The 121,896-nt window shown below is 35.1% G+C and overlaps 9 protein-coding genes, 1 long non-coding RNA gene and 1 pseudogene across 15 annotated transcripts in view; 5 read left to right on the top strand and 6 right to left on the bottom strand.

The window, feature by feature from the left end:
* Positions 1–551, bottom strand: part of LOC132313458 (thioredoxin-like 1-1, chloroplastic) — a 2,652-nt gene extending 2,101 nt beyond the window's left edge. The window contains exon 1 of the mRNA XM_059812230.1: positions 11–551. Within this exon, the coding sequence (XP_059668213.1) occupies positions 11–253 (243 nt within the window). The 5' untranslated portion in view covers positions 254–551. The remainder of the gene's footprint in view (positions 1–10) is intronic.
* Positions 552–1,822: 1,271 nt separating this feature from the next.
* On the top strand, positions 1,823–3,530 carry LOC132313460 (uncharacterized). The gene is made up of 2 exons (XR_009483428.1): positions 1,823–2,402; positions 3,290–3,530. It is a non-coding gene; the product is annotated as an uncharacterized LOC132313460 (long non-coding RNA).
* Positions 3,531–9,245: 5,715 nt separating this feature from the next.
* On the bottom strand, positions 9,246–24,247 carry LOC132313459 (protein DETOXIFICATION 21-like). The gene is made up of 8 exons (XM_059812231.1): positions 23,905–24,247; positions 11,779–12,320; positions 11,185–11,271; positions 11,018–11,074; positions 10,501–10,739; positions 10,189–10,307; positions 9,656–9,742; positions 9,246–9,565 (listed from the first exon to the last, which is right to left on the bottom strand). The coding sequence occupies exons 1-8, from the start codon at positions 24,160–24,162 to the stop codon at positions 9,491–9,493; spliced, it is 1,464 nt and encodes a 487-aa protein (XP_059668214.1). The 5' UTR covers positions 24,163–24,247; the 3' UTR covers positions 9,246–9,490.
* Positions 24,248–48,552: 24,305 nt separating this feature from the next.
* On the bottom strand, positions 48,553–52,410 carry LOC132313461 (protein EXPORTIN 1A-like; annotated as a pseudogene).
* A 2,879-nt stretch (positions 52,411–55,289) lies between these two features.
* On the top strand, positions 55,290–57,262 carry LOC132313463 (presenilin-like protein At1g08700). The gene has a single exon (XM_059812233.1). The coding sequence runs from the start codon at positions 55,487–55,489 to the stop codon at positions 56,867–56,869; it is 1,383 nt and encodes a 460-aa protein (XP_059668216.1). The 5' UTR covers positions 55,290–55,486; the 3' UTR covers positions 56,870–57,262.
* Positions 57,263–64,297: 7,035 nt separating this feature from the next.
* Positions 64,298–66,043, top strand: LOC132313464 (transcription factor MYB60-like). Its single transcript, XM_059812234.1, has 3 exons — positions 64,298–64,516; positions 64,740–64,869; positions 65,063–66,043. The coding sequence occupies exons 1-3, from the start codon at positions 64,384–64,386 to the stop codon at positions 65,814–65,816; spliced, it is 1,017 nt and encodes a 338-aa protein (XP_059668217.1). The 5' UTR covers positions 64,298–64,383; the 3' UTR covers positions 65,817–66,043.
* Positions 66,044–68,227: 2,184 nt separating this feature from the next.
* Positions 68,228–76,312, bottom strand: LOC132313465 (S-sulfo-L-cysteine synthase (O-acetyl-L-serine-dependent), chloroplastic-like). Of its 3 annotated transcripts, none has more exons than XM_059812235.1 (10): positions 76,032–76,312; positions 75,079–75,188; positions 74,721–74,778; positions 74,092–74,355; positions 73,846–73,983; positions 71,305–71,356; positions 71,145–71,194; positions 69,876–69,935; positions 69,541–69,629; positions 68,228–68,654 (listed from the first exon to the last, which is right to left on the bottom strand). In XM_059812235.1, the coding sequence occupies exons 1-10, from the start codon at positions 76,272–76,274 to the stop codon at positions 68,546–68,548; spliced, it is 1,173 nt and encodes a 390-aa protein (XP_059668218.1). In that variant the 5' UTR covers positions 76,275–76,312; the 3' UTR covers positions 68,228–68,545. The 3 variants fall into 3 exon arrangements, with proteins under 3 accessions (XP_059668218.1, XP_059668220.1, XP_059668221.1); XM_059812237.1 differs by having other exon boundaries at positions 69,549–69,629; positions 76,032–76,311; XM_059812238.1 differs by having other exon boundaries at positions 75,079–75,207; positions 76,032–76,311.
* A 1,722-nt stretch (positions 76,313–78,034) lies between these two features.
* LOC132313466 (probable apyrase 7) lies at positions 78,035–84,262 on the bottom strand. 3 transcript variants are annotated; one of them, XM_059812240.1, is made up of 4 exons: positions 84,110–84,259; positions 81,336–81,875; positions 79,676–81,237; positions 78,035–78,611 (listed from the first exon to the last, which is right to left on the bottom strand). In XM_059812240.1, exons 2-4 carry the CDS (start codon positions 81,566–81,568, stop codon positions 78,307–78,309), a joined length of 2,100 nt encoding a protein of 699 aa, XP_059668223.1. In that variant the 5' UTR covers positions 81,569–81,875; positions 84,110–84,259; the 3' UTR covers positions 78,035–78,306. The 3 variants fall into 3 exon arrangements, with proteins under 3 accessions (XP_059668223.1, XP_059668222.1, XP_059668224.1); XM_059812239.1 differs by having other exon boundaries at positions 79,676–81,875; XM_059812241.1 differs by having other exon boundaries at positions 78,494–78,636; positions 79,676–81,875; positions 84,110–84,262.
* Positions 84,263–85,447: 1,185 nt separating this feature from the next.
* Positions 85,448–89,709, top strand: LOC132313467 (uncharacterized). Of its 2 annotated transcripts, XR_009483429.1 has the most exons (4): positions 85,448–85,636; positions 86,723–88,377; positions 89,058–89,219; positions 89,438–89,709. XR_009483429.1 is itself a non-coding variant. In XM_059812242.1 (3 exons), the coding sequence occupies exons 2-3, from the start codon at positions 86,876–86,878 to the stop codon at positions 89,134–89,136; spliced, it is 1,581 nt and encodes a 526-aa protein (XP_059668225.1). In that variant the 5' UTR covers positions 85,448–85,636; positions 86,723–86,875; the 3' UTR covers positions 89,137–89,709. The 2 variants fall into 2 exon arrangements, 1 of the variants encoding a protein (XP_059668225.1); XM_059812242.1 differs by having other exon boundaries at positions 89,058–89,709.
* A 1,100-nt stretch (positions 89,710–90,809) lies between these two features.
* On the bottom strand, positions 90,810–98,200 carry LOC132314735 (uncharacterized). The gene is made up of 14 exons (XM_059813557.1): positions 97,849–98,200; positions 96,431–96,473; positions 95,508–95,534; positions 95,284–95,376; positions 94,433–94,629; positions 94,286–94,366; positions 94,016–94,184; positions 93,778–93,918; positions 93,030–93,125; positions 92,571–92,591; positions 92,315–92,373; positions 91,983–92,073; positions 91,609–91,717; positions 90,810–91,247 (listed from the first exon to the last, which is right to left on the bottom strand). The coding sequence occupies exons 1-13, from the start codon at positions 98,085–98,087 to the stop codon at positions 91,637–91,639; spliced, it is 1,338 nt and encodes a 445-aa protein (XP_059669540.1). The 5' UTR covers positions 98,088–98,200; the 3' UTR covers positions 90,810–91,247; positions 91,609–91,636.
* Positions 98,201–102,360: 4,160 nt separating this feature from the next.
* Positions 102,361–118,333, top strand: LOC132313468 (protein PLANT CADMIUM RESISTANCE 10). The gene is made up of 4 exons (XM_059812243.1): positions 102,361–102,525; positions 107,117–107,380; positions 116,126–116,352; positions 117,862–118,333. Exons 2-4 carry the CDS (start codon positions 107,179–107,181, stop codon positions 118,030–118,032), a joined length of 600 nt encoding a protein of 199 aa, XP_059668226.1. The 5' UTR covers positions 102,361–102,525; positions 107,117–107,178; the 3' UTR covers positions 118,033–118,333.
* The last annotated feature ends 3,563 nt before the right edge of the window (positions 118,334–121,896 follow it).

A 121,896-nucleotide genomic window follows, 5' to 3' on the forward strand; every position in this document is an offset into this window, starting at 1 on the left:
AGCGACAGACCTGTGGATTAAGAAGTTGGTAATTTCCTCTTGTGGGTATGGCTTGACGACTCTGAACAACGATTCTACGGCCATGAAAATCGCTGATGGATGATGATGTTAGGGTTATCGGTCTAAGCTTCAGAGAGGAAGGAAACCCAATTCTAGAAGAAACAGGGGCCGGCTTGCAATCTAACTTTCTGGGAAATTGTTGAAGCTGATGATGTAAACAATAGCCTGGTGAAAACACGTTAGCCTCTGCCATGATTTTCCACTACCGCAAATCATAAACCCTTCAATCCGTACCTTTCTTCCAAATTTCAGATAAAATCCCCAGAAATTTACAAGAAGGGAAGAACAAAATAAAAAAAAAACCTAGAAAACCAGAGAAATTTCGAAATCTGATTCGTAGTCTTAAATTAGAAATTCAAGGGGGAGAGAGATAAATTGGAAAAAGAAGTACCCGGAATTGCTTCTTCTTCATGTGTGAAAAAGTGGGGTTGGGTTTTTAATACAAATGTTCAAAAGAGATTGGAATTGCTCTCTGTTTTTTATTTTTATTTTTTTTGAAAATGTGACACTTTAAATTATAACCATATATATATTTTAAAAAATAAAAAGAAGTTGATAATGTTGGTTATAGAAAGTGCCTGGTTGATTGTTGACCGTTGATTTTATGGTTATCGGTTTAACGTATGTGAATCCGACGGTGAGAGAGCTTCTTGTTTTGATTGCCAGGTGATGTTGACGAGGCATATGGTGGATAGTCAATGTACGTGAACGTCGCACTTTACAACACGTCGCACTTTATCGGTTTAAAAGGATATGCTTGAGAAAATTTAGGGTTTGTGGGTCTTTTGCCAACTCAATAACACGACAAATACTTTATATTTTGTGATCCAATCCTGTACAACGCTATCTATTGCAATGGGTGATCCAGATTTTTAGTCCGAGTCTTGGACCATCTCCCACTTTAAATGGTCCACCAATCTAATCAAAATAATTGTTTAAATTTCGTTTTACTGTAATTAATTTTTAGCTAAATTACACTTAAACCCTTGAAATTAGATCATTTATCAACTAAATTAACATTTTGATTTTAAATTTCACTTATATTTAAATGAGTGATTTAACCTTTCACTTGTATTCCAAATGTCAATTTTTAGTAGGCCATAATACTTTTGAGGTGTTAAATAATTATATTACCCTTTGACCTATTATTAACTATTTTTGTGACCAAAATACCCCCAGCATACACCTCCTTTTTTACTTTCCTCCTCCTCCTCATACATCATCATCCAATTAACCCGTCAATCCGGCACGGTACTTTTCAGATATATATATATATAATATACACACACATACAAAATAGCCATATATATATATACACACACACTTACAAACACAGCTATATATATATATATATATATATATATATATATATATATATATATATACACAGTGGCGTTTAATTGCTCCCTGTAGTATACTTACTTTTAATTTTGACCTTAGAATCTAATCCTACGGGAATTAATTAATCACTGTTTCCTTAAGGCAATTGTTTCTTTTTTTATTACCATTATATATTATTAATAGGAAATGACAAAACTAGACATGTTTTTAATGGAAATAAATTAAACTAAATTGGTTAGAATTTTTTTTTATACGAATTCCTTCCCATCCGAATTCTCAAAGCATACCAATTAAAAATTAAAAAAAAATTAATTGTGATATTTCCGATTTTCGCCATTTTCTTTTTTCGAAAATTTTTGTCGCTGCAAGGGTATTTTTGTCTTTTCACATTTTTTGTGCCGGACATTGTGGAGTGTATCGGTTGTGTCCTAAAATTGTTTGGGACATTTCATTGAGTCCAGTACTCTTTAAAATGTAAGGGTGACAATTTTCGTATTTTTTTTCAGTTTTTCGGGCCGAACGGTCCCGTGTGGGACCCGCTACCTGAATTGTTGCTCGCGGGAAATTTTGTTGGGTCCAATTGCATTATGTTTATTTTATTTAATGTGATTTAGAGGATTGTGAATTAAATGTGTAATTATATATGCATGTGTTGTAAATTAAAAAGAAAAGAAAAAGAAAAATTAAAAAGAAAAAGGTGGGACCCACCACTATTGCACAAAAAGGGGTTAGAGATCATTTTGATCTGATTTCCCAATTCTCTCTCTCTCACTCCCGCAGGTCCTCTCTCTCCCTTCCTTGGCTTCACTTTTTCTTTTTCTTTTTGCTTCTAAACTTCAAGTTTAGATCTCTCTTTCAATACTTGATCATTTTGGGTGTTGTTTGCGGCAAATCGAAGCCCACGACGAGATCTTTCATTTGATCAGACCAATTTGGTGTTTGGTACACTATAGGAATTTCGAAATTCTAGGGCACAATTGGGGATTTTGCACAATCTTGAGGTAGGAGTCTCTAATACTCAATTTTCTTGCTCCCTTGTGAGTTTTCCTCCTTTAATTACTGTCAAGTATGATTAATTTGAATTAAATGTTTCTTAAATGACTTATTTATGTATATGAATCATGCAAGCTTGTATATTTTGTTAAATTGTATGAAAAATATACTTTATTTGAATTGATTGCCTTGTATATTATATAATTGTTGTAATTGGAATCTATGCCTATATGTGCTGATGATATTATGTGAGGAATATGTCTAGATGTTAAATTCCATACTATAATGTTTGTTATTTTCCTATAAATAGCTATGAAGAAAAGTGTTGAGTTGTGATGTGTAAATTTCCCCATTTTTATACCATTGGGATAATATGTGGCATACATCCATGGCATTGGGCATAAAAGAAAAGGGAAAGTGTTTTGAAATGAAATTAAAAAGGGGATTTTGGGAAGAAATTTTGAGAAAAACCCGGTCGCCGCGAGGTCACCAAAGGACTGATATGTTAATCTAGCCTAAAGGGAATTAGGGAGATTGCCTTAGCGTGGTTGAGTTATCTGGGCCCAAAATGACGCTGCGGGGATACCAAAGGTCAGGGACAGTAGCCAATCCTTCTCTCGTGTAGCTACAGGGTCACCAAAGGGCGGGTTATATTAACAGTTTGTGAAATGATAGATGTTTTCTGAAAATAGGGAGTGACATGCATGACATTGCATACATGGTACGACATTAATGTGTTTTGAACTGGAGATGTATATTGTATTTTCCCCGGCTTGGTATGACCCCGTTCCCTATTGATCTATTCTTTATTTGGATTCACAGGGTAACAAGAGGTGTGTCTTAGGTACCACCTACTGAGCTTTATGCTCACCCCATCTTATTTAATATTTTTCAGGACCGAGAAATGGAATAGGAGACGCAAACCCTTCAGAAGCATGACAAAGACTTGGAATATACTTTTGTTTCCTTTTGTGTATCCACTAACCTTTTGTAAAGTCTCAGAACTGTAATAAAGTACATTCATTTTGCAAACCTTGACTATGTATTGTAATTATAATTCTCAATGAAATTTTGATGTAACTTGAGACTATGTAACATTTCCTAATAAATGGGTTAAGAAATTATATTTTGATCAATTATGGATGTCACCCAATTGTGTAATGTCATGAATGGTTGCCGTAAATTCGGGAATTTCTGTAAACAGGTCTAATGTGGGTTTGGATTTTATTAAATACAAGCAGTAGCCATTCTAGTGGGTTGAAACACAGGAAAGCATGTTTCGGCCGGCTGAACCTCCTCATCAGCCGACCAAAACTCCAGGGTCGATCGACTGAACCCCTATCGTCAACCGACCGACAGTTGAAAACAGTGAAATTCCCGAGAGCACACAATTCTCCTCACCGTTTCGCCCTACCGATCTTGCCTTGTCGATCGACCGGTCCTGCCTTGTCAGCTGACCGACCAGGGGCTACCAGCCGGCTGACAGCCTCTCTTTAACCTGTATGTTTGGATCTCCTTGTAAACTTGGGACTTAGGACATTTTTGAACCTTGGATTGCCTTGTGTGATGGTTAAGGACCCAAGAAATTGACGGTGTGACCTAGGTGACCTCGGGGTCAAGGTAAAGACCCGGGTAACGATCCGGATCCATGGGTTCGAATCGTTACATTAATTATTTCCAATTCCCTTCGTTCCTATTGGTTCAGACAGAGAATTCTCAAAGTATATCAGTTGAAAAATTGACGTACAATCGTCCTCTTCTCAACCTTACAATTAATTTATGTCTGTGAAACAACTACTTACTAAATAATCCAATTACAAAATAATGTTGTAAATATGTTTATTTGTATGTGTGTGCATAAAAATGAATTTAAAAACATGCAAAATCATCAAATCATGTAACTCAATATATAAAATATGAAAGAGAATGGGAATAAACCACCTCCACCACCTACCCTGGCATTGCCGCCGCCGCCTACCCCATCACTGCCGCCACCTCCACCACCGCCGACCTACCCTGGCATTGCCGCCGCCGCCGCCTACCCCGTCACTGCCGCCACCTCCACCACCGCCGACCTACCCTGGCATTGCCGCCGCCGCTTACCCCGTCACTGCCGCCACCTCCACCACCGCCGGCGGTGGTGGAGGTAGCGGCAGTGGCAGGGTAGGTGACGGTGACGGTGAAGGTGGTGACCAGCAGTGGTGGAGGTGACGGCAGTGGCGGGGTAGGTGGTGGCCGTGGCTGTGGAGGTGGTGGTGATGGAGGTGGAATGCCCCGTGGCAATTCAAAGTTAATGGGATTGAAAATTTCATTATTTTTATTTTTATTCAGATGTGGGCCTTCTATGTTTTAACCTTTTTTTTTTTTAATTGGTATGCTTTGAGAATTCAGATGGGAAGGAATTAGTATAAAAGAAAATCCTAACCAATTTGGTTTTAATTTGTTTCCATTAAAAAACATGTTTAGTTTTGTCATTTCCTATTAATAATATATAATGGTAATAAAAAAAATAAAAAAAAGCAATTGCCTTAAATATAAAAAGGAAACAGTGATTAATTAATTACCGTAGATTAGATTCTAAGGTCAGGATTAAAAGTGAGTATACTACTCTATACTTACCAGGGAGCAATTGAACGCCACTGTATATATATACACACACATACAAAAAAGCCATACATATATAGATATATACACACACATGGCAAGTTAGATTCTCCAACGCTGGAGGCAGATGATCCGATCTATTCAAACTGGTGAAAGAATAAGTACAACATGGCAAGTCTTTCAATAAGTAGCCCAAAGGCTTCCACCAGCTCAGATTTCACCACCGCAGACTATATAGAGAGGGAGGAAAATCTTACTAACGACTGGGGCTTTCTTCTAGAAAGTAAGGATTTGGGGTTACAATGCTGCACATTTACAAAGTCGAAGGGGCCTTTTTGTCATTTTAGATTAGATATATTTTGTATTAAAAAAATTGAGGGTAAAAGGGTCAATTTGCATGTGTCAAGGCCAAGAAGTAAATTGAGGTATAAGGGTTCGTTTGGTTAGACGGAAATAAATAGTGGAAGGTAAAAGTGAAAGGAAGTGAAAGAAAAGAAAATTAAGTTTCCATGGCACATTTGGTTAGTATAAAAAAATTTCCATAAAGTTGTGAGAAAATATTATGTTGTTAATTTGGATAGAATGAAAAAGAAAAGAAAATAATTGTACTTGTCAAAATTGTCCTTATAATTTTAAATACTAAAAATATAAATAAATGTGCGTAAAATTAATTCATGTATCAAATTTTATTGTTGATAATAATATTCTGAACTTGTATGAGACACCAAGTCACCTGAATTTGACGACTTGGTGTCTCATACAAGTTCAGAATATTATTGTCAACAACAAAATATATATGATTTGGACATTACAATTTATATAGTAATTGTAAGGACTTTGATGAAACCCAATAAGATTAGTATTGTTCCATTAGATATTTGTTTATATTAGAATAACCAAAACCAATATAATTTTAAATATAACAACCAAATTTATGAGGAATATTTTGAATTCAACTAGAATCATATAACTATAGAATATTTTGTATTATTCTTTTAAAGGAACATATATATTCTCTAAAACTTATAATAACTCTAGGATCCAAATTTTAAAACCTAGTTGATATGTATATATACATATTGTAAATTAATATAATGCACTTAAAAAAAATACCCACCAAAATATAAAAGGGGGAATAAAGCGATAAAAATAGATTTTTAAAAAAAAAATGCTAAAAATAGGATCTCCTCAATTTCATGAGTTCATTTACATTTGAAAAAAAAAAAAAAAAAAAAAATGTCTCTCAAAAAGGAAGAAAAAGATAAAGGAAACCCAACTAATAGTTATGGGTATAATAGGAATTTAAAATATAACTTCACAACTTTTTATACACGAATCGTTTTAGAGAAAATTAGTTACTTGCGGGAATCCCAATTTCCTTAAAACTTTTCGTTTTATCCTAAACAAATGCACAAAAAGTTTAAATATTTTCGATTCTTTTCCTTTCTTATTTGTTCTATTTGAAGTTAAAATCAAAATCTTCATATAGGTAAAATATGACCTAACTTCAAGGGAGTGTAATTTATACTTATTTATTTATTTATTTTGTAGGTTCATCATTATCTACTATTGGTTTAAACAAAGAATTCTTGAAATTTAAGTTCGTGGTAATGGTACTAAATGCTTTCAATATAAATTTAGATAAGTTTAAGGTTTTTTTTTATAAATATATTATGCTTTCCTTTCATGTTTAACCCAATCACACTTGCTTGTAATATTTTTTTTTTATCAGAATTGGCAACGCTTTTGTTGCGGTCGGACCACCCTGTTTATCCGGATGGTTCACTTGGACGCCTTCCGAGTCGGGTGCTTGGCGTGGTACCAAATCAAGAATTGGATCTGGTTCTGATACCAATTGTAACTGGTGGGCATTTGTCCATTTATCTAAAAACTTAAATTGTTGAGTAATGCTATATATCCAGTCATTTATACTCAATCACTTTTTTATTCGAATTCAATAGAGGACAAACTCCCCCTGCAACACCACCAGATATGTAGGTCAATTTCTTGGGTTGCTCAAGTTGGAGGACCCACTAACCAAGTTTTGTACAAAATGAAATTTTAAAATTTAAACTTCAACAATCGTGATTTCTCAAATACCCAACCAAGCACAATAAATTTTTTCTTAGAGCTACAGTTGCTTGAGTAAGCCTGTCCTCCAAGTCTCACCCTAATATTTTTTATTATTATTTCTTTTTTAGAAAAAGTGAGATTTTTGCATGATTAAAGTTTTCGAGAACTTTTTTTTTTCAAACATTTGAACACTGACATTCCTAGAATTTGGTTCAATATTCATATATATATATATATATTTTTTTAAGTGTCTGGAAAAAGACTTCAAATTGACTCTCATTTTTTATTTTTTATGTACATAGAGAGATGTGCTATGCATTATGCATACCCTCTAAAGTTTTCTAGAAACTTATTTCGAGAGTTGTGGACTTCTACACTCGAAATTTGCACCTAACATTCAAATTTTGTACACTCCAAAGTTTTCTAGAAATTTTGGTGTGACTAAATCATAAAGGATGGCTTCGCTTTCACTTTCACTTTTATTTTTATTTGCACTTCAAAAATATTTTTTGGAGGATTTGGCTAATGTTATTATTTAATATTTTTTTGCTTTTGTTAGTATATTATAACAAAAGAAAAATATGAAACATGTTTGGTAAGATTTACTGTCATTTGAATAGTACTAAAGCACTTCCAAAATTAAGATCAAAATCAAAAACATCAAACCGCACTGTAACAAAACACTGTTCAAACAAATAATATTTTTTTTCTTTCTAAATTAACATTTTTAACTAGCCATTCAAATTTTCAAACTTGCAACACTTTTTACTAAGCATGCTTTCACGTTTTTTATTCAAAAAATCTTGTAACAAATTTACGTTACTAAATAAGTTTCGAAATAGTATTTAACACACTCTAAAGCGAAAATATTGTTTTTACTTCAAGTCAAAGCAAAAACATAAAGCAACTGTAGTTGCCAAACAGACCCCTTCTTAACTAAATGAAAATTAAGAAAAAATAGAAGTTAAAAATACTCAAAACGAAAATATGTAAGTAAAAACAAACAAATAACATATACGGAGCCTGTTTTGGGAAGTGTTCCCTAATGTTATGTAATGTTCCCGGACCGCTACAGTAGCCCATTTTGAGTCCACAACATGTTTGGCCTGCCTTGTTTTGTTCCTAACAGTAGCAATACACTTTCAAAACAAATTCAATATTTGGCCCAAAAACTGAAACAACAATTTTGTGTTTTATGTTGTTCCAAGCCTCCATTTTTTCACTGTAGCGGGGATAATAAAAAAAAATTTGTAGAGCAAATCATTTCAGCCTCCCAATCGCCTCCGTCTCTATTCTCGTTCTCAACTCTGGAACTTGCTCCCTCTCTCTCTAAGCAACTGCAAACACAAAATCTATAAGGATCAGAAGTTCAAAACCCACCTCCATCTCTATTCTCGTTCTCAACTCTTAACTTGCCCTCTCTATCTCTGTGCAACTGCAAACTACAAAATCTACAAGAATCAGAAGTTCAAAACCCATCTACTGTATTTCAGTTTATGTATCTCTCAACTTAAAATCTCTCCCCCTCTGTCTCTCTCTCTCTAAATCTCAATCTCTCTCTAGAATCTCTTCACCTTCTCTCTCTAATTTATGCCGGTTCAAGAGTCTGATTTTTAGGGCTTTGTTCTCCTCTTGTTATTTGTGAGGTCTCAGGTAATGTGTGTTCTTTGAGTTGTTCCAGAGAGAGCTTCATTTTCTGTTGATTTGCAGAATAGTCCAGTTCTGTTTTATAGCAGTAGCTTCTATATAATTTAGCTCTCAACGCGCCCCCCCCCCCCCCCCCCCCCCCCCCCCCAACAGCTAACATGTGCGTATGGGTTTTGTTTTAATTTTTTTTCTAAAACAACTAATCAAGCTCTATAATTCTTGTTTTGCAAACTAATCAAGTTGTGTAATTAATTTATTTTAATCATCCAAAAAAAAAAAATTAATTTTTGTTCTAAAATTCTCACTGCAAATTTTGGTCGCCAAACATGTTTTGTTCTCATTTCAAAACACCAAATTACAAAACACTTGTTCTGTTAAAAGAAAACATTACAAAACACAACACGTCCCAAACAGGCCCATCACATAAAGTGAAAACAAGAGCAAATTCGAGAGCAGAAGCATAAGAGCAACAGAATAAAGTCAAAAATGGAGAGAATTTGAGTCAGAGCGCACGCGAAGCGAAAGAGTGGGAAAACGCTCGAAGCGTAAGAGCGACGTTCGTTAAGAAGAATTGTGTGACATAGAGTAAAAAGTCACTTCTAGTTTCAAAAACCACTGTTCTGATTCTTTTCTTCGGACTATATATTCTCTATATAGGTGAATCTCAATCACAAAAACCTCCATTCAGAACAACTTCAAACTAATGTTGTAATAGAAAATGAATGAAATTACACAAGAAGGAGGTCGAATAACAAAATAAATTAACTCCATGTCACGCATCTTGTGTGTTACCATTAGGTTCAGCTGCCACAGCCCACTTGTTAATGCGTATCTTAGCCATAGATACCTGCATTTATGCATATTTATAAGAACTAGATTGAGTAAATTTAGCTAAGAACTTGATAAAAAAACATAATTGAAAAAAAAAAAAAAAAACCTGTTTGTCCCAGTCAGTTTTATAAGTGATTATAACGAGTACAACAGTCTGAACAAATGTGCCAAACAGCATCCCAATCCAAACACCCTACAAAACAGATTGGTGCAAATAGCAGCTTTGAGAAGTGACATTCTTTGTACACATAATTTCAAATTAAGGCGTCCAATATATATGCAAAACAAATCACTTGGAAGAATGCAAGTTTTTTTAATAATTGTCAACAGGAGCCTAAAACTAAAGGCATTAAGGACATAGATAATGTTTTCAGCTCTTCAACCGAAAACATGAAGTTATGCTAATGATGTGACGAAAGCCCTTTCAATGTCACCTCATTAGCTCATCCTCCAAAACGAATTCGTATATATATAAATAGGAACAAAAAATTTGATATGTATATATATATATATGAGAAGTGCTATACATGGATCCCACTAAATTGCATCATGCACTTTGGCTGAAGCCTTCGGTGCAAAAATAATTTTCAACACAAGTTCCAGACTTGTAAAAGATTAATGCATAATATGGTAACTCACTTTGACTTCAAGATTGACAACATAACCAAGCACAGCTCCAATGGGAATCCCGATAAGATAATAGCATGCCATATTAACATATGCTACAATGCTCTGCCATCCAGCTCCAACAGCAACACCTGTAAACAAACAGTTGGTGCTAAATAATCGTTAATTTATTTGGCTGGTTATAGTTCTTAATTAGTATAGGAACGCAAATTCACGACACTCTAAATACTATGTCATGTTCTTCATCATTTGATGATTTCCTTCTATAGGATTATTATTTTGCTGCAATCACGATACAATCTGCCAAAAACAGGGGAAGCTTACCCGAAAGAACTGGTTGAACACTATTCAGAAGTATAGAAAGAGCCAATAGAGGTGATAAATCTGCGACTGCTGAAGCCACATCTTCATCCGTTGTAAATATGTAAGCTAGATGGCCCCGAAAGAAGAGGAAAAAGATGAATAGCACAGAACCAATGGCTAATGATGTAATCACTACATTCACAATTGAGAACTTTGCCGCTGCTGAACTCCCCCTTCCAAGCTCATTTGAGACCCGTACACTGGAAGGTTTTTAACAAAAACATAGTACAGACTTGGTCAATATATGCATATGCATTAATATAATGCATATTAAATAAAGTTTCTGATACTTTTGAACATCAAGAACAATGTTATGCCCAGCACCAAAAACTAAAAATGACCAAGTTATAAATAAGAGTAATCTAATTCTATTTGCTAATAAATAGTCTTCATAGCAGCAGTGCATGATCAGACTATGTTTGCAAGATCATGACAATGACAACAAGTACACAACAAATTAAAGTATAAAACATGTTACCCTGCTGCAGCCAAGAAACCAAGTGATATCATCATCTCCCAGCCATTGATGTTAAGGCTGCAAAAAAGAAAATATAATTGATTAGTTGTATGATGAAAATAAAAGACAAATATAGAAGGGGAAAAAGGAAATCAGAAACACAACAGAGGGCAGGAAGAAAGAGTTACCAAATAGAGAGAGCATCAATGGCAACCTCAGCATTGTCCAAGTTTCCTGTTAAAAGAACCAGTACTGTGTTGTACCATAGTTCAAGACTGCAAGGGAAATCACATATTAAAATCAAATTTCCAGAATTTTGGACAATGGGAAAGCAATATGTAAATTCTTAAATGAAAAGAATAATTTCCCAAATTGTACTTTCAGGCTTTAAGTCTTTACCTTTGTACTAAAAAAATAGATCAATTTCTTTATGTTTACCAAAACGAAAAATAAACAAAAGCAGACCATTACATGCTTATCAAGTCCTCAACTCCAAGGGATAGCCTAATGGTAAAAACTCTCACCTCACATCTTGGAGGTTGGGAGTTTGAATCCCCTTGGGGCCACCCCCAGGGAATTTTCCCGGTAATTGCTTGGTGCATGCGGGACTGCATGTGCCCGGTGGTGGATTATGGGGTACTCTAAGAGCCCCAATACCAGTGCCCAAGTAGGTTCTTTACTAATTCATGCCCAAGTTCCAAAACAGTTACACCATGACCAGAAATGAGAGAACCATTTCAGTTGTTTCATAATAACTAGCAAAGTGCTGAGAGAAGCCTCACCAGAGCATAGCACCAGATGAGAGAGAGAGCTTAACGACGGGCCAGAGATCCTTGAAGGCTAACATTGAAAAACCCTTCCATGTTTCTCCACAACTCCCACATATAACAAACGCAAGCTGACCAACATTTGGTAACCAAAATGCCAAAATTGTCGAAAACATGGCGCCAGGAATTCCAAACTTGTATTTCACTGTCAAAAGCCAAGACAGTAAGACGTGTATTGCAAGTGAAAATGCTGCTAAGTATGCAATGATCATGTTCTTGCTCTGTGCTTGTAAGAACATTTGACAGGTGAACGATGGAATGAAGGAGAACATCACAGGGATTAACCACAGTGCAATTGTGCCCGCCATGTCTGCAATAGCTTCATCCTGGCCTAATGCTTTCAAAATCGGTGCAGTGAAGATGAACACGGGTACAAGACAAACTGAACATATAAACAAGACAATCCATGATCTTTGAAGATAAATACCAAGCATGGGGTATTGTTTTGCACCGTATGATTGCCCACATAAAGTTTCCAATGCACTAGCCATTCCTAACTGCAAATTAAAAAAAAAAAAAAAAAAAAAAAAAAAAAAAAAAAAAAAAAAAAATTCAACCTTAGAAATTGAAATTGCACCACTGAAAATGGGAAGTTTCGTATTCAAAAACGAATCAACATTTTTACCCTACAAATTTTTGTTATGCAAAACCTGCAGCTACAGGTATGACTCCAACTGTCGAATTATATATCAACTATTAAGGTTGAGATGATATTGAGTAAATGGAAAAAGTCCAACACATTGATATGTTTTACCTCGTGCAAATGAATCATAAAAATGTGGCATTGATGGGTTGTTTCTGTTTCATTTAGTACAGACCTCCTTCAAATTGGTTGAGTATCAAAAGTTTTTTGTTGATTTCGGATTATTAGGTTCTATCCTATGGAGCATATGTAATACCCCTAGTTTAAAAGGATATTCCTGGGTTTTTTTTTTATTTTATTATTTAACTACATTTTATTTGATTATGTATGATTATTTTATTTGATTATGTGTGATTAGTTGAATTAATTTTTTTAATTTGATTATTTAATAGGAATTATTTGTTTAAGTGTTTTAATTAGTTGACTGACTTAATTGTCTTATTTAAATGTTTTTTTTTTAAATTGCTTGATTATTTGAGTTAACTGTTTTAATTACTTATTTGGCGTTAATTTCATTAAATTGTGTTATTTGGTTAATAACCTGATAGAATTGTTATTAATTAATTGTTTTCATTTTTTTTTAATTTATTTACTTATCGTAAGTTAGGTTTAAAATTTACATGGTAGCCGACGTTGATTATAACCTAGGTACTTATGGGCCGAGTTATATCTTTATGGACTTAGGGTTATCAGGATTCACCTATAAATATAAGCATACTGGGGTTTAGGGTTTTAGAAAACTAAGTCAAATTCTGTAAAAACAGAGAGACCTTGAGATACAGAGAGCAACTGAATCTTTTGTGAGACAAGATACAGAGAGAACCTTAAAAGATTAAAGGAGGGATTCAAGGAGGAGTTTGGGACTGAATTAGGAGCAGTAGAGGTAGTTTAGCACAACCGACGTTGCCGGATTTGATAGAGACGACGGTTAGAGATTTTAATCTAAAGTCTCAAAGGCAAGTCTTGTTCTTCTCTATCTCTTTAATCTGTGTTCTGTGCATGTTTAGGAAGACTCCAGGAATTAAAACTAAGGCTTAATTATAACCTTTATGCATGCTTAATTAATGTTTAAACTCATGAAATTTAACCTGTTCTTCGTTGTTTCAGAAAGATAGTAAAGAAACTGTAGTTCTGTAACCTTGCTCCGTTATGTAGTGTTTCGTTTTCAATTCAAGTTTGATGGTATATCATTGTTTTACAATCAATCTGGAACTGAATTAGACCTTAGAACATGCACTAAAAGTTTACTACAAGAACTGGTACTCACAGAAATCAGAAAAGACGATGAAACGGACGAAGCTGCTAAGGGGAAAAGGGAGCAGGCTCTGAAAAACCCTTAGAGCCGGCTCCTAGAAGGTAGAGCCGGCTCTAGGATATTGTGGAGCCAGCTCTAATGAGCCTAGAGCCGGCTCTGAAGAAAAGAAGAGCAGGCTCTTTTAATTTCTAGAGCCTGCTCTCTCTTAAACTGTCCAGAAATTGCATTTTGTGGTCCGTTTGGCTGAGGTTTGATTTGTTTAAAATTAATTGAAAGCTACTGAAGGTTGAGACTTAAGTTTTAAAACTTATAAAAGTGTTGGGGAACATGCCTACATTCGAATAATGAGGATGGAATTAATCCGAGCTTAGATAGAAAACTGGTAAGAGGATGAATGGAAATTAAATTTCTGTTGTTTACTGATTTTGGAATTTTGCTTCCTCTGCCAAATCTTAAACTGCTAATCATGTTTATGTTGTGATACAAGCATATAGAAGTATAGTCAAATGTATGCATGGATGGAATTAACTGATCGTGTAAACGGGATATAGATTGCATCAGTTATGGTAATGGTTGGATAAGTAAATTTCATGTCTTTGTTTGTCATTTAACGGATTGTAATTTGGATTTCTTGGTTTAATACTGTCTAAATTATATTTACACAGTTTTCTAAGCATAGTAAATTCTTGGAATTAGCTATGTTTGGTTGGAAGTAAATTGATGTAACAAATCAGTTAATTTTATCAATTAGTGGACTTGTTGCATGATGTAAATGCTATGTTTTATAAATAACAAATTTAATGGTTGGAATATAATTTCTAGGCCTGGACTGAATGCCTAAGTTTTATAATTATGGATTAATTTGGTTTGTGCATAATTTGGGAGTTGCGTTGATGACTATCTAGTACTGTTTTATCAACACTGTTAACTGGAGGATGGTATGTACCGGTATGGGACGGTGACATACTAGGTATGGACTAATTCCAACATTAAGTCCTACCTAATTTGGATCAAGGTATGGATTAATCATAAAGGTTAAGTCCATCATCTACATGTGTCATATCAGTTGTGAATTGAATGACCTACTGGAATTTCAGGATGGATTTGTTATACATATATTAGACCACTACACAGATAGATGGTATTGTATATTAGGAGGAGTACGGACTTTATATATATATATTATATGGTGCCGTGGAATGAGCTTGAGTCCCATGACCATGGTTAGGGCGCGTATATCGCCTAGGATGGATAACTGGACATAGGTGTTGTTCCCTGGTAGGTTTAGGTACTCATGCCCACCCTAGGGTGCTTATTCGCATGTTGCCTTCTATTCAGGCTGAGACAAACCTACTGGACTAGCGAGCGTCCTATAGTGTGTACTATATACATATATGGACTACTCTAGATATTGTTGAGTCTTCCTAGGATGTATCTGCGTATCGGATTACTGTTTGGATTGTAGTAGATCAGGACTTGCATGTGGGCCTGACCCACTTCTTTATTTTTCAGGTGCTCATCAGTTTCAGGGTTAGAGTTTGAACGTGCAGAGCAGATACAGCTATTCATTCCTCCGATTATGTAGGAATCTTCTCTATGTTAGCTTTGGATTTTATTTTTATTATTTCAGTATCTTTTGGAGAATTTTAATAAGGGGTCCAATGGATGGATTCCCGAGTTGTGAACTTATGGAGTTTTGGATTTTTGGATTTCAATATTTATATCTTAAGGATTTTCAGTTAGCACTCTACCAGCTTATTATTTTTTTTATTTCTTATTTTATCTTGTATTCTGTGTTCGGTTACATATTAATTGTTTGACATCCCTCGGGTTTGGGCCTGGGCCTGATCAACCCGTGTCTCGGATCCGAGGGGTATCACAGTTGGTATCAGAGCACTCCAGGTTCAAGTGTCTCTAGGATTCTATCGTATAAGACTTCCGCGTAGCGTTCTCTATTGTTTAGAGCTTAAGTTTAGGATTCATTGTATTCTTTACGGTTCGGTTTAATCGTGCTGATGTCTGTCTTTCTGTGTTGACAGAATGGCTAACGCAAGAACCAGACGGAACAATCGGCAACGAAGGGAAGCGGCCCGTAGGCAGCGTCAGGAGGATGAAGGTCAATTTTATGAGGAGCAGGAGGAAATTCAGCAGACTGGGATCAGGGAGGAAATCCAGAGTTTCCTCCTCACCTTAATGACTTTATTGCTCGGGCTATAGAGGCAGGGGTAACAGCTGCACTTCGGAATCAACATCAGGTACAGCCGGCACCACTACCAGCACCAGTGGTTCAAACGGATTCTTGGGAAAAGGCTAGGAGCTCTTTCACAAAGGGGAGTCCACCTGTGTTCTCAGGCTCCACCGATGCGAGAGTAGCTCACCAGTGGAAACAGGACATTGAGCGTCATCTTCGTTTGATTCAGTGCACGGAGGTTCAGAAGCAGATGCTTGCTACATTCAAGCTAGTTGGGGATGCACTACAGTGGTGGGAGTCAGTTACCACCCCAGAGGAGAGGATGACATTGACTAATGATGAGTTCAGTGCTCGCTTTGACGAGAAATATTTTCCCTATGCAGTCAGGGCAGCTATGAAGACCGAGTTTCTAAATCTGCAGCAGGGAAACATGACAGTGGCGGAGTATGAGCAGCAGTTCACACGCTTGTCTCTCTTTGCACCGGAGGAGGTGGATACAGAGGAGAAGAAGCATAACAGTTTCGTTGAGGGACTGATGTGGTCTATCAAGAGAGCTATTACAAGTAGTCCAGCCTATACTACCTATGCTCAGGTGGTAGACGCCGCTCTACAACAGTATCAGTTGACTGTGGACATTAGACAAGCTCGTGATGAGAAGCGGGGTGATAAAGACTCTACTAATCAGTCAGCTGAAAAGGGGAATGGAAATGGTCACCGGCAGAATGACAAAGGCAAGTTCCAGGGACAACAGCCTTGGAAGAAGCACAAGGGTGGTTCAGATGCTCATCGGAATGGGGCACCTATTCAGAGGCAACAGAATGGGGGACCACAGGTAAAACAGGGTCAGCCACAGGCTAACCGACAGAGGAGGCCATTTGGTACTTTCCAGGGTAGTTGTTACACTTGTGGAGAGTATGGTCATACCACCAGGCAGTGTCCTAAAGCAGGACGGGGACAGGGACAGGGACAGTATGTGCAGCAGGGACAGAGGGTGCCAGTGCCTCTACCAGCTCCACAGGTTCCACGGATTCAGGGACAGACACATCTAGCTTTACCGGCACCGCCGCAGACTCAGGGACAGGCACCACAACAGTTGCACTATGGCAGGGTGTATAACCCCAAGCCACAAGATGTTCAGGCACCTCAGACTATTGAGGGTAAGTTTCCTATTCATGGTTTACATGGACGTGTTTTATTTGATACGGGTGCTACACACTCATTTGTAGCTAGGACTTTTGTTGCTTTATCTGGGATGAGGACGAGGGTATGCACTAGACCTCAGGGTATTTCTACACCATTGGGTGATACAGCTATTTTATATGAGAGTGATGGGCCTGTGACATTAGATATTGGCAGACTCAGAAATCTAGTCAATCTACTGGTCCTGGACATGCACACTTATGATGTGATACTTGGGATTGATTGGTTGTCTCACTACCATGCCCAAGTTTATTGTTTTGATAGATCTATTATTTTTACCATACCTGGTCAGGATATGTATGTAGTAGTTATGCCACGTTCTAAAGGGAGCGGTAGCACCTATTTGTTCCATGTGGAGGAGGAAAATGAAGAGGGGATTACTGTGCCATTGGATAACATACCGATTGTACAGGATTTCCCGGATGTATTTCAGGAGATTCCGGAGTTGCCACCTAGTCGAGAGATTAATTTTGTGATAGACTTAGCCCCAGGCACTGTGCCTATTGCTAGGGCACCCTATAGGATGGCACCGGTAGAGATGAGAGAGCTGAGGGATCAGATTCAGCAGTTACTCAGCTAGAGTTTTATTCATAGGAGTACATCACCTTGGGGAGCACCGGTTCTATTTGTGAAGAAGAAGGACGGTTCGCTTCGTCTGTGTATAGATTACAGGGAGTTGAACAAGGTTACGATTCGTAACAAGTATCCTTTGCCCAGGATTGATGACTTGTTTGATCAGTTAAGAGGAGCCACATACTTCTCCAAGATTGATCTACGTTCTGGGTATCATTAGCTGAGGGTTAGGGAGCAGGATGTTCCTAAGACAGCATTTCTCACGAGATATGGTTCTTATGGGTTTCGTGTTATGCCGTTTGGGATGACTAATGCACCTGCAGTATTCATGGACTTAATGAATAGAGTCTTCCGGGCTCATTTGGATCAGTTTGTTATTGTCCTTATTGATGACATCTTGATCTATTCTCGGTCGGAGGATGATCATGCTAGACATCTTCGCATAGTCTTGCAGACGCTTCGTGAGCACCAGTAATATGCCAAGTTCGAGAAGTGTGAATTTTGGCAGCGGGAGGTGAAATTTCTGGGTCACGTGGTGTCAGAAAAGGGGATAGCAGTGGATCCGGCCAAAGTTTCAGCGGTGGTTGAGTGGGGACAGCCTACATCACCTACTGAGATTCGGAGTTTTCTTGGGTTGGCAGGATATTACAGGAGATTCATCCAGCGGTTTTCCAAGATAGCAGGACCACTCACTCATCTGACCAAGAAGAGTGTACAGTTCGTGTGGGATGAACACTGTCAGCGAACTTTTGATGAGCTGAAAAGGAAGCTGACTTCTGCACCGGTTCTGGCTACTCCGCAGAGCGGGATAGAGTATCTTGTTTACACGGATGCTTCGTTGCAGGGTCTTGGATGTGTATTGATGCAGGAGGAGCGACCGATTTCTTATGGATCTCGGAAACTTAAGCCTCATGAGCTTAATTATCCAACACATGATTTGGAGTTGGCAGCAGTGGTCTTTGCCTTGCGTATTTGGAGGCATTATCTATTGAGTGAGTCCTTCAGATTATTCAGTGATCACAAGAGTCTGCAGTACTTGTTCACTCAACGGGAGCTAAATATGAGACAGTGCAGGTGATTGGATTTTGTAAAAGACTATCATTTTTCTATACAGTACCATCCAGGGAAAGCGAATGTAGTGGCGGATGCACTCAGTCGCCGACCTGTTGGTAGTCTTTTAGCTCTATTCACTACTGAGTGGAATGCTTTGAAGAATATAGATGAGTTGTCAGACGCTTTTATGGCTTGCATGGTGGTTACACCTTCCATCATTCGCAAGGTTTTACAAGCACAACTCACCGATCAGCAGTGTGTCGACAAGGTCGCAGAGATAGCTTCCGGAGAGGTTCCATTCTACTATGTTGGGGCTGATGGAGGTTTAAGGTACAAGGGACGGTTAGTGGTACCTTCTGCTGATAATTTGAGGAAGGATGTGATGACTGAGACTCACCACTTTGAGTTCTCTGTTCATCCAGGAGGCGATAAGATGTATCAAGATATGAAACGGCAGTTTTGGTGGGCAGGTATGAAGAGGGACATTGCTCTTTTTGTTTCTCAGTGTAATACTTGTCAGATGGTTAAGATTGATCATCAGAGGCCGCCAGGAGCTCTACAGCCACTACCAATTCCGGAGTGGAAATGGGAAAGCATATCTATGGATTTTATGGAAGGGTTGCCAAATTCTTTCAAGGGGCATAATTCCATATGGGTCATTGTGGATAGGTTGACCAAGTCAGCTCATTTCTTGCCTATTTGCACTGACTACACTTCGGAGCAGTTGGCGAGGCTTTACATTTCAGAGATTGTGAAGCTACATGGCATTCCATTGTCTATTATATCGGACCATAGTATATCCTATGAAGGGTGTTATGCGCTTTGGGAAGAAAGGGAAGTTGTCTCCGCGGTTTGTCGGTCCATTCATGATTATGGATCGAGTTGGAGCTGTTGCTTATCGGTTGGCACTGCCGGATAATTTGGACTGCGTACACAACGTATTCCATATGTCCATGTTGCGGCAATTTCTGCGAGATGAGGATCGGTATCAGCATATCGATGTTGGGGAGATTGAGTTGCAACCGGATGCAACTTATTTGGAGCCACCGTGTCGTATTGTCGACCGTCGGGATCAAATCCTTCGTAACAAGGTTATTCCATTGGTTCGTGTTCAGTGGAATCATCATAATGAGGCTGAGTCCACTTGGGAACGGGAGGATGTTATTCGCTCGCAGTTTCCTGAAATATTGGAAGAAGGTAAGAGCGAATTCCGAGGACGGAATTCCTTTTGTTAGGGGGGAAGAATGTAATACCCCTAGTTTAAAAGAATATTCCTGGGTTTTTTTTATTTTATTATTTAACTGCATTTTATTTGATTATGTGTGATTATTTTATTTGATTATGTGTGATTAGTTGAATTAATTGTTTTAATTTGATTATTTAATAGGAATTATTTGTTTAAGTGTTTTAATTAGTTGATTGACTTAATTGTCTTATTTAAATGTTTTTTTTTTAAATTGCTTGATTATTTGAGTTAACTGTTTTAATTATTTATTTGGCGTTAATTTCATTAAATTGTGTTATTTGGTTAATTACCTGATAGAATTGTTATTAATTAACTGTTTTCATTTTTTTTTAATTTATTTACTTATCGTAAGTTAGGTTTAAAATTTACATGGGTAGCCGACGTTGATTATAACCTAGGTACTTATGGGCTGAGTTATATCTTTATGGACTTAGGGTTATCAGGATTCACCTATAAATATAAGCATACTGGGGTTTAGGGTTTTAGAAAACTAAGTCAAATTCTGTAAAAACAGAGAGACCTTGAGATACAGAGAGCAACTGAATCTTTTGTGAGACAAGATACAGAGAGAACCTTAAAAGATTAAAGGAGGGATTCAAGGAGGAGTTTGGGACTGAATTAGGAGCAGTAGAGGTAGTTTAGCACAACCGACGTTGCCGGATTTGATAGAGACGACGGTTGGAGATTTTAATCTAAAGTCTCAAAGGCAAGTCTTGTTCTTCTCTATCTCTTTAATCTGTGTTCTGTGCATGTTTAGGAAGACTCCAGGAATTAAAACTAAGGCTTAATTATAACCTTTATGCATGTTTAATTAATGTTTAAACTCATGAAATTTAAACTGTTCTTCGTTGTTTCAGAAAGATAGTAAAGAAACTGTAATTCTGTAACCTTGCTCCGTTATGTAGTGTGTCGTTTTCAATTCAAGTTTGATGGTATATCATTGTTTTACAATCAATCTGGAACTGAATTAGACCTTAGAACATGCACTAAAAGTTTACTACAAGAACTGGTACTCACAGAAATCAGAGAAAACGATGAAACGGACGAAGCTGCTAAGGGGAAAAGGGAGCAGGCTCTGAAAAACCCTTAGAGCCGGCTCCTAGAAGGTAGAGCCGGCTCTAGGATATTGTGGAGCCAGCTCTAATGAGCCTAGAGCCGGCTCTGAAGAAAAGAAGAGCAGGCTCTTTTAATTTCTAGAGCCTGCTCTCTCTTAAACTGTCCAGAAATTGCATTTTGTGGTCCGTTTGGCTGAGGTTTGATTTTTTTTAAATTAATTGAAAGCTACTGAAGGTTGAGACTTAAGTTTTAAAACTTATAAAAGTGTTGGGGAACATGCCTACATTCGAATAATGAGGATGGAATTAATCCGAGCTTAGATAGAAAACTGGTAGGAGGATGAATGGAAATTAAATTTCTGTTGTTTACTGATTTTGGAATTTTGCTTCCTCTGCCAAATCTTAAACTGCTAATCATGTTTATGTTGTGATACAAACATATAGAAGTATAGTCAAATGTATGCATGGATGGAATTAACTGATCGTGTAAACGGGATATAGATTGCATCAGTTATGGTAATGGTTGGATAAGTAAATTTCATGTCTTTGTTTGTCATTTAACGGACTGTAATTTGGATTTCTTGGTTTAATACTGTTTAAATTATATTTACACAGTTTTCTAAGCATAGTAAATTCTTGGAATTAGCTATGTTTGGTTGGAAGTAAATTGATATAACAAATCAGTTAATTTTATCAATTAGTGGACTTGTTGCATGACGTAAATGCTATGTTTTATAAATAACAAATTTAATGGTTGGAATATAATTTCTAGGCCTGGACTGAATGCCTAAGTTTTATAATTATGGATTAATTTGGTTTGTGCATAATTTGGGAGTTGGGTTGATGACTATCTAGTACTGTTTTATCAACACTGTTAACTGGAGGATGGTATGTACCGATATGGAACGGTGACATACTAGGTATGGACTAATTCCAACATTAAGTCCTTCCTAATTTGGATCAAGGTATGGATTAATCATAAAGGTTAAGTCCATCATCTACATGTGTCATATCAGTTGTGAATTGAATGACCTACTGGAATTTCAGGATGGATTTGTTATACATATATCAGACCACTACACGGATGTATGGTATTGTATATTAGGAGGAGTACGGACTTTATATATATATTATATGGTGCCGTGGAATGAGCTTGAGTCTCATGACCATGGTTAGGGCGCGTATATCGCCTAGGATGGATAACTGGACATAGGTGTTGTTCCCTGGTAGGTTTAAATACTCATGCCCACCCTAGGGTGCGTATTCGCATGTTGCCTTCTATTCAGGCTGAGACAAACCTACTGAACTAGCGAGCGTCCTATAGTGTGTACTATATACATATATGGACTACTCTAGATATTGTTGAGTCTTCCTAGGATGTATCTGCGTATCGGATTACTGTTTGGATTGTAGTAGATCAGGACTTGCATGTGGGCCTGACCCACTTCTTTATTTTTCAGGTGCTCATCAGTTTCAGGGTTAGAGTTTGGACGTGCAGAGAAGATACAGCTATTCATTCCTCCGATTATGTAGGAATCTTCTCTATGTTAGCTTTGGATTTTATTTTTATTATTTCAGTATCTTTTGGAGAATTTTAATAAGGGATCCAATGGATGGATTCCCGAGTTGTGAACTTGTGGAGTTTTGGATTTTTGGATTTCAATATTTATATCTTAAGGATTTTCAGTTAGCACTCTACCAACTTATTATTTTTTTTATTTTTTATTTTATCTTGTATTCTGTGTTCGGTTACATATTAATTGTTTGACATCCCTCGGGTTTGGGTCTGGGCCTGATCAACCCATGTCTCGAATCGAAGGAGTATCACAGCATAGACTGCTTAGCAAGTGTCTAAAACCCGCATTCGGTGCGGAAAAAGAAGAGGACACAATCACCTACTTAAATTGTATAGTTGTAAAACTGACAGTTACTGCTACTCATTTTGGATTTTTCAATTTCAGACCATTCAAATCATACTTTTGCACATTCTGGTCAGATTATTACAGCTATATATATATATATATTCCTGAATATTACAGCTATACTTGAATTAAATTTGTGCATTGATTTGTCAGTTTTGGATCTTACACAAGATCATCACTCATCTCTCTTTTCTTATTTTCTCCTCTCTGCCTCCATATTATTTTCTTGTTATTTTAAGGAGTAATACTTTAAGAATTTGTAGGTAAATCATAAGGCCTTTGTTGTGCAAATAGAGTGGAACCTATTACTGTACAATCTCAGGCTAGACTCTTGATCCTGGAGGTGATACGCTGAGACCCACTGCACCATTTATTTGTCCCGAAGGAGCAATTAATCCATACCCCACCCTGCTGACACTTTTTCTATATATATATATATATATATATAAAGACCCTGCTGATACTTTATGGCTGCTACAAATTATATATTTCTTTAACTATGAGGTCAAACTAAAATCACAATCCAAAGTCTTGTTACTAAAAGTTGAATCTACGGCTAAAATTTCACATGTTTTCCCTAGTATATTCATACACCATCGATCTGCAAACCAATCTCAAGCTCTACAAAGTAATAAATCTAATCTGATCTATAAAAAAATTAGGACTAGTCAGACTAGAATCCGAACTCCCAAATTCGACTTCAACATGATGTTTTATATATTTAAGCACAATCCAAGAAAAACCCATCAAAATGTTGGGGTTGTGTTTTTTTTTTTTTGCAAGATGAAGAATATACTCAAATGAAATAAACCAAGCACTGTGCTTGATTTTCCTTGTTGACAATTTCCAGAAAAGACATCTAATTAAGAGAACAAAAACAAAAATTTGGAAAAAGAAGTACGACTAAGAGGTCCGCAAAAGAAAGAGGGTTGTGTGAACTTACCAGAATACCATTTGCAAACCTGAGAAGGACAGTGAACACAAGAGAATAAGCAGCAAGCTCCGTGGCGCCAATATGTCCAATGAAAGCCTGGCTGATCACATTGATACCGAAGGTCGAAAATCTTGTGAAAATGGCGGGAGCAGCCACCACCCACAATTTCTTGTTCTCTTTCCATATCTTTTCCTTCAGTGTCTCTACCTCTTCTACTTCTGCCTCAGTTTTCCTCAATAGTCTCTCTTCTGCTCCATCACCCTCCATTTCTGTGTGCAGAAGCTATGAGCTTTACCTGCTTTCCTTTCAATAAATAGTGACGGAGCAAATGGTTACATTCAACAATTTGAGCTACCAGAGTCCGAAAGCTATATGGCCACGTCTATTGTTCGTTGTAATAATTAAGGCCACATGTGTGCTGAATTTTGCATTCCAGTCTCCCCTTGTTGGGTTGGTATTTTCACTACGAATGTGACGTGCATTTAATAATTTCTGTCCTAATTTGCATTATTACTAAGGTTATATAGTTTATGAAATTTCTACTAATACTTATTTTTGTTTTTTTGGGAGAGAAGTAATCAACTTTGTCACACCTGCTTTTTTGCATTGACAGTCCGGTCACAAGGGTCCATCCGATTTAACTTTTTGAGTGTCAAATATTTTTTTCGTCTCTAAATTTAATAGAATCCATAGGATGCATTCAAGTTGTTAAAACCCGTATTACATGAACTCTACAAAAAAGAATGCATACTGATTACAGGTGTCAGTCAATTTTTTTTACACCTCTAAAATCAACAACCACATCTCTCTCTCTATTCTCCCAATTTCAGGTGTCAGTCAACTTTGTTGCCCAATATCTCCTATTCCCAACTCCCCAAATTGACGCCACAGGACGCCCATTTCTGAAACCGGCCATTGTCGTCTCCTATTACTAAAATTCTCCCAAATATTGAATCTCCAAGCTTATTAGGTCACGAAACGACTCTACAAGCTTCGAATTTCTACGTCTTTCAGGAAGAAAATCGGATCTCTTTTTTCACCTACAAAAGTGTATTCATCAATTTGTCCTCCGCCAACTGGGTTCGTAAAGCTAGTTATATATATTGGTTAGGCGAATCATGAATGTGTGTGTATATATTTTCTCCAAGTAGAGAGAGGAATAATTGAAGAAGAACCTTGAACTCCAAATGGGTTTGTGAATTGTTATATTGTGTATATATGTACTCTCCATATCTAGGATTATATACATAGATTAAACAATTCACAGACCTCTTAGTTTATAACTTTATAAGTTGTGTCCGTGTGTGTGTATATTGTATAGAGACAGAAACGATGGGTAACGGACCCTTCTCTTTCTTTAAATGTTGTATGGAGTATAAAAGATAAATGTAGGTCTGCAAATCAAAGCGAAATTAAGGCTATGACTATATAACGAGCGAAATTAAGGCTATGACTATATAACGAGCGAAATTATTAATAAAAAGGAACTGAAACAATTACGGAAATTGTGGACTGTTGAATCACTTTTTTTGTATAATTATTTTGGAACATATTTGACAATAAAATAAATATTTCATTTATCATTTAAACAAGAAAAAAAATGATATAATATTATTTTTATTCAAAATTTTATTTTAAATCTAACTTTAAATTCAATTTTGTTCTAAATAGTATTTCATTTTAATTCTGATTTCGATTCTGATTTATTTTTAAAATCTTAAAATAATTTTTTTTTTTTTTTTTTTTCGATGATGTGGCCAATTTTCCGTCTCCTGCTAGTCCATCGGTTCGACATGATGGCGTAGCTTACCAACTCTACCGTGACTTGTGTTTTGGGAGAAAAGTACTCCACCACATGCATTTCTGACAACTGCATTTACTTACGTAGGGCTATTTTCTGTCTTCTCTGCCCGCATGAAAACACCTATATTTTCCCCAAAAAAATTAATTAAAAAAAAAAAAAAACCAATATTGTGAAAATCTTAAAAGACTATTAACACGAGTTGTTTTGATGGACTTTATGATAAATTGGGTTGCATTACTGTTAGTAGTTTTGACCTAGTTGTGGACAAGAACTCCTTGGTCTAAGATCAACTGCGATAATCGCGTGAAGAATTATCAAGTAGAAAGATGTTTTGGAATTTAAGGCTTTCTGATGTTGAGCAAAATCGAAATGGACCGAAATTCAAATTGGATTCTATTGAAACCATGATAGCAACTTGAAATGTATGAAAAATGACAAAATTCCATCTTTGGATTGAATTTGAAACCTTCAAAGCTCTGTTAGCCTCCCATTACAATAATTATCAAAAATTTTAAATTTTGAGTACTCTAAATACGAAATTTAGACTGAAAGCAGCTAAGATGCAGTATGTTGTATACTATATCTGCTTCTACTGCAAGTGTTGTAATTTTTTTAATATATTTAAATTCAATTTAAATACACTTGTTTTAGATTTCAATATATATTTTATATGTTGAAGTTTAGAACAAATGTGTTGAAACACGTTTTAATTGATTTTTTTTTTCAACTTCGTAATTTTTAGTTTTTTTTTTTTTTTTTGTTTAAATTGTATTTCAAGACATTTATTTTATATTATTTGATATAAACTAAATGGGTTGAAACACAAATTTAAAAAATAAAGAAATAAATAAAAAAATCACACCACTCCTTATCTAGTGACTACAAGTAGCATATAAAAGTTAACAAATACATATACTTCTAGGAGGATAACGTACCTGTATTGTTAAATTTATAATATTTTTTAAAAATTGGATAAATATTAATATTCTATATATGTATATAAATAAAATTTATTAATTTTTATTGTGATCTCCTTTTTTAAAAATTGGATAAATATTAATATTATTATATATGTATGTAAATAAAATTTATTAATTTTTATTGTGATCTCCTATTGTACTTGTATTTTTTTTGAAAGATTTTTCATATCACCCTATCCATATTATGTCAGATCTGTATCCTTTTTTTATATTTGCGTCTCCTAATATAAAAGATATGTAGAGTGGAAAAGTATTTTAGAGATGGTTGGTCCCATTACACGTTTATCACGAGACTCCCATTTTGAAACGGCACCGCATTGTAAAACACTTGCACTCTACGTACTTCTTTAAGAAAATGAAATATTCCTTTTGACTAGGAATATTTTTGTTAAAAATTAACACAAACTGGGATTGGAACCATTAACGTCAAGACCACGAATGGATATTAAATACAAAATTATATATTTTTAAAACATAAAATAAAGTTGTAGATGTTCTAAGCCCCTATTTTCGTGGGCGAAAATTTGAACTTTGCCTCGTATTTTAATAGTCATTTTATCCTTGTAACTTCCTCTCTTTGAAGGGTAATTTTATTATTTTATTTATTAAAAGAAATTAAATGTAATATAAATATCAATGATAAGTGATATTTCTTATAAATTTTAGTAATATTCAAATTATATTATTAAATACACTTAATTAAATAAACGTTTAATTTTAATTGATTTTAGTATTGTATTAAATTGTGTGTCATCTCTCAATTTAAATAACTAAGCGTATTAAGAATTCTATAGTTTATAATATTAACAATCATTAGAATTATGAATTATGAATATGATGTATACACATTATCCTAAAAATGATATGCACGAGTTTTAAGTTTTTAAAAATATATATATATAGAAAAGAAAAAAAAAAAAGAGTAGTTTTACAATTGATAAACGGTGGCCTACAGACAAATGAAAGTGTGTTGAACATGGAACTTGTTCTCATTTTGAATTGACAGAGATGATGAGGCCATTCTATATGTCACCTTTGATTCTTGATCACCTAATCTGCCGTGGTAGTGAGCATTTAGTGCCCCACAAGTTTTTTGGTAACCCTTTCAGGTGCCCAATTCATTTTTGAAACACTTAACAGTATATATATAAATATACATATATATATATATATATAGCATAAAGATTCGCGCCTTTCTTGCTTTTGTCATCATTATTTTCCAAGTCACAATGATGGTGCTTTTTTTCTTTTTTGTACTTTTCTTCATTATTTACAACCCGACCTTTTTTTATGGTCGTGATAGTGACTAGTTCTTCATGACATACGTTTTTTTTTTTTTATTCTCATAAGAAGGTTGTCCATGCTTATGAACAACTATATGCAATTCAAAAAATCGAGAAACATATAGTCAGAAATTTAAAGAGAGTTTTTTTCAGCTAAGTCTGTTATTGTCACGACCGATCAGAAAATTTTGTGAGAAGGAACAATTTTTTATGTATGGGAGCAAATTTATATAATGGATTTATTTTTATAATTTAAATAAGGTTTTCTTTATAAATTTTTAAAATATTAAATGTAAAAAAAAATTCAGTGGGGATAAATTGTAATTTTAGTGGCAGCATCTTCATAAATTTTTAAAAATTTGAAATATAAAATGTAAAAAAAAATAATAAGAATCTAGTAGGTGTGAATTATAATGTTAGTGAGACATTATTATAAATGTTTTAGAAAAATGAGATATAAAATAAAAATTTTAAAAATCAAGTGAGGGCATTCGCCTTTACTGGTATGTTGGGACCGTGCCTAGTTACCGAATTAAATTCGAAACGAATCAATCAAATTTATATTCGATTTATTTTCTGAACGAATAGTTGAGTGGCAAAACGAGTCATTGGATTAAATATTATAGTTCATATCATATAATTGATACAGAATTTATATAATAAATATATATAATTTTAATCGGGTCGTATCACTATCAAATTGATTTACTTATAATTCATATCTAATTTGTTAAGATATAGAATTATCAGATTTAGATCATTATTATCGAATCTTTTTATAAAAATAAAAAATTCAATTCATATTTGCATATTGCAAGTATAAATTTAAATAATAATTTTTAGAACAAGTTGTATTAAGGAAAAAAAAAAAGGAATGGCACTCTACAAAAGTACTCTCAAGTTTTATTTGGTTTTAATAAAAATAAATTTTATTTCGGAACTATTTCGAGAAAGAATACTCCTACCACTTTTGAAATAAATGAATTATTTATTTAATTAATAAAATCGGGTAGGGGTTAGAGTTTTTGCGAAAGGTTGTGAATATCACTTCAGAAAAGAAATCCACAAACTAAAGAGTTGAAGACAAGTGATTTACAACAAACAGAAAATGTGAATGAAAAATTGAAGCAAGCAAGAAACGAAAGAAGGGCATTAAAGGAAACGCATTCTAGTTTTTTACATTTTTACGGCTCTTTTTTCTTTTAAAATAAAATGACAAAAAATTCTTAAACTCGTTAAGGTACTCTCTCTTATTTTAAAATAACATAATTATCTTTTATAATATAAATTTTAACTTTTTTTTTACCTTATTTATTTATTTTTGTCCCAAAAGATAATTTTTCAACAAAGATAACTTTTTTTTTGTGAATTTTTTTTATTATTTTTATTTTTTTTTATTTTTGTGTATTATACTTTTTTTATTTTTTTAATTTTGTCAAAAGAGAGAATTTATTCAATAAAGATATATATATATTTGGTCCTGTCAAAAGAGAGAATTTATTTAATTTAGATTATTATTATTATTATTATTTTGATTCTTTATTAGTTTTGTACTTTTTAATTTTTGAATTATGTCAAAATAGATAATTTATTTAAGAGATAACTTTTTTTTTTTATATACCAAATTATATAATTTATTTTTTCTTTTTTGTTTTGGATTGAGTACTATCAAAGACATCTAAAAGAGAGAGGTGGAAATAAATAATATCTAGAAGGGTAGTGATGTAATTTGAAAATAAATACTAATAATTATTTATATGTGAAGTTAAAACTAAAATAGTCCATTTCCGTTTAGATTAAAATGTAACCGCGGAAATGTGAATATGACAGCTGCAAAATTTACCTTTTCTTTTCTTTGTTTTTGGTAATTTTTTTCCTTATTTTATCCTCGCCCTTCTTTTTTTTTTTTTTCTGACTTTCTTTTCTTATCTTTTACCTTTGTATCTTTTCAATGACAATTTGCAAGTTGTCCTTCAAGTACTATCACGATGAACCGAAAAAATAATTATAATAATAAAAAGTAAAAAAAATAATTATTTTTTGTATAAATCAGTTTTATTTATAAAAATAGTCAAAATTAAAAATTAAGTATTAAGAATTTTAAGAGTTAAATTTTAAGTGTTAAATTTTTTAAGTTGTAATTGAAAAATAATAATTATTGATATATTTTAAAAGTTTTAACCGTCTACATTAATAAGTAATGTTTCTATTACTTAAAATTTTATATTTCTATTTATTATTTTTAGTAATATTTAAATTTTATTTAAAATATAGAACTAAAAATTAAAAAATTTAAGAATTTAAGAATTAATATTTCATTGTGTACATCAAAGGTATATATAACTTAAGTAATATATATATATATTTTTCTATAAGTAATCTATTGGAGAATTCTAATCCGGAAATTTTTATTTCTTGAATTGAACGGACACCATGTCTTTCGCAGCATTTGGGTTCATCAATTCGTCCAAGGACTGAGAAAAGTCGTGGTCAATAATGCAATAGGGTTGCAAGCTGCAACCTCTGCCATGAAGATGCTGACCTACTCAGAAATGTACCAGTTGCTTTATTCCATGGGCTCTGCACTTTTCATGTCAAAGGATTTTTGGGTAATGTAACTTTGTATAAAATAATAATCAATAAAGACAGTAATTTAGTTATATTCTTATCTTTTGAAATAGAAAGTCTAGGATTATAGAATAAGTGGGTTAGTGCATGTATTTCTTGATTTAAAAAATAAAATACACCCTTAGCATGGAGTAACATACCCTACATAGTCCAAGTGTCCAACATATATATAGCTCAGTAGTTATCATACAACTCCAATTACCTCCATGTTCATCAATGGCTTCTTCAATTCCCCATCTTCCATCGCCACCTGAATCTTGTCGGTATTCAATTTATCCTCCCGTTTGCTCATAATGCCACCATTGTTTGCTCATAACTTCATCATTTTCAGGTCCATAGCCAACTGATTACCAAAACCCATGTTTGAATTTTATTGTAGAAAGCAATTAACAGAAGTTGTGCTAGAAAAATTTAGGAATTTTTTGTCAGAGGTGTGGGCATGAAAAAGTTCCATGGCAAAAAGAGTTTTGATAAGTCCACTGAAGAAAAAGAGTCACTTTCAACAAGCGTTGATCAATTTCCTTTCTTGTCATATATCACATTGCAGAAACAACACAATTGTTAGTCAAATATTGTCAATCATCAACTAAACGTGTTGTTAACATTATTAGAAACAAACTCAACCGTTGTCCAGTCTTGTCCAAGTCTTTTCCGAGCAAACAAGTTCAGAAACTTTCATAGGAGGTGGGATTTAACGGAGCCAACAACAAACTAAACAATTGTTTTAACCTCCAAATTGAGGAGACCATTCATATAATTTCAATTTTCCAAATTCTTTGATGTTTGTCAAGCATACATGACATGGTCTCCCTAAGGAGCAGTTCTAATAACTTCCAACAACCTGAAAATTATATGTTGTACCATGATAATTTTCTCAAAATAAAAAATTATTGTTGTGCCATTTTGTGAAAGAAGACAGTAGACCAAAAACTAGGAAAGATGAATCAGTGATTGGCCGAATCTGTTAAACTTGAAACCAAACAACGAAAATTGATTGGCTGAATCAGTGATCCAGATTGTGGTTCTACTCTATTTCAGGGAAAAATGTAAAATTGTGAGATAAGTGGGAAATAGTGTTTGAAAATTTGGGAAAATCATTTATACATCACCAAGTCCAAATGGAGCAGCCAGATAAAAGATCATGCCAAAATCACATGTAGATGCCCAAAATCAAGCATATAAGAGGTACCACCTCCATTTAAAATAAAAATAAAAAAAGGCTAAAAACCTATCAACATGAGCTTTGAAATCAATTCACATTTAAGTTATTTTTACTTTTATTTGAATGTATCTCCATTTCCAGTATTTTAGGAACACTATTCCAATAGTTAGTGTTGAGGGTGAAATTCACGCAGTCCGATACGATACCGTTTTCCTGCAAGGAAGAGAGGAAAAGATCGATGAACCTTGACGGCACCGGTGTGGTGCCTGCCAAGAGCTCTCCGACGATCAAGTTAGTCACCGGAGGTCTAAAAAGAATACAAGAATTTAATAATAGTTTTTTCGTCGTACCTTATTCCCGAGTCGTCGTCCTATTTATCGTCGCTTCCCTTATTCTCGATAAGGGAATTTCATCATCCTCATCCCATGGGACTTATCCCATGAAAATCTTATCCTTGATAAGATTTGTCATCATCCCCATGAAAATCTTATCCTGCATAAGATTTATGATCATTCTTATTCGTGGAAATCATTACCTCTAATAATAAAATATTATCGTTGATCACTGAAAAGATCTGGCGGCTAGTCAACACTTGGTTGCCTCTATCGTTAGGTCAAGATATGTTTATTTTTCCCTATCAGTTGTCCCCCATTCCCAAGCTTGCTCGTCTAGCTTTGGGAATGTAAGATTATTATTTATTTTTTTTTTTTTTTGCCCCCAGCACTATTCTCTCGGGAAAAGTGCCCGCGGGTACTATTCATTGAACAGTAGAATTATTATTATTATTATTATTTTATTTTCTATTTTCTATTTTTTTCTGCCCTGCGCGAGTACTGTTTATATGAACAATAGAGTAATTATTTTTTTTTTCCCTGCCCTGGGAACAGTACCTGCGGGTACTATTCCCTCGAGTACTGTTCATATGAACAGTAGAATAATAATTTTTTTTCCTGCCCTGGGAACAGTACCCGCGGGTACTATTCCCGCAAGTATTATTCATATGAATAGTAACATTTTTTTTTTTTTTTTTTTGTACGCTTCCCTTGGGTACTGTTCCCTTTGGGTTCTATTTTTGGTACCCTTGGGTACTCTGCCCTGGGTACTATTCTTAGTACCCTTGGGTACTTTGCCCCTGGGTATTTTTAGTACTCTTGGGTAATCTTCCCCTGGGTATAATTTTTAGTACCCTTGGGTACTCTGCCCCTGGGTACTAGTTTTACTTAGATCGTCACTCCTTTAATAAGGGAATTGAATTTTACGAGTTTTACTCAACTCACCCTTGTAGTAAGGGATTTTTATTTACTATCCCTTATTGTAAGGAGATATTAATTACGGGATTCATTCAGCCCGCGTCCTTGTAGTATAGGACACTCATTTATTATCCCTTATATTATGGGGAGATGGATTACGGTATTCGTTCAACCCAGGTCCTTATAATACATGACACTCATTTACTATTCCTTATAGTACAGGGATACGGATTACGGGATTCACTCAGCCCGGGTCCTTATAATACATGACACTCATTTACTATCCCTTATAATACGGGGACACTGCACTTATAAAGATAATTGACCAAGAGTCAAGGCAACTGAAAAGAATTTTATTAAAGACCATCATTGCCTCAAGGCTTATTAAAAACAAGATAACGCGTGAGGGAACAACCCTCCATTTAAAATGATTAACTAAGATGCCCCCAGTCTTTATTGTGAATGACTTAATAAGGCTAATTCCAGTCGTGAGACAATTTCTAGTCATTATACTCATCTGAGTCCTTCTCATGATATGTGCTATCGCTCTGGCTGCAGAACAATCTCTTATATTTGGTATTATTTTCATCCCTGGCGAGAGGGGCTTGTAATACCCCTAGTTTTCAAAAAAATAGAATTAGAAATTTTATTTTATTTTTCATTGTTTTCTTGTTTTAGTTATGTGACTTGTTGTTTTGTTTTTTTAGTGATTAATTGTGTTTGCCTAATTGATTTAATTAATATTTGTGTGTATTTAATTTATATGTTAATTATGATTGTTTTAATTATATTATCTGAATTTGTTTAAATTAATTGCTTTAGTAATATGTAATTTGGATTTATTACCTGTTTAATTACTATACTTATTTAATTGTTTTATTTAGTTAATGTAATGTGTATTTATTTTCTGTATGGGAACTTAGGGTTACAGTTATAATTTTTGGCTTATAATTCACATATAGGTGAGCCGCCGTAAATTAGAACTGAGATAGTTCACGGGCCGATTAGGATGGGGATTAGGGCTTAGTCTCTGATTATTTGTGGACTAGGTATTCATATACACCTATAAATATAAAGCAAGACTTGGTTTAGGGTTTGAAGAACAGAATAAACTACGTTCTGTAAATCACAAACAGAGCCCTAAATTGGTAGTGAAAACCAGAAAGATACAGGGAGAACCGGAGTGGGAGGTTGAGTGGTTCACAAAACAGAATCACGGAGGGAAGTTTGGTGTATGTTACTAGACTACAATTGGAGCAGCAAAGGTGGTTTAACACTTGGAGACGTGGAATTAGCTTTGCAAGTTTGAGTTTCAAATACAAGTTTCTGATCTTCTCTTTCCCAGGAATTTGTGTTCTGTGCATGCTTAGATAGCCTCCAGGGATTAAATTAAGTCTTAATTACATCTGTTATGCATGTTTAATTTGTATTTAAATTCATGAAATAAATCTGTTCTTAGTTTGATTTACAATGTTAACTTGAAACTTTGCTGCTGTTGTGTAACAACTTGAGTTTCAATTCAAGTTTTGGTTGTATGTTCTTGTTTTGTGACCAATATGGAATCTGGGTGGACTTTAAAACATGTATTAAAAACTACTACAGAGGACTGGTGATCATCAGAATCGGAGAGGAGAAAGATGAAACGAACAGAGGCTGCTAAGAGGAGGGAGAGAGGGCTCCCAAACCTCTTAGAGCCGGCTCCCAAAGGGGGGAGCCTGCTCTTGGTGTTCTTGGAGCTGGCTCTAAGAGCCTAGAGCCGGCTCTAGATGAAAAGTAGAGCAGGCTCCTGTAATACCCCTAATTTTAAAAGGATAGTCTCGGTATTTATTTATTTATTTTTATTGTATTTTTTTAATTGTTTAATTGATTATTTGACTAATTGTTTATGTGTTTAATTGAATTAAGTGTTACTTGATTAATTGGCTACTTATCTATGTGTTATTTGTATTTTGTCTAGGTGTTATTTGTATTATTTGTTTAATTAGATTGTGTGCTTAAATAATGTATTTGATTAATTGTAATTAATTGTAAATTAAATGATTAAATGTTTTATTTTATTTTATTTTATGGTTATGGTTAGTGGTAATGGGCTAACTAATTGGGTCCCATGAACTACTTGGATAGGAGGTTGGATGGGTATGGATAATTACCCATGGATAGTCGTATATGTATATATATAGATATATATGTATATACATATATATAAAAAGGAAAGTAATTTATTAATATTATAGTAACTTTAGTATTAATAAATAATCTGATGTATATATTTTATATATTTATATAATAAGGATATACTTATATTTTATACGTAACATGTTTTAAGTTACCTTTTTAATATTATGGTAACTTTAGTATAAATAAATAATCTGATGTATATATTTTATTTATTTAATGAGGATACAGATAGATTATATACGTAACATGTTTTAAGTTACTTTTTAATATTATGGTAACTTTAGTATAAATAAATAATCTGATGTCTATATTTTATTTATTTAATGTGGATATAGATAGATTATATACGTAACATGTTTTAAGTTACCTTTTAATATTATGGTAACTTTAGTATTAATAAATAATTTAATGTATATATTTTATTTAATTAATAAGGATATACATAGATTATATACGTAACATATTTTAAGTTACCTTTTTAATATTTTCATTTTTTTATTAAGTTGACTTGGATTGAAAAAAGGAATAGGGTTATTATTTAGCCTATAAATACACAACTATAGGTTGAAAAAGGAGTGAAAATATATCACGTAATATATTCGAGAGAGAGAGTTAGAGAGAGAAGGAGAAAGAGGAAGGAATGAGGAGAAAACCCTTTAGAGAGAAGATCAAGGAAGAAGAAGTTTAACTTTCAGTCCGAAAGTTTAAGGTAAGTTCTTCTTCTATCTCTTTCCCTTTGATTCGTATTTCTGTACATGCGTAGGAAATTCCAGGATTTATTAAAGATATAAAATTAAATAATTATGCGTGTTTAATTGGATTAGAACATAAGTTTTATGAAATTGGTTTATATCTGTTCTTGTGTTATGAATTGATAAATGCATGATTTTGATTTGATTTCCGGTGTGAATTTTTATATATTTAAATTATGTATTTTTCATATCTGTGGAATGATGGAACGTAGAAACATGCCTAGGATTCCTGAACATTAAATAGGAACTAGGTTTGGGTTTAAATAAATTTAAGTAGACTCAATCATAATGATGCTTGCTATTTGAATGTTTTAAACAAATAAATGGATTTAATCTTTTAAAATATTTTAGCAATTGAGATTAAATGTGTAGGATGAATTGGATATAGAGAATTCTTATTTAACAGTATAATAAAATATCATCATGTATAAGATTCAGTTTGTGTAGGACATGTGATATAGGAAGTTTAAAGAAATAATAAGTCATTCCTATTATGTGATAACTTGATATCATATTTATCATAGTTATTTATGGAATGTTTGATGTATTTCCTTAATTGTTACATCAATTGTTGGATTGTGTGGTTTAATGCACCGGTATGGGATGGTGGCATTCTAGGAATGGATTAACTTGTCAGTTAAGTCCTACCTATTTTATAAAGGAATGGATTAACTAAAATGTTAAGTCCTACTTATATTCAAGTCAGGTCAGCTGAACAAGTTGAATAACTTATGGAGGATTAATTTATTATATAAGGGAATGGATTAACTAAAATGTTAAGTCCTATTTATATTCAAGTCAGGTCAGCTGAATAAGTTAAATGACTTATGGAGGATTAATTTATACTGAATAGGATGGTTACTAGATTATATATATATAAGTATGGTGCCATGATATGAGCTTGAGTCTCAGGATCAGTGGTTAGGGTGCGTATATCGCCAGGGATGTGTAGCTAGATATAGTGTAGTTGTGTACTCTGGTAGGTCTAGGTACTCATGCCCACTATATGTGCGTTTTGCATGTTACCTACTATTCAGGTTGAGACAAGCCTATAGTCTAGCGAGGTTCCTTTAGTATGTATATATATATATACGGACTACTAGTTACTGTTGGATTGACTAGGATGTATACGCGTATCGGATCTCTGCTTAGACTGTAATAGAGTAGAACTTGTTTGTGGGCCTGACCCACCATTATTTTTCAGGTATTTGTCAGGAGTAAAGGTTGTTCGTGCTGAGCGGGTATCAGTCTACTTCATTCTTCCGATGTTACATAGGAGTTCCTTTATGATTCAGTTTCCTGATTTAGACAGTTATTGCTGTCATTTGTTTAGTTTGGATTTTCTAGGGGTCCACACAGTATGGATTCCCGAGTTGTATTTTGGAGGATCAGTTGTATCAGAAGAGTTTATTAATTAATGGAAATATATTCTGAGGTTTATTATTAGATTATCATTTTAGTTTCTTATCAGCATTTTATTTATTCTTTTTATTCTTTTGTATTCTGTGTTCGTTTATTGCCGATTCGTTTTTGATATCCTCGGGTGTTCGGGCGTGGGCTTGGCCAACCCGCATTCAGAATTCTGGGGGTATCACATTTGGTATCAGAGCACTTCAGGTTCAAGTGTCCTTAGGAGTGTCTTTCGTTATGTGACTTCCGCGTTGCGTCTCTTAAAACTTAGAGCCCATATTAGGATTCGTTGTTCTTTATTTACGGTTTGTTAGGAGGAACTGATGTCAATTATATTCTGTAGTCATAGAATGGTTGGCACTAGAAAAAGGATGGGTTCAATGCGAAAGCAATAAAGACCCAAAGGAGTAGAGGAGTATGTTATTGATTTCGTTGCCAGAAGGCAGAGTTAAGGATTGACGGTTTAGGTTCGTTTGGCGTTACTTTAAAAGTATAAGCCAAGGAAGGATTTAGGTGTACGTGATAGGTCACCGTATATCGGGACCAACACGACTTCAGTTGATCTCAAAAAGGAGATAAGCAAGGAGTAGGAGCCGAAGAGGATCCTAATGGAGGAGATTTATGTGTATCCAATAGAGAGGGTACTAAATCTTGAAGAGGGATGATTGCGCGAGGTGATCTGAATTGCTAGTAGTATAGCGAATGTTATTAATAGAATTGGGGTTGATCAATCTACAAATAATTAAATCTTTTTTATCATCTCTGAAAGAGGTATATAAGAAGTATTGTTCAAGAGTTTGGGGATCGGATGTGTTCTTATCAAAACGAAATACATAATTTTTAAATCACATACAAAAAGGCATTGGTATTATGTTGTGACATTCTAATTCGATTTATAAAGTCAAGTAAGACAGTTTGCATTCCGTATATAAGGAGGATGAGGGTTAAGCCCTTGGTATTTGCTTAGGAAAACATTTGTGCTTTTAAATGATGTTTTAAAGGATATGTTTCGAGGTTGGATGATTACCTACGAAACTATAAAAGGAAATTGTGAAACAATTTGGTAGTGTTGATTTCAAATGAGATTTTCTTTTCTAGAAAGAACGATATCCTAAGTAGGAGTATATCTTGTTTTTTTATATTTATCATACGTGTTTTATTTATTTATTTATTTATTTTGTTAATTACTCGGGATTTAGTATGTGGTTTAATTGGGGACACAAGTGTGTGATCAGCTAACTATTGTTTTAATAACATGGACTAATAGCGCTATTTACGCTAGATTTGTAAGCATACGGTCATAAGATTTGGTAGATACATATAAATCTAGCCAATCTATTGGACCTAGACATGTGTCATTATGGTGTGTTTTGGGATGGGATAATTAAACCATCACTACGAGTCAAACAATCTAGAACGATTAGTTTGATATACTTTACGCTAGGTATGGATTCGTATCATATTACAATGCCATGATATTGGTGGTTGTTAATATTTCGATATGCGGGAGGTAGTGGTAAATAAATCTCACTGCAGTGCCATGACGATATATCAGAGGTGCTGGATTTGCTGAACATCTTCTTGAAAATTTCAGAAGTTGTTACCAAGTCGGAAGGAGGATTTAGTACTGGATTAAGTACTTATTGGAATGTCACCGAGTGAGGATAGGAGACTGAATAAATATTCATCAGTAAATTCTTAATCAAGAATTTATTCAAGAGGGTGTGTCATTGGGAGGAATTTGCCGGTGTTGCACATGGAGGAAGAAACTAAGTCTCTTCATTTCCATAAATAATATGAAATTATTTTTTTAGTCACAATTTGCAACAATTAGCTGTTGCAAGGAAATTGATGACTTATGTAGAGAATGGGAAGATTTCATATTCTTTTGAAGTTAGATAAAGAAGTCGGATTGTCATTAACTTGTCTTAAAGAAGCAGGGTGTGTCAAAGACAAGATGGTGAGACCAAATACTTATATAAAGATGAGGTGCATGGTATGTATGGAAAGATCGTAGTTTGTTGACTTTTGTTGAGTTAAAGTCATAGTTAACTATTGATAAATTGAATTACCGATTGATTTTTAATATCGGCAAGTTTATCACGGATCAGTGGTGGATAGATTTAGTTACAGAATTCGCTTTTGAAGATACTCCAATTTAAACAATGGGTACAGACGAAAGCTGGTGGTACCGGACTAACGGTACTTTCTGTAGACAAATTTGATGGAGGATGTAAGGATTGAGTTTCACAACTTTTAGTTCTTTATTCACCCTAGTAGAAACATGATGCTTCACAGTATGAAGCAGATGTTTGGAGGACAGGCATGAAGAGGAATATAGTGTTTTTTCTCTACGTCTAATATTTATTAAATAGTAGAGATGGACCATCAGAGATCACTGGATTCTTGCAGCTATTTTCTATACTGAAGTGGAAATGACAGAGCATTTTCACGGATTTAGTTGAGAGATTACTGATTTGATGCAAGGGTCAGGATTCTAGATGGGATATTGGTTGACTGATAAAATTAAATCAGTTTCATTTTGTCTATTTTGATCGAGTTGGTAAGATATCAGTTCATACGAATATAACGGATCACGAGACGGCTTAGATGGATGCAAAGTGTGAATAATAACACTTGTTATTACCAAGGTAGTTCAGGAGGTCAATTTTGAATATCGGAGCTGACCCTAGAGAAGGTGTTATTTTACTCAGATGGAGTTTAAGGTACTGGAGGAGGAGTTAGTAGTTTCTATAAATAGTGATATGACTGTCGGGCGACTGAGATGGAAATTTATAATTTTTCTTGGTACACCCAGACGATTAGAAGGTATATCGCAACATCAAATGTCAGTTTTGGTGAACAGGTACGGATAGGGACGTGTATATAATTGCCCTAAGTGTAAAACCTGCTACAAAGGTGGAAAGTTGATCATTAGATATCAGAGGAATCTTTAGCCACTTCCTATAACAAATATGGAAGTTGAACTAAACAGGAGTGATAGTTGGTGGAAAAGATCGACATTGATTTGGAATTTCAATTTTCCATATGGAATCCGAGTAGTGGATTGAGAAAGATCGCTTGAGGACATAAATTTGAGTGATGCTTATTTTAGAACTTCATAGTAGTTATATAGTTCAGTGATAGTGGTGTTATAGCATGTGGATGTCCATATTAGTGGATGCAAAGTGCTATTTCGAAGGAGCTTTATAAAGATTTTAGAGCAGCAGCTCTACTTCATATATATAGATGGAGGAATTAATCGAGAGATTAAATTAGACCATAAAGGATATGTTTGGGGCGTATATCCTAGATTTTCATGGACTGTTGGAAGTGTTTACTTCACTTGTCGGAATTTTGTCTGTGATATTGTTGGCACAGGGAGGTTAGTGTGACAACTTTGGAAGTTTTGTATCTTTCACAATGCATACCTCTCATTTGTTGGTTGGAAATGGAAGTAAGGGTTGTACAATCAGACCTCGACTTCATTTAAAAATATGTCGGAAATATATACTTCCCTTTATATTGAACTGCGCGCGGTTGGGAGGCAACAGTAGGATGTTGAAAATAGTTGAACTCGTATACTAGAGTTTTTCTATCAGGGAGTAGTTTGCTCGTTCTGTTTTCTATGTAGGAAGAAGACGATTTTTGGAGAAAGGTAAATTTTACTTATTACATTGACTTTTAGAAGATTGTGTTTCGCAATTAAGGCAGTCGCCTCTGAATTAGCGTTACCAACTTATTAGCTCTGGGTGCATAGGAGTTTGTGCGTATATTCTATGGCAGTTGGAGGTATGTAGATCATTCCCTTGTCGACATCGGAGGATTACGTTGTTATTTGATACAACCTACGCATCGTATGATTATTGTGTTTCTTAAAATATAGGAACCCTGTCTACCACTTGGTATGTTGGAGTTAAGTGGAACCCTTATAGTGAGGTTGCGTCTACTTGGGAATAAGAGGATGTTTTTCGCTCACAGTTTCCAAGCATAATGGAAGGAAGTAAGGGCGAATTCCGAGGACGGAATTCCTTTTGTTAGGGGGGAAGAATGTAATACCCCTAATTTTAAAAGGATAGTCTCGGTATTTATTTATTTATTTTAATTGTATTTTTTTAATTGTTTAATTGATTATTTGACTAATTGTTTATGTGTTTAATTGAATTAAGTGTTACTTGATTAATTGGCTACTTATTTATGTGTTATTTGTATTTTGTCTAGGTGTTATTTGTATTATTTGTTTAATTAGATTGTGTATTTAAATGATGTATTTGATTAATTGTAATTAATTGTAAATTAAATGATTAAATGTTTTATTTTATTTTATTTTATGGTTATGGTTAGTGGTAATGGGCTAACTAATTGGGTCCCATGAACTACTTGGATAGGAGGTTGGATGAGTATGGATAATTTACCCATGGATAGTTGTATATGTATATATATAGATATATATGTATATACATATATATAAAAAGGAAAGTAATTTGTTAATATTATAGTAACTTTAGTATTAATAAATAATCTGATGTATATATTTTATATATTTATATAATAAGGATATACTGATATTTTATACGTAACATGTTTTAAGTTACCTTTTTAATATTATGGTAACTTTAGTATAAATAAATAATCTGATGTATATATTTTATTTATTTAATGAGGATACAGATAGATTATATACGTAACATGTTTTAAGTTACTTTTTAATATTATGGTAACTTTAGTATAAATAAATAATCTGATGTCTATATTTTATTTATTTAATGAGGATATAGATATATTATATACGTAACATGTTTTAAGTTACCTTTTAATATTATGGTAACTTTAGTATTAATAAATAATCTAATGTATATATTTTATTTAATTAATAAGGATATACATAGATTATATACTTAACATATTTTAAGTTACATTTTTAATATTTTTTATTTTTTTTATTAAGTTGACTTGGATTGGAAAAAGGAATAGGGTTATTATTTAGCCTATAAATACACAACTATAGGTTGAAAAAGGAGTGAAAATATATCACGTAATATATTCGAGAGAGAGAGTTAGAGAGAGAAGGAGAAAGAGGAAGGAATGAGGAGAAAACCCTTTAGAGAGAAGATCAAGGAAGAAGAAGTTTAACTTTCAATCCGAAAGTTTAAGGCAAGTTCTTCTTCTATCTCTTTCCCTTTGATTCGTGTTTCTGTACATGCCTAGGAAATTTCAGGATTTATTAAACACATAAAATTAAATAATTATGCATGTTTAATTGGATTAGAACATAGGTTTTATGAAATTGGTTTATATCTGTTCTTGTGTTATGAATTGATAAATGCATGATTTTGATTTGATTTTCGGTGTGAATTTTTATATATTTAAATTATGTATTTTTTATATCTGTGGAATGATGGAACGTAGAAATATGCTTAGGATTCCTGAACATTAAATAGGAACTAGGTTTGGGTTTAAATAAATTTAAGTAGACTCAATCATAAAGATGCTTGCTATTTGAATGTTTTAAACAAATAAATGGATTTAATCTTTTAAAATATTTTAGCAATTGAGATTAAATGTGTAGGATGAATTGGATATAGAGAATCTTTATTTAACGGTATAATAAAATATCATCATGTATAAGATTCAGTTTGTGTAGGACATGTGATATAGGAAGTTTAAAGAAATAATAAGTCATTCCTATTATGTGATAACTTGATATCATATTTATCATAGTTATTTATGGAATATTTGATGTATTTCCTTAATTGTTACATCAATTGTTGGATTGTGTGGTTTAATGCACCGGTATGGGACGGTGGCATTCTAGGAATAGATTAACTTATCAGTTAAGTCCTACCTATTTTATAAGGGAATGGATTAACTAAAATGTTAAGTCCTACTTATATTCAAGTCAGGTCAGCTGAACAAGTTGAATGACTTATGGAGGATTAATTTATTATATAAGGGAATGGATTAACTAAAATGTTAAGTCCTATTTATATTCAAGTCAGGTCAGCTGAACAAGTTAAATGACTTATGGAGGATTAATTTATACTGAATAGGATGGTTACTAGATTTTATATATATAAGTATGGTGCCATGATATGAGCTTGAGTCTCAGGATCAGTGGTTAGGGTGCGTATATCACCAGGGATGTGTAGCTAGATATAGTGTAGTTGTGTACCCTGGTAAGTCTAGGTACTCATGCCCACTATATGTGCGTTTTGCATGTTGCCTACTATTCAGGTTGAGACAAGCCTATAGTCTAGCGAGGTTCCTTTAGTGTGTATATATATATATATACGGACTACTAGTTACTGTTGGATTGACTAGGATGTATACGTGTATCGGATCTCTGCTTGGACTGTAGTAGAGTAGAACTTGTTTGTGGGCCTGACCCACCATTATTTTTCAGGTATTTGTCAAGAGTAAAGGTTGTTCGTGCTGAGCGGGTATCAGTCTACTTCATTCTTCCAATGTTACATAGGAGTTCCTTTATGATTCAGTTTCCTGATTTAAACAGTTATTGCTGTGATTTGTTTAGTTTGGATTTTCTAGGGGTCCACACAGTATGGATTCCCGAGTTGTATTTTGGAGGATCAGTTGTATCAGAAGAGTTTATTAATTAATGGAAATATATTCTGAGGTTTATTATTAGATTATCATTTTAGATTATTATTAGATTATCATTTTATATTCTGAGGTTTATTATTAGATTATCAGTCTACTTCATTCTTCCGATGTTACATAGGAGTTCCTTTATGATTCAGTTTCCTGATTTAGACAGTTATTGCTGTCATTTGTTTAGTTTGGATTTTCTAGGGGTCCACACAGTATGGATTCCCGAGTTGTATTTTGGAGGATCAGTTGTATCAGAAGAGTTTATTAATTAATGGAAATATATTCTGAGGTTTATTATTAGATTATCATTTTAGTTTCTTATCAGCATTTTATTTAGTCTTTTTATTCTTTTGTACTCTGTATTCGTTTATTGCCGATTCGTTTTTGATATCTTCGGGTGTTCGGGCGTGGGCCTGGCCAACCCGCATTCGGAATTCCGGGGGTATCATAGCTCCCAATTTTGAGAGCCTGCTCCTTCTTAAAACACACAGGAACGAGTTTTAGGGACTGTTTGGGTTATACAGACTTTTCTTAAATGGTTTAATTGATTTTCTTGGATGTAATTAATTACTAGGAACTTATAAAACTATTAAAAAACATTGGTACAGTATGGTATTAGGAGATGGAGTAGCATTCAGTTTAAGAAACCTTATAGCATTGCAACTGTTTTGCTAGGTTTATATACTGGAACTTATCAAGGCTTTTAAATATGATTTAATTATAGATATAATCATGTTTTCCATAATGTTATAAGTATGGTGAATTAATTAAATCAACTATACTTAGTATAGATTTAATTGGTACTCCAATTGTTTTAAACAATAGGGAAACATCAATTTATAATTGGACTAAGGAATGGAGTAGGTTGAATTTGGGGGAAAACCTGTGAGTGGTGCACTGTTGTGGTTGAGAAACCTATTTACTATACTTGGAGATTGTTTTATTTATGATTTAATACTGTAAATCATATTTAGGTGGAGTTATAAGTGTAGAGATTTACCTGAAATTATCTATGCTTGGTTTAGATTAAAAATTGATATATGTTTGCTATTTAACTGCATCAATTTATGGGCAAGTTGGAGAATGTAAATGCTTAGATTATTTTAGCAATTTATATTATTGGAATGTTATTTTTAGGCCCTATAGTGAGTGCCTAATATTCATATATATGTGTTAAATTATATTGATGCATATTTTGGAGAATGGTTGTTGACTGCATAGTGTTATTTTATAAACTGTGCTCTTGGGAGGATTGTATGCACCAGTATGGGACGATAGCATACTAGGGACGGATTAATTAAAATACTAACTCCTATCTATTTTGGAATAAGTTGGATTAACTATAAAAGTTAAGTCTTACTTATATGGATGTATATGCACCGGTATGGGACGGTAACATATTAGGGATGGCGTAATTCAAACATTAAGACCTACCTACTCTGAAATAAGATGGATTAACTACAAAAGTTAAGTCCTACTTATAACTATGTGTCAGGTCAATAAACTTTTTGAATGACACACCTTGAACGGATTTTATATATTTATGTTATGGTGTCATGGTATGAGCTTGAGTCTCAGGACCATGGTTAGGGTGCGTATATCGCCTAGGATGGATAACTGAACAGTGGTTTTGTTCCCTGGTAGCTCTAGATACACATGACCACATTACGTGCAATTTGCATTACCTACTCTGAAATAAGATGGATTAACTACAAAAGTTAAGTCCTACTTATAACTATGTGTCAGGTCAATAAACTTTTTGAATGACACACCTTGAACGGACTTTATATATTTATGTTATGGTGTCATGGTATGAGCTTGAGTCTCAGGACCATGGTTAGGGTGCGTATATCGCCTAGGATGGATAACTGAACAGTGGTTTTGTTCCCTAGTAGGTCTAGATACACATGACCACATTACGTGCGATTTGCATGGCATCTCTACTCAGGCTGAGACATACCTATTGGACTAGTGAGCATCCTATAGTGTGTAATATATATACATATATGGACTACTCTAGCTATTGTTGAGTCTATCTAAGATGTATCTACGTATTAGATTTCTGTTTGGATCGTAGTAGATCAGGACTTGCATGTGGGCCTGACCAACTTTATTATTTTTCAAGTGGTTGACAGTACCAGGCTTAGAGCGTGATCGTGTTGATGCAGATACAGACACTCACTCTTCCGATTACATAAGATTTCATTTCTATTTTTAGTTGGATTTTAATTCAGTAAATTTATTCAAGGATTTGGGATTAGGGGTCCACTAAGTGGATTCCTGAGTTTTACGGTTTTAAATTATACTTAATTTATTATTTCAAGTTTGAGGATTCTTATTTTAGATTTCTTTCAGCGTATTATTAATTTATCCTTAAATTCAGTTTTTAATTTCTGCTTGTTTACATATTGATTGTCTGATATCCCTCGGATCTGTACTCAGACTTGATCACCCGTGGCTCTAGAATCGAGGGGTATCACAGGGCTGGCCTCTTCTTGTCCTCTTCTTCCTTCCGTGCACTCATGGTGTCTTCAGTGTTGATGTGTTTTTGTGCTCTGGTCAGCAACTCTATCATACTGGTGGGAGGTTCTTTTGATAAGGAGAACAAGAATCTGGAGGTTTGGAGTCCTCCTATAAAAGCGGTCAAAGCTACCTTGTCGTCCACCTCTTCTACCTGTAACATCTCTGCGTTGAATCGTGTGATGTATTCCCAAATCAACTCTTACTTTTGTTGCTCCACGGTAAACAAGTAAGTAGCCGGCCTCCTATGCCTCTGACCTGCAATGAAGTGGCTCACAAACTGCTTACTCAGTTCTTCGAAGGTGTTGATGATTCCTGGCTTCAGCTTGTTAAACCAAACTCTTGCTGATCCCTTAAGTGTAGTGGGAAAAGCTCAGCACATGATTTCGTCTGGCATAGCGTGTAAATGCATAAGAGCTTGAAAAGTTTCCAGGTGATCGAGGGGATCTTTGGTCCCATCGAAGCTTTCGAACGAGGGCATCCTGAACTTGCTAGGTAGTGGATATTTCATAACAGCGGGGCTGAACGGCAAGTTGGTCCTTTGTACCAGGTCATCTACGGCGGCAGGACCTTTTCCTTTCAGAGCCTGCATTACATCTTCCATTTTCCCCTTGAGATCCTCGATCTGCAGATCGAGATAGGTAACTTTCTTTGTCTTTTCCTTAAGACAGAAGGCTGTGCTTTCAGGAGGTCGGGAACTCCGTGGGAGAGATGGGTGGACCACCTCTCTATATCGGGTTCCCACCTGGCTTTGTTCCACTTCAGTCTCATTTTGGGGGGGATGATTATCTTGCTCTTCAATATTCCCATTCCCTCCGTTTGGATTTGAGAGATCTTGTCGTGGCAAGTTTTGTTGAACCGGTGGAATAAGATATTGCAGGAGTGCTGCATTTTGCTAGATCAACTGGTCCATACCCTGACTCAGAGTTTGGACATGCAGTTCCAATGCTGCAAGCCGTGTTTGGTTGTTTGGGACGTCTAGGTTTTCACCCGACTCTACCTTTTGACCAGATCCCTACGACGGTGTTCCTTTGGTAACCATACCGGACTGCAAACGTATATACCCAACAAAGTAATTAATTGATTCAAGGAAATTGTCGTTCCCACAGACGGCACCAACTGTTGAGGGTGAAATTCACGCAATTCGATACGACACCGTTTTCTTCCAAGGAAGAGAGGAGAAGATCAATGAACCTTGACGGCACCGGTGTGGTGCTTGTTAAGAGCTCTCCGACGGTTAAGTTAGTCACTGGAGGTCTAAAAAGAAGGCAGGAATTTAATAATAGTTTTTTCGTCGTACCTTATTCCCGAGTCGTCGTCCTATTTATCGTCGCTTCCCTTATTCTCGATAAGGGAATTTCATCATCCTCATCCCATGGGACTCATCCCATGGAAACCTTATCCTTGATAAGATTTGTCATCATCCCCATTGAAATCTTATCCTGCATAAGATTTGTCATCATTCTTATCCATGGAAATCATTACCTCTAATAATAAAATATTATAGTTGATCACCGAAAAGATCTGGCGGCTGGTCAACACTTGGTTGCCTCTATCGTTAGGTCAAGATAGGTTTATTTTTCCCTATGAGTTAGTGTCTAAAATGAACACATAGATGTTTGGGAGATGATAAATGGAATGCATTGATAGAACTTCATGCTGAATGAATATAATATTGTTTGTGTTTCGGGATAATAATGCAAACCAAAAAGCCACAGATTGTTTCAAGAGAGATGTTTATGCTGTTCTTTGAGGCCTTTTTGGCATAAAATTCATAAAACAACTGCTTAGATGAAAGAAAACCAAGCTCTAGTCAACAGTTGATTTCAAATCTTCCATTTCATAGATAAATGTAATCGTAGAATAGATTAGGAAATATTCTGCAAATTGAAGAGCTGTATGATTTCTAAGAAATAATGGTTTCTGAATACAAGAAAACTAAACAATATTAAAGTGTTGTCTTAAAATCAACACAATGTATTACTCTGCCGTATCCCTACAATCGATTCCAAATACTTTTCACATAGCTAATTGGATTATCAACACCATGAAATTAACTCCTCACCAAGAATAAGCATGTACTAGTCCAACATCTCATCTTATATCTCATTAGGCCCAATAAGCCCTGGAATTGTAAGCATCCATTGTCGCTCCCTCTCTCTGTGAGCAGCAGCTTCCTCTGCATAAAGATCCTTGTTGTCCTGAGCCGAGAATTCTTTTGATTGCACAAGGAAGTCCCGGATGTGATTCTTGAATGCAGAAAGCTCATTCCTCGACTCAAAGAGTCCTCCATTCACAAATTGGGACACCTCACTTGCTGTCATGTTGGGGAATGATGAACTCAAAAGTTTTATGGTGTATTCACGAACGAACATTGCATTATTTGGATATTGATAAGAAACCATTGATGCATCCCACAATGGCTCAGTTAGCGAACTAGACTCCACCAGGCAAAACAAGTGCTGGAGCACTAATACATACAACTTGAACCCTGGTTTATGAAATGTGTCTGTCAAGACAGCAAAAGTTTCTTGCTCAATTGTCGAAAAGTAAGTCCGGTAGAATTGATTACAGAACTCAGAACCCTTGAATTTCTTCAGCATCTTCAACAAAAGATTTAGCCCCGTTTCAGCAACATTCCTTTCAGTGTGCCGGAAAGCCCATATGATAGAATCCATCACAAGCTTTAGTTGCTGACTTGACAACCGAATTAAAGCTGGAAAACAATGGTTAGCAATATCACCAAGTAAAGAAAAGAACTTGAGGCGATGCTCGGGGTAACTTTAAAATTCTTGGTAATCATCTCCAGTGTACACTGAAAAATAGCTTCAAATATGAGTGACAAGACCTCCGACTCTCTAGCATCAGGCAAATTCCTAGCATAGTCACCAAGGACAGGGTCCATCATTGGGGGCACAAATTGCTTACCAATTTCTGGTTCATCTTCAGCCTTGTCTAAGAATGTCTCAATGAGCTTAAGGGTTTCCCTCTTCACTGAGCGTAAAAGTTTAACCAAAGATGTTCTGGAGGCATAGGGCACACCTTCTGTTATGTTGGTTGATATAAGCTCACTGTACATTTTGTACACATTAAACATGTCAAGAAATATCAGTGAAATTTGTGATAGGAAGTTTGTCCCAAGAGAACTTGCAACACTAGTATTTGTCTGCAATATATTAAGCACAGTTCAGATCACGTCTGGATCTGTCAAGAAATCCACACTTTGGCATGTCTGTCCTAAAATTTCAGCCCATTTCTGATTGGGAAGCTGCATCAGCCTCTGCAAATATTCATCTTTCCTATGGGGATCAGATTCTGCTTCAATCATCTGACCAACAAATTCATAAAATTTATGAATCTGGTGGGGCTCCAGATCTGCTATAGTAGTTGCAAGACTGGTTAGAAGTTCAGATACAAATGATTCGTGTTCTCCAATCCGTACAATAACAAATTTATGTTTGCACTTCTGAACAATTTTGAGGAGAGTGTCACACGTCATATCCTTTACTCCGGGATGAGTTTCATGCAAAAACTCGAACAATTTATTTACAACTGTTTTCAGGAACTTCCATTGTCCATTTAGAAATTTAGGGTACTGTCCAACAACATACATTATGTTACTTGCGATAACAGCTTTATCATCCTTTTCCGCTGTGATTTTACATAACTTGAGTAAATCATGAATCACTATCACTATAAATCTGTTCTCCTGCTCCTCCAACATGGATCCAGATATAGATCCTATTGCACAGCATAATGTGTTTAAATTGTTCCTCCATGACCAATCCAGATCACCTTTCACATGCTTACTCAATTTCTTCAGCATCTGTTTTTCAGTATCCTCGCGATCAAGATGTGATAAGTAGACCAGTGTTGCCCTCATGATCTTATATTGAACTAAGACATCATTGTCCTTCATAGTTTCGCGACAATATTCCCATTTTCATCTTCAACAATAATAACCTCCTCAGGCTTTGCCATACGACAGATCATAAGTGATCTTAGCTTTGACAAAATTGGACCAAGATAAAGCAATGACACCTGCAATCCCATCATGTTTGCAGCTGCAGGATTCTCTACATTGCGATGTGCCCTAAACAGCTCCGAAGCTAAGGAGTTCCAGTAATCCAAGCAAACCTTAAAAGATGTTTATGAGATATTCAAGACCGATTACAAGTGCAGATTTATTCTCATGTGTGGACTCAAGCACTCGAATATGACACTCGAAAAATGAAGTGAAAAGCAGAGCAAGATTGTGAATAAATGCCTGCTCCTCACCCGAACCATTCGCATAAGCATTGGGAATGTTCGTAGTAGGTGGGAGAATGGTCTGCAAATGCATCGTGAATATGTTATACATTTTAACATACTGCAGGTTATATAAATCTCCAAAATTGAAAGCCGCGACTTCTGTCAAACACTGGAGGGCGAGATTCCGAAATGATGCTACAGGGAAGAATTTTAGGAGTATCTCCAACAGCGGAGATTCGAATATGTATCCTAGAGGTATCCATGATAGAAAAGCGTGCAACATTGTATCCAAAGTAGCCCTTACAAGCTCAGTTCTTTGAGATTCTGAAAGTACAAACAGGAATAACTCAAGAATGAGTTGAAACTCACAGTTCAATGATTGTTTGAGCTCTTTGATCTTCTGTTGAGCCAATTCACCCCTCGAGGAATCGAAAACCTCTTCACTTAGAAGTTTCAATATGGCCATGGAATTCTCACAAACAGTTTCACTTGTTCTCGCTGCTGCAACAAGATCGGGGATAAACCTTGGCCATCTCGCAAGCCATTCGTGCTTCAAGATCTGAACCAATATGATGTTGAGTTTGTTCACATACAACCTTTCCCGCCGAAAAGAGATTTCATCGCTTGAAAGCCTTATGATCAGTTCACAGATGTAGTTTTTCATTCCATCTCGTTGTTCGACGGGCAATGCATTCCATCTGTACTTGATTACAGATTCCAAAACCTGCAAAGCGAAGAATTTGGTGTTCAAGTTGTGTGAATTTGATAGAATGTGAAGCACTTGAAGCCACATATCTGGATTGTTTTGCAAGTCTTGCAATATATGGTCTGCGACAGCCTCTCCTCTTTAGATCCGGTGCCATAGAAAGCAGCGATGGTGGCGTCGAGCAAGGCAACGTCAATCGGTTGACTTAAGTCCCTAAGTTTCTCAGCGGCCATGGATTGGAGAGATCAAAACCAATAAACCCTAGCTGGAAGCCGAACCTCTATTCGAAAACCTTAGAAAAGCATTTATGAAACCCTAGCTAGTTCGAAGAGTTTATATAGAGAGATAGCTTCAAATTCAAGCACAACATAGCTTCAAATTCAAGCACAAGACAGCTGGAGGAGATTGAGAGAGAGTTCGAGAAATCCCAAAGAGCAAATATAATGAAAGAAAAATAAGACCCAATAAAATATATTTTTTTATCAAATTGAAGGTTAAAATCGACATAAAAATTCTAACGGAGGTTAATTACGTAAACAACAATGAGATATTGATTGTAATTTTTCTAGAATTTGATTGGTGAAAAAGCTATAGAATAAAAAAATAATAATAAAAAAAAATGAGGAATAAGTCAACTAAAGGCACGAGTTAAATTAAATGTATTGAGCACTCAGACAATAAAAATATTAGTTAATTAATGAGAACAACCTATGTGATGATAGATGGGAAAAAAAAAATACTTTCAGCACCTATTAAATGAAAAAATTATTAGAAAAAAAGTAAAAACAAAAATAAACTAAAAACAAAATGAGAGAGGATGAGGAATAAGAAAGTAGTTTTGTCTCAACTACATTCACATGCAAAATTTGGAAATTGAATGACTAATAAATTTACCCAGCAATGTTTATAAATTGTAATTGAAAAAAAATGATGTCAAATGAGCGGAGGGAAGACGCAATTGCAACACTTCATAAATAAATTAAAAAACAAATAGGGGATAAAAATGATGCTCATAGTATATTTTATGGGTATTTTCTATACTTGTCTCTATTGAAATATATATATATATATATATATATATATATATATATATAATGAGTACATTAGTTATAAATCGCAACATATCTTACTAATTTTTCAATAAGATTATTTTACAGAATAATTTTTATTTTTTTTATGACAAACGAATAAATTTATATTTGTGAATCATAGACCAATATGGGCAACCACCTCCCGAATACATAGGGGGAATATCACAAGATCGATTCTTTTAACAAAAAGAAAAAAATTTATATCATATAAGAAGAAAGCGGAGTTCATTTTTCACTTAAGTCATAATGAACATAGTCACCGAGTAGCTTTGAACTCATTCTTATTTATAATAATTTTAAGTGAAATAAAAAAATTCATTTTTCACTTAAGTCGCAATGAACATAGTCACCCACTCACCTAGTAGCTTTGAACTCATTCTTATTTGCAATAATTTTAAGTGAAATAAAAAAATTAAGACATACAACCATACATTTTATGGTGAATGTTATTTGACAAATGATATGATAGTATAAGATACTCATAAGAAAAACTGAATAATAAAATTAGAAATGTGAAAAAAGTACTAGAACAAAAAGTTTCAAAAATTAGTTGGACTAAAATTGAATATAGGCAATACAAACTTACCCAATAAGTAAGGTTTTGATACTACTTCAGAATAAAAGAATTATTCAGGATGACCGATTTTTATGTTTAAGACAATAATACAAAAGAACAATGAGATGGAAGATGATATAATTAGCATAATTAGATCAGATTGAAGATATAGAAACAAATTAGCACAGTTACAAATAAGTTACTTAAAAAAAAAAAAATTGGTTAAAAATTAATAAGGTTTTTAAAAACAAATTTTACGAAAAAATCACTACACCAACTATTTTATATGATTCAGAGTTTTGGATTTTAGAAATAAATAAAAACTAACAATTTCACGTAATTAGAACAACGTGCTTAAGTTGAATGCAATTTCACGTGATAAGAACAATGTGCTTAAGTTGAATGGTAGGAGAGACTAGAATATTGTGAGTGGAAAATTAGAAAGTAACTAGACTTGTATGAATGTATTATAGGAGTACTCACTAATCTGATGTGTTTCCAAATGATTGAAAAAATCTAAATCGCCACCAATACGTGGGATGACAGATTAGATCAAATTTATAGGATAATGAAATGGATCGAATCAGATTATTGAATTGGGGTTTTTCCAAATAGCTCAATATTATTATTTTTTAACTCTGTCCAATAAAAAAAGATTTTAATTTATCAAGATTAATTCATATATGTAAATGATCATTAACTATATTTCTTAATAGAGTTGTAAACGAGTCAAGCCGTTCGCGAACTACTCGGGCCCGACTCGTTAATTACTCGGCTCGAGCTCGGTTCATTTATAAATGAACCGAGCTTGAGCCGAATTTTTAGGCTCAATTCATAAACAAGCCGAGCCTGAACATCAATAGGCTTAGCTCATTTGTTTACGAACCGTTCACGAACTGAGCTCGATAAGGCATTCACGAACATACTCGATTATAATATATAATTTTATGTTATGAAGGCTTAGTCCACAGGCCTATTAATATTTTTAGTTATGTTTTAGACCCAATTTTATTATTTATTCATTTTAAAACAAAAACTAAACCCATCTATACAATCAACACACAAGCCCATTAAATTTTTTAGTTTTGTTTTAGACCGAATTTTATCATTTATTCATTTTAAAACAACAATCAAGCCCATTTGTACAATCAAACATAAGTCCATCTGTACAATCAAACCCAAGCTCATGTCTTATGTCTAACTCTAATCATCTTTCCTTTTTCTAAAATTATCAGTAGCCCAAGCAGTAGCGACAACACACTCAACAATTTACTTTCTGTCATGGAATCTTACTTCTCTTTCTCTTTCTTTTCTTATATTTGATTTTTATGTATTAATTGTCTTTCATCTAAATTGATTTTTAGTATAGATTTTGAGGTTTACTATTGATATGTGCATCTCTCAACTTCTTCCATCAAAATCAACTCTAGTAAGTTTAATTTTCGATCAAATTTATCACCTTCTTTCTCTTTTTTTCCTCATATTCTCTCATTTTTTTTTTTTTTTTTTTTTAGATCGGTTAGATGTGGGATACAAATAATAATAATAATAATAAATAAATAAATAAATAGCTCGAGCTCGGCTCGAGGCTCGTTGAACAGAGCCGAGGCGAGCTTAAACCAATATTTCTCAGCTCGGCTCGGCTAGCCGAGTTTGAGCATTCTATCACTTGAGCCGAGTCGAGCTTGAGCACACCATGGCTTGGCTCGGCTCAATTACAGCCCTATTTCTTAGAGGCAATTAGATGATCATTAACCAATTTTAATTTAAAATATCATTAATTAATACATTCTTAATATATATATATATCGCGAATTTAATTGAATTGAATCGGATCGAATCAAATTTTTAACAACTCAATTCGTAATTCAATATGTGAACTACAAATTTCATATTATTGAATTTACCACCAATTTGTAAGTTTAACGATCCAATCCGAATTGGCGGATTAAATGTCCATCCCTAATATATTCTACAAAGGTGTATAAATGCAAAATAAAAAAATGAAAATTAATTTGAAGTAAAATGTTTATAATAATAAATAATGTAAAAAATATATATATATATATATATGGCCGACCATACTGATTTGGGATTAAGGCAAGAAAATCGATTGTCAATAAAATCTAATGGAGGAGGAAAGAAGAAAAATTAATTTAACATTATTGTGTAACACTTTGTTATTATTATTTTTTTCCGGAAAGATGTAACAACTTTTTTATTTTATTTTTCGCGCGAATTTAAATTAAGGTCAAAACTCAAAAGAAAATTCCGGAGCCTTTACTAATTCCAATCCTTTCCATTTTCATTTTCATTTCACTCCCTCCTTGGACAAAAACCCCAACCCCAGCCCCAGCATTGACTACAATCTGTTCGAAGAAATTTCCCAAACTAACCAATTCCTTCCAACCATGGAGGGCAGCATTCTCGAATCAATCGGAGTCGAAATCATCGGCGTGATGTCCCCAGTATCCATATGCATGCTCTTGGTCGTCCTCCTCGTCTACACCCTCACTTCTTCATCCTCCGCCGACGCCTCCGCCGACCAAATCCGCACCGCCGCCAACCTCGTCTACCTCGAGAGCCCTTCCGATTCCGCTGCCCAGAAGCTCGAAGGCGCTTTGCTCAACGCCTTGGTCTTCGTCATCCTCATCGCCGTCGTCACCTTCGTACTGGTACTTCTTTACTACTACAACTTCACCAATTTCTTGAAGAACTACATGCGCTTTTCTGCTTTCTTTGTCCTTGGCACTATGGGTGGGTCGATCTTTCTCTCTATAATTCAACAATTCTCGATACCCATCGATTCGATCACTTGTTTTGTGTTGCTTTTCAATTTTACTGTTGTGGGTGTCCTTTGTGTGTTTTCGGGTGGTGTTCCTATATTGTTGCGTCAGGCTTATATGGTTGTTTTGGGGATAATTGTGGCCGCCTGGTTCACCAAGTTGCCCGAATGGACTACTTGGGTTTTGCTGGCGGCATTGGCTTTATATGATTTGGCTGCGGTTTTGGCCCCAGGCGGGCCTCTTAAGATCTTGGTTGAATTGGCATCGACTCGGGATGAGGAGCTTCCAGCTCTTGTCTACGAGGCTCGACCAAATCCTCAAGGCCGGGGATCTAGTTTAAGTCTTTTGGTTGGTGGGGTTTCGGATTCTGGGTCTGTTGAGCTTCAGGCAGTTTCGCAGAACAATGAGGTTCGGAATGAGAGTGCAGTCCAAAATTTTGCTAATTCTGAGTACACTGCAACTGGTGTTAGAAACTTTCAGAATGACGGAGTTGAAATTGTGAGAGATGAAGGGGAGACATCGCCCTTGGTGCCCAATTCGCGAGAAAGGTCATGCAGTAGTGGATCTTCAGAATACTCGACAGTAGCAGATGTTTCATTCAATCAAAATAGGCAATATGACCATGGACAATCTGAAATTGTTGTTGATGAAGAAATGTCTCCACTGGTAGAAATGTTGGGGTTGGGGAATGAGAGAGAACAGATGAGGATGGATGGTCCTGGGACCTCTGAGACGGCTAGTCGAGGTATAAAACTTGGTCTGGGGGACTTTGTTTTCTATAGTGTTCTTGTGGGCAGAGCTGCAATGTACGATCTAATGACTGTGTATGCTTGTTACCTAGCAATTATATCGGGACTGGGATGCACTCTGATTCTGTTGTCTGTGTGCCGTCATGCACTGCCTGCTCTTCCTATTTCTATTGCATTGGGCATGATGTTTTACTTCTTGACTCGTTTATTAATGGAACCTTTCATTGTTGGGACGTCCACAAATTTGATGATGTTTTGATCCTCAAATTTTTCTTTGAGGTACTTGCACTGTTTAGAAAAACGATGACCACTGAAGACATGGAATTCCTATATGAAGAGATAGATATTGGTCCATGACTATCTGCTGTGGTGTTGTTACCTTTTCACAATTCAAGACTTTCCTTGGATTATGCAGCAACTCCAACACCATTTGATATTGCTTTGACGTATTTTCGGGTGGCTTTTCAGGTTGGTTTATCATGAATTCCAGAACAAATTTTTTCATGCTAAAGCATGTTGAGATGTCACTTTTTTGGCTTTTAACTCAACAGAGATGTAATGTTCGAAATATAATCACATAGTACAACAACATTCTAAAGAATTACGTGTTTGGTATGTGTTTATCAAATTAGGTTCTTAATTTGTGTGTTTATTATCTTCTTGATGTATATTTAGTATTACAGCAGGCTCTAGGCCTTTTGAATGTTAAAGCTAACTTTTTACCTGCTTCACTTATTCCTGTTCAAATTGATGTTTAGTAAATATCCACTGATGGCTATGATGGATAACCTATCTAGAATTTAATATTCAGAATAACCACTTTAAAATACTATTAGATGCCATTCTATCTATCAGCATGCTTATTTTTGAATAATCAAATAGCTGCACAAAGATGGCATCTATTGGATGTTATTTGAATGAAGAGTTAGCAGAGTTGAATGCCAAGTCCCTTATGAGATTAAAACTTTCGGAGAGAATGCCTCAATTTTCTGTGCCTTTTGAATGTTAAAGCTAACTTCTTACCTGCTTCACTTATTCCTGTTCAAATTGATGTTTAGTAAATATCCATTGATTGCTACGATGAATAACCTATCTAGAATTTAATATTCAGAATAACCACTTTAAAATACTATTAGATGCCATTCTATAAATCAGCATGCTTATTTTTGAATAATCAGATAGTTGCCCGAAGATGGCGTCTATTGGATGTTATTTGAATGAAGAGTTAGCAGAGGTGAATGCCAAGTCCCTTATGAGATTAAAACTTTCGGAGAGAATGCCTCAATTTTCTTGATGCGCATGTTGTATTAAAAGAATTTTGGAACAATAAATTGGGCACCCTTGCATGGTTCTTATTCTATTACCATTTGGCAAATGCTCTTCATTGACTTGGCCAGTAATATTTATACGATAAAGTGCGTATCACATTTTAATTCTCCTTATAAGGCCTTCCTCTGGATTTTGATTTCTTGATTGGAGAGAAATGGAAATTTTTTAAAGAGAACAATGGAATTTTTTTTGTGGTGTGTGTGTGTATGTGTGAGTACTTACCTAACCAAAAAAAAAAAAGAAGAAGAAGAAGAAAGAAAGAAAGAAAGAGAGAGAGAGACGGTGTCTTTATTGATAACATTCAAGTCACGATGTCCTTTGGCTTCCATGACCAATAAATGAGTAGTGCTCCTTTTTTCTTCCAGTTTGTGGGATTCTGTGGTTTGTTCTGATAGAGCATTAAATGTGAAGATGACGAACATATAGGCCTTCCTCTAAGGGGTAGAATGAAGTTCAAATTATTGGGATTGGTGAGATTTGTTTGGTCCAATGGATTACAAGAATATTTCTACTGGTGTACACCCCACCCCACCCTATTACAATTCGCTTAGGAGATGATAGTTTTCCATAAGCATGACCCAAAAAAACAAAAAGGTTTCCATAAGTGATTGTGTTCTATAAAAACCAAATCCTAGGCCTTTTAGGTTACAATGGTGAACTCCAAGCTAAGTTTTATTAGGGGATATAGAAATGATGAAAGGAGCTACATCTAATCTTCAGCTTGCCATATGGAGTTATGAGAGGTACTGCTGTTTTGGTATGCTTGTGGGTGCACATTTTTGGCAATATAAAGCATTTCTATCATGTTAAGTTGCTGGCCTACAATGAGTTTAGATGTATTGTTACTGTATACATGAGGATCATAGTGTCAATCTACTGTTTTGGAATTTGTAAGCTGTCTAACTCATTTGAACACTTCAGGTTATAAATTGAAAGTGAGCTAGAGAAGGCTTTTCAGTGAATAGTTTATATTTCTTATCATTGTTTTCAAATGGCTAATCAAGGTTCAGTTTTGAGGCGAGTGTTCAATTGTTTTTTTTTTATCTTTTATATAGTGCCAGGCAGTAGGGCTGTTCGTTCTACATCACCCCACAAGTTTTTGCAACTAAGTTTAGCTCCTAGGTTGCATATACTTTTACCAAGAGGAGTGACCATCACCTGGGAAAACCATATGGGGAACACAATATGCATTATATTCCTTTCTTTTATTTTATTTGTTTGTACTTTTTGTGCATTATTTTTCTTTCCTTGAGAAGTATATAGGAATTATGAGACTATTGAACTAGTAAAAATAGATCTTTCCCTAAATACACCCATATTGTGAAAATCTAAATAACTAATTTCTTAAAACAATAATATTGATACACGCAGACTATTATACCATTCTTTTTTGATAAGTCAGACTATTATACCATTCATTTAAAATATTATGCATAAAGAAATGGTATAATTTTAAGTTCAACATAATTCCCAATAAAGTTGAATTTCCGTGTGCTTTTTGTAGGAAAAATTTGTGGGAAATTTAAGTGGTTATGGAAAGTTTTTTCCCTTCAAAAATTTTCTTTTCTTGCCATCCAAACTCTGAATATTAAATTTTTTCATTTCCTTCACTTTCTGCTACTTCCTGTCTAACCAAACTAAGCCTAGAGGAAAACTGAGTGACCCGTGAGATTTTGTACAAGTCCATTTTTTCATAAATTGCATTTGACTATTTTTATTATAACAATAATGTTTCTGTACTTATCAGTTGTTTACATGATGACATCATTCTAAATGCACAATTTAAATATCAAATACTCTAGAATATGCAATGAAATTATTTTAGGTTTAAAAAAGCCAAAGATGTTCAGGTCAGAGATTTACAACTCTCCAATGCATGTTACACCAAATGGTTTCTTTTTAATTTTGCTGGGTTTGGCTTGCATCTCACTTGTGTTTTGATTTGGAAAGACAAGTTCAAAACACCTTGGATATGCTTAGAAAAGTTGTTAAATTTTTATTCATCTAAATTTCCTAGCAATACTTATAAAAAAATGCTTAGTATCACATTATTGGCAACAATTGAGTGATTTCATCCTTTTTTACATGTTTCTTCTTTATATGTGTTAAAAATTTCCTCCTTTTTTACATGTTTTTTCTTCTTTATATGTATAGTTGATCTTCAGCACTCTTCTCTTGCAGTTGACAGACCTTTTGTCCTTATCAGATTAGTTGAAAATGATTTGTTTTCTTATTTGTAGAATTTGTGTTATTTCTTTAACGTTGATCAGAGTCTTGTGTATCTTTTATTGTAGAACCTTTATTTGGCCTGCACTGCAAATAATGGAATCAGCATACATGCAATAAAGAGTCCCTTCAATATTTAATATTGTTTTCTTTTGTTTTTTTCCACATTTTTATATCCAACAATAACGGGATCTCCACTTTCACAATCCTGTAACTTTAATTTCTTTAATTTATTGTGGTTTATGATTCTTAAAAAAGTGAAAGATTCTATTAATTGTTAATTGCATTATATAAATTTGGAAGGAATTTACTATTCTCTATCTGATTTTGTTTATTCATGATGTTTGATATACATGCAACCATAGAAGTGTGTTCTTTCGATTGTTAATTGATGTTGCTATTGTTATACTTGTTGATTGAGAGGGAGTTGTTGAGGTAAATTTGTTTTGTTTTGTTTTCCAAATTTCCTCCCATCGTAAGTGTAATTTTGGCCTTCTCATAAATGGTCAAAAACATTTCTTCCCCCATAGTTGTTGTTGGCATTGTTGCACTTTTCAAGTGTTGCAGCGGCATATGCACATCTTTCTTTTGGGGAATGCTGTGTTGACAAATTTTGTCTAGTTTTACTGTATGAACTCATCATGTTTATCCTTCATAATTTTATAACATGTTTATCTTTAAATTCCGCTCAAAAGTTTTAATGGTTTTGTTTATATTTGTGCAATATATAGCATGATTTGCTTTCATATAACTATATATATAATCGAAACATGACACGGAGAGGACACAGCTTTTTGTAGAGTGCAGTGTTGGTTCGAGTAAATTTTATTGGACAAAGAAGAGACTGTAAAGGGGGGCAGTTGTTTATTGGCTTCCATGAAACTGCAGTCAACTTCATCCTCCTCTTTATGTCCTCCTCGTAATCGTGTAATTGAGCAAAAAGGAATGCAGTTCTTAGTTCAGGGGCTGTCTCCCACTTTTATTGTTCATCAGTATGGATGAAGTTGGGAATTGGGCGATGTTTTCATGATTTATGGCAGGGACCAATTTTGGTTTAGAAGAAGTAAATTTTAACTACTTTGATGAAGTGAGAATTAATTGGTTTCCTGTAGGCAATTTACAGATTTTAGCTTTCAGTAGGTGATAGTTTAAATCCGTGTCATATAACATGTTGAAGCTAGAAGCAGTGTGGGAAACACCTATGCAGCCCTCAGTGGCAGCGTTTACTATCTTTATTTTAATTATTATTTTTATTGTATAGAACTTGTTTGGTACTGTTAAAATGAACGATGCAGATTGATGTATTTCTTAATTTCGCAAGTATTAGATTTCTTGCGTCATGTATCCAACAAGTTAGGACATTAATATATAGCTAATAAATCAACATTAGTACATAGTATAATAAATCAACATTATTTTTCTAAAGAAAAAAATGTTTTGGTAAGCATTGTTGAGACAAAAACATGTTGTAATGGCACTCCACGTCAACCGATTAACATTAGTCTTAATTTTTGGTTTGATAAAAGGAGCTTTGAATCATTGGTTGGGAGGCCGAAGTTGAGGGGTCACCTTCTCTTCTCTTCTACCTTGTGCGTCTTGGACGTGGATGTGGGCGGTAATTGATTAGTATTTCCAACACCTTCAAACTCCTGTAATCTTATGTAGGCTTGCGCTCTGGAGTTTAGGGCACCCATATCTGGAGGGGTATACTTTACCAGAGAGATGTGCAAATTAGAGCCCTGGATCATTGCCAGCTTGAAAGCTTCCACCGCTGTGATTTGATCGCATCCGTCCACCGTGCTCAACTCAGGTTGAACCTCCTCAGGAACGCTTCCAAGCTTTCTCCCTCATCTTGTCTCAGGCTTGACACCGTTTTCTTTATCTTCCACTTGCCCAACAAATCGGGATTCGCTCCGCCCTCCACTCGTTCCACCCTTGCTCGCAGTTCAGCGTTCTCCGACCGAAGTTGCTCAACTTCCTCCCGCACCCTCAATATGTTCTCGTTAAGTCGCTCATAGCTTTCTGCTCCCATCATCGTGACAGTTCCTAACTCTACCCTTGACTCTACCCCTAGTCTAGGACCCTTTCTCGATTACCACAGATGGTGGTGAAGTGCGGATGCAAAAACCTATAGCGAAGCTTTTTTTTCCAATACTCAATACTCCAAATCATATACTTACATATATATATATTCTCCAAAAGATAGATTTCTTTTCCAAAAAAGCCGTCCCTTTCCTTGTGGGACTGTCTTCAATTGGTATACACCGTAAACCCTAATTGGATTCCAAGTCAGTATTTTTGGATTTCTTCTTTTTCCCATTGTAGGCCAACATGGGTCCGATTGGTAGGATGTTCGGACCATTTTCCTGGCTTGACCCATATCTAACCTGCTTCGCACTATGATTAGAGCCCACCGAGGAAACTTTCCCCACCCCACCCCCAAAAACTTTCTTGTGTATGACTCGATTTGATGGTTTAATGCACTCCACATCAACCGATTAAAATTACTCTTAATTTGTTTAAAATTAAGTTAATAATCTTTTGCTCCAATTATTAGCATGTAAAATAGTATCATCTAAGTTTAAATTCAGCCTTTTAAACCTATATATATGAGTCATTATACAAAAGTCATGATGCAATTGAATTGAAAATGACTTCATATTCCACTTATATAAAATAATCTGCCACATCCTCTTTTCAAATGTTAAATAACTATGTACATGATGAGTCCATGATCGTTAATTTGAGTTGAGCCTTGTAGTCCAAACATAGTCCCACAAGTGATAATTTCATGGTTGGAATGCTCTCACCCAACACTGTTGGGCTTGCAAATCAATTTCCATTTGGGTTTCAAACTCTATGTCCTGGTCCAGCCCATTTTGACCCGGTCCGCACACATCCAAACCCGTCTGTTTGCCGAGCATTCTTGCAGTGTTTTTTATTTTTTTATCTCCCATGAAGAAAGAGGTGGGTAACATATTGAAATGTTAAAGAGGATTAGAATACAATTTACCTTTTTAATTTGTTTCTGGTTTTTTTTTTTTTGGTTGAACTATAGAACCAATTATAGATCAAAACTTATAAAAAGAAGCCTAAAGTGCAAAAAAAAACCTCCTGAATTATGTCCAAATTTGTAAATAACTCTTCTGAAGTATTTTTTGTGAATAAAATCTCTTGAATTATCACATTTAGTTGCAAAATGCCCCATTGCCTTGCCTATTTTTCATTAAATGATCATAGTACCCTTTCTTATTCAATTACACTTGATCTATTTTTCTTGTTGAAATAAATTATGAAAAAAATTCATACTAATTTGATGAAATATTCTCCATTAAATTTACATAATTTTGAAGTTAATTATTTAAATAAAAATCTTAAGTAGAAAATTTTGAAATAATTTAAGTAATTTCTTAATTTTGAATGAATATATTGCATAAAAAAGAAGAAATTTTTTATTTAAGTAATTTATTAATATTGCATAAAAAAGATATTTTTTATTTACCCAATTTATTAATTTTGCATGAATATTGTATTAAAAAGAAGGTATTTGATTACACTAACTTTTATTAAAGTGAGTATAATAAGTTAATCATTTTAGAAAAGGGTAGCTACTAATCTATTTATTATTTTCTATTTTTATGATAAATTGATAATAATTATAAAATTAAGGTAAATGGTATAATTAATTTTTGAATAAGAGAAAATATAATAAAAAAATGACAATTTTAATAAGAAAGGATAATATAGTCTTTTGTAATGAGTTCGTCCTCAATTACAACAAATTAATAATTACAATCTTTAATTCACAAAGTTATTTACAAAAAAACTATAATTCAGGAAATTTTCTGCACTACAAGAATTTAGTTTAAGATAGATATAAACACACACGCACCCATATATAACCGAAAGGTTGAAGAGATGAAAAATAAAAACAAAAACTTGAAAGTTCCCCATGCATCTTTGGTGATAAACTGCAATGGCATGTGACCCTTAAGGAAAAGAGAAGAAAATTCAATATATGTTGTGGCTTTGGTTGAAAATGGCCATAATAAAGTCTGTAAAAAGGGCAGTGAGTCAGATAGGTAGATCAATGAGTTAAAAAGAACTCCTCTCTTAAAGTCACCTTGTATATAATCACTCACATGTTCATGTCACTATTTGAGAGGTTCATAGAAGATATAGAAAAAGAGAGCAAGAGAGAGAGAGAGAAACACAGCCATGGGTAGACCTCCATGCTGTGAGAAAGATGGTATCAAGAAAGGTCCATGGACCCCTGAAGAAGATATCATCCTCGTCTCCTATATCCAAGAACACGGTCCCGGAAATTGGAGAGCTGTGCCTTCCAACACCGGTAATATATACACCTCTCTTTCCATGAATTTTCAACTTTCATCACTTATCAATAAAAAAAATTCTATGCTATCTGATTAATTTTTAGGTATTTTTTGTTGAAGAATAATTTTTAGTTTTATTTTTTGGACTTAATTTCACCTTTGATCTACACATCTAATCAGATAGACTAACGAATAGTATTCAAACGTACTTCTCTTGGTTGGAAAAAAAAAAAAAAAAAGGATTGTTAAGGTGCAGCAAGAGTTGCAGACTTAGATGGACTAACTATCTCCGTCCCGGAATCAAGCGAGGCAACTTCACCCCTCATGAAGAAGGGATGATAATTCACTTGCAAGCTTTATTGGGTAACAAGTAATTTTTCATAAATTTAAATTCATCTCTCTCTTTTATATTAATTAATATTCAGATATATATTGAAGATCAAAGTTATATATATACATATATGCTTTATTAATTTTCACTCAATTTGAAAATTTAAGAACAATTGTTTTCTTATCTTCTTTATCGAGTCTTTTGTGATATATGTTGACTTTTGTGGGTGCAGATGGGCAGCCATAGCTAAATATCTCCCGCAAAGAACAGACAATGATATAAAGAACTATTGGAACACCCACTTGAAGAAGAAGATCAAAAGATATCAAGCAGCTTTGAACCCCCAAATGGAATCACCTGATCATAATTCAGCTCCATATCAGTTTGTACCCAAAAGCTTCACTACTAGTGACAAAAAGATGAACCTAGAACAACACCACCTGATCACAGCCCAAACCTCCTCTAGCAGTACTTCTACTCTTCTACTCAACCACAACAACACTACTACTTCCACCTATGCCTCGAGCACCGAAAACATTTCAAAACTCCTTCAAGGTTGGATGAGATCATCTTCCCCAAAGGCTCATGATGATGATCAAGAGAAACAGCTGCACCACCAAGACAGCAGCAGCGGGAACAATACGATCAAAAACTCTGCGGCAACGACTTCTCTTATGTGTTACCGGACCAAGGCTGAGCAAGAAGGAAGTGACTTGATCTCGAACGAAGAATTCGAGTCGATTCTATCGTTTGATAACTTGAATGGCATTGCTTGGGACAAGTCATCATCTTGTGATTCCACGGTTAAAAGCTCTCCAACTGGTGGAGCCGCCGACGACGAAAAGGTCCATCATCTTGTGCATGAAAAGAGCAAGCAAAGGTCTGATATTACCAATCCTTCTCCATTTTCTTTTCTTGAGAAATGGTTCTTGGATGAAACAGCTGGTCAAGTAGAAGAGATCATGGAAATTCCTCCAATATTCTGAGAAAAGAGTCACATTTGATTCTTCTCTCTTTTCTTGCGTTGGGGCTTCAAATAAAAATAAAATGGAAAAAAAAAACAATTAAGTGTTTGATCTGATCTTTAATTGTGGGTACTTAATTATCTTTTGTAGGGGATTTCTATAAGGTTGGGATCTCTTTTGCAAAATGTAACCTCAGTAGTACTGATAATGTTCCTGAATGAACTAAGCTTAGTTTATTTTCTTTTGTACGTCTTCGCTTATTTATTTTTTTATTATTTTTTATTTTTTTAGGTATATATATTTATGCTTAAACCATAAATAGCAGCTAATTATTGACGATTCAAATGAATGGGTTATACACCTCTTGTCCATCTCACGGAGGTGGGTCAGATTCAGACCCAAGATAAATGCAGTCTGACCCACATTAAAAAGCATTTAAAAGTAGAAAGCTTTCAATTAAATTTATGTAATACATCACAAGTTGACAGTAATTAAAACTAACACAACTCCACGTTAAAAATGAAATGAAATTGCCAATCACATTATGCACCAACCTGTCGAATGTGGGTCAGAATAATATGTGTATATATATATATCATATATGTAAGTACTGATCAAGTTCTTTTTAAAAAGAAGAAACTTTTATTGTGGTTGAGGAAGATATAAAATGGTAAATACTAAACATATAAGTGAATAGTATGGTGTCACGGAAGTCTTGCAACAAAATAGGTTAAATATTTGGTTCAAGACTTTCTTTTACAAATGTGGAAGAGGGAAACATGTGATCTGCTTGACCCTTCGGTGTGGTAATCAAACTCAGATGCTTTCATGGCCACCATGCAAAGCTTTCACAGGATGAAGAATAGGGTTTTGCTTTTTCACATATGGAGTGTGTTGCCTCCATATCACCAACAACATCAAAATTAAGAGGTCAAACACAACATATATACTCAATCTTCCAGTACTCCATAATGTGGCCAGTCATTTCACACACACTTTTTAACCACAACTGGGCTCAAACTACCACTAAGCTAAATGCCATTTGTTGAAAAAAATCCAATTTGCTCAAAACATCAGATCCCATTTTGGTAGATCCCGCAATCACGGGAGCATCATGCATTGGATTTGCCCCCTCCTTTTTTATGATTTACTGATTTCTCTTCTATTTTTAAAATCAAAAGGAGAGAATTGAAAGTCTCTCCAAACACATTGTGGGGGTTATTTATTTATTTATTTTTTTTATTTATTTTAATTAAAAATAATAATAATAACAAAAAAGAAAAAGAAAAAATGGTAGATCAAACTGATCCAATATCAAGGGGCAAAACCAAATGAGTGTATGAGATCCTAGGTATTGTCCAATCGCTATATTGATCCCACAGCTTTCATTGCGATTTAAGCGTTGTCCTATTTTGAAAACCTAATTAGTGTACACTCTCTTTCTATTGCAAATCAATATCTATTTCGGAAAAAGAAATGGAGTTTTCTTACTTCAAGTCCACCACAGCATTAAGTGACCTACTTTATGGCCTTCAAATTAGGCTAAGTATATGGGCCACCGCTTGAGATAAAGGCATGCCGCCCAGTTTTCTTTTAGACGTGATATCATTTACTCTTTTGAAACCGACCTTTCTCAAACAAATATCACCCTTCATTCAAAATAATACACTAACTTAATTCTATAATACTCTGCCAACTCACCATTTCATCCCTATAATCCAACAGCGGTAGGTGGGTTTGTTAGAGTTCATCCAAAAGGTTTCTTGCATATGCGGGAGGGTAGAAATCAACCCCCATGTGATATGGGATCCACCACAACACCATATTATCAACAGAATTCGGCCCTAAAATCAACCTTCTATTTTTGAAGGTAGAAAAGATGTTACGTGAGATTACAATAGTGCCACATGCTACTTAAATAAGTAGCACTGCAGCTAGTGTTTTTGTATTCTCTGTAGTTGCAAAGAAATAAATCTGGCACAAACAACCAAACATGAATAATTTTTACCAATTTAATAACATTCAAGGAATGAATTGAATTCTCAGAAGTTTCAGTCAATTCCATTCAATGATTCTACTATGCACCAGCCTGTCTATGATCCACTGCAGTAACATTCAAATTTAACAGAGTGGTGCTCATCAGAGTCCAACTCATCCATGTTAATGCAACGACTAGTTCAGCGACTCATAATAAGCGGGCTGATCCATTTCACGTAGGGCCTATCTTTTCTGTTCAAGGACAGATCTGCATGGCCCATTCTAGTTTCTGCACCAAGCCCAATGGGCCTAAAACATTCCATATACACTCTCACAACAATACAAAACACCAAGACAATCGTATTTCTTAGCCTTCCAAAGTAGAAAATTCAAGATTCAAGTAAGAAGATATATATATATATATATATAAAGAAAAAGAAAAAAAGAACAGTATGTACACAAGCATTAGGTCGATGACCAAACATCTTTAGATATCATATCCACTGCACCAGGTTACACTAAAAAAAATGGTAAAGCCGCTCGTCAAGAATATAACAAATTGGATCTTTTGATTTCTTATATCGTTCCTATTAGAACTTGGACGAGACGGTCTGTGTCATTTTTTCCAAAAACTACTTTCAGATTTCTGTGCTTGACAAGAAACAAGGAACCAGGAGAGGTAGCAATTGTGTCTGTTTTAGCCACCAGAGAAAAATGGCAGCTCTCTACTTTGATGGTGTGTGGAAGAGACTATTGTTGGATGGCTTGTATGTCTAGAAAAAATTTCTAACACAGTGTTTATCACATTTCACGAACCTCTTCATAGATAGAATTGAAAAGGACGCTGGAAATATACCTCTCTCCAAAGCTTGGAAATATGACCTGTAAAAATCAGCAAGTGGATAAATGAGAGGGAGGGAGAGCCGATATTGAATCTAATAGTGAAGAGATTGCCTTGCTAACTAGGAAATTCAGGATAACAAGCTTGAATGTTGAAAATATTGCAACAGATGAGTTTCTGATTGTCCCAACAACATTAAGAACAAACCCAGTGTACAAAGCTCCCGCCATTGCAGGGTTTGGGGAGGGTTAAGATGAACACAGCCTTACCTCCGCATGTGAAAAAGTTGTTTTTGTGTTTCGAACCCGTTGTCTCTAATTCTGATAATTCTGACTCTAATGGTGCTTTTTCACAGATTGCCTTTACTACTCTTACTAACAGTGCTTCTAGTATGTTCATTGGTTCTAAGCTTGCAAAATCAAATTCATCCATCATGTTCCTTTACTTTTAAGTGTGGACTCGAGAAAGAAGACAAGGAACAAGCTAGATCATGAAAGTGAAAATAATCTGCAAAAAGTCTTTTCAAGAATTCTTTGAAGAGACTGAAGTGAAGAAAGTGGACAAGAAGCTTCAAGATAAACTCAAACTTATTGAGGGCAAAAGAAAAGAAACCAGCTGGGTGAGAACTCAAAGAATCTAAAGGCATTCTCTTCTTCAAACCATCACGTGGCTGGTTCTCTACAGACCATTCCTCGAGGTGCACAGTCTATGATCCCTCTATCAGCTTCTTAGCCAGTTACATGCATAAAATATCCAATATCAACTGAGATATAACTTCGGTAATGATTTCAAGGAGATCTTCCTATAATTTGTGTGACAGTGTTGGCCAAAATTAAGCCTAAGTAGAAATAGTTTATTTATTTGTAAGTGTGTGTGTGAGAGAGAAAGAGCAGAATAAGAAATAGAAAGGATAACAAGAGAATAAACCCCATTACTGTAATAAGTTTTCCAGCATTCTCAGGCTTTTCTGCTACCCGTATGGCAGCAACTGCAGCAGCTCCTGAAGATATTCCAACCTACAACATATGCAAATTTGTATTAATACAACTAGGTACAAAGGGTGGATAAAAATCATTCACAAATATCACATAAAATCTAGAAATACTAAATTTATTTTCTACAAAACAACTTCAGCCAAAGTATCAAAACTTAACTGTTAATGGAGAATTACTTTAGACAATAAATAATTTCTGAAAAAACTTCAGACAATATATTGAGGAAACACTTATTAAATGTTCAACATTGAAATAATTGCAAATTACCAGCAAACCTTCCTCCAAAGCCAACCTTCTCGCCATTTCAACAGCTTCATCATTGGTAACCTAAAATTTCCCATATTAACCAACATTCAGATTAAATTGTTCATATAACTATATTAACAAGTGAAAATATTGTGTGCCATAATTAACACACACACCACAAAAAAAAAAAAAAATGCCTGCAGATTAAGAGACACATAAAGTTGGCACAGACAATGTCTTGACCCTTTTGTTCACCCAGGAGAGCACAATAAACTCAATCCACTAGATGACATTAAACAACTTATTGTTGCAAGTGCACTCTCTGTGAGCATTAACTCCAAAGCCAAACGAATCCATTTTAACAGGGGGGGGGGGGGGGGGGGGGGGAAACAATAGATAATCTTTCACATCAGGTTAGAGCAACAGAATGTTAGTTAACACCAGTGTTATCAAAGGCCCAAGAAGCTAGAGGTCCTTTGGAGTCTAGGTGCAAGGTAAGGAGCGCGCCTAAATGAAGCGAGCCGCACAATTGAAATTTAAATTACTATTGAAGCATATTCATAATCCACATTAAAGGATAATCTTTCACAATCACCACCAACTTATAACTAAATTCTATTAAATAAAGTCCACGACAAAAATCTATAACAATGAATTTCATCATCCAAAAGTACTACAAGCACACAATATCCAACTCCATACCCACTACAAGGCAATACTCATTGTAAAAGTATCTCATAACAAAAAATGAGGCATCATAATAAAGTGAGACAAAAAGAAAAAAGGAAAATCTGAAGCATGGGGTCTAAATAGAAGATTTCAAGCACAGGGTATACATTGCCAAAGAACTAGTAGGTGTATTATGGGGGTCTTAATAACAGGCTAAAAAGTTTTGCACCAAGAAAGCTGATGGCTACAGCAAGCTCTTAATGAAGAGACCACTGCCAAATAGACCAAGTAATGCAAAATATTACAGGAGCTCTTATGATGAGAACTCAACTGAATAAAAACGTATAATGACAGATATAAAGAAAAACTATAACAAGTGCACAATAATCTAGAACAGCCTTACTGTATCCAATTATACTTTGTAAGGAAAAACAGATATAAAGAAAAATTACAACAAGTTCACAAGAATCTAGAACCACCTTACTGTATCCAATTCCACCAACTTTGTAAGGAAAATTGAAATGAGGAAGTTTGAATCTTTTTAAGAAATACACCATTCCGCTGCTTAAGATAACTAAAAAAAAAAGAAGCAAAGGGAAGAAAGAAAAAACTAAAAGCTACCTTCAGAACCTCATCAAGCAAGTCAACATCCAAAATGCCTGGCACATAACCTGCATCAATGTCTTATATGTAGTGAGAACAACGTTACCAAAGGTTTCTTGATGACATGGTAAAAGAAAATTGATTCATTAAATATAGTATTAAATACAGTTCCTGCCACCTGGATTTTCTCGTGAGATTACACCCCTTTCTGCAGGTTCTACTCCAACTACCTAAGTATATAAAAACATAATATGATTAAAATCAACATAATGTAATCATTCAAAGAGGTACTAATGCATGAACAGCATTAAAGACGGTCTTCCATTTCATGCATCCAACCAAAGGTGACATATGTAAAAATTACTGAGAAGACAATCGCAACATGATATGAGCTCACAGCACAATGATACAAATGTTTAACAACAAAAGTAGAAAAATTGATGATAGGTAAAGCTCTTAAATTGCATGGTATTGTAGACTGGTAAGCTATAAAAGTGTGGAGATTTAATATGCGTCATTTGCGGAAGTGTTTTCTTGTGGTTACTGAGTATGATGTCATTCCCCTTGTAAATCCAAGAAATAATTCCTAATAAGAAGGAAAAATTAAGTAAACATTTCAAAATTAGCATATAGAACCATCCTTGATGTCCCCACTCATGACAAGAACTAAAGCAAAGGCTACAGGCCGTTTCAGAATTTGCTAGCATCCATTGATACAGTATCCCAAACTCATCCAAAACCATAGAACCCACACTTGTTGCCACTACCAAGCATTAATTTAAATCTTATTGATAAAACATGAATGAGCTTCCTCTCAACAGTGACTATCAACAATACAGTTTGTCACACGAACCAAGCACTCTCTATGAGACTAAGAGTAATGTATTCATAGAAACATGTTTAGTGGTTATTGGACATCTATTACTACAGTAGTTGTTTTCATAATTATGAGTTCAGCTTTAAGAGCAACTTTTGAGTTTGCAGACATGTTCTACATTTTCACTCAAACTATCCAGTGAATATGGTGAGTTAATTGATTCATGCTACAAGAACCCAAAATTTGTACTCGTCCCAAGATATTTAAGATTGAAATGTCTTACAAGAGATATACATTCACATAATACCTGACTGAAGGTTAACATCAACTTTTGAGTTTGCACTTTGCAGACATGTTCTACATTTTCACTCAAACTATCCGGTGTATATGGTGAGTTAATTGATTCATGCTACAAGAACCCAAAATTTGTACTCGTCCCAATATATTTAAGATTGAAATGTCTTAGAAGAGATATACATTCACAATATACCTGACTGAAGGTTAACATCAACTTATAATGCTAATGTTTATAGGAATCCTTACACGAGAATATGAAAGTAGTTTGTAAACAATAATCCAAGAAAAAAGCAAATTCAGATCCTTGCCACATCGCCCACGTATATGTGAAAAATGGCTTCAGCATTTTAATTTTTCTTTTACTATTTTATTTTTGGTGGCTATTGAAGAATGGTTGTGGCTTCAGTTATTATTTAGGGATCTAGGCTGCAGAATTCATCAATCAATAAGTTTATGCTGAGACATTAAGATGACAATTAAGTCAGCTCACAATCTGGTTCCTAGTTAGCCAAAAATAGAATTGTGTTTGAATTTACTCAAACGCTTCATCAACATGAAACCTGCTTCCTATGTTTTTAGTGACCAACAAGCAAGATTCATTATGATGATATCATGAGCAAGTTGAAAATCCATAATATTTAGACAGCAGATTATTGGTGATTGGAACATTGTTAGATTCAATGCTGAAAAGTTGGGAGGTAGAAGGCTTTGGAAATTGGAAGTACTAACAGGAATACCTTATTCTAATACTTGGAATATGAGATTAAGCCAACTAATGAGTCACTGAATCATCCTTTTCTAGTTTATTTAATGTTAGTATCTTTTAAGGTGGTGCACAGACAACCATGCATATCTATATTTTTTAATCCCATTTCTTCATTCTTCCTTCTCTAATACATTGGTTGAATCAAACGCTAAAAATTCTTGGATGCAGAAGATGTAGTCATTTATTATTAACTGCAAGTGAAAAGCTACAGGAAAACATCCAGGAAAACAACTGTAAAATGATTGAGGGACGGTAACAATAGAAATGCAGAAGGCATTTCTTGAGACTGATTTGGGTTAAGGGAGTTGGAAGGAAAGGAAAGCATCGTTAGCTTATCATATGTTTAGTATATCTTTCTCATAAAATATGAAAGGGCTATCACTAGCTTTTCACTTCTTTCCCTTCACTATCCAAACATAAGGAATTAGCACTATCCTTCCATTTCTCTTCTATCTACTAAGTAAAGCTATCCTTTCCTTGCCCCCTACTTATCCAACTGCAGTGGAAAAGTTCAGTATCGTTTTCCAATCTATATTTCTAATATATGCAATGTTTCATTGAACATTAGTGCTCGAACCACTAAGACATGTGGCCTAGTGGTATCTCCTCTCCTTTTAAAGCAGAAGGTGGGGTTCAAGCCTCCCCAAGGGCCTTGTGGAGTTACTTACAAAGGACAAAAAAATTATAAGTGTCAAAAAACAAAAGGGGGGGGGGGGGGGGGGGATGGGATGGGATGAACCATTCATAAATTATCATAGACTGAAACTTAGTATTAGAATTCACTTAGAAATAGCAAAAAGGTATACTAAGAAGTTCCTCATCAAAAGAATAAATCTGACCTTAATATCTTCGTTCATCATTTTCAAGTAACGCCCTGTGCCTGTAACAGTACCACCAGTTCCAATTCCTGCAACAAATATGGCGACACTACCCATGGTATCCTCCCATATTTCTGGGCCAGTGGTTTCGAAGTGGATCTGTAGTTCATGGAGGTAAAATTTTAAAAGAGGAGAAAAAAATTATAAACAATATATTTACGCCCAAGAGCAATTAGTAAATCTAGAGATAACTGAACCAGAAATGACCTTTGAATTAGACATATTATCGAACTGTTTGAACATGTATGCATTTGGTGTGCTTAGAACAATTTCTTCAGCTTTATCAACAGCCCCTTTTATACCTTTCATCGGGTCGGTCAAAACCACCTCTGCTCCAAATGCACGTAAAAGGATCCGCCTTTCAAGATTGATGGATGCAGGCATGGTGACTATAACTTTATATCCCTTGGTTGCCGCCACAAAGGCGATACCAAGTCCAGTATTTCCACTAGTTGGTTCAACCAATACAGTCTGCATAAGGACACAAAACTAATTATTTGGGATATCTAATGATACTAAGGATGTGGCTTTCTTAGACTTCAATGGCTGACCCAACTATTTGGCGAGAAGATTTTTGTACAATAATTAGGGGCAATTGCCTAGTGCAGTAGGAAAATGCCCACGCTATCAAGCATGAGAACACAGGTTCAAATCCTGACAGCAGCCTCTAAGTGCAAATAATGCCAAAGGTTCGATCTGTATCAGATTCACCCCCCCAACACCCACAATTAATATGACTACACAAGGTAGTGACCCTTTTTAATTTTGTACAAAAACAACACGCTGATCTACACACAGAATTTTGTAAGTTACTGCAATCGAAGAATAAAGCTAACCTTTCCAGGAGAAATTGCACCACTTTCTTCAGCATCAGATATCATACCATAACCAATTCTGAAATGTCAATCAATTAAAATAGATGACATTAGTTTAATCATAATGCATCCCGAATTAGCAGACATGAACCATCAAAGCTGCATTAGATGCTATGTGGTGGGGTGAGGCCATCCATTACTCGGAAAATGACAAGCAGCCATATAGATGGGTCATGTCCTGAGTTGAAATACTAAGATGAACCCATTCATCTAAGAGATTGTTTAATCTCAAGCAATGAAAGCGCATATAACATAGGAAGAAGGACGAAAGAAATCACCAAGATCATAGAGAACCACTATGTTCGAAGTAGAAAATTACCTATCCTTGACACTCCGGCAAGGTTCCATGGATTCAAGTTTTGCAGCAACATTTGCCACGCAGCCTTTTGTGACTTTATTGAGATATATCATCGGTGTTCTCCCAATCAACTATACCAATTTGTTACAACTGCTCAAATCAGTTAAATTTTGATGCATAAGCAAACCAACTAAAAGGTAAACCACCATGCTGTGCATAAAAAATACTGTACTTAGAAAATTAGATCCACTTTTACATTATTAACTTTTCCAAAACTACATCAAAATCATGAGCATATTTCTGAAAATGAATTTCAACCAATCAAATCAGAGAAGCTCTGAAGCAGATGAAACGGTTTTTTCCAATAATTAGAAAATAGTATTTCTAAAATGACAGATGGGTTAGGAGATTTCAAAATACATGGGTAGCCAAAAGTGCTCCATCTTTCAAACTTAAAGTTCAGAGTTGAATATCATTTCAATTTCTGCAGAAATTAGCAAAATATACTATTGGTTTTTCTCTTTGAAAAATTAACATAGTCAGGCATCACACCGACCCGATTATTGGAATATAAATATTTATATAACAGACAATTCTGGATTACAATACAAATGTTTCCCAATTAACTAGCATATAGTGTCAATTGAAGTTTTAAAAGAATACCCTTCTCTGCTTAAACAGTCAAAATTTTCACAAACTCATTTCATTTATCGAAATTGAAAATAAGAAAGAAAATAATCAGGGAAAAGAAACAAGAATAACACATTCAAACTGCAAATAGCTAATGAAAATAAAAAAGAAAAGAAAATTCATATCTTTTTCAATTTTTGTTGAATTATTTTCTTGTTTTATAAACTCAATTTCAATCATTCAAATGGGTATACGAAAGAATTTGGATTAATGTATCTAATAAAGAAAATAATTACTTTAGTGGGCGGGTTAAAACCATAGAACAAGAGATGTTCGAACAGTACCTGGGTTACATCTTCGGCTATGTTGACAGTATCGAGCTCTTCACTGGTGGAGGTGGTGGTGGTGGTGGTGGCTGTGGCAGCTTTGGGCATCTCAACGGCGATGGCATGTTTTCTAGCAAAAGATGCATTTTTATACGAGCACAAACGCAGAGTTCCCAACTGTACGAAACGAGCATGTTGATGTTGAGAAGGACTGATTAAGGGTTGAGAAGGAACAAAATGAAGCAGAGGAGATACCGCCATTAGTCTCAAGAAATTTTTGAAAGGCGTTGTATGGATGAGGTGTGTGCTAGTGCTGTACTGAAGTACCAACATAATACCCAAAATGCCCCGACTAATTAATTATTATTATTATTATTATTATTTTTTTTTATTTTTTAAAAAGGGTAAAGAAAACATTCCGTAAATTTAAGCAAATTTCTATTGGCTCTCTCTAGACCATTTTTATTTATTTATTTATTTTTTATGTCAATTCTCCAGACTCTAGCTTATTTTTGAATAATTTCAAATCATTTTATAATTTATATCTATATATATATAAAACACGCATAACACCTATATTTTTACCGGTAATATTATTTTCGATTTGATAAACTATAACAATATGTAATGAAGTGTGACAAGAAAATTATCAATATATATATATATATATATATATATATATATATATATATGTTTTGGATATTAGAATTATATATATATAGATATATAGTTGGTATATTTTAGAAATTGAATTAAAGGGATAGAAAAGTATTTTTATAAATTTTAGGTCAAATTGCAGCTTTAAAAAAGTGACTAAAAATACTCTTCTGCTCTGTCACAAAATAATTCCTATATGCTTTCAAAAGTAAACGATCTTTAGGAGATTGGTCACATTTTTTTTTTTAGGTAAAAAGGTTGGTCACATTTTGAAAGCAAAGAAAATTTTAATACAATTATTCAACCTAAATAGACCGTCTGAAAGGGGTGGAGAGTCCTTCATCGGTCCCGCCTCTACCTTTTGTGTAAAAGGAAAAATTTCCATCACTAACCAAACAAATCTTCTATCAAGTTTCCCACAAATTTTTGGTAAAAAAAAAAAAGAGAGGATATTTTTCCAGCATTTTTCTATTTTTTTTTCCATCCTTTATTTGTGGGTTTCTGTAAGACATTTACCATACAATATAGAGTTAGTTTTAGTGCTTCCAAGCTTCTCATAGCCATTTTTTTTTGACGATTTTGAATTTGTGAGTGCAAGTGCACACAATTTGAGGGCTCATGTTGTATCCCCAAGTGTGACCACATGAAGTCATTTGCATCACGGACAAATTCCAGCAGTGACATGATGATTACGGGGGCAAGATCAATAAATAGCAATTGTTTCTTGCTTTCCAGGCTTGATAATTCTATTTTAATGTCTCGAGGTAAAACTGTGTTTCATCTGGTAATTCCATTATATAGTCAAGGACGACGTCACAAATTATTGTATCGCAAAAATAATAATAATGGTTCAAGTGTCATACAAATATTTTATGACTGTGACAACGACTATTTTATGATTGTCACATCATTAAAATGGTACAAACATACTTAAGCAAAAGTAATTGATTGCATTCATATGAAAATTAGGTGTATGCTAAAAGTAGATGTATCAGAATTTGATCAACTTGAAAAGCGCCGCCATAAGAGGATGACGCTACTAGTTTAAGTTTTATCCCTTTGTGTTGGATATATGAGATCGGACCTAATCATCAATATCATCACCGTCCACAAAACCAGCTCATTATGTGGTACTCAGAATATGTAGAGCAATACAAGAAAACGCATTGGACATCCTGTTTAAAACTTGATAGTAACATGTAGTAAAGGAATTAAAATTTGATTGATGCTCGAGTGTGGAATCATGATCCTTCAATACACAAATTCAAAAGAATAGTTTCTTATAGTTACTTCATCATAACCGGCAGAAAATGTATCTTTCATGAGGTAAAAGAGCATTTTAATTGTGAAAAGCAAGAGAAACATTCGTTTTAAAATCACAATTTCTTTCATAAACTGATTAGCTAGCTACTGACGCATGTGTCGTAAAACACTAGAAAATTTACACGCAATGGAGAACAAATCTAAGTTTCAACTCCCAAGTCTAAATTTGCATTAGCTGAATAGAGAGAGTTCTATATGGTACAAAAAGAATGCCTTGATATTTAATGAAGCAAAACTTTAAATGACATTTCTATGTAAATGCAAGTTGAAGCCGAATCAAGTGATTGTACCAAAGTTTCTTGCGGAGCATGCTTCAAAGCTTCACCAAGTGTGCCTCAGCCAGTGAAGAATTAAGGTCTTCCCGAGATTGTGATCTCCTACTTTGAAGACGCATCTGACTTCTGTGAGGTGACCAAAAGGAACCCATGCTATTATTCTCAAATTGCATCTGCCCCAAGCTACCTGAGGAATAACTATGTGAAACGCTGCTAGTTGATGGGAATAAAGACGACTCTGCGAGCTGAATGCCACTGCTACTGAAACCATTTCCTATGCTAATTGTTCTCTGCTGGGCACCTGCAACTGTTGGACTCAGTGGCATCTTAACTCTTCCATCCCCTAAGACACCAGAAATAAACATTGCCTAAAAAAGTTTGCAACAAAATAATCACATAAAATAATAGTAATATTAATAATCAGGACAAAACAATACTGTACATGACAAGAAATTATCATCATTGCTTTGAGTTTGATTTACAAAATTTTTTTAAAAAAGAAGGCTTTTGATCATGCAATAGAATATTGAAGGGGAGGAGCAAGAAAAAAGAAAACAAATGCACACAACTTAAATAAGAAAAGATGTGTTTCAGAAGTCAAAAATATATGATGGAGGGGGTATACTATATTCTACATGAGATTGGCATAGATAGGAATCCCAGTGTCCGATTATCCAGCCTGGCCAATTTAACTTTGTCCTCACTAGTTATACCCCCAATCACCGGAGAAGCTTCTTCTAGCAGCGCTAATCAAGCTCTCAGAGTTAACAAAGAAAGTTGTTTGAGTCATATAAACATGACATGTAAGGTCCTTCTATTTAAATTATAAAAAACTTAGTTGGTTTCTAAATGTCTTGGGGAAGATATATACCATAGATTCTGGAATAACTTCTCAAGTGACTTGTCCCTATTAGTATTAAGCAGAAGCTGGCTCTTAAATTAACAGCAGTCCATAATTCTGTGCACATGAAATGAAAAAAATATATATATATATTGAGCCATCAATATAAATTAAATCGGATAGGATAAGGTGACTGTTGATTTTAGCTTCATATTCATGCCCAACAAAATGGGGTAATCCACTACTCTAGAGTCTAGACATGCACAAGGATCATAGATAATAAACAATCTAGCATCCAGGTGTGGCAGTCATTAATGGTATTTAGTTTGTTTATATAATAAGTATGGTACAATTTGACTGGTATTTAGTTTGTTTATATAGTAAGCATAGTACAGTCCATATGATATCTCTTGGTTTTCTAGTATGAAAATTCTTCTGCAAGAAGAATCTTGGAAAGTTCAACTGTGATCATTTTTCCATTTGGGTAATGTGCAAACATGTAAAAATAAATGTTCCATGAACTTTCAAGAATGTGCAGATGTCACGGGCACTGTAGAAGAGTTTACCTGAGCTTACAGGACTCCAACGCTGAAAACGGAAAGGGGATGAAATATTAAGAACAGATGTGGTTGAGGCATTGTCATGCTTGAAAAGGGGAAGAAGATATGGGCCGCAGAAAAATCTTGGCATCGACTTGCCAACACACGATAATGCATACACTAGGAACAACAACGAAACAAACAAGATGGCAGAAAGAACAACTGGGTGTATCTTCATCCGGAGTATTTCGTAACTCTGAAGCTCCATTCTAGTTGACAATGCCTTCCCAGCTTCCAACAGAACAACCCCAAGTGTCCAAGTAATACTTCCAGAACCAACAATAACTTGGCTATCTGTAATGTGCAAGCCTTCTCTCAATAGAAACACTATGTATGGTGCCCTAAAGCAGTACTGCTCTATGAAGGGCTGAGGAACAACGCTATTCTTCGCAATATCCCAAGATTTTTCACAGAATTCCTGACCCTTTTCCAACACATCATCAAGTGTCGCATCGGAAGTCAAGTTGAAAAATCGATACACCACAAAAAACCCAGACATTGCATAGAACTGACCATAAGGACGGGGTTCATTACCTCCAAGAGCACAAGGTTGCAACTCACAATCAAGTCCTGGACTTAAACCTGACCATTCAGACAAATTGACAGTGACTTTTGCAAGTGCACTGCATTCTTCCCATTTTGGAGCACCAATAAGCTTTACTGGAATTCCACGTTTCCCTCCTTTAACCAAATTTTTTCCACCTTTCAGAGGACTCTCACCTTCTTGGTAAATAGAAGCACACTGAGAACAGATGTATCGCTCTTTATAACCAGACTGCAAGCAAGGATGGTTAATTTCAATGTTCCCACTAGCTAAATCTGCATTAGTAATATCAGGAAGCCTCTTGACAAGATGAACCACAGACTTGTCAAAAGCATCATTCAGCCCATAACCTGAAAGAGAATAGGCACTGAGATGATGGTTAACGTGACCAATACTAAGCTTTAAGCTAGTATCATTATGCTCATGTTCCTTGCTCTCAAAAGTAACCTGCAACGATGAGCCACCCAAGTCAAGTGCACCAAATGTTGCTTTTTTTGGTGGAGCTGCCAAAACACCAGTGTGATAATTTAAAGCTAGCCATCCAAAATATGCTTCCTCCATGCCACTGATAATCTTAACCCACTCTCTATGGCACACAAAGGTTGAACTCTTAAGAATGGACCATGCATTCTTAAGAAGCCATTCTGAATCTGAACTAGGCAGCCTTCGAACCCCAGCAGTAGCGTAAAGGAAGACTGAAGTAGTCTTATGTGCATGCTTGGGAATTTGCTTCTGTGCCCATTGAAGAAGTGGGTTTATTGCTCCCTTCAAACCAGTTACATTGTGCACTAATTTGTCAAACCCAGGCTCAGTCTCCATTCGATTATAAGCACGCCCACCCTGTGAACTACGCTTTCTCTGAAGACCTTCTTCTGGCAATGATGTCAATAAAATAGGAAGACTGCCATCTTTATTGTGATTAACAGATGCCTGATATACATAAACCCGAGTTCCAGTGCTACCACAATCAAGTACAACATAGAACCTGGATGCCCCTTGAGACCAGTTAGAAATCAAAAACTTTACTGTATATATAAATAAAGAAAGCATCAATAAGCACAGGAGAACCATGATCACTCGCACCCAATTCTTTTGCACAAAAGGGATTGTTGGTGATGCTTTCTCCTTGGAAAAACTTGACACGGCATTTTCTCTCTGTAGGAAATGAGACTGTTTTGCATGATTAAAACTGTTATCAATTCCACGATTAAGATTGCCTTCTTCTGGATCAAGCTGGCGATATGCAGAGAAATCTTGAAGGGATGAGGAGAGTCGCAAATTATTCTTCTGCCCGGAACTAGTGAAACTAAAACCATGACCAGAACCTCCTGGAGGCATCATAATGGATGATACATGTGGAACAACAGAAGGCTTTGGGGATGACAAATGATTTACAGCAGTAGACACAAACTCTGAAAATCTACTAAGCACCGAATTTGAAACTGGTGTGCAAATTAAAATACATCCCCAGGTTTCTGATGGTTAAATTGCCGAGACTCGTGCCCCCACTTTACATGGTATAGTTGAGATTACACAACAACTAAAGTATATAGTGATCCACTTGTCTGCGCATTGAGTGCACAGAAATGGTGGCAGATACCAGGATTTAGGGTTTCATGAGTCCTGCAGAAACCAGATCGTGATAACTAGTTAGTCACCTAATACAAAACAACTGCAGTCAAGTAAACAGACTGAAATATAAGGTCATCAAACTCGCGAAACCCGAAGTACAGTCATTTTAGACTCCTGAAGGCTGAAAAAGAAGTTATCTTGCCTAGAAACATTTAGCAAGCAATAACATTATTCAAAATAAGCATAAAAGATGGATATTTCTGTGCAAGATTCAATTTTGATAGTTGTAGTCAAATATGCCCCTAGTCCAGTTTTCAGGAATTTTCATACCAAGTTTATATGGATTAACCTTCTTCTTCTTCATCTTTTTTTCTTTTTTTGTCAATCATCCATACAATTTCAGCTTGTTTCTTGACTTGTCAAACAAATTTTCTTACTTGTTATATGTAACTGCTGTGGAAGTTCAGATTTGATATAGTGTTCTTGAGGATGGATGAAGCTTCCAACAAGACCAAGAGGAAATTCTTTGGCATAGGCGTGTGATGCCAGAGCATCCCTTGCTAAAGCCCATTCAAATTTCAAACTGGAAGTAATCAGACTAAGTTTTTCAGGAAGTGCATATGATTTTGGCCAAACTTGATGGTCCTGTAAAACTCAATTGGGAAGGAATTAGATGGTGAGCCATATATGTTTGGAAATCTCTACGAGTCTACTTTCTAAGAGAAAAACGGTGCTCAGTTTGAAACTTCCCAGAGTGACTTATGGCTGTTTTAGTAAAAGATTTTTTGCTGACCGCGAAATCTGGACTGAGGAATTACATAGCTAGCTGGAGCAGCTCATTTCTCTTCTTGGTTCCAACACCTTTTGGCTTTTGATCAGTTTCCTTAGTTCCATGCCAACTCTATTTAAGCCTTACTTATGTACCGGAATGTAACCTTTGACAACATTGAATGGTATTTGAGCATTTGGCTTCTAAAGAAGAAGTTATTCTTGTTATACTTACTCTTATCCATTGGGTGGACACTTTTGGGGGAGAGCTATCCTATCCCTCAGGTGTTCCACTTGTGTTTCTCCTATCTCTCCGTCTTTCGTGTCACTGGCCAAGTGGAATCTGATAGTTCTGCATTCAGGGTTTAATATGACGGGGAAGCAAGTAATGAAGTTCTAGATTGTGATAACTTTCTTTGGCTAGAAGGAAGGACTGGCACCCTAAGCTCTCACATGTCAAAGTTCTTTTGGTGCTCACAGACCCAAATGCCCTTTCCTACTAGATGTCAAAATGGTCCCCCTGAGCCTAGGTCCTACAATGAGATCCGCCCCCTTAGAACGCAACGAGCCGCTGGATTTTATCCAACCTAGCTCCTACAGTGGATTCAAGCCATTGCAATAGCCCCAAAGTCTATTATTCACATGAATGGCGTTATCCAACCTAGGTAGCACAACGAGTTAGCTTTCAAAGAAAACTTTCCAATGCAATGAAATCCTTTTCCAACCTAGGTAGCACAACGAGTTAGGGTTCGAATAAAACCTTCCAATGGAATGAAATCCAAAATAAGAATGCCACCTTAGAAGGAGCTTTATGTGCCAGATGCTTTTCTAAGTAAGGCATTTCAACTTTTACCAAAACCTAACATGATTCTAGTTCAAACTTTCCTACTCTTGGAAGGCCCCAGCTGCAATGCATCACCCACCAACTCTACCAAGGCTGGCCTCATACAACTACTCAAAACAAAGAAGCACATTGAAGGTATCTCAGCTGCTCCACCTCAATTGTATAAAATATAATTGCGCTGTCAGCATATGAAAGATGAGACCTAAAGCCCAAAATGTTCAATCCTGCCTACTTGGAAACCCCTTCACCATGTCCCCCTCCACTACTTAGCCAGCGTCCTAGTAAAGACCTTCCCCATCACTATATAGAGAGAGGACCCCCTTGGCAAAGAACCTCTGGCTAAAATTGAAACTAAATCAGTGAAACTCCAAAACCCATCCATTATATATCATAGAATAATTCCCCCAATTGGTTCCTAACTAATTACTGCACACACACACACACATATACATATATGAACGCACGCGCACACACATGCTGATGAAAACATTTTGAAAATCAGAAGCTATCTCCTCTTCCACAGCTTTTTCTATGGCAGTGATGGGCATTAATGAATATCAGTAATGAATTGAACAAGAAGGAAATTCAATGAAAAGGGGAAAAAATGTAGAAAAATAAATTATAATAAAATAATTGGTAAAGAAAATAAGTTGAAAGAAATAAAACAACTGACCTTGAATGGTGAAGAACAAGAAGAGAATTTTTGGTTGGAGAGAAGACGGATCTGATCGAAGAGGACGAGTGATCTGAGAGACTTAACGTGTGTGGGAGAGAAACAGGGGAGAGAGATCTGAGCTTTTTTTGTTTAGTTGGTGAGAGTACTTAAAAATAAAAATAATAATAATAATAAATCAATTATAGAAAAACAATAAACTCTACAGGCGTTTGGCTTCTGTTATTTTTGTTTTTAGACCGTTATAGTGTCGATTTTAATAACACAAACATATTTGGTGCTGTCTTCTTTTATTTTTCATAATACTTAAAAATTTCGTGAACAATGATCCAAAATCAAAATACTAAAAAATTATCTTTTTATTTTGATAAATTCATGGCCCAAAATCATAAAAGTTGTTTTTTTTTTTTTTCTTTTGTTTTCGACAATTCGACAACAAAACATTATTGCTAAATGTTCGATTTTAACATGTTGCCTAAAACAAAACTCATGCCACAGTCCTAAGTATCTAAACTACGAGTATATGTGTTTAATTAATTACTTTTAAAAGTGCCAAATTAGTGAGCGCTGTGTTATACTTAGTTGAGAGCTCACTAACGAAAAAATAGCAATTGCCGGGATCGTGTTGCAACTTCCATGTCGGACTTGTGTTAATTTGGCGACTCCCTTAGGCTTCTTAAACCATTTTTGTTTTTTTTAAGTAATTGTTTGATGGAAGTGAGATAGAAATTGTATATATCTTATTATAGATTAATCTTTTTCCAGATTGATAGAAATTTTATTTGATCATGAATATGTAAAATTTTATGTTTGTATTGTGACGTGAAGATATATGTTAAGAGAAAATTTTAAATGAATCGGTTGTTGGGCGGAACTAGAATTTCAACCAAGGGGCATGGTGAAATAATAATAATAATAATAATATATTAATAAGTATATATAATTATTATTTTACTCAATTATTAATTATAAGTGTTCGAGACAAGGGGATAAACAAATATAAAAAAAATTAGGGGTATTCTTGATTCATTGAGAACAATTTTCTTATTTTTAAAACAGAAAATTGTAAAAAAAAAAAATTAGTTAGTTGATAATTTCTAAAAAAAAATATGCAAGTTCAATTAAAAGAATATTTGTTTTTAAATAACTAAGTTTTTTTAGGAGTGAAAACCGAACAAACCTAATTTTTATTTAGACGTATTTTCACAACCACTAAAAAAAGTCATCTTACTTAACCAACGTTGTAATTAATATCCTAATTACTCTTTTAAAGTTGAAGATTGAAAGTCGAATTGAGAAAAATTACGGAAAATAAGAAAGAATCCAAATATTCTAGAAAATACTCACCATAAACGGGGTCCACAAAATAGCACACAGAAAAGTCGCTTTCTCAGTTCACTTGTGTATCTCCTCTGCTTTCCCTCCCTCTCAGCCGGATCGGCCGGCCATTGTTTCTCTTATGCACATCAACCGGAGATCGGACACACTCTCTCTCTCCCCCACGCTGAATACCTAAAAATGTTAGAGGTAATAGACTTCTACTTCAAGTTCATCTTTCTCTTTATTCTTTAAATTTTCGAATATAAAATCAACCTCCACTCGTGATTTTCTATATATATATATTTCATTTGTTGTGACATTTTTCACTTGTTTTTTCTTTATTTCTTTTGAGTATGAAAATGCATAAATCAACTACTCTTTAACGTCCGTGTTTCTTTCCCCTTCATTTTGTGACTGACTTTGTGTGATTATGCCTGCTACTTCTCTATTATATGGGTGTATCATATATATATATATATAATATTGATTCTGAAATTACTATGTTTTAGACCCTTTAATGAAGACTCTATTATCACTTTCCAAATCATTTTAGTAGCTAAGTTGATGCTTTGTTTTGCTCTTATACTAATTAGTTAATTAGAGAACAGAAAAATTGGGACTTTCAACTTTCACTACAACTGAAACATTGATAAACACTCAAATGACAGTTATTTACTTATTTTATAGGGGAAATCCTATGTTCTGCCATTCATTTTAAACATACACCTATTGCTGGAGGTTTATTTTGTCTTTATGTTTTACATGTTTAAGTGATATGATTTTTCTTAGTTGGAAATATTATGGTTTTAGTATTTTTTGTTGGATTGCTTTTGGCTCACTTGACCATCACTACCCACTACCCTCTGCACTTCCCAACATACACTACTACCATCGGTCTGCTCCAACACTAGATTAACTTGAATATTTTATTTGTTCATATTCTTTTGCGTTAGCTGCCCTATTACTCCATGTTACACCAGTTGTTTTTTTTCTTTTTCTTGCAACTATAACTTAATTCTGTTTCTGACATCCACTTAGGATTGGATGCCATACCAATTGTTCACAAAAAGATTATAAACCTCAGTGACTTGTCTGATTTTGATAATTATTTTGTACCTCTTAATGTAATGATGTTTTCTTTTTCCCCTATATAAGAAACTCACACACCCACTTTACCCCAATGGGGACTTGAACCCTCGACCTTCTACTTTAGAAGGTGAAGAAGTATTAGGCTACAGCCCTTGGTGGTTGTTGTAATGATGTTGACTTACCATGTATTTGGTATTAATTCAGGAACTTGGGAAACAATTTCATTTTTGGAGTGGTTATGGAGCGGAAGCATAGTGTTATGGGTTATCCTTTTTTGGATATAAAGGTGGAAAAAATGGAGGCTACAAAAGCAAAACTGAATAGCTGAAGGAAGCACAAACAATTTTTAATATCAAGATGCTTCTACCCCACAAATCTGTACCTGACTCAGTCACTCATTCAAGATTCAACACCAAACATGCATGTGCTCCTATAACACAACTTTGCAGGCACTCCTCCTCCCACACCTTAACACTTAATAAGCCTACTCTTATCACACTCTCCAATCCCTCCAACTGCCATTTAAACCTCATTACTAGGTGCAGACACCGTGACACCTTAGCCGTTCCCATCACTTCAGATGATAATGATGATTGTAACTTAAACGAATCTCAGAAGCCTCAACTAGTCCGAGAAGAAACTCAAGAAAAGAGTTTCTGGGGTGCTGTTAGTTTGATCATTGGAACAGCTGTAGGGCCAGGAATGCTCGGCTTACCTGCTGCAACAATGAAATCCGGCCCACTTCCATCAGTGATTGCCATCCTTGTCTCTTGGATTTATGTTATCTCCTCAATCATACTTGTTGCAGAGCTCAGCTTTGCAGCCATGGAAGAAGATGATGTTTCTGAAGTGAGCTTCACTGGCCTCGCAACAAAGGCAGTGGGAAGTCATGTCGGTGCTTTCGTTGCTATAGTCTATGCTTCCCTGAGTTTTTCTTTGTTGGTGGCTTGTGTCGCAGGGATCGGTTCTATAGTCTCTCAGTTGTTTCCATGGGTAAATCCTTTAATAGCTCATGCCTTGTTGCCTTCTGTTGTTGGAATTATACTGTGGTTCTTTCCGTTTAAGATCATTGATGCTGCCAACAGGTTTCTGTGCTTCATCATGCTTTTCTCGATCACGGCACTAGTTGTTATCGGTTTGTCTGTTGCAAGAAGCAACTTACTATATTCCTTTACCCACGCTGCGTGGGATCTTTCCTCAATCTTGCCTGCCATACCTGTTACTGTACTCACTTTGGGGTTCCATGTGATCACCCCTTTTATTTGTAGGATTGCTGGGAACACTGTAGATGAGGCTCGGAAAGCAATACTGTTTGGTGGGTTTGTTCCATTAGTTATGGTTTTATCTTGGAATTTGATTGTTTTGGGGCTTGCTGGGACTGAATCAGCCTCACCCTCTAAAGATCCTATCTCCCTCTTGCTTTCTGTTAATTCCTTAGCTTTACCAGCTGTTCAAGGTTTTGCATTTTCAGCTTTGGCAACTAGCTTGATTGGCTACGCTGTTAGCTTCCCAAAACAGGTTTTAGATACCTTGGAACTAATCTTTGGAATATCCGACCAGAAGGTTGGAGTGGGAAAAGTTGGATGTCTTGGTTATTCAGGTGTACATGATCTTGGAAAAGTGGGGAAGGTTTCATATACTAAATCCATATGTACTGCTGCCTTGGAAGTTAAGTTGGTATCTGCTTCTCATAGAATTGTGATGCCACTTGTACTTGGTGTTGCGGTCCTTATAGCATCTTTTTGTCGCTCAACTTTCTCAAGAGCTCTTGACTTTGCTGGAACGTATGCAAACTGCTTTCTGTTTGGCATCCTTCCTCCGATAATGGCATACATTTATCAGTTCAGAAAGAAACAGAGGTTTGTCAATCTATCCAAACTCCAATTACTTTACCAAGGAAAATAGAAGAGAATGACAGATCTTTAGCGTCACAATTATCTCGAATTAATTATTTATATTCAGTATTTACATATTTACTTCCCCAACATGTTTGAAAATCATTTAACTCTATAAGTTGTTGGATTCTAAATTGATTGTATTTAATATTGTGCATTAGTTGCTGTGATTTTTTTTTTTTTTTTGATTATCATGCGGAGGAATTCTTTTTCTATACCCTTTTTTTTTTCCCTGATGTTTGTTGTATGAAGACCTTTGAGTTCATCAATTTCTTGAGCTCCTCGTGAAGCTGAATTGATGTATTTTCATATTCCACAATACAGTAAGGAGTCTAAATTCACTTTTCTTTCCTTGAAGTGGACATAAATACTGTATTGCAAATGTTATTTTCCAGCATGCTTCATTAAGAGGAGATCAAACTTGGTGACTTAGACAGAACTAATACTTCAAAAAAAGAAAGAAAACTGGTTCATTTGCATGACAGTCTAATGTATTACTGATTTTTTTGATGAACTACCTATGCCATTAAGTAGTTTCTTCTTCACATGATAAGTTTATTCACCACTTATGAAATCACTTTAGTTAACTTTTCAGAAACATTTGGCAGAAAATCGTATCTGATCTATATATTTGTATTCTGTAGGTCATCCATCTTGCCAGGGGGAGAGGTTACACTTCTTGTTCTATTCGTTGTCGCTGTCATATTATTTATTTGGCATTAAATAGCTGGCAGCAAGATCCAGCAGAAATATATTTTTCATTTCTGGACAAGGGTCGCATCCATGTATCTTTTCCATTTTTTAAGGTAATTAGTGAATGAATCGATTCATTTTCTACTCATACTTTGATTTCAGGTGACTGATTTTTTTTTTCTTCTGAAATTAAAGGAGTGATGTTTCTAACCTTAAACATGTTTATGATTATTCTTGAACCCTCACGAGGAATTTGCTTTTATGATGTTTGAGGCTTAGTGCAGTGGAATATGTGTAATTTATTTTCTTTCTCGTATCTGATTGCAATCAGTTGTGAGATAAGATAGTAGAAAGTTACAAATGAAGCAGTGTGGAAAAGTTGTTTGGAGTTGCAAATGCACAACTGACTTGACGCAGAGGGAGTTTTCGGCACAACTCACACTGCACAAGCAATTATTATAATGGTATCCGTGCGGCAAGAGGAAATCGGTTAAGTTCACCCTGGACTTGTTACGGTTACAAGGATACATGAATGTATTTGTATGATGAGAGTACTATGTAAAGGAGACGAATGATTTTTTATATAATTTGTTTCTTCTTGAAGCATAGTCTTATCAGTTGTTTAGCCACTGGGTAATCTGAACATCTTTTGAAAGGTTGGTGGTAGTATCACCTCATTTGAGTACATGCTTTAACTGTGTAGGCTTGGCTGCCAGATAACAAGTTGTGGTTAATACTTTGTCAATGGCAGTAAATGCCTCATCCCCATGATGTAGATTGTCTTATAGTCTTCATTCTAGTTTCTTACATACAATGACATATATATATATATATATATATAAAAGTTGGGTAAAAAAAAAAAATTGGGTAACCGAAAAGTCAAATGGTAAAGAAGGGCTAGGTAAAAATTGGGTCGTTGATCAAAATCATCCGGAAGCAAATAGTACCAAATTTTAAACTTCCCCCATATCATTGGAGAGCATTTTGATCCCCTCTTGTTACTCACACACACACAGTTACTGGCGATATCAGTGATATATATAAATATGTATATATATACCAGTAACTGTGTGTGTGTGAGTAACAAGAGGGGATCAAAATGCTCTCCAATGATATTTATATATATCACTGATATCGCCAGTAACTCTGTGTGTGTGAGTAACAAGAGGGGATCAAAATGCTCTCCAATGATATGGGGTCAGTTTAAAATTTGTTACTATTTGCTTCCGGATGATTTTGATCAACGACCCAATTTTTACCTAGCCCTTCTTTACCATTTGACTTTTCGGTTACCCAATTTTTTTTTTTTACCCAACTTTTCTTATGTAAATTTGTTATGATTTCTTATCTCTCTATGGTTGCGTGAGACTTTCATTGAGGTAAAGTCTCTCCTGAGAACAGGGTCTCCATACATACCACATGATGAAGTTTGTTTGGATAATTCAACATAAACAGTGTTAGTATTTTGTAGACTACAGAATATTGGAAACATTCATTCAATATAAGTGTCACTGGTGTTAAATCAATTCATAATAGTCGTTGTGTGAAACATCAAAGATTAAGTCGGTCTCTAGTTTTGTCTTTCCAGAAATCTGCAACCAAAATTGGGTAATGTCCAGTACTCGCAGTTATGGCTAAAGAATCACCAGAACTTGGGCATGTGGAACAAAAAATTAGATTCAACACCTACAATAACAAAAATGAAAACTCTTTACCCCAAAAAAACAAGAACAAGAACAATGACGACGGTTGTCCAACGAAAAATAAAATTAAATCTTCAAGAAAACAAAGCCTCTATAATCAAAGATGAAAGATTGAAGTCACCAAGGGTCATATTCCTCTTAAGGAAACTTCAAAATATATATATATATATATATATATCAACAAGCTATTGTATCAAAATTTGATTCCCAAATCATAACAAAAATGGGAAAGGGTAAAGCAAGGCCTCGTAGACCAGATAAAAATCTGGAGAGATCGTACGCACTTGAGAAACAAATTAACAGCTGCTTTCATCTTGGAGAGGCCGGCCAGGCTCTTTTTTATACAAGAAGTCGGGTCGGTTTGGTGGAGGCCGTAGAAAGGCAGGGCATAAACACATTTCTGACACAATTGGACCTCTGATGCTGGTAAGAATTGCCCTGTGACATTACAGAAAAACAAGGAAAAACAGTTGAACTTTACAATTATAAATGACAAATAGAAATACGGATGCATTATAAATCTCTTTCCAAATCAATGCATTTCCAGGGAGTAAATAAGTGTTTCCTCCTTAGAAATACCGATGCATTATAAAATCAACTGATTTTCTTACCAAATCAATGCATTTCCAGCGCAGGGAGTAGAAGAACAAAAGTGTTTCCAGACCGTCGACACGATCTTGTCTTGTCAACAGATATTTCTATCATTTGTAACATCGCAGCACATATATATTTTATCGTGCCACATACATATCAAATATCACTTTCATCAATGAAAACTGACGATTTTTAAGAGAGATACCTTGAGAAGCATGCTGTTTTGTCATCATCTAGACGTTAGTGGAGTGCTCATGCTTAGCATCACGATCTTGCACTGTTCGATAGTTGTAATAGATGAATTGAACGATTATCTGGACATCTATTAAGGCTTTACACAGAATAAGGAAATATAGTTTTTCTAGGACCATAGCATCTTGGCTCACACTCAAGTGTGCCAGCAAATAATACTAAATTAAAACTGAGGTCCAAATATCTTACTCTTCAAGTACTCCACATAGCCATTGCTTTCCGCATTGACAATTTATCTGAACCCTCAGAGAGAAAATCCAACCCTCCCCCTACTGTTTCAGATAATTAGAACATAATTACTGCACAATGATACATATACAAGGATACAAAAGCATCTAGAAGCACGCATCCTCCTGCATCTACCAGCCACGGTAGATTTGGTCTAATTTTCAACCACTCCAAGCTGCTCACAAGTATGCTACACAAAAAGAAACATTTTCTGATGTAATTTGACCATAAATCTTGATGACGCAACCTTCCGCCAAGAAAAAACGAAGATACGAAGCTTCAGAAGTACAAAGAAATTTGATATTTTCATACTTCCCCAAAGAGATGAAATGTAACAGTCACTCTAAAAATATGGAAACACTATAAAATGTGAATAAATGAGGCTCATGACTGAAAATTAAAAAAAATAAAATGTGATTGATTATATTCACCTTGCTACATATGTGGCATTTCCAACCAATGCAAAGACGAACAACAATGGATTAAGCCCCTGAATGTCACAGAAGAAAATATCCATCAATTTGTTGATGTCGATGAGCAGATACATGCTACATGCTAATCTTGTCAGGCTCTCCCATGTAAAAAAACAATTTAGAAAAGAGGCAATAAACAACAAAAATTTTACCCTCCAAATAGACTTTAAGGAAATAAATAAAGTACCCCAGGAATACATGAGAAACTGCTTACCTCAACGTTGCCCCTTCTAAACTGCAAAAATTAAGAATTAATTGTGTGTTAGGTTCAATCATACAGATCTTATACCAGATAATTAGCATGAAAATGACCAATTCAATTTAAAACAAACCATCACAGAGAAAATGAAGTTTTAGAACAATTCCTAAGGAATCCAATATCTGCATTAAAATATCCCAATTATGCAATAGCCAATGAAGAAGGTAATCGTTCTTCTAGTATTAATTTACATATCTTAGATTCTGCAAATATACACAGTGTCTGTTTGTACTGATTTGTTTTTCTATTAACTGAACTTGTTTCACGAGCAAGCCTTTCCAAAAATTTCAAATATGTGCAATCCCAGATTGCATCAATTCCTTAGCTGTGGTGAAAACAAGGAGAATTTTCTGTGGGAATAGATAAAATATGCGGACATAAATGAATAAATCTGCTTAACAAGGTAATTCTCACATTTAAGCAAATTTGGGGAAGACGCCCACCCACGTAGATAATTGCCATTCCCCAGCCAAGGACAGACCCGATACCACCGATCCCTGTGCCCCTTGTCTCTTGCAATAAGCCATCTTTTACCTGCAATTCCAATCACATTAATCCTGAAGATATTGATTTTTTTTTTTTTCCTAGTTGGGACTCACACACACTGCCTCCACTGAGGTTTGAACCCCTGACCTCCCTTTGGGAAGTAGGAGCCTTATACTGCTAGGCCATAGGCCTGTTGGTCTGAAGATATTGATGCTTTGACTCTCTAAAATTTCCACATTCACTTAATTTTGCAATGAAAATTGCATAGGACAAAAGTCTTAATCAGCTAGAATCCAAGAGCTAGTGACAGTTTACAAAGCTGATACTTGTGCATTCACAAGCCACTTAACTTGCTTAACTCCATATTTTAACCTCGTTCAAGGTTAAAATATTTCCCAACTCATCCATCCAAATGACATGCCGATAATTGGAATTGGTCATAGCCAAATTACAACATAGCTTGATAATCCAATGGAAGTAAGTCACAGAAATTAATAAATTTTACCTGTCAAAAGGAAAATCTCATAGGGGATACTACTGAACTTAAAAAGTGTTGAACATATGTTGAGGACAAAATAAACCAACTTAATAATTATCAACATATGTAATGAAAACCACACATTCCGACCTGAAGCAATATTGATTCACAATTACAGAATTGGAGGAATCAATTTGCAGCTTTCTCTACCTGTAAAAGTTTTCTTCCCACTTGCATCACAACTCCTTGATTTGGATTTTTTAAAACCAAACTACTAAGCCTTCTGCTATCGGTTTGATGGAGATTAAAAGAACCAAGGAAGAATGTCATAGCAGAGACCTGAAATAAAAGTAACACAAAAATAAATTTTCAAACAACTGAAACAGAATGATAGTTCTGACAGTATTAAAATTATTAGAGGTAGCTCCAAGCTCACCGCACATAGCATGGTTTTAGTGCTTGAAGGAGGTGCAGACTGTTTTGATGATAAATGTTCACCAAGCAAGGGCTCTTCAATGGAATTCCTACAAACAGAGTTCGGAGTTCTCTGCGCCAGAAAAACTCCTGCTGTAGGAGTATAACTCCTTGATAGATATCTTGCTGACCTGATGAATCCACAACAAATACTTTCTACATTAAAAGTCATATTCGAACTAAGAAAACTTAAAAGACATATGCCTAACTTGTTGTCAATGCCAAAAAGAACATCTTTAATTTGTCTGTGCCAAATCCAAAATTCACAGCCGGTAGGAAATCATCAACAAAAACAATCAGAGGTTCTATTGACCTATTAATTTGTAAAAAGTGATCAGAATAAAACATAGATATGAACTTCAAGGGAGTAATCAATTACATGTAGTATGATTCACTTTTAGGAGGGCTATTATCAGAAAGGACTGGAAGAGGAATTGATGAACTCCGGACAACCCCTGATGAAAAATTGTTGGTTCCATGTCCCTGTCTGTCTGCATTGCTGAGTTTTTTATTGCAGACACCATTATTACATTCTCCTGTCTTTCCTACTGCTTCAGTCTGGATGGAGTTGAGATCCTACATGCAGATACAAGCACCAAAAGTAAATAATGAATAAAGTTCCCAAAAAGAAAAAAGTACTTGATGTGCAAATTGGAAATTCAAATAGAACTTGAATATACTGAATGCACCCATCACAAGTTGACAAAGTTCTGTCCTTTCATATGGCTGGCCACTTAACTGCCGAATAGGTTAAGACAGCAATGTGGCTCAAATATGTTTTAAGACCAAATCTAAATGATATAAAATTTTGAAAATATATTTTCCACAGTTAAGTGGCCAGTAGTATTTTCCACAGCAATGTGGCTCCATTCTTTATCTCTTCTCATATCTTTCTCTCTTTAAACCTTTTTCTTTCTTCTCTTCCTCTCTCTTCTTTTCCCTCATCGTTTATTATCTTAAGAGCACTAGTGTAAGTTACATATTGTATGAAAATTTATATTTAGTATTATAAATGGTTAGATCCCAAATTCAATTCATTTGCTGCCTAACTCAGGATATCACAAAAATAACTAAAGCTTTGACAGTTTCACCACTCATAACTACCTTAACTTCTCTACAAGTACCTTTAATTCCAAGAAGGGGAACTTTTGATACTAGAAAAATATGGACCGTTATCTGGAAAAATACTGTTCGGAAATATTAAGGAAAAACAAAGTAAAAAATTCCAACCTTTTGGCATCGTCCATTGGATTTCAGTCGGTGATAGATGTGACCATAGTATATGGTCTGTGCAGTAAGAATCAAGGTAGTCACCGTAAATAACTGCAAATGACCATGATAGGAATGTTGTTTATCAACCAGTCAGTTGAGAAACAAAATGGACAACTTTAAATCAAATCTGAATATAAATGCTAAATTAGCAAAGAGCTTTAAACATCATAAAGCATTCTTACCATTGCCATATAATATTGTGTCGGGAGCTGAAAAGACAAGAAATAATTGTCAATGCACTGCAAAATATTCTCTGAACCGAAAAGGAGCAACAACTTATAACAATACAGGTAATATACAAAAACATCATTTTCTAAGTCATTTAGTACACTGGCTACACAGCATTGTGAACATGGTTAGAGCATCATATTTTAAAATCAATAAGACAATTAAACTGCTTGTATTATTACCATTAGATTACATTCAATCGAATGTGCTAGGTCATCCCAGTAAGGAAAGTATCATTCATGGTAATTAAAGGCTCATGGCACACTAAGGCACCGAGGTATCCTCGATACTAAACACAAGGTGAATATATGGCAAGAGCCTAAGCAAATTAAGGACCATATGTGAGGATGATCCTTGGCTCAACGGTAAAGTTGATCCATTGTGACCAGGACGTCACGGATTCGAAACGGGAAATAGTCTCTCCACATACGGGTAAGGCTGCATACATCTGACCCTTCCCAGACCTCGCAATGGCGGGAGACTCAACCACTGGGCTAGCCCTTTTATATGATATAAATGTAAATCAAATATAGTTATGATGGAAAAAGGTAAATATACAATGTAAACTACTCAATGTTAAAACGAGGACATTTTCAGTAAGTCAATTTAGTGGATTAGCTAAATAAATATACCTATATCTTTTTACTTTGCATATGTATTCAATTAAATCAATGTAAAATAGAAACACTTCAAAAAATGCATTAGTTTTTTAATTGTTCATAAATGGACTTATTTGGAATATCAACTGAGAGGGTCAAAGCACATATAACCCTTTAATATGCATATGCTTCAACTAAATCAAAAATGATTACATGTTGACAATATTAATAATGAGAGAGAGAGAGAGAGAGAATCAAGTGCTAATAGAACCACTCACAGTAGCTGGTTCAAACATGCAGCCAAAAAGGTTGAGAAAGTCCCTGCAAAAGAAGCAGATGATGAATACAACAAATTAAGAAATCAGGACATATGAACTAAGATACTAAAGTTACTAATAACAAACTGAAGAAGATGATGTTGTAATTTCTTTTTTTGCATCAACTATGCAAAATTAAGTTAGCGCGGTCAGTAATCTAAGATATACTTGTGAATGCACTTAAATCCTTCATCTTCACACTCAACAAACCCTCCTATTGCATGTGAAATGATGCATGATCACATCAACCTCCTATGGCAGGCATAGAAAGGAGGGAGGAGAAAGGGAGGGAGTGGTTGGGGAGCAGCACCATCATGTGTATCTGGAAGCACTAAGCACCATTGGGCAGATGAGAAAAATGTACTTGTTATAATAGTAAGTGAAAATACACCTTTCATGTGAGAAAAGTGTACTTACCATGGCCTCTAAATATGATATAAGTGTACTTATTATGATTTAGCAATGAGACTCTAAATCCAATTTTTCTTTATTTATTTTTGTACTTTTATATATGTAATATTTACAAAATGCTCCCTCAAATTCCCCTTTCTAATTCTTCCTTTTTGTTCTCCTTATTCCTCAAATTTCTTTGATTCTCTTCAAAAAGTGTTGTATTCACCCTTCTTTAGTCCAACCCTATTTTTTTTTTCCCTTTTAAAGTTCTCTGATTTTTTATTTTCTTTTTCTTTTTCTTTTTCTCTTTTAAAACTTCTTCTTGCACTTGTATATGATGTATGGGCAATAACGTTTTTTTTTTTTTCTTTCTTCTTCTGTAAATTCATTGCTAAATTTTATGAACTTAATGTCCATCTTTTATGTTTCTGATTTTTTTTCTTTATTGCATTTCTTTGCCAATAATGACAATACTATTTGAATCTTGATTACTGCACCCTTATCACACTTCAATTTTTCAACTTGTTGTCTTGTTGCACTTTATTTGTCATTTTAGTTGGGAAATTTTTTATTTTATCAGGTTCAATGTGCTTGAAACAAATTTCGGGCTGAATCACTGAGTATCAAACACATTATTTCACTTAGATCCACTGAATATCAAACACATTATTTCACTTAGATCTAGAGTATCCAGATCTGTCTTTTAGGTGATCCACGTTTTTTTAGAAGGATTGGCACCCGGTGCCAACTACGACTGATCTCATACCACAATATTTTAATCTTCCTATTAACTTTGAAGGCTGGCTTAATCTGCCGAAATCAAACAATTGGTAGAACATGGAAAAAAACAGAGATAAACACTGAATCTGCCGAAATCTAACAATTGGAAAAACATGAAAAATCAGAGAGAATAGCAAATTGTCGCCATAAATAGTCATGAAAGTCACAGAAAATATATAAGCACGGAAGTGATGCAGAGGCATTACCCGACTATCCATGTCATGAGGAAAGCAACAGAGAGACCCTCTGTAGATTTTTTCTTGTAGTTTGTGACGATTTGAGGTACCTCAGCAACTCCCCAGCTGATGACACTAATTAAACCCAATGCTAATGAGACTCTGTCTTTCACGCCGCAAAGACAATAGTTCATGTACTCCCTTGCCCACTGCAAGCAATGCTGATCCATGGGGCACATTGGTGCCGGAGAACTTTCCAAGAGTCCCATTGCGTCCAAGGAGATCGATGTACACTCAAAACTATAGAACACTCCTATATATATATATATATATATATATATGCACACACAGTCAGATTGTAGCTTGAAATATGTCACATGGCAAAAGGACAACAACAATACACTAAAAAAATTAGGATAATTATTTAAATTAGAATATTTGTTTGTTACTCAAAAGGGAATCAAATTCACACTTTAGCACTTACCAAAAAGAGAAGAAAGAAAAAGAATTATTAAAGAATCAAAACAGTTTAACTTTCAAAATCAGAGAGATGAAAAGTGTATAAATGTAAGTATTCAGAGAGAGAGACAGAAAGAGATTTAACACAAAATGGACAACCAATAAATTAAAATATAGAGAGAGAGAGTAAAGTAAGAGAATCAAGTCGATTATTTGTTTATTACTCGAAATGGCAATCAAATTTGCACTTTACAACTTACCAAACAGCAAAGAGAGAGATATATTTTGGTTATTATTTAGTAAATAACACAAATTAAATTCCAAAAACATAGAACGCAATGAAAGCAGACGCATATTCTATCATTTAAAAAACAAAATATTTGAGGCATTACGCTAAACAAGAAAACATATAGTACACACACACATACCTATATTATATATATATATATATATATATATATATATATATATGTAATAAAACCCTATTCACCAAGATAAATAAATAAAACGACATTGAACCCGTTTGAACATAATACAAAATACGTGATCTTATTAATAACAATATATAATGGATAAATTTTAGAGAGAAAACGTAAAAACATATAATAAACAGCATATTGTGTATGTGTTTATATATACATTTATATATATATTAAATAATGATAGCTTGCAGATTGAGAGAGAGAGAGAGCAGATATGTCAGCTAGAGGCGGGTTTCTTACTTTGTTAGTCTTCCGGTAGTCTTTCTCAGTTTTGGTTCAAGCGTTCTTCACGTGAAAAATACTTACAGCTGGGAAGAGATAAGAGGAGAGAGAGAGAGAGAGAGAGAGAGAGAGAGAAGAGGAGAGAGAGAGAGAGGCGTTCTTGTTGCGGAGTCCAGTGCGCATCTAATTTGAGTTTGCGGCACAGGTTGTTCTAGAGAGTCCAAGACTTCGAGTTCCGACGTGAACAGTTTAATAATCTACATTAAATAGGGGTATCGTATCATACTTAAAATATTTTCATAGGGAATTACTATTTCACTATCGTTATGTTTGGTCATCGGGATACTCCTAATTCTTTTTCAAAAAAGAGATTTTTTAATTTCGATCTGGAAAAGGAGAAGGAAATGGATTCGATTTCAAATAAAAATCTATTTGTGCTTCTAGAATATATTGAAATTTGAGATACTCAGGTCAAATTAGATCAATTGCAAAAAAATATTTAATAAATAAATTACTAGAATAGTTGTGTAGATAACTAAAAAGACATTCATACATATCCTCTATTTTAATACATATTGCACTTTATTTTATTATGTGTTTGTGTTTCTTATTTAAGCAAGCTAAACAAATTGTCAATTTAAAGGAAAGAAAAAAACGAACAATTATACTAAGTTTCTCTCTCTATATATATATATATATCATCTTCTGCACTCTATATATTTCAATTAATGTTGGGTATCTCTTTCAAATTTAACCTTAATAAAAAAATACCAAATCAAAATACAATTAAAAAAAAAATAAGTTAATTTATGTAAATTAGGGTTTTATTCACAGTAAAGAGGTCATTCATTTATGGTAAAAAAAATTATAACTTTTAATTTTAATTATTTGTCAATTTAATAGAAGGAAATTCTTATTCACTAGAAATAGTCAGTTAGTCACTCATTCATGGTAAAAAATTATAACTTCTTTTAATTATTTGAAAATTCAATAAAAGAGTCTCTCCAAACCAATTGAAATTGTATTTTTTTTCGATTACTCTGTTCAAATATGAAAGAAGAAAAATACGAATCTACAACTCTTTACCGCACTGTTTTTAGCATTTATCTCCAAATTTTGTACTATTATATTATTTTAGTGTGTGCAACTTTTAATTCACCAACAAACCACAAAATCAATTTGTACTGGTGCAAAAAATGTTGCACCGGTGTACTATTTCTGTTGCCCAATAATTTTTAATGCCATCGTTATGAAATATATTTGTATAATTTTTATTTTATTATATTTATCTTTTATCCATAAGGTCCCGCTATTAACCCATCGTGTCGCACTTTTATTTCACTCCCGTTTGAAATATATATATATATATAACTTTTATCTCACTATATTAGTCTTTTATTGCATAAGGTCCTACTATATTTGTCATGGCCCAGAGATTAGATTTAGCGCAACTGCACGCCTATGGAACACTAAAGCGTTGTTTCAGCTCGCGTAAGTGCTCTGGTCAACCACCACGACCTGCTCTCCAAAGGAAACATGCTGACTGGTTTCGGCCTGCTTTGGCCTAGTCAGGAGAGCGGCTCCAGCTTCCGACCAGTTTGTGCAGGGATAACCAACTCCTTTCTTCATAGTTAAGTCCACAACTAACGACAAGCACTTCGAACTGAACCGAGTCGACCTGCCTAAACTCTAAAGAGGTACTATTCTTTGGTCCTGCACACCCCTTTTCTAGAACCATTCCCAGTCAATGAATGCTCTTAGCCAACCAGCATGCGTGTCTTTAATACTCATGGCGTCGTTAGGAATCACAACGTGACAATCTCTTTCTTCATGTAAGAGCATCAAGCTTCATTCCTCCATTAATCCGGTGAACATTAATCCAACACACTTCAACTTATTACGAAATTAAATAGAAAATACAAAAAAGAGATCAAACACACACACACAAGAACACATAGATTTTACTTGGTTCACCTAAAATCAGGGCTACATCTAAGGGTTGCAGGGATTTTCATTATGAATAAATATTCTCGCACTAAGGCCACATAACAAGTGTAAAAATTACCAAAATACCCAAAAAAAAAATCGGGTCGGGGGCAAGCCCTAGAACCACCACCTTTGGCCCCCCTTTCCCTACCAACTCACGGTGAAAATAGATCTTGCAGAGTTGGGGCTTGGTGTACATTATCTATCAGGCTTCACACTACCAATCAATTTCCCACTTGGAGATTGATAAACATTAAATTGTCAACTCCCACATGCCTTCATATGTAGTTAAACACCACAGCAACTCACTCCTCTGTCCTCAAGCTTGAACACCAACTGAAGCTAAACAAAGCTTTAGTTTCTCAATTGTCACTGCCTTGGTTAACATGTCTCTTCTCAAGTGATAAAACTCTATTCTCCAAAAGTAAATGTATGAAATGGTACCTCAAGTGTATATGTTTTGTTCTGGAATGGAACGCCGGATTGTTATCAAGATGAATAGCACTCTGACTATCATTGTATAAAATATTGTTCTCTTACTTCTTACCCAATTCTTCCAAAAAAACCTGCAACCAAGGAGAGGTTATTGGTTAAGTTATGTAGATAGGTTATGTCTGGGTGCAATTAGTGCAAGGGTCTTGCAATTGGGAATCGTGGCCTTGCTACTTTGTCTTCCACCTCTCACCTTTTCACTTCGTCTCTCCAACTCCCTCAGCCGAAGACTCAGAAGCAAAGGAAACATGAAAGGAGGGCAAGCGTCGCCAATGTTCCCAACCTCTCACCTCGTCACGATCTCCGTCTTCAAGTTCAATTCAAGTGCTATGGTTGCCTTAAGCCTCTTCCTTGTTTTTGGATTTTGCTTAATTCATTGTTTAAAGGCGATGCCGTCGTGAAATTGCCCTTCATACTGGTTCTAATCATGCTGAATATGAGCCGCAGAGGGAGGGGTTGAAGAAGAGGAAGAAGATGGGGTATTTCTGTAATTTCGCAAATAATTATTATATTTTTTAATTTAATATTAAATAGCAAGGTCAAATTCGACATTTCATCGTCCGATTAACGGGTTGGACTGAATATTCAGGCAAGGTGATCATTTTTAAAGTATCGGGAGTTTTTTAAAATAGGTTTGAACCATTAATTATGGATTGCTGACTTCAAATTCATGAACTATTCTTGAATTTAAATCTAAAATTATGTTTTTGAAAATCCAAATTGATACATAACTCATCAGTATTGATCCTTTCAGAAATTGTTGCACAGATATTTAATGAGGTACTGTATTTTTTTATACATGCGCCTATAGGGAATTCGAGAGTTTATGATAAAAATTGAAATTAGTAGGATTTTTTTTTATAAAAAAATTAGCACATAAAATATTACGAGTATTAACAGACCAAACCGACCCAAATTTCTCCAAACAAATTTCTAGCCACGTCAGTACTCTATTTCCGTCCTTCCTTTCCCCGCCACGCATTCCGAATTCCTAATAAATCTGAACTTCCTCTTCCGTCAACCCGAAGAACATGCTTACAGAGTTAAAAGGAAGAAGCAAATTGAGGTATAATTAGCAGATACCCTTATCGTTTTGATTGAAACTGCTATATATATATATATATATATATATATATATTAATGTCATGAAATTTATTGAAATTTTTTTCCCTACATTCTGATGGTAATACTCTGATTTCGAGTTGCAACGATCGATTTGTTCCTAATCTTGGTTTCGTTGTTTGCTTCCATTTTCGTTTTGAATTTTAGGTCTGGAATTATAGATTTCTTTGTTGAGGCAACTGATTTAGGTTATGTTGAATCAAGATTTTGTAGTTTCTATGTCATTTTTACTGGAGTCATGTGATCTTAATTTTGGGTCACACCATTTCACTTATATTGAGACTCACATAGTGGAATCAGGGTCGGAGCCCGGAAATATTCTGTTGGAGGGCCAAAATAGTAATTTAAAATTAACTTCTAGAAATAAAATAGAACATTTTGTAACACTTTTTCTTTCAATGCATTTTTAATGTATATTTGTAAGAGCATGTCTATAAATGCTATGAGAAGAAAAAATGGAGGAAAAAAAAAAAAAATTTGACAGCCAATACTCAATAGATGAGGTTATCGAGTGTCAAACATTTTTTCCTTCTCTCTTGAATTCATAACAAATAGTATATATGTGTATATATATGAATAAACTTACTATAATAATTAACACTTCTTTTACCATATATGAATTTTTAAAAGAAAGAATAAGAAGAAGTAATTTCTTTTACAAATCTCCTTTAATAATCATAAATAGGTAACCATAAATAGAATTTTTTTTACAAATGTTTTTTTTTTTGTGTGTGTGTGTGTGTTGGTTGGGGGGTTGGGCGGTGGGGTTAGGGACGGAGCAAATGAAGGGCCAGGAGGGGCACCTCCTGGCCTGGCCCCGGTGGGGTTAGGGACGGAGCCCTTTATAATATATGTAGTAATTTTTTATATTTTTTCTATATATAGGAAAAATTTTATACAGTGCCCCTCCTGGCCTAGCCCCGCTCTTTATAATATATGTAGTAATTTTTTATATTTTTTGTATATATTGGAAAAATTTTATACAGTGCCCCTCCTGGCCTGACACCGCTCTCTATATAATATATGTAATATTTTTTTTAAAATTTTTTTCTATATATATGAAAATTTTTATACATTGCCCCTAAATTTTGAGGTTTATTATTCCTTTATTTTCTCTTTTACTCTTTAAATTTCTTAAATTTTCTTAAAAGAAAAATTTAAATTTTTCTTTCTCAATTGAAACTCTTAGGCTCAGTTTGGTAGAGTGGAAATGGGAGGAAAGGGAAGGGAAGGTGATGGAGGGTGATTAAAAAATTGTGTTTGGATAAAATGGGTGGAAGGAAAGGAAATGAGAGGGAAGGGTTTGGAGGGTTATGTATAGCTTTGTATAACAATTTGCTTATCTTCCCAAAAATGGGAGGAAATGGAAGGCAATAGCTGAAGCAATATTTGTGATGTTAATTTTACCCTCAAGATTATATATACATACAAGTTAGCAGCTGCAGAGAGAGTGAGAGATTGCTGGCAACGGATGAAGCTTGCGACCGGCGAACCCGAACTAGAACAGCGGCGATGGAAATTGAAAGATATGAGTTTTGATTTTCTAAACAATCTGAAATGATATACCGATACGGGTTTTGAACTTTTGATTCTTGCAGACAGATGGATAAACTGAAATATATGGGTTTTGAACTTCTGATTCTTGTAGTGCAGAGAGAGAGAGAGAGAGTAAGTTCAGACTCGAGAACGAGAAAGTAGATGGAGGCGAGATTGGGGAGGCTGAAATGAGTTGCCTTAAAATTTTTTTTTCTTTTCTTGTGGACCTGAGGAGACAATATAAATATACACACATATATATGGAGGTGAGATTGGGGAGGCTGAAATGAGTTGCCCTAAATATATATGTACATACATATATATATATATATATATATATATATGGAGGCGAGATTGGGGAAGCTAAAATGAGTTGCCCTAAATTTTTTTTTTTTCTTTTCCTGTGGGCCTGAGGAGACAATATATATATATATATATCAGAGTTGAGAACGAGAATATGGAGGCTGAAATGATTTGCCCTAAATTTTTTTTTTTTTCTTTTCTTGTGGGTCTAGAGACGGTATATATATATATATATTTTAAAATATAAAAGGGTTTAATGGTCAATTTATTAAAATAATTCCCTTTCTTTTCTTTTCCCTTCTTTTCCCAAACGTGATTATTGTCCTTCCCTTTCTTTTCCTTCATTAATCAACCAAACACAATACCAAATTAAAATTATCCTTCCCTTCCCTTTCCCTCATAACTAATGTTATCCTTCTCCTTCAAACCCATCCTACCAAACATAGCCTTAACTTTTTCCGTTTAAAGTTCTCTCATTTTTCTTTCTTGTTCCAATTCCTACTCCTTAAAATTCATCTTTTTAACGTGCATATTTGAATTTTCTTCTTCTTCTTCTTCTTCTTTTTGTATTTTATATTTGTAATGTTTACATATATATATATATATATATATATATATATATATATATATTACATGGTGTCCCTCCTGAGTTGAAATCCAGACTCCGTCAGGGGGCAACTTCAGAATCACCATCGAGTCCATTGACAACTTCAGTTTTTCTAGCCTCGACTCCCTCTGATTGGATTATTGGAATAGTTGTTGTCATTCTCCTATTTGCACACACAAAAAGTCTAAGGTGGTAGAAGTTAATAATAAAAATCGAGTACCGTTCAAAATGGAGAAATGGCTGTCAGGAATTACTCCACTGTCAAACAGTAGCCTAGATTTATGTAGGAGTTTTTTTTAGATCATTAAGATAGGCTTTGATTTTGGTTCTTTAGCCAAGATGGGTTGCTTTTACTTCAGAAGCAATGGCAGGAGATTACTTTAAAATGAACTTTGTTTTATTTCAATAAGACATCTTACCCCATTTGCTTACCTCATTGGCAAGTTTTCGTTTAAAATTATATTTATTTGCCTAGGATTTTGTATTGAGTCCCTACAAGGAAAATTCAGAAAACATAATTGGACTAAAGTGACTGGTATATCTTTTTTCCCCTCATTTAAATGTTTAGATTATATCTTTCATTCGATTTTTTATTTTTAAGAAAAAAAAAAGAAACTCAATTTACTATAATTCATAATCCATAATCCATTAATGTAGACACAAAAGATTTCCTTCTGTTACTTATCGAAAAATTAAAAAAAAAAAGATTTCCTTCTGTTGGCATGCGGCTTCAAGAACAAATGTCCTTTAGTTGGCATGTGGCTCCTCTGAAGTACTGATTTACTGTAAATTCTCCCAGTCTTGCTAAAGAATCCACTTTGTGATTCAAGGGTTGAGGAATACAATTAAATTGTATTTGAACTAACTTGAGAGGTCAATTGCGTCTGTCAGCAGGTTGAATAATCTCCATGGCCTGTCCTTGACCCAATTTGCAACAAATTTGTATTTTTATTTTTATTTTTTCTTGGTTAATTTGCAACATTCCTGTTGTCACACTCGTAGATGATTTCCAGAACTTTAGGATTTATCTTTCGTTGTTCCCTTCTGAAGAGCTCTTACATGTGACTCTCCTCTAAAATGTTTGGAGAATGGAAAAACATTGTTTCCTTCGTGGTTACTCGTGCACTTTCAAATCTCAATGGTCTTAGGTTACATGAGGCGCAGTACCAAATTTAATATTTAAGTTGCACCATGGGAGGTAAAGTAATGTTGAGTTGGGGTTTGGTAAAGTGGGGTGGTGAGGGGGCAAGCAATTGCGTACGTGTCTTTAATGATAAAAATAATAGCTTAATGTAGTTCTCTCATCTAGTGAAGGACAATAAAAAAATTTCTGTTAATAATTTTGTCTTGTGAAAGACAGGTCATTATGTGGTACCATTTCTACCTGGAACACATGGTCTAGAATGTTGAGGGGATTGGAGAGCCTAACTTTAAATTATTATTATTTTTTTTCATAATTAACTTTAAATTATTTTCAAGGCATAAAAAAGTTATTATAGACGATTTAAACATCTCTCGCCCTCTAGATGAAGACAAAAATTTGAAGAAAAATTTGTAGATTATATCTAATTTTTTGCATCAAGTTTTGAAGTTAAAGCAACCAAAGAAAAATCTCTTATGTAATGATACATTCGGATTGGCAAACTAATGTCCTGTTTCATTACCAATGCCATCAGTAGTTCTTTTGAAGAGAAAAAATTGAAGAAAAATTTGTAGTTGATATCTAATTTTTTGCATTAAGTTTTGAAGTTAAAGCAACCAAAGAAAAATCTCTTATGTAATGATACATTCCGATTGGCAAACTAATTTCCTCTTTCATTACCAATTTACTAATGCCATCAGTAGTTCTTATTACGTGGATTCTTTATTGTTTGTTCTTTCACTCATTTGAAAGAAAGAACCACTATCACAATATTTTTTCCCTCCATTCTTTAGTCATAATTGACAAATTAATAGCGGACCATTAGATCTTGTTCTATTGGTATATTTCCTCGCTGGCTTTTCAATGCAACTATCTCTTTTAATTTTTAACTTTCTGTTTTGTGTCATGGCCATTATTTTCTGATGTTATTTTGGATGCTTGCTTCAGACTACTGCTCAAGTGATTATAAAGAACGTGGAAGGTACATTACGCGTGTCTCTCTGAGAAATATGAAAGGTGAAAGCGGTTATGTGCCACCTTCTTATATTCCTCTGGGACAGTCAGACTCTGTAGCGGAGGCTGCTTCACAGACAGATTTCGTAGTAGAGGTTTCTCCACGCAATGATGACATCCCTGTTGGTCATCACAGAAGCAATGTCCCAGCTCCATGGTCTTCTGGAATCTGTGCTTGTTGCGATGATATGCAGAGCTGTATGCTACTTTCTGCCTTGTGAACTTGATTTATCAGAAGGAAAAAAATTATGAAAGGTGCATCTTGAGTGATAAAAAGAAACTAAATGAATGCACATGTTAATTTTCTTTTATTTCCATAATAATTACAGTTACGTACTAATATAATAATGTGAAAGAACACATTTTATGGGACTATATTATTATATTTGATATGGTCAGCTCTTTGCTAGTTAAGTGGTTAAAATATTTTGAATGCTATTACTATCACGGTGGGCCACTAGTTGAGTAAATCATGATTGCCAACCACTCTGCTTGGACGTTCTAACTTTGGATATTTAGTTCCCGCTTTGCATTAAGGTGCACAAAATGTCTATTAACATGTATGTAGGTGAGATAGTTGATTCTAAAAATCAAAGCCTTAATGGTAGATGAGGTGTTACTGGAGATTTATGCTGCTACAAGATGAAGCTGCAGTTGTTGGATGTCATTTGATATACATTCAATAAATGTGCTCAAGTTTATCCTTTAGTTTTTGCCATGGTCTTTGCTTAGTTCTGTTTGAGGTATGTACCCACAATTTTGTTTACACTTCGGATAGGTTGAACAACAACATAAATTGCTATACTTCCATTTATTTGTATATAATTAACAAATTAAGTGAAGATTTACTTGTGTAGAGTAAATATAGCATGCCCTTAAGAACTTTAATAAATGAGAGTAAAAGTTGGCCTCAGCAAGATGGCCAGATGTAATTTCTGTTTTTTTTTGTGGTAGAGACTCTTTTCATGATTTTCTTTGTATTGTTATTCTATTATTATTTTTTTGTTAAAGAAAAGGAAGGGTGACAAGGAGAAAAGTACATTTAGGCTGACAAAGGAGGAGAAGGGATTTTGTTGGATGAGACATGGATACGATGGAAAACTGTTGTTGGAGAATGTTTATCAAGCCTGTTGGAGACAATTCTATTGAAGAAACTGGTTTGTGTAATGGTCTAAAAGAATATTCTGCTGTACAGTAGCACCTTGGAGGACCTTGATAACCTTAGAATCATCCAAGGGATAAGATTTTGTTGTTTGTGTTGAGCTTTAGAGTTTTTGCTATCTAAATAAAATCATTTTTTTTGTAATAATATTTTACCTTGTTAGAATGTTTTGGGTCATTATGTAATTACATATAGTTGGTAGGGTTATTGTGTAATTAGCTGAGTCTTGTATCTTTATATAAGCCACTATAGGCTTAGGGTTTTATATATATAATACACATTTCTGTAGCCACCATGATCTCTCTCTCTCTCTCACAGTCTCTCTCTCTCTTATCAATTTGAACATGGTATCAGAGTGGTACGAAACAATGGGAAACTAAGATTGTAGTTATGATTGCATCTGTGTTGTTCTTCTACAAATTGAAATTGAGATCGAAAACGATTCTGTTATTCGCTGAAGGTTTGGCCGTCGTTCTGTTCAGAGCCGGAGGTTTGAAACTGTCGTTGTGTTCAGCGCTTCTTGTCCGTTGTTCTTAGATCTGAAGCCCTTTGTTTTGTTGGCCGAGGCTGCCTTGGCCGTCGCAAGTTGCAGAGGTTCCATCATCGCGAACCATCTCTGCTCGGTTGTTAGATCGTTGCTTGTGTTGTGTTGCCGTCACCGCTGCAAGGGCTAGGGTGTGTACTAGCCTTGATTCCCCATTGCGAAGCTCGGGTGCTGGAGTTTATTGTTGGTGGTAGAGTTCTAGTTCTTGCCGGCGTTGATTGTAAAGGAGAAGGGTGGTGTTTGGTTGCAGGCGTGAAGTTATCCTAACCTTGGTTTACTAAAGCCGGAATAGCAGAGAATTGGTTTTGATTTGGCTCGTTTGCCCAGATCCAAACCGGGTGCCCAGATCCGACCCGTTTGCCCAGATCCAGCCCGTCTGCCCAGATCTGGATTTAGTTTTTTTTTTTTTTTTTTTCCAGGTATGATTTTCTTTTCTCTCTTTCCTTCTCCATGGCTGCCTGTTCAGACCTGCTTTCTTCTGCTTCTTTCAATCCTCCCATGACTTCAGTCAAGCTCAATGGCAAGAACTATATTTTATGGACCAAGTCAATAGCTATTTTTCTGAAAGCCAAAGGCTTTGGCTCTCATTTGGTTAAGGATAAGCCTAAAGACAGTGATGCGGATTTCAATTCATGGGAACAAAGGGATGCTCAGATCATTTCCTTAATGCTGAATTGTATTGAACCCAATATCAGCTCCAACATGTTGTATTTGGATACTACCAAGGAGATATGGAACCGCCTCCAACAGTTATATTCAGGTACTGGTAATATCACCAGAATTTATGAGGTGTGCAGACAATTCTTTGCCCTCCTACAAGGTACTCACAGTCTTGCAGAGTACTTCTCATAGTCAGTGGGAATTTGTGAAGAAATGAACTTTTATTAGTCTATCACCTCTGATGTGAAGAGCATACAATAACAACGTGAGGATTTTAATGCTGTTCGGTTTCTCACGGGGTTGTCACCAGAATATGAATCTGTTCGTGCACAGATTTTGGGTAGCCCTGCACTTCCCTCTCTTCCTGATATGTTCTCCAGACTCTAGCGTGCTACTTTATCTAGTGGCGCTTCCGGGAGTGCTTCAAGTGGTGTCATCGCTCCTCCTAGCAGTGAACGTTTTGCATTAGTTGTGAACCAGGGTGGTTATCAGTCTTCTCATGGCAGTGGCGGTCGTTTTACCCATGGACGTGGCCGTGGTTGTGGCAGAGGCAGAGACTTAAAACTCTGCACTCACTACGGTCTTACTAATCACACTGTCAATTACTGTTGGGATCTTTATGGGAAACCGCCACCTTCTTCCTATGCACATCAAATAACCTCTACTGAAGGGGATTCTTCTTTCTCTGCCACACCAACTACTCCACAAGTGGCTGTTGAGTTTGCTATGGTCACCATGACAATTTCCTGCGATGAGTATGCTCAGTTTATGTCTCAACAACGGCCTTCCACCTCATCTTCCATGGTTTCCTTTGCCCAATCAGGTAGTGCAACTGCATGTCTCTTATCCTCTCGTTAGAGTCCCTGCATTTTTAACTCTGGCGTATCCGATCACATGACTGGTAGTTCTCATCTCTTATCTGATTTTCAGTCTGTTCCTTGCTCTCAAAGTGTTACTCTTGCTAATGGCTCCTCCACTAAAGTTTTGGGTGTGGGAACCACCCAACTCACTCCTTCTATGTCCCTTTCCTCTGTATTATATATTCCTCAATTCCCTTTTAATTTGATGTCCATTAGTCAAATTACTAAATCTCTTAATTGCTCCGTTATATTTTATCCCTCATGTTGTATTTTTCAGGATCTCAAGACGATGAAGAAGTTTGGTCCGGGACATGAAGTAGGTGGCTTGTATTACTTTGATCTTGCACCATCTCCCACGACTCTTCAATCATCTTTGTCTCCTTTCCAGTGGCGCTGTCGTCTTGGCCACCCATCATTATCAGTTTTGCAGCGTCAAGTCCCCAGCCTTAGTCTTAGTTGTGTTGAGTCCATGCCTTGTGAAGCATGTCAGCTTAGTAAGCATTTTCGTGTATCTTTCAAACCGAGAGCTACCAATCGTGTTGCTAGTCCTTTTCAATTAATTCATTCAGATGTATGAGGCCAATAAAACATATTTCTATTAATGGATTTCGTTATTTTGTGACTTTTGTGGATGATCATTCTCGTATGACTTGGTTGTTTTTAATGAAAAATCGTTCTGAGTTATTCTCTATTTTTCAAATATTTCGCAAAGAAATAAAAACTCAATTTGGATGTTCCATTAAAGTTTTACGTTCTGACAATGCCAAAGAATATTTCTCAGACCCTTTTGAGACTTATTTTCATGCTAAAGGTATCATTCATCAATCATCTTGCACTTATACTCCTCAACAAAATAGAGTAGCTGAACGTAAAAATTGTCATTTCCTTGAAGTATGTCGTGCCCTTTTATTCCATATGCATGTTCCCAAACGTTTTTGGAGTGATGCTGCCTGTCATCTTATTAATCGGATGCCTTCGTCGGTGTTACAAGGGAAATCTCCTCATTCTGTTCTATTTCCCAACTCCGCATCGATTAATATTACTTCTCGGGTCTTTGGATGTGTATGTTATGTCCATAACCTTGGGTGCCACTAAGTGTGTTTTTCTTGGGTATTCTCGCACTTAGAAGGGTTATAGTTGTTACAGTCCTCATTTTCAGCGCTTTTTCACTAGTGCTAATTTCTCCTTTTTTGAGTCTCTCCCATATTTTTCTGATTCTACTACCCTTCTCGATATTACTCTTGAACCACCTATACCAACTGTTCCCTCTCTATTTCCTGCTCCCACACGTCCTCACTCCGTTGTCCCCTTGCAGGTTTATACTCGACGACCTCAACCACCTACTTCGCTCCCTCCATCTCCTTCGGAGTCTTCGGATCCGACACCATCTACTTTACCTGATGATTTGCCTATTGCTCTCCGTAAGGGTACTCGGTCGTGTGTTACTGCACATTCCATTTCTAACTTTGTCTCCTACCATAATGTTTCATTCTCTTTATCTTGTTTTTTAATCCAAAGTGTCTGCTACTTTTGTTCCCAAGACTTTGCAGGATGCTCTTTCTAATTCGGGTTGGCGTAAAGCCATGGTAGATGAGATGGATGCCCTTCACCGTAATCGGACTTGGGATCTTGTTCCCTTACCTCCAGGCTCCAAAATGGTTGGTTGTAAGTGCGTCTACACTGTTAAATACCTCCACGATGGGTCTATTGAGCGGTTGAAGGCTCGTCTGGTGGCAAAAGGGTACACTCAGACTTATGGTATTTACTACGATGAGACCTTTTCTCCTGTTGCTAAGATTTCTTCTATTCAGGTACTTATTTCCATTGCTGCCAATTGTACTGGTCGTTGTTTCAATTGGATGTCAAGAATGCCTTCTTGCACGGTGACTTGGTTGAAGAAGTTTATATGGAGCAACCACTTGGGTTTGTTGCTCAAGGGGAGTATCGTCACACTGTTTGTCGCCTTAAAAAGGCCTTGTATGGATTGAAACAGTCTCCACTGGCTTGGTTTGGAAAATTCTTTGAGGCGGCATTAGAATTTGGTCTTAACAGATGCCAGGCCGATCATTCGGTATTTCACCAGCGCACTAAAGCTGGCTTCATTTTTCTTGTGGTGTATGTAGATGATATTGTAATCACGGGTGATAATTTTGAAGGTATTGCTAAGTTGAAGTTGTTTCTGCAAAATCGATTCCACACTAAAGACTTGAGTAAACTTAGGTATTTTTGGGTATTGAAGTTGCTAGATCCAAGAAGGGTATAAGTTTATCTCAACGCAAATATGTGTTGGACTTATTAGAAGAAACAGGTATGTTGGGTGGTCGTCCTGTTGATGCTCCTATGGATTCAAATACAAAACTTTTTCTGATGAGGGTGATCTATTTAATGACTCGGGCAGATTTCGTCGCCTTGTTAGGAAATTAATTTATCTCACTATCACTCGACTTGATATTTCATATGCAATTAGTGTTGTAAGTCAGTTCATTGGAGCTCCTAGAACGCCACATTGGATTGATGTTCTTCGGATTATTCGATATCTCAAGCAAGCTCCAGGTTTTGGGTTACTATATAAATCAAATGGTCATCTCAGGGTGGAAGGTTTTACAAATGCTGACTGGGCTGGTTCTCCTTCAGACAGGAGATCTACTACAGGCTACTGCACATTTGTAGGAGGAAATCTTGTTACATGGAAAAGTAAACGGTGGTAGCTCGATTCAGTGCTGAAGCTGGGTACAGGGCAATGGCCCATACCACTAGTGAGTTGACATGGATACAACATTTTCTAAAAGAACTTAGGTTGACAGTTGAAACTCCTACTCCATTATTCTGTGATAATCAAGCAGCCGTTCACATTGCATCAAATTCTGTGTTTCGTGAGAGGACCAAACATATTGAAGTTGATTGTCACTTCATTCGAGAAAAAATATTAAGTGAGAGCATCTCTACTCCATTTGTGAAGTCTGAAGATCAATTAGCTGATATGTTTACCAAAGCATTGGGTCATAATCGGGTAAGGACTATTTGTTCCAAGCTGGGATTATTTGATATATACTCTCCAGCTTGAGGGGGAGTGTTAGAATGTTTTGGGTCATTATGTAATTACATATAGTTGGTAGGGTCATTGTGTAATTAGCTGAGTTTTGTATCTTTATATGAGCCACTGTAGGCTTAGGGTTTTATATATGTAATACACATTTTTGTAGCCACCATGATCTCTCTCTCTCTCTCTCTCTCTCTCTCTCTCTCTCTCTCTCTCTCTCATCAGTTTGAACATACCTTAGCAATAAAAATCATACCCTTAAACCCCACACTACCATAGACATTGTGCTACAATGGATTTGGAATGGTATGATCAACACTAAGCCTAAGCAATGGTATCAGTAACTAAATTTAGTTTGAGATTGCTGTCACGTCCTAACTCCTAGCAAATCTTAGCTTAGGTTTAGATGATGGTTCATTTTGGAGCATAGGAATGAGGGCTTTGATGTTAGGATGCAGGACAATTTGAGGGTATAAGCTGCTTACCTACATTGTAATGGAAGGTGCCATTATGGCAAGGTTGCCTGATGGGAGTTTTAAATTGGATTCGAGGTAATTTCTCTTGTTTGGAGGATATCAGTAGACTCTCTACCGGTAACCACGGTTGAGCTTGATGGGGAGGGGTTGGTGTATAGATTGATTTAATGATCTAAAATAACATTCTAAATTGTGTCCTCTGTGTGTGTCTAGCATGCATCAAACTCTCTCTTCTTAAGCTCTTGCTGTATACACCCTTATCTTTCTCTTCTTCCAAAGTCCTAGAGTAGGGTAAGACAATTGGTTGTCTCCATCTCATGCTCCATGAGAACAGAGAAATGAACTATACAAATGAGTTAGAAGAGATCCTGCATCTGTCTCGATTGAACTAGCAGCTATGGACTTGAATACCATATGGGTCAACTCAACGAGTGTTTGGAAATAATTAAAAGGATAGCACTCCCCTTTAAAATTTTATGCAACAATTCTAATTATGGGACTTGTATGATATGACTCCTCTCTCTCTCTATATATAATATATATATCCCTCTCTTCTCCTGCTTGTTTGTATATGTAGTTAGGATCCAGAGCTTTCGTTGTTGGTCGATTTAATGACATCCTTTTTTTAATTGTCTTAACTATGTGTTTATATTTATAACAATTTGACTCGATTACAATATGACCTACTTACGTCCCGTCCTACTTCTAAATGAGGTGTTGACCTTCCGTACATATTATCACATGTATTGTCACTCTTATGCATAAAAGTTGATCGCGTGTAGGAAAGCCTGAACAGTTAGTGAGGTAGTAATCTTGTGACGGCATATGGCAAAGATTTGCTTTGATTGCTGAACAAGTTTGTCAAAGATCATGGTGAGTTGGATAAGTCTTTAAAGTGTGTGTTCAACTCTTTTATTTGTCTCAACTTTCAACAAGTTATCCATCCATGTATCCTTTTCTTTTATTTTCTTTTTCTTTTCTTTCTGATTTTTTGTTTTGTTTTTGTTTGTGTTTGTGTGTGTGCGTGTAGATTTGGTATAAAAATAGGCAGAACATTTGTAAGGAATACTATTATAGAATCTATTGCAAAGACTTCGCAATGAGTGAGCCATGAGCTCTTTGATGATCTAAGTGGAGAGGGGACAAGGCAAAAGAACAACTCACAGAGCTAGCCAAGGTTTAAAGCCGTAGGAGTGATGTGTTTCCTCACCTTCCAAAGTAGGGCAAAGTGGGGATGTGAGTTTCAAATAGGAGGAAAAAAAGAAGAACATGGATATGGATAGAATTAATGATGTGATGCAAATAAATGAATATGGAGATAATGTATACACATGCATATGAATATGTGGAGGACAGAATATTTGCAGGTGAGGAATCTGTGCTTCTCTCTTATTTATTTAATTTTTGCAGTGGGTATATGGCACATATACCCACTTTATCCAAATTGAGACTTGAACCCTCAAGGTCGACTTTGGAAGGTCGAGATGATACCAGTTAGCTATTGCTTGGCACTGCACCTCTGTTTGCATGCCTTAGAATAGTGAATCACATTACATTTCTGGGTGAGTAATAACTTTTTAGAAGCACAACTTTACAAAAAATTACTAATCAAATGGCACTTCAACTTCTGAAAAATTTTGTTCCCAAATGAACACTACTGGATATCAATCTAAGAAAAAGCACACACAATCAGCTAAAAGTAAGGCATAGGAATTTCTAAAGAATAATGTTTGAGTGAATGAAAACTTCTTAGAGTAAGAAAAACTTTCAGCAAAATGGATTATGCATTCTAAATATGACTCATAATTAGTTCCCTAATATGATTGATAGCTAGCAATTCTTAAAATAAATAACTGTTAAACTTGATACTTTCCAAAATTCCATAATTTGAGGAAATATTTACTCAAACAACTAAACTGGACATTTTTCATTAGGGCAAAATAGGCTTTCTGATTCCCTGGGGCCAAAGCCTTTGGGGTTCCAGAAAGGTTATGTCTTCTAGTACCTATCAATTTTTACTATCATCATGCTTTTTGGCAATATATTTGTATGAATCATGATTTCTAAGTGGATATAACATATTTGCATATACTTTGTTGAATAAAGTATTGTGCTTTCCTCTTGTGGTGGGAAGAAATGAATCTGTCAATTAATAACCTTAAAGTGATGAACTAATTTGCAGTTTGCCACTTTTTGCTCAGGTTGTGTAGGTCTTGTTTGCCCCTGTTTTCTTTTTGGAAAGAATGCAGAGTTTTTGGGGTCCGGAACTTTGATAGGATCATGCATGACCCATTTTATTTTGTGGGCGCTTATGAATATGCTTTGCTGCTTGTTGACTGATGGTGTTCTTTTTGGGTTACCCGGATGCTTTGTGGCATGTTATGCATGTGGCTATCGCAGGACACTACGAGCAAAGTATGATCTGCAGGTATCTCGTTTCCACTATGTCAAGTATAATGCACTTTTTTGATAGTTATAATTCTTATTGTTGGAGTTTTGTCTATATCTCCTCAACATTATGCTATGTTCGTCACCCACCTTTTTGTCAATCAAAACCGTTCACTTGATGTTCACAATCTTGTATATTGTTCCCTTGATATGGAGTGTATTTTATAATCACACCAAGTTTCGGAATATGGAGTGCATGCAGGATTTCAATCCTAATTTTCATTATTTTGAATTTTGTAAAAGACGCCAACCATATAAATGCTCTTACATTTGGTGTTTTTATAGTGTCTAAGAATTTCGAAGGATCTTGATCATTATTATCCTTCCATTACTTTCTTTTGCTACTATTCAAAAACATGTTATTCCCCTTAACATGTTGACCTGACCCTTTTAGCCAAGCATTGATTTGTTACGGTTGAGACTGTGTGATTCTTTGACTGTCGGTCTGGGTTCCCTTCTGATTTTTATGAGGAAAGCTATGGTTCCACAAAGATGATATCTCACTAATCTTTTGCTGGTGTTTTTTATATTTGCAATATATAGACAGTTGACATGGGTATTAAGAAAAGAATTTGAATGTGACTTGGTTGGGCCAATCAAATGTTGTCGGTTTTGGGTTTATGGGACCTCAGTTTTCAATGCAATAATGAGGTCTTTAAAATATTAGAAAAAGCATGTGGGGTTTATAATTTTTATTATGTGGTAAAATTCTGTTATTGAATTTGTCAGATCATTTAAGCAACTAGCCATATTTTTTCTCTACGTTTTTTTTCTTTCGTTTATATTTTTGGTTTTTCTTTTCCTCTGATTGTGAGCTGTCCATTTAGGTCAGGATGATGATGATTTAGGTCAGGTTGTTGGACAGATTTTGCTGTTTGAGGCTCATTGTGGGCTTTAAATGTACTTGTTATGAGAAGGAAATGTGTGTTTTATGCATCACTGGGGATAGCCAGCCCACTGGGTTTATTCTATAATCTTCAAATTCTATATTTATTTATAACAAACTTGATGAAGCTCGTTTTGTGTATTTTTTTTTCATTTCCTGATAGCTTGATGATAATAGTTTTATAATGAGTGTGTACAAAGAACTTGCATCTGCTGCCTGAGCTTAGGTGACCAAATCTTTTGTTGGGTAATGAGAAAGAAGTAATAAACTACTGTGGTCTGCTTAAAATTTTGCTACGAGCTTTTCATAGTGTAAAATTTTCTCACTAAAAGCTTTTTCACACGAGGATGTTGGAACCTGTCATTTCCTTGGTGCAGTAAAATATAATTTCCTGCACAGGAAACCAACTGCCTGGAGGAATTAAAACCCATGGCCAGTACTACAGTGAAAATCAATTTCCCAAGTGAAAATATCCTTTTACCACGTTCCCCTTGCTATTGAGTATTGGATGGATGTCTTGCAATTTACAGATATTTTAATTTTTGTTACTTCTTCTCCTCTACTGGTCAAGTGTGTATTTATTTATTTTTATCCCTAATGCAGGAAGCACCGTGCAGAGACTTTGTTACTCATTTTTTCTGCCATCTGTGTGCCATTTGCCAAGAATACAGGGAAATCCGTGAAAGGTCCAGCAATTCCAGCCCACCTGATCTGAATCTAATGGCACTCACAGCCCCTCCAGTCCAGACAATGGAACCAGCTTCTAAAGGATAGTGCTCTTTCTTTTATTGCATATTATTCTTTTACCTTACCACGTAGCAGTGGCTTTATTATATATTGATCCCGCTTTCCCATCCCTATTCAGATTATATTACTTGAGCCTCTGTGTTCTTTTACGTTTATGTTTTGTCTTCCAAGTTGTTGCGGGATCATGAGGTTGCTTGCCATGGTTTGTGATTTTGTTAGGAGTGACTTTTTCCTGTATAAATTATGTGATGACTTACTGGGATGATATTGAAAACCACGGTATATTTTTGGTATGATGACAATTGAGGATGATGTTTGGTCGACACAATCACCAAGGTATAACTTTGTTTGGAATAACATTGTATAAGTAATTGACAGTAGATACCAAGGAGAACGCCCCCATGAAAATGATTGTATTTTGTAGGGTTGTTTGGATAAAAATGATGACAGGTAGACTGCTTTGAGCTAAAGAGGGGATTATGGATGTGTTTTGGACCGTTTTGAGCTAAATATGATCAATTTTTTGAAAAACTGACTTTATGGGAATTTTTTAAAAAAATGTAAAAAATAGGGACAGTTTTGAGTAAGTAATTTTATTATACCAATCCCATTGATACTTTTTAGCCTTCCAATGGGAAAGGTGAAGATTCAAGTCTCAATAGGGGCACATGGGTATATGAGTTTCATGCTAAAGTTAAGTTGGCTAAATTTTTTTTTTTGGAAAGGTTAAACAAACTCATGTCTCCACTGAGAATTTTCCAACCTCTCTCCTTTAGAAAGATGAGTTTGTACCTGCTGGAATATTGTCCATTTGGTAAGTTGTTTTTTTGTTTTTTTTTTTTTTTTTTGGTGCCTTACAATACACGCACTATTCAATTTAATTTAAGAGTGTAGTTCGAAAGCGAATATTCGAAGATTTACCTTTTGGATCTCTATCTTGGAACGTCCATTTGGTAAGTTGGTTGTTTTTTGTTTCTTTGAATTAATGCACAAAGTCACAAGCATATTGACGTCCTTGAATACCTGCAGACTCATGGAAGTAACAATGCACAATTACAATTTCTAGAGTGAACTTTACCATCTCTATTAAAGATTATTTTTTTAGATTTTTACATAGCTTTTATTTTGTGGAAGGAACAAAAAAATATTAATTTAAAACACATCTATTTAATTTTTTTTTTTTTTTCATTTCAAATGAATAAAATTAATTTAAATAAACAATAATATTTTTTTAACTTTCACGATACCTTTGTACAAAATTTTCTTTCAAACTATACATTAGAAGATTTTTTTTTTTTAGCCATTATAAAAAGGAAAAGGATCATGGCCCTAGCAATGCAAACGAAGGACGGGTCTCTGACCACACGTCCCCCGGTCCCACCCCTCTCCCTAAAGAGAATTTTGTAGGAATTAGATTTCAAGAGAATTTTGCAGTTATTCGAAAACTATGAAATTTCAACAGGGAATTGAATTTGAAGGAATTTCAAAAAAAATTATTGTAAGGTTAAAAAAAGAATTTGAAGGTTCTAATGACTAACTAATTACTGTACAATGTTGCAGGGTTCAAGTTGATTTTTTAACTATTTTGACAGAAAAATAAATAAATAAAATTTATATATTTTTAATACATTTATTTAGATGTCAAATGCTAATTGGTTCGAACTAATAATCCTAATCGCGAATTCAATTTTTGCAATTGGCGAATTTGTTTTCTTAATTCGCGATTTCCATACAAATTCACTTTGTAGAGCTAAATTTGTTAGAGTCCCAATAATATGGAACATCTATGTTACCATATATACATTTATTAGTTACACTATTACCCTATATATACATTAATCAGTTAAACTCCACGCGTTCGCCCAAGTATATGGCATTGTTATACTACCATATATAAAATATATATATTAATTATACATGTTTGAAAATATACTACTAAAAAACTTTTCAATTAGAGAATATTATAAATAAATGACGCATCTATTAATGAGAAAAATTAATTAGTTTATTTATTACATATACCATTTATGGAATAAATAATAATGAATATATTTGCATGTATATTAATTATACATGTTTGGAAATATATCACTAAAATTTTTTCCAATTGGAGAATATTACAAATAAATTACGCATCTATTAATGAGAAATATTAATTTATTTATTACATATGACTTTGAGTCTTTGACGTTTTCGCGCTCCTACTCTAACACTTACTTCGCTCTGTGTGACTTAGATTCTAACATCATGTAATAATTTAAAAAAAAAAAAGTTATACCAAATGGTAATCTCCGAATAGGCAACCAATCCAATGTGATTTTGCTACTTAAATATTCTACTTGTATTAAATATCCTCTTTCTTACTTCACATGATAAAATTCGAAGGGTAAAAAAATTTGGTTGAAAATAGTGGAAAGAGAAAGTTGCGTGAAAAGAGAGAGATTGGATTTCCTAGTGCATAATTTATTTATTTTCAAATCTTTTTAGAAATTCCAGTTTATTCTAAATTTACAAATAGTCCATTTCCAATTTCAAAATCGAATAACTTGGTAAGAAACAAAGCACCATGCATCGGAAAGTAGGAGATTGATTACCCAAGACGGAACAAAGAAGTTCGATTTCTGGTCGCCGTCGGTGAGATTTCTTTGTATAACGTGTGTGTGTGTGTACACACACACACATATTGACGAATCAATCAACAGGAAAATCAGAATGAATCACTATAAGGTGTGGGGTCTGAAAGCAACAGGTAACAAAGAAGGAATCAAGAAGGCATTCAGAATGAATCACTATAAGGTGTTGGGTCCGAAAGGAGGAGGTAACAAAGAAGAAATCAAGAAGGCATTAAGAATGAATCACTATAAGGTGTTGGGTCCGAAAGGAACAGCTAACACAGAAGAAATCAAGAAGGCATTCGGAAAGAATCACTATAAGGTGTTGTGTCCGAAAGGAACAGCTAACACAGAAGAAATCAAGAAGGCATTCGGAAAGAATCACTATAAGGTGTTGTGTCCGAAAGGAACAGCTAACACAGAAGAAATCAAGAAGGCATTCGGAAAGAATCACTATAAGGTGTTGTGTCCGAAAGGAACAGCTAACACAGAAGAAATCAAGAAGGCATTCGGAAAGAATCACTATAAGGTGTTGGGTCCGAAAGGAACAGCTAACACAGAAGAAATCAAGAAGGCATTCGGAAAGAATCACTATAAGGTGTTGTGTCCGAAAGGAACAGCTAACACAGAAGAAATCAAGAAGGCATTCGGAAAGAATCACTATAAGGTGTTGTGTCCGAAAGGAACAGCTAACACAGAAGAAATCAAGAAGGCATTCAGAATGAATCACTATAAGGTGTTGGGTCCGAAAGGAACAGCTAACACAGAAGAAATCAAGAAGGCATTCAGAATGAATCACTATAAGGTGTTGTGTCCGAAAGGAACATGTAACACAGAAAAAATCAAGAAGGCATTCAGAATGAATCACTATAAGGTGTTGGGTCTGAAAGGAACAGGTAACAAAGAAGAAATCAAGAAGGCATTCAAAATGAATCACTATAAGGTGTTGGGTCTGAAAGGAACAGGTAACACAGAAGAAATCAAGGAGGCATTCAGAATGAATCACTATAAGGTGTTGGGTCTGAAAGGAACAGCTAACACAGAAGAAATCAAGAAGGCATTCAGAAAATTGGCAATGCAATTCCACCCAGACAAGCACACTCAATCCTCCAAGTCCGTCAGAGACCGTGCGACCCGCCGATTCAAGCAGATCAATGATGCTTACGAGGTTCTCATCGAGCATCACGAGCACGCCGACTACAATCAGCCAACTGCCAGTGGCGGCCATATTGGGTATGATTATGGTGACTACAAATTATACAATCATAGTTTCCGGTCA

This window comes from Cornus florida, unplaced genomic scaffold (assembly GCF_030987335.1).
Source record: "Cornus florida cultivar Cherokee Brave unplaced genomic scaffold, ASM3098733v1 CherokeeBrave_3.0.0_Hap2_Chr06, whole genome shotgun sequence".
NCBI lineage: Eukaryota > Viridiplantae > Streptophyta > Magnoliopsida > Cornales > Cornaceae > Cornus > Cornus florida.

Excerpts from the sequence above, each read along its gene's own strand:
- LOC132313465 (XM_059812235.1), bottom strand. The coding sequence starts at position 76,274 with ATGGCGGTATCTCCTCTGCTTCATTTTGTTCCTTCTCAACCCTTAATC. Across the intron at positions 73,984-74,091 it reads ATAATATGTCTAATTCAAAG|ATCCACTTCGAAACCACTGG; the intron begins GTCATTTCTGGT and ends CATGAACTACAG. Across the intron at positions 68,655-69,540 it reads AAACTTATTACAGTAATGGG|GTCATATTTCCAAGCTTTGG; the intron begins GTTTATTCTCTT and ends TGATTTTTACAG.
- LOC132313467 (XM_059812242.1), top strand. The coding sequence starts at position 86,876 with ATGCTTCTACCCCACAAATCTGTACCTGACTCAGTCACTCATTCAAGA. Across the intron at positions 88,378-89,057 it reads CAGTTCAGAAAGAAACAGAG|GTCATCCATCTTGCCAGGGG; the intron begins GTTTGTCAATCT and ends TGTATTCTGTAG.
- LOC132313468 (XM_059812243.1), top strand. The coding sequence starts at position 107,179 with ATGAAAGGTGAAAGCGGTTATGTGCCACCTTCTTATATTCCTCTGGGA. Across the intron at positions 107,381-116,125 it reads TTGCGATGATATGCAGAGCT|GTTGTGTAGGTCTTGTTTGC; the intron begins GTATGCTACTTT and ends CTTTTTGCTCAG. Across the intron at positions 116,353-117,861 it reads GAGCAAAGTATGATCTGCAG|GAAGCACCGTGCAGAGACTT; the intron begins GTATCTCGTTTC and ends TCCCTAATGCAG.
- LOC132313463 (XM_059812233.1), top strand. The coding sequence starts at position 55,487 with ATGGAGGGCAGCATTCTCGAATCAATCGGAGTCGAAATCATCGGCGTG.
- LOC132313466 (XM_059812239.1), bottom strand. The coding sequence starts at position 81,593 with ATGATGCCTCCAGGAGGTTCTGGTCATGGTTTTAGTTTCACTAGTTCC. Across the intron at positions 78,612-79,675 it reads TTGGAGTCCTGTAAGCTCAG|GGGATGGAAGAGTTAAGATG; the intron begins GTAAACTCTTCT and ends CTGGTGTCTTAG.
- LOC132313459 (XM_059812231.1), bottom strand. The coding sequence starts at position 24,162 with ATGGAGGGTGATGGAGCAGAAGAGAGACTATTGAGGAAAACTGAGGCA. Across the intron at positions 11,272-11,778 it reads TCATCTGGTGCTATGCTCTG|TCTTGAACTATGGTACAACA; the intron begins GTGAGGCTTCTC and ends TTTCCCTTGCAG. Across the intron at positions 11,075-11,184 it reads ATTGATGCTCTCTCTATTTG|CCTTAACATCAATGGCTGGG; the intron begins GTAACTCTTTCT and ends TCTTTTTTGCAG.
- LOC132314735 (XM_059813557.1), bottom strand. The coding sequence starts at position 98,087 with ATGGGACTCTTGGAAAGTTCTCCGGCACCAATGTGCCCCATGGATCAG. Across the intron at positions 93,919-94,015 it reads CTAAAACCATGCTATGTGCG|GTCTCTGCTATGACATTCTT; the intron begins GTGAGCTTGGAG and ends CTTTTATTTCAG. Across the intron at positions 93,126-93,777 it reads TTTTACAGGTAGAGAAAGCT|ACAAGGGGCACAGGGATCGG; the intron begins GCAAATTGATTC and ends TTATTGCAAGAG.
- LOC132313464 (XM_059812234.1), top strand. The coding sequence starts at position 64,384 with ATGGGTAGACCTCCATGCTGTGAGAAAGATGGTATCAAGAAAGGTCCA. Across the intron at positions 64,517-64,739 it reads AGCTGTGCCTTCCAACACCG|GATTGTTAAGGTGCAGCAAG; the intron begins GTAATATATACA and ends AAAAAAAAAAAG. Across the intron at positions 64,870-65,062 it reads CAAGCTTTATTGGGTAACAA|ATGGGCAGCCATAGCTAAAT; the intron begins GTAATTTTTCAT and ends TTGTGGGTGCAG.